Here is a 144,179-nt window from a genome sequence, read left to right on the forward strand (position 1 = left end):
CACATCAAATCACCACCAACCAGCCCTTGTTCATGCCTTATGTATAAGGTAACTACTTTTGTTATTTAGTATGACAATTTCACATGATTAAAAGATCTTTTCACAAAATTACAAATTTATACACCTTTTACACCACCATAAATACATGCATCCATTTTCAATTTTTGGAACATCATTTCTCTAGATAAACACACACACTTACTAGCCTCATGTCTCTCTAAGAACTCCAGCAAAAATACTCTCAAGAATCACCTTAAACACCACCATAAAAAGATCAACAAAAACACTACAAAAATACAACTTTCAATTCAAGTTTATGTCTTAAGTTGCTTCCAATCTTTCATCCAATTTCATCACTCTTTTGGTTCTAGGTTTTTACTCCTCTTTTACAGCAATCTTGTCCAAGTAACTTGAGGTAGTAACTTTGTTCATACCCTTATTCGATTCATATATATATAGCTATCTTATTGTATGGTATACAATTTTAACAACAAAAACATAGTTTGAATGATTTCAAACTTGTTTGCAAACTAAATAGATCCTTCTAACTTAACTTTTAAAATACTTCAAGACCTGTAATATAACTTAAATATATGCTAATTTAACAAGGTATAACTTGGTTTTTCAAAGAATACCTTAAAAAAACTGTTTTTATGACGTCGGAGTGCAACCGGGGGCTGTTTTGGGTTGGATAATTAAAAACCATCTTGAACTTTGAATTGGAGGTTTATATTCTGGAAAAATGATATTTCTTATGAATATGTTAACACATAAAAATTTCATGATTTAATTCATAGTATAAGTATTTTTAGAAAAATGGTCATTAAATGATGTTTTTGTAACAAAAATGATTAACTTCATAAGTTTCACCAAAATTTGACCTATGACCTATGATTTCGAATACAAAATAAGGTATTTACAGTTCATATTCTTAAAGAGGGACTCGATCCAAGGAAGTGGAAAGTTGAATCAACGAAAACGGAGTTGTAACGAAGAAATTATGACCAAAACAAAATCGGATATCCAAGACTAGTTTAGCCACGAAAATAATTGGAGAAAATTAAATAAATCACATCTTCCTAAAGTAACATGATATTTTATACATATGTACTCATAATTTAATTTTATATGGTTCAGGATCACCCGTAAACAATACGAGAAGATTAATCATAAGATCCCATGATTGTACGCAACACGTCATTTGACAACACCGGTACTTTATGTACGCAACACGTCATTTGACAACACCGGTACCATGGGTCAAGATTAATCTCGACCAATACATATACGATGGGGGTTTTATTTATTTCATTGGGGGTTTATTAAACAACTAAATATGAACCATTAAAATTGAATTACTAACATCGGACTGCTAACTACGGACTAAGGAATTATTAAAAGTATTAAAAGTATTATAAGTATATATATGTGACGATTGTTTAAAAAGAAAAGGTATTGATATATTATATATGGATAGGTTCGTGATATCAATCGGAGACCAAGTCGAAATTACATATCTTCAAGACAAAAGTGAGTATATAGTCCCACTTTTAAACTTTAAATATTTCGGGATGAGAATACATGTATTTTATGTTTTACGATATGGACACAAGTAACTGAAAAATATATTCTACGTTGAGTTGTACCACTGGCATACTTCCCTGTAGCTTGGTAACTACTATTTACAGCGGTATTGTATACGCGAATCCTGTTGATAGATCTATCGGGCCTGACAACCCCAACCGGACTGGACGACCAGTATTCAACGGTTGCACAGTACTTCGTTTCGTGACTACACTTGGTACGGTGTAGTAAGATTTCATAATAAAGGGAATATGCGACGTGATTAAATGTTAAGTATGGTTACCAAGTGCTCAACCACTTAGAATATTTTTATTAAAATGTTTATATATGAAATCTTGTGTTCCATTGTTATAACGCTGCTAGCATCAAACCTATATATCTCACCAACTTTATGTTGACGTTTTAAAGCATGTTATTCTCAGGTATGAATTAAGTCTTCCGCTGTGCATTAGCTCATGTTAAGGATACTACTTGGGACCTTTTAAGCCATGATACAAAGACGTTGCATTCGAGTCATTGGAGTTCAATAGAGAATATAAATAAGTAAATGACAGATTAGGTCATTTGGATATTATGAAATGTTAGACGAAAATGTCAAGTATTGATGTAATGATAGTTTGCCTTTTAAGAATAAATGAAACGTTTGTAAAATGTATCATATAGAGGTCAAGTACCTCGCAATGTTATCATATGTTATTGTATTCGTCCCTATGGATTGGGTCGGGTCGTCTCATGTGGTATCAGAGCGTTGGTCTTAGCGAACCAGGCCTTGCATTAGTGTGTCTAACTGGTAGTTGTTAGGATGCATTAGTGAGTCTGGACTTTGACCGTGTCTACATGTCAAAAGTTTTGCTTATCATATCTAGTCGAAAATCATCTGCTTATCATCCTTAAGAATTTCCTGCTTAGTATTCTTAAGTCTAGACACGTCTTACTGCATTTGGTGCATCGATAGTGTATAGAAAAAATTCGTATCCTAGCGTATCTGTTGCTATAGACATTGCCTGACGAATTTCAAAGATTCTCCGTAATTCACGGGATTTTGAGTATTATAAATACATATGTAAATTATGTATTGAAGAATACTAAACCCAACTCCTATAATCTATTCCAAACCAAAAATTCATTTCCCCGACTGTACAAGATGAACTCCGCGTCCAGTTCGAATTCCTCCGACTCCGACAGCTACGCTGATATGGATTTCCATTCGGGCTCCGAAGGCAGCGTCACTGGAATGGATCAACCAATTTCTCATCATCTATTCTGGATGAATTGGGGATGGGTTCGTAGTATACTAAATTATTGGAGACAAGAAGAAGGTGATCCCTTTCACCCACCGAATTGCCCCATTGGCGACGAACCTGAAGCACTTACCGGCGAACCTGTTCGAGAAACCATTTTCTCTCTCATTTCTCGAGTATCTCGTCACGATTATATCCTATCCCATATTTCGGATCTTGTTCATTCGCTCACTCCAACCGCCAATCATCCTGGTGTACTAGCAGAAATTAACGAACTTCGCGCTCGTGTGACGGCTTTGGAGAACACGGTGCGAAGGTTACAAACACCAGCAGCAGCACCAGCAGCATAACCAGTACCGTTAACAACATCAACCTATCAATCTTCAGTACCAGTAGCATCATCGACGTCAACGACATCATCAGCATCAACATCAACCGTATCATTACCACCACCAACAATCACATCCGCACCACGTACCTCAACATCATCATCTGAACTTCGAATATGATCTTTGTTCTACATATCATTCTACACCGATTACCTCTTCTTTACGTATCGTTCTTCGTTCGACATGACGATTATGTAATCTCTAATGTTTTGGAGATTATGTAATCTAGTAATAACGATAAATCAAATGAGTTGAATATTTTATTGACTCATTAAATTCATAGTTACCTCCGAAGAAAATATATATGCAAATATATTTTCATAAAGATTGTAATTAAAAATTTCAATCGTACAAATTGTTAATGATGAAAATATTTTAACGGGTGGGTAGTACCCAAGGAATATTTAGAATTCACATTAACAAGTTACACTGTACATTCTTCGAATCTGATTCAACGATCATTTATTATCCTACTTACAATTACCGATATACGTATCCGTTCACCCCAGATTAACCATTTCCATTTAAATTTCATATTTGGATTTTTACCTATCCGAATCCAACAAGTGGCATAATGAAGAAACATTGGCAAAATAAAAATTGTTAGAAACAGATGAATTAATTAATTGAAATTGTGATAGGATTACACGCTAACTGTTCCGGCTAACTGTTCCCAGCTAACTGATTAATATTTAATTTATCGCAATTTACATTCTTGCAATTTTAATTTCTGTACTTTACATACTGTCGGGACACATGTACAACAACACGTCGGATTAATTCTGAGACAACACGTTGTATAATGGGTCATGATATATATTTATTTATTTTACGCATTTTAAATAACGGGACACGTATACAAGGTTTCGACTTATCATATTGATCCATCTATATATATATTTCGGAACAACCATAGACACTCTATATGTGAAGGTGGGAGTTGGCTATACAGGGTCGGAGTTGATTCCAAAATATATATATACTTTGAGTTGTGATCGACACCGAGACCAGTACACGGGTCACGATACGTATTAAGTAATTCGAATATTATATATTTAGTTCATATATGAATTTATTGAACCATTGGACAATCGGACTATTGGACTGCTAACTTTGGACAATTAAAAATGAGTTAAAATGATGATTATTACATATGAAACTAAACAATCCTTCAAGTTTGCCACTTGATTCTATTTTAAACCTCATTTGTATCTTGACGATTACAATTCGCATTCACAACTTTTCATGATTCTTGAAAACATCTCGATCGAGAAGTTCAACCAGCCGCACCTCGTCTACGGAATAAAGATTTATGCATACAGTTATGCACCTAAAAATTTTTGAACTCGAAGTTATAGTTAAAACGTATCCGCATCGAATTCCTTATCATCCATTAGCAAAAACAATCACGCGATTCCTTTTCAATTAACTAATTTTGTCACAGCTCCACTTCGATATCTCAGTAAGACTACTCTTATTACAATCTCGATATATATATATATACGTTGTTCTTTCGCCATCGTTACCGGAGAACCTTTTATATTCCATCATATTACCATCAGCGTTTAATCATCTAAAAATACAATTCTCCTTAAACCATCTTGGTTTGATAACCAATGACCCAGATCCGATAACTTTGAAAATACTGATGAAGCAGCATGTTGTAGAAGGTCTTAATGACCAAATGTTGATGATAAAAGAAGGAAGTGTTAGGAACGCTCGATAGAAAATTGGTACTGAAAACCGGATTGAACAAACCATGAAGGAGACTCTGAACAAGTTACAAGGACTAAACTTGTACATAAAGAATTATGACGATTCTGTAGCAAACACCTTGCTTCTGAATCTAAACCCTTACGGGTCAATCTTCATCATCATCCTTCGACATTAGAAATTCCAAGATATTATCATATCTTTCATTATAAATATCCTCAATATTTCTGAAGATATTTTCACCACTATCCTTATCTGAAATCATTTATCTCTCTGTAATATCTGCGTTACAATATAAAGGAAACTGTGTTAGTTTCTAAATCCTTCAAGTTTAAAATAGGAATGTTCTGAAGCAGTGTTGGGAACTGATGCATGAACTAGTATAATATAATGAAACTTGATCAACTTCATTATATTACAGTAAGTCATGTTAAGTTTCTAATGGAATATAATGATTCACAGTACCGTCATCATGTGCCATGTTACACGACTTTTACATTCTATCCAATTCCGAAACATATTAAGAACAAATCATCTTGATAGTTCTATTTTCCTGGATATTCTGGTAATTTGACAAATCAAAATCGTGCCATTACCATTCCTTTCTTAGAGCATTAGCTATGTTCATTCCGAATTTTATACCTACGAATTTCGAACTATTGATCGCTTGACTCAAGGACGGGAAGAAGAAACGAAGGGACAAAGTCCCAAAATAGAAATTGGGGTATAGATTACAGCAAATAGGAGAGAGTATTAACTATGGATGACAATGATTATGGAAAACAGAAGCAGGAGCATCGAAATATAAGGAAAGATATCAAACCCAATAACCACCCAGAAACTACAAACCGTGTGTATCAATACGTATGGCGACGTAAAGACACGGGAGAATTAGAAACATTATAATTCCAAGAAAATCATAAAAGTGAATAGATTCTTCTAGCGATAGATGAAAGAGAAGAATGAAAGATATGAAAGTTAGAAGTATAACAAAAATCAGAACGGGATGAAGCATTTTAAAGGATACCTTAAGGTATGAATTAGAGGAGGAAGAGTAAGAGATGTGAGGTATGGAAGTAAGAAAGGGAAGGAGGTGGATTTATAGTGAAATATCCGACAAAGAAATCGAAACAGATTATCGCATTAAATCAAAGGAGATCCTGTTTTCTAAATCATCGAAGAACCAAATCTTATTACATAAGATTTTCTTTAAATCCCTTAAATTTTGGAAATCAATCCTAATCTCGACATCGGTTAAAACAATTCTATATTCACTCATTTCATTCTTTTGTGATAGCTTCACTCGTGCGCTTCACATGACCGAATCGTTTTATCCATATCTTCCAATAATGATAAAACTCTATTAATACCTCATATTCGTCATGAAAACATTCCTATTGTTATTTATGACAACCTCTACCAAATTTCGGGACGAAATTTCTTTAACGGGTGGGTACTGTAACGACCCGGATTTTTCCGATCGTTTTACACTTATAAGATTAATATTTACATAAATTAAAACTTACCAACATGATAAGCAATCTAAATTGTTGAGATTTATGATTTTGAAAAGAGTTTTACATAACGTTTAACCGTCTAGTTTGACCGATGATATCACGAACTATACAATATATGTTAATTATACGTTTGTGTATATATATATATGTATATATACATATTTAACATGATTTAAGGATGTTTAAATATCTCATTTTGTATTAATAACAATAAGTTATAAGTATATTTTGAAACTACTAACTTAAGCTTTCAAAACGATAACAATACGTAACGTTATTTGACATAAATACTTACGACCTATAATGTTTATACATATATCGTATATATAATGTATTTAATCACTTTTAAAGACTTAAATACATAAAACAATATAAGTATATTCACAAAAGATAGCTATATTTGAATCCTCATTCCATTTTTCACAAGATTTCTATACGTATATCTAGAGTATATGTACTCATATCATACCTAGCTTCTATACGTATTTACTATTGGTATATACACATCAAATCACCACCAACCAGCCCTTGTTCATGCCTTATGTATAAGGTAACTACTTTTGTTATTTAGTATGACAATTTCACATGATTAAAAGATCTTTTCACAAAATTACAAATTTATACACCTTTTACACCACCATAAATACATGCATCCATTTTCAATTTTTGGAACATCATTTCTCTAGATAAACACACACACTTACTAGCCTCATGTCTCTCTAAGAACTCCAGCAAAAATACTCTCAAGAATCACCTTAAACACCACCATAAAAAGATCAACAAAAACACTACAAAAATACAACTTTCAATTCAAGTTTATGTCTTAAGTTGCTTCCAATCTTTCATCCAATTTCATCACTCTTTTGGTTCTAGGTTTTTACTCCTCTTTTACAGCAATCTTGTCCAAGTAACTTGAGGTAGTAACTTTGTTCATACCCTTATTCGATTCATATATATATAGCTATCTTATTGTATGGTATACAATTTTAACAACAAAAACATAGTTTGAATGATTTCAAACTTGTTTGCAAACTAAATAGATCCTTCTAACTTAACTTTTAAAATACTTCAAGACCTGTAATATAACTTAAATATATGCTAATTTAACAAGGTATAACTTGGTTTTTCAAAGAATACCTTAAAAAAACTGTTTTTATGACGTCGGAGTGCAACCGGGGGCTGTTTTGGGTTGGATAATTAAAAACCATCTTGAACTTTGAATTGGAGGTTTATATTCTGGAAAAATGATATTTCTTATGAATATGTTAACACATAAAAATTTCATGATTTAATTCATAGTATAAGTATTTTTAGAAAAATGGTCATTAAATGATGTTTTTGTAACAAAAATGATTAACTTCATAAGTTTCACCAAAATTTGACCTATGACCTATGATTTCGAATACAAACTAAGGTATTTACAGTTCATATTCTTAAAGAGGGACTCGATCCAAGGAAGTGGAAAGTTGAATCAACGAAAACGGAGTTGTAACGAAGAAATTATGACCAAAACAAAATCGGATATCCAAGACTAGTTTAGCCACGAAAATAATTGGAGAAAATTAAATAAATCACATCTTCCTAAAGTAACATGATATTTTATACATATGTACTCATAATTTAATTTTATATGGTTCAGGATCACCCGTAAACAATACGAGAAGATTAATCATAAGATCCCATGATTGTACGCAACACGTCATTTGACAACACCGGTACTTTATGTACGCAACACGTCATTTGACAACACCGGTACCATGGGTCAAGATTAATCTCGACCAATACATATACGATGGGGGTTTTATTTATTTCATTGGGGGTTTATTAAACAACTAAATATGAACCATTAAAATTGAATTACTAACATCGGACTGCTAACTACGGACTAAGGAATTATTAAAAGTATTAAAAGTATTATAAGTATATATATGTGACGATTGTTTAAAAAGAAAAGGTATTGATATATTATATATGGATAGGTTCGTGATATCAATCGGAGACCAAGTCGAAATTACATATCTTCAAGACAAAAGTGAGTATATAGTCCCACTTTTAAACTTTAAATATTTCGGGATGAGAATACATGTATTTTATGTTTTACGATATGGACACAAGTAACTGAAAAATATATTCTACGTTGAGTTGTACCACTGGCATACTTCCCTGTAGCTTGGTAACTACTATTTACAGCGGTATTGTATACGCGAATCCTGTTGATAGATCTATCGGGCCTGACAACCCCAACCGGACTGGACGACCAGTGTTCAACGGTTGCACAGTACTTCGTTTCGTGACTACACTTGGTACGGTGTAGTAAGATTTCATAATAAAGGGAATATGCGACGTGATTAAATGTTAAGTATGGTTACCAAGTGCTCAACCACTTAGAATATTTTTATTAAAATGTTTATATATGAAATCTTGTGTTCCATTGTTATAACGCTGCTAGCATCAAACCTATATATCTCACCAACTTTATGTTGACGTTTTAAAGCATGTTATTCTCAGGTATGAATTAAGTCTTCCGCTGTGCATTAGCTCATGTTAAGGATACTACTTGGGACCTTTTAAGCCATGATACAAAGACGTTGCATTCGAGTCATTGGAGTTCAATAGAGAATATAAATAAGTAAATGACAGATTAGGTCATTTGGATATTATGAAATGTTAGACGAAAATGTCAAGTATTGATGTAATGATAGTTTGCCTTTTAAGAATAAATGAAACGTTTGTAAAATGTATCATATAGAGGTCAAGTACCTCGCAATGTTATCATATGTTATTGTATTCGTCCCTATGGATTGGGTCGGGTCGTCTCAAGTAGCATGTTAAGAGGTGATGCTAAGTTGTGGTGGGACGCAAAAATCCAAGTTTATGGTGAAGAGCAATGCATTGATTTTACTTGGGACGAGTTTAAGGCGGAGTTTTTCCAAGAGTATCGAACTTCGACCGATCTTACTAGACTTAAGGACGAGTTGCGATCCTTGAGGCAAGGGTCAATGGATTTAAACACTCTAAATCCGTTTACTTGTCAAAAACCCAATTTTGCCCTGAGTATGTCGGGAATGATAAGATGTTGAAGGAAGACTTTTACCGAATCTTGAATGACAATTATCAAGAAAAGATTAGTGTGAACGTGGTGAAGAGTTTTGATGAGTTGTTTGATATGGCCAAAGGTTTTGAGTCGCTCATCTTGAGAAAGAGTGGCTTTACCTTAGGCAAAAAGAAGTTTGAAGCCACTAGTCATTCGAACTTTTCTAACAAGAAGCACAAGAAGGGCTCCGAGAGTGTTGGTAGTGTGAGGAAGGGTGCTTCTAGTGATTTTACTTATGCTTGCTACAATTGTGGGCAAAGGGGGCACATGGCTCGTGAGTGCCCGAAACCATCATCCACGACCAAGCTCACTTGTTTTAATTACGGTAAAGAAGGGCATAAGAAGCTGGAGTGTCCCGATTTACGGGGTGATCATGTTAAGAGGTTAGAGAAGGCGGCGGGCACGGCAAAGGGGCGAAATTATTTGATGACCAATGATGAGGCCAAGCATTCCAATGAAGTTGTCTCAGGTACTTTCATGGTTAACTCTAATCCGGCAAGGATACTTTTTGATAGTGGTGCTAATTTGTCGTTTGTGTCTCCAAGATTTGTGCCTAAGTTAAATAAACCGCTAGCTAAGTTAAGTCATCCGGTAGAAGTCGAAATAGCGGATGGTAAGACGGTGCTAGGGGTTGGAGTTTGTAATGATTGTAATGTTGTGTTTGGTACCGAAACGTTTAAGATCGATCTCATTTCGATGACTTTGGGTGATTTCGATATTGTTGTTGGTATGGATTGGCTCGATCGTTATAGTGCCGATATTGCATGCCATGATAAATTCATTCGTGTGAAGACCCCAAGTGGGAGAGAGTTGATTATTCATGGTGATAAGTGAAGAAGACTTGTGCCGATATGCACTTATGCACGGGTACGTCGTTTCCTTGTTAGTGGTGGCATGACTTTTCTTGCCCATGTAGTTGATACTCGTGATGAGCCACCACCCATTCGTGAAATTCCAGTGGTTAATGAATTTGAAGACGTTTTTTGGGATGAGTTACCGGGTGTTCCGGCGGAAAGACAAGTTGAATTTTGCATTGAGTTGATTCCGGGGGCTACCCCCATTGCTAAAACTCCTTATCGTTTAGCGCCGACAAAAATGCAAGAGTTGTTAAATCAAACCCAAGATTTGCTTGAAAAGGGTTTTATTCGGCCGAGTTCCTCGGCATGGGGAGCTCCGGTGTTGTTTGTGAAGAAGAAAGATGGGAGTATGCGGATGTGCATAGATTATCGGGAGTTGAACAAAGTGACGATCAAGAATCGTTATCCATTGCCTCGGATTGACGATTTGTTTGACCAACTCCAAGGTGCAACGTATTTTTCTAAGATTACGGTCCGGCTATCACCAAGTGCGGGTCCGTGAGGAAGATATAGAGAAGACGGCTTTCCGAACTCGTTACGGGCATTTTGAGTTTGTAGTTATGCCTTTTGGTCTTACGAATGCACCGGCGGCATTCATGGATCTTATGAACCGAGTGTGCCAACCTATGTTGGACAAGTCGGTAATTATGTTCATTGACGACATACTTGTTTATTCTAAGAGTATGAAGGAACATGAGCACCATTTGCGTGAAGTGTTGGAGACATTGTTGTATGCTAAATTCTCTAAATGTGAATTTTGGCTAAGGGAAGTTCAATTCCTTGGCCATATTATGAATAAAGAAGGTATTCAAGTAGATCCGGGGAAGATAGAAACGGTTATTTTGGCGACCACCGACTACACCTACGGAAATCCGAAATTTTCTCGGATTGGCCGGTTATTATCGTCAGTTTATCCAAGACTTTTCTAAGATTGCTTCTCCTATGACGAAGTTGACAAGGAAGAACGTAAGGTTCAATTGGGAAAACGAGCAAGAAATTGCTTTTCAATTGTTAAAAGAGAAGTTGTGTCAAGCTCCGGTGTTGGTATTACCGGAAGGAATTGAAGATATGATGGTTTATTGTGATGCTTCATTAAATGAAATCGGGTGTGTTCTAATGCAAAGAGGTAAAGTCATCGCTTACGCCTCTCGACAATTAAAGGAACACGAAAATAGATATCCGACTCATGTTCTTGAATTGGCGGCGGTGGTACATGCGTTGAAAATTTGGCGCCACTACTTGTATGGTGTCAAGTGTACGATTTATTAGGATCATAAGAGTTTGAAACATCTCTTTGATCAACGAGATTTGAATTATCATCAACGTAGGTGGATGGATGTGGTAAAGGATTATGATTGTGAAATACTTTATCATCCGGGTAAGGCGAACGTGGTCGCGGATGCGTTAAGTCGAAAGAGTCAACATCCGGCAATACGAGTAGGGTCGTTACGCATGATCATTACTAATGATTTTATTGTAAAGCTTGGTGAGATTCAAATAGAAGCGTACGTTCACAACAAGCATAAAGAGCGGATTGTGGGGCAAACGTAGTCTATTACTTTAGGCCCGCATGGTTTGTTGTCTTTTCAAGGAAGAGTGTAGGTGCCTAAGATGGGTGGTTACCGCCAAATGCTACTTGATGAAGCATATAAGTCAAAGTATTCCATTCATCCGGGAGCGACGAAAATGTACCTTGATTTAAAGAAGGAGTATTGGTGGCCGAGCATGAAACGTGATGTTGTTAAGTATGTTGAACAATGCGTCTCATGTTTGCAAGTTAAAGTCGAACACCAAAAGCCGTACGGTAAGTTACAACCATTGGAAGTCCCGAAATGGAAATGGGAGCACATTACCATGGACTTCATTACAAAGTTACCAAAGACGGCGAGAACCCAATATGATACGATTTGGGTGATAGTTGATCGATTGACGAAGAGTGGTTTGTTTCTTCCCATTCGAGAAACGATATCGTCGGAGACTTTGTCGAAGTTGTTTATTAAGGAGGTGATATCGAGACATAGGGTTCCTATATCTATTGTTTCGGATCGAGATAGTCGTTTCACTTCTCGGTTTTGGAATAAGTTTCATGAAGATATGGGTACTCAATTGAAAATGAGCACGGAGTATCATCCTCAAACGGATGGTCAAACCGAACGTACAAATCAAACGTTGGAGGATATGTTAAGGGCGTGTGTTATTGATTTCGGTGGTAGTTGAGATGAGCACTTACCATTGGTGGAATTCTCGTACAATAATAGTTACCACACTAGTATTGGAATGCCACCTTATGAGATGCTTTATGGGCGTAGGTGTCGAACTTCTATTTGTTGGGGTGAAGTGGGACAACGAGAAATCGGGAGTACCAATTTGGTCCTAGAGATGAATAATAAAATTGAGATGATTCGGGCTCGACTTAAGGCGGCGCAAGATAGACAAAAATTTTATGCCAATAAAGGGAGGCGAACGATTGAGTTTCAAGAAGGCGACATGGTCATGCTTAAAGTTTCGCCATGGAAAGGAGTTATTCGGTTTCGAAAACGAGGAAAGTTAGCTCCTCGGTTTATTGGTCCTTTCAAGGTTTTGGCACGGGCTGGTGAGGTTGCTTATCGACTAGAGTTGCCCGAAGAGCTCGCGGGGATTCATAATACGTTTCATGTTTCCCATCTCCGTAAGTATCTTGCGGATGACTCGACTTGGGTGTCGTTAGATGAGATTACCTTGAACAACAAGCTAGAGTATGTTGAAGAACCGATAGCTATTCTCGATGAAAAGGTTAAATTGTTGCGTAACAAAAAAGTGAGAACCTTTAAAGTTCAATGGTGACATAGAAAGGGTTCCGAGTTTACGTGGGAATCCGAAGATTTTGTTTTGGTTTATCTTCCGGCATGTCATACGGCTTGGATCGCGAGGACGCGCTCCGATTCAAATGTGGGAGAGTTGTAACATCCCGTTTTCCCGTACTTATCTAAAGGTACATACTTAATCATTGGTACGCTAATAACTCGTTCGTTACGTGATTAAATAAGTTAAAGTATTAGTTATGTGTATATATATATATATATATATATATATATATATATATATATATATATATATATATATACTTGAGAACGTGTACCTGTATGAGTGTGGGCATGACTTAAGAGTTTAATAGTCGTGTAAGACTTCATTATGAAGTCTAGTTACATATACGAAGTATGTTCGGGGCGTACGAATCGCGAAATCAAAAATTAGTTTAAGGTTGTCGAGCTGGTCAGATGCAGCCTTCAGCCGCGTCGCGATAGCCCTAGTCGCGCCGCGACACTAAACACAAACCCAAGTCAGGAAGGGGTTAAAACAGCTCGAGAAACCTGTGTATTGCCGCGCCGCGAGTATCCTGGGCGCGCCGCGACAAACAACTCGAACCAATATCAGGAAGGGGTTCAAAACAACTCGATAATACTGTGAAATGCCGCGCCGCGACAATTGGGGTCGCGCTGCGACCCACTGGGTGAACTGGTTTCGGATTTTTGTTTTAAACTAAGTGATTCAAGGGCAAATCTGTCTTTTTACATGTAGATCTGATTGGAGCATTTAATCTCCACCACTTATCTCATTTAATTCATTTCTTTTCCATTTTCTTTCTCCAATTTCTCTCAAAACATAAAAACCCACTTAGATTCAAGTGAGATTTGAGAGTGAAGAATTTAGAGTTGATCTTTGGAGCAAGAATTAAAGTTGTTCTCCTCGTTCTTAGCTACGAGTGGATAGTGTTGGTAAGTCTTAACTCTATGTTTTGAGTTTTAATTAGTTTACGCTAGGGTTTGGTTCATTTGGAACTTGTAAGACCCATTTGGGGGTAATATGGGTGGATTTGGGTTATATTGATGAAAGGAAACCCTAATTAGCTATAATCTAGGGTTTGGTCATATGATTTGAGGTTGTAAGTGTTAAATAGTGTTTTTAGTCACTAATACACTTGTAAATGATGAAAGCATGTTAAGGGGTTAAGTTTGACCAAGTTTGTGGGTATAAGTGTTAAAATGGGTCAAATGAGTCATGGTTGACCTAATTGGGTGAAATGGGTATGAAATACCCTAAGTTTTTGTTAATTGGTGATGGTAGGCTCTAATCACTAGCTTTTAGTGATTTATGACGTGTCATGGCCATTAATGAGCTGTTTGGTGAGTGTGAGTCATTTAATGTGGTTAGGACATTAAATGCTCAAGAGTGAGTAAGGTGGTTAATTCCACTTGTTCTGTATTGAATGTGTGCTTATGTATTAGGTACTTTGCTCAAAGCATACGAAAGCAATAAATTACCACCGAAGTGTTAAGGTGAGTGGAATAATTATATGCGTACATATATGATGTATTTATTTGTAAGGTATGAGTTGTGACGTGCCGATGTGTTAAGACACCACTTCTCGTGTGGAGAGTGAAGTTTCGATGTGTTAAGACACCACTCGGGAGTGAAGCATCGATGTGTTAAGATGCCACTTCGGGAGATGTAACAAGTGAAGTGTCGAGGTGCTAAGACACCACTCGGGGTGAAGTGTCGAAGTGTTAAGGAACCACCCTGGGGTGAAGTATCGAGGTGTTAAGATGCCACTGGCGGGGTGAAGTATCAAGGTGTTAAGATGCCAGCCTTGGGGTTAGTGTACGAGGTGTTAAGTGCACTAATGGTTGTTATGAACTCCGACGGTCCTTTAAATACCGTTCCCTCGTTCGATTGGTTAACCATGGTTGTGTATGTGTGTGGATGGTAGCATATTGTATTGTTTATAATATATGCTATTATTACGCTAGCTCGTATAGTGGAAGGCTTAGTATTATACTTGTGATGGTATGATTATTTATATTGCTAGCATGTATACAGTAAATGCGTAAGTGATTGCAAGTAAGTAGGTTGTATATGTAATCGTATAATTTTTGCACTCACTAAGCATTAGCTTACCCCTCTCGTTGTTTATCTTTTTAGATGCAGGTGCAGACAAAGGGAAGGGGGTTATTGGATACTAGTTCCCCGTGTTGGATTAATGTGAAGCTTTTGAAGTTGGCCTAACGTTTTGGGTAGTTTAGCCCCAAACCATTCTCTAAGTGTTGTTTGGATTAAAACTATCGTTTTTGAATGGGTCAAGCTTGTATTATATTTGTTGATGGCCTTCGTGCCTTTTGTAAAATGTTAAACTTGTTGTATGTTCTAATGGAACGTAGGGAATGGTCTACATTATTTAATTGGCGCGTAAATGTGTATTATTAAAAAAAAATTTATCGCATGGAATACGGGTTGGGTTGTTTCAGCGAGTCGATAAGGTGCGCGAGCTACAGGTGCAGCTCCTGGAACTAAATCGATCTGAAACTCCACTTCTCTCGGTGGCGGTAATCCAGGCAATTCTTCCGGAAAGACATCAGAAAATCCGTTCACAATTCGTACGTCATCCACACTCTTCACCTCAGTTTCTAACGTTTTCACATGTGCCAAAACAGCAAGACGTCCTTTCTTCATGATCTTTTGCGCTTGCATGCAACTAATGAGATTCAGTTTCGAGCTACATCTCTCTCCGTAAATAATCAGTGGCTCACCGTCTCCGTGTGGTATACGAAGAGCTTTATCTCCACAGATAATGTCAGCCCTTATCTTGGTCAACCAGTCCATACCGACAATAACATCAAAGCTTCCCAACTTAATGGGTATCAAGTCAATCTCAATATCCACACCAGCTATGTTGATAATAGCTCCTCGGCTAATTTGGTCAACTTTCTCAAGTTTTCCATTGGCTACCTCTACAAGTATACTCTCCTTTAAAGGAACTAACCACCAATTTATCTTAGAGCAAAAATGTCTACATACATAACTCATATCGGCACCAGTATCAAATAGGACATAAGCTAATAGATTGTTGATAGTGAATATACCTGTGACCAAGTCAGGGTTTTCACGAGCATCCCTTGCGTTTACGTTGAAAGCTCTGCCACGCGGTGGTCCGCCGTCCTTTATCTTGTTGGGACATTCATTTCTGAAGTGGCCCGTCTGTCCGCATTCATAGCACTTCCTCGGTCCAGTAGGGTTTGTCTTCACATTCAGGGTGGTGATCTTGCAGTCTTTGCCAATATGCCCAGTCCTTTTACATTTTTCGCAGACCACGTTGCAGTACCCGGTGTGATGCTTGTAGCATCTCTTGCACTACGGCAGACTACCTTTGTAGTTAGAGTTTGAGCTAGGGTTCGGGTTGGGGTTCTTTTTGTCGTTGTGCCTCTTAGCAGGGTTTTGTTCAAAGACTCTCCCCTTGTTGTTGTCCCACTTACTCTTCTCACTACTACCGGATTCAGATTTAGCCTTTTTTGGTTCATTGCTGGTGATTTGGTTCATCAGGGTATGCGCTATGCGCATAGCTTCTGGGACATCAGCTGGTTTTGAAGAGGTGACATTTCCTTGGATAGACTTGGGAAGTCCCCACAAATATCGTTCCATTCGCTTAAATTCCGGGGTAACCATCGTGGGACACATCAGAGCTAATTCCAGGTACCTACGGTTATAACCATCGAGATCGGTTCCCACAACCTTCGAATCCCAGAACTCAGCCTCCATTTTCTGTATCTCTGTCCTGGGGCAATACTCTTCAATCATGGCCCCCTTAAATTCCTCCCACGGGGTAGCATACGCCTCATCAATACCCTTAGCTTGAGCAAGTGTGTTCCACCAGGTTAAGGCACCGTCCGACAGTATACAGGAGGCATACTTGGTTTTGTTCGTCTCTGAGCAGTTACTTACACAGAAAACAGCTTCCAATTTCTCAAACCACCTAGTAAGTCCAACCGGCCCCTCAGTACCACTGAAGTTGTGGGGCTTGCAGCTTTGGAATTCCTTGTATGAGCACCCGTTATGATTGTGCTGGATAACCGGTGGAGCTTGGGGGTTCATTTCCGCTATAGCTGCGGCTACCCGTTCGGCTATCATTTCTTCGATCTGTGCTACTGTGGGCGTTGATCTTTCGTTGGCCATTGATCTTCTAAACAAAAATTTTGACTCAAGTTAAAATCCAGCATTCAAATAATAATAATAATACAGTATATGGTAAGCAACATGGAATCAACACATCGCATGTTAATTAAGTAATGCAACTAGATACAGATACCACAAAATCATCATACAGTAACGTAAATAGAACACCGTACAAAGATTAAACAACACTAAGTTCCATTCATAAATAAAAAGTTGCATACATTCGCATAAGATTCGTACAATACATTAGAAAAGCATGAAACTACAAATGGGGTTACATAAAGAAATCTAATACAAAAGCCCTATGGTGACGGTGGGTAAAGGATGTCCATCATGTGGGATACCTGGTCCTCGAGCTCAGTTACCCGAGCACGGAGGGTATCCACCTCCATCGTCAGTTCCTCGACAGAGGGAGAGGCCGGTGGAGCAGGCGGTGCTGATGGTGCAGGTGGTGTCGGTGGTGCAGATGATGCTGGTGGAGCTGGTGGTGCAGACGGTCCAGCACCAGAAGTAGATGCTGCCTAACGGGGAGCATTACGTATGAATGGATCAGCAGGATACGGCACAAGCCGCTTACGGGCGGTAACTCTAACCTTCAGTCCATGTGCATTAACGAACGACCTACCTCCATTAATCCCTGGAATAACGTTACTGTCGACATGATACCGCTTCTTCGGCGGGGTAAAGGGTGGCTGCACGGGTGTCTCCTCAGGGTCGTCGTCAGAATCCTCGTCGGAATTGTCCTCGCTGAAGTATGATGAGTCGTCGGAATCATCGGAAGGTGGATGTGCTCAGCTAGTAGTCATCAGTCGGTATCGGCCAGGTGGAATCAGCATGACACGTCCATCAGGAAGGCGTCTAGCCCAATGACCATGCTCATTCCGGAAAGGAACGTCTCCATATTCCCCAGGAATCACAGCACCACCGGAATGGTGCTGTGGCTCCGAGGATCCTGGGATGAGTGGAACTGGAATCTCCGGTGGATCCTCGTGTCCGTCTGAGATGATCACTGGGTCGGGTGTGTGGCTACTGGCTCCAGAGGACGAAGCGCCAGAGTCGCTGGAGGGTAAAGAGGACGGGATCTGTGTGTCAGCAGCAATAGCAGGCGAGGTGGCAGATGAGTCTGAGTCGCTCTCCAAAATGATAACGGGCAGGATATCTTTAACACCCCGCCAAATTACCATCTGACGGCGTGTTAATTCAGGTCCCACAGTTAACAGTTACGCCCTCTATATGAGATATTTAAAGCAATCGCATTTAATTTTATTTAAAAATTAACTTTCAAAAACATAAGTCAATAATCCCAAAATAGAAACACTGTTGTGATCGTAACCACAAGCCAACAGTATTTAAACAGTATAAAAGTTTTAAATGCAAAAGTAAATAATGTTCTTTAAAATCAAATGCTGACTCCACGGTCAGTCATGCAGCAAACACAGCGGAAGCATACCTGTTAAGGACCAGAGAATAACAACACGCGAAAACAAGTCAACAAATAATGTTGGTGAATCTACAGGTTTAAAAGTGTAACAGTATCTGAAAAGCAGTTATCAGAAAAATAGTTTAGTTTCCTTGACCACGAGATGTCTGCATAACCTGAGCACCTGAATACTAGCAATGACCCGAGTATAGAAGCCACTATACCCGCCTTACCTCGTAAAATGTTATACACTTGTTCAAATGTATTTAATGTTCAAAGTAAATGCACCACAGTTTTTATTGCATGTGAGGTTGTCAACCTAACGGATCCGTCCATCTAAATTGTGCTTACACCGATGGTATTAAAAGTATTCAAGCTAGAGGCTTTTTGAACAAACTCAATATGCATATATGGTACTCATGTCAATACAAAAGCATTTGAAAATGTAAATATAACATCGTGTATTCTCATCCCTGAAAACATGTAAAAAGCGGGACTGTAGACTCACCTTTGAATAAAGCTCGGATTGAAAAGTGAACAATTAACTTGTACGATTTAGACCCGAGTAATGCAACTTAAGTATACATATGTAGGTTGGTCAATATATGTACATTAATAAGTGTGGTTTCATAGTGTACGTTGTCTTATTGCTCGACTCGACGCGTTTCAAAGTAAAAGTCAACTATATCATGCAAGTCAAACAAAGTCAACCGAAGTCAAACCAAAAGTCAAACTTGGTCAATGTGGTCAACTAAAGTCAACATCAGTAGATTCATGTCAAATATTGGTCAACATGTCAAACCTAAGTCAAACAATACGTTTTTGGTCATGAATGATCATTTTCACAATTTCAGTTTATCGTTATGCACAAAGTTCATAAACACGTAGCATACTTAGCACATTATCTCTTAGTAAAAAATTCAAATAAACATTACAAACTTCAGATCATAAATATACTTAAAATTGATTCCAAAAAGTCCGGCCAGGGACTCATACGACAATTAAAAGTCAGGAATCAGAAGGGATACATTTGGGGTTTGCCAAGTCAGTTTCTGACCGCGCACTGATTTCATTTTGGCTATAGCCGGAGCTAGGAACATGAAATTGATACAAGACCAGTGGCCATAGTTCAAGGACAAATCAAAGTAACACATATCAAAAATCTAGAAACTTTTGTTTAGCCAATTTGTACAGTTTATTCGTGCAAATTGAACATTCAGTTTTCAGCTCAAATCAGAATTCACATAAAGTATGGCTCTATTGTACCCAATGCATAAGGTTTCAGAGATTGACATAAACTAAAAATAAGTCACATATCATGTTAAGTTTCATTTTACAGAAGCATACATGCTCATGAAATTAACACAATCCACAGAGTACAAAACCGTGAGCAATTTACAGATTCGATTCTCATTTAGTTAGTCACATTCGCACGCGATTATCCGAAGATCTAGACACAATTAGCCTATGATATCCACATGAAAGATGAAGTAATTTTTGTCTAATTTTTCAAATATGCAAAGCTTTAATCACAGAAGTTAACACATTTTATCATACAAAGTTATTTTCATGCAAGTGCTGTATAAAACTACTTTTACACTAATTCAAGCAAACGACATGATATCCTAGTCTAAATTGAGTGTTTTTAATTTATATTTCTAGTGGTATAAGTCTCACATTCCAATTCATTGTCTATCAATACCAGATTTCTGATCAAGCAACAAAAACACAACGATAATTCAAATTGACATAACTTAATCATACGGAAACGAAATCAAGCGAATCCAAAGTCTAAACTCAATAGTTTTTTGCAAGGAATATGATTATAACATAATAATTAATATTTGAAAAACTTAATTTTTCTGATCAAACAAATACAAATTCGTTTTTAAACCCTAGCGCATCAAACAATCAAAATAACGATAAAGATTAACATGTACGCGTATAGACTTGAGCAGTTGACAACATAACTATGAAACTCTCATGAAAATCAGATTTTAAGAATTAGGGTTTATGTAATTATACCTTAGATCGCTAAATTAAATGCACCAACGCGTAGAGGAGATCGAGAATTGCAACTTTCGTGTTCAAGGTTTGCTCTAAAAATTGAAAATTGATGGTGGTAGTGGTGATGGAGGTGGACGGCCAAGAAGGGAGGGAGGAGCCAAAAAAAAAAGTCGACTGTATTTGTGTGTTTGTGAGGGTTACAATGTTTTAGGTTATCACATAAGTATTTATATCAAGCCCTAACTCTCCTAATTAACACTTAAGCCCCCAAAGTAGTAAAATTAAACATAAAGGGGTGAGGGGGAGGGGTTCGGCCGATTGGGGCCCACTATGGGTATCTCGGGCTCTCGTTTTGCAAATCCGTGTAATCGTGGTCCGTTTTAAGTGCCGTTTAGTCATACCGAAGGCCCGAAATGCTAACCCGATCGTTAAACGCAACCAATTGTTTAATTTATTAAAAACCCAATAAATTAAATATTTTAAAAAGTTAATAATTAATAAAATTAATTATTAAAATAAACCCGAGCGTTTCGTTGCTCAAAAAGCTATTATCAAAATCGTATCGTTTTTATCGTATTTCATTATCTGAAATATTTATTCGAATTAATATCAACCCATATTAATTATTGAAACCTTCCGAAGATCAAGTACGCATTTAATACACGTAAACGCATAAAAGTTAAATAATCACCGTTAAATAAACTAACGGAAGGTTAACGGAAGTAACGAAAAAATCAGGGTTAGTACATTACCTACCTGTTATTGAAAATTTCGTCCCGAAATTTTAGTGATCGTCTGCTGAAGTAGTTTCCTCGGAAAACAATTGCGGATACTTCAACCTCATCTGGTCTTCACACTCCCACGTGAACTCTGGTCCTCTTCTCGCGTTCCACCAAACTTTAATGATAGGAATTCTGCTTTGCTTCAACTGTTTGACCTCACGGCCTAAGATTTCAATAGGTTCCTCAATGAAATGAAGTTTTTCGTCAATACGTAGTTCCTCTAAAGTAATAATCAAATTATCATCGGCTAGGCACTTCTTTAGATTGGATACATGGAAAACGTCATGAATACCGCTGAGTGCTTGTGGCAGTTCCAATATGTAAGCTACCGGTCCAACTATTTCAGTTATCTCAAACAATCCAACATATCTAGGACTCAGTTTACCTCGTTTCCCAAATCGTACAACGCCCTTCCAAGGTGATACCTTAAGCATAACCTTGTTACCAACTTGGAACTCTATGTCCTTCCGTCTAACAACGACGTAACCCTTTTGACGACTTCGAGCCATTCTTAATCGTTCCTGAATCTGTAGGACTTTCTCAGTTGTCTCCCGAATAATCTTAGGACCTGTCAACTGACTATCTCCCAATTCGCTCCAACAAACGGGAGATCTACACTTCCTTCCATACAATGCTTTGAAAGGTGCAGCTTTAATGCTCGCATGGTAGCTGTTATTGTATGAGAACTCAGCCAGTGGTAAATACTTATCCCATCCTTTTTCGAAATCAATGACACACGGTCTCAACATGTCCTCAAAAGTCTGAATAGTTCGTTCGCTTTGGCCATCCGTCTAAGGGTGATATGCTGTACTCATATCTAAACGGGTCCCCATTGCTTTCTGTAATGATTGCCAAAACCTGGAAGTAAATCTGCTGTTGCGGTCGGATAAAATAGATATAGGCACTCCATGCCTAGAGACAACTTCCATAATGTAGATCTGAGCCAACTTCTCCATTTTATCAGTTTCCCTTATCAGTAAGAAGTGTGCAGACTTAGTGAGACGATCCACGATAACCCAAATAGTATTGTGACCTCCCGCCGTTCTCGACAGTTTCGTAATGAAGTCCATGGAAATTCCTTCCCACTTCCACTGGAGAATCTCTGGTTGAGTTAATAATCCCGATGGCTTCTGATGTTCGGCCTTGACTTTAGCGCAAGTCAAGCACTTCCCGACATAGGTAGCAATGTCAGCTTTCAAATTTGGCTACCAATAAAACGCCTTCAAATCTTGGTACATTTTATTTGATCCCGGATGAATTGAGTACCTCGACTTGTGTGCTTCCTCCAACACTAGTTCTCTTAATCCACTAAATTTTGGTACCCAGATTCGATTAGCAAATTACTGTGTTCCATCCTCCTTGATGTCAAACTTCTTATCCATTCCTCTGAGAAATTCAACATCGGCATTTTCTTGTTTCATGGCTTCTTGTTATGCTTCACGGATTTGTGATGTGAGATTTGTACGGACAACTATGTTAAGCGCTTTAACCCTAAGAGGTTTTTCTTGCTCCTTTCTGCTTAAGGCATCCGCCACAACATTCGCCTTGCCCGGATGGTATTGAAATTCGCAGTTATAATCGTTAAGTAGTTCCATCCAACGTCGTTGTCTCATGTTGAGCTGTTTCTGATCGAATATGTGCTATAAACTCTTATGATCAGTGAAGATAGTGAACTTGGTTCCAAACAGGTAGTGTCTCCACATTTTAAGTGCAAAGATAACAGCTCCTAACTCAAGGTCGTGCGTAGTGTAATTTTGCTCGTGAATCATCAACTAACGCGATCCATAAGCAATAACCTTGTTTTGCTGCATAAGCACGTAACCCATTCCTTGACATGAGGCATCACAATAAACAAAAAATCTTCACTTCCCTCGGGTAGAGACGATGCTGGTGCAGTTGTTAACTTCTCCTTCAACAACTGAAATGCAGACTCTTGTGGTTCTGACCACTCATACTTCTTGCCCTTATGAGTCAACGCAGTCAATGGCCGGGCGATCTTAGAGAATCCTTCGATGAATCTCCGGTAGTAACCAGCTAGACCCAAAAATTGCCTAATCTGTGTTGGCGTCTTTGGAGTTTCCCAATTCTTAACCGACTCAATCTTTGCTGGATCGACCTGTATTCCATTGGCCCCTACAACATGGCCCAGTATTGTACTTCTGGTAACCAAAAGTCACACTTAGAGAACTTTGCATACAACTGCTCTTCTCTAAGCATAGTCAATATCGAACGTAGATGCTGCTCGTGCTCTTCTCTGTTTTTGGAGTATACCAATATATCATCAATAAACACATTGATGAATTTATCTAGGTATGGCTTACACACACGGTTCATGAGATCCATGAACACTGCTGGTGCGTTCGTCAAACCAAATGACATCACTGTAAACTCATAATGTCCATAACGTGTTCAAAACACTGTCTTCGGGACATCAGCTTCTTTGACTCTCAATTGGTGATATCCAGATCTCAAATCAATCTTCGAATAACAACTGGATCCCTGCAGCTGATCAAATAAGTCATCAATCCTCAGTAACGGATACCGATTCTTGATTGTCAACTTGTTTAATTCTCTGTAGTTGATACATAATCTCATCGACCCATCCTTCTTCTTAACAAACAAGACCGGTGCTCCCCAAGGGGAAGAACTCGGTCGAATAAATCCTTTGTCTAACAACTCTTGCAATTGACTAGACAACTCTTGAAGCTCTGGGGGTGCGAGTCTGTACGGTGCGCGAGCCACTGGTGCCGCTCCTGGCACTAAGTCTATCTGAAACTCAATTTCTCGATGCGGTGGGAGACCAAGTAATTCCTCCGGAAAAACTTCAAGAAATTCCCTAACTATAGGAACGTCTTCGGGTCTCCTTTCTTCTGGTATAATTTGGCTTGCATGAGCCAAGAACGCGATACATCCCTTTCTCACATATTTCTGGACTTTCAAGCAGTTAATGAGATGTAATTGTGAACCATTCTTTTCACCATAAATCATCATAGGTTCACCGTCAGCAATAGCAATACGAATAGCCTTTAGGTCACAGACCACCTCGGCTTTGTTATCAGCTAACCAGTCCATTCCAACCACAAGGTCAAAACTTCCCAGTTTAATAGGTATCACATCGATGTTAAAAGGCTTACTTTCTAACGTCAAAGTACAATCACGATGAATCTTATCAACTCTCATCAAGTTACCATTTCCTAGTTCTATGGAATATTCGTTATCTAGGGAAGAAACAGGTTTCTTAAGATGGTGACAAATATCCTTAGATATAAAACTTCTATCAGCACCAGTATCAAACAAAACATAAACAGGATGATCATCGAGTGAAAACGTACCCGTGACTAGCTTCAGATCATCACGAGCTTCCGCATAATTGATGTTGAATGCCCTTCCTCGAGCATTCCCATTGTTGTTCTTAGGACAGTCCTTCTTGAAATGACCCAGCTGTCCACAACCATAACAGTTCTTACCATTATTAGCATTGTTCACGTTGCTTGCAGTGCTGTTGTTGTTGTTGGTGTTACCGTTGAGATTATCCTTGCAATATTTTGACAAATGACCAAACTTCTTACAACGATCACAATTTAGAACAAAACAGTTTCCAGTATGATGCTTGCCACATTTCTGACATTGTGGCTTTTTGCCCTTATACCCGGAGTTAGTTCATGTGATTCCAGTGTCGTTGCGATAAGAATCTTGCTTTTTGAACGGCTGTTGATTAAAATTCTTGTCCTGACCACCGTTCCACTTCCTCTTACCATCATTTACCTTATTCTCATTCACTGTAGTGCCCTTCCCTCTCTGGGCAATCTGATCCAATAGCAAACTAGCCATGTTAATAGCTTCCTGTACATTGACTCGATCTGGTTTAAGATGAGAGAACGGATTGTTTCACCATGTTTCCTCTATAACAGCGTCTTGTAACCCTTTGATAATCAGATCAGCGTGGTGATCAATTGTTACGTAAATCACTAGTCTGTCTGGTGTGCTTTCGAAATTATCTCTATCCAGAAGGGCAAAAAAGCTGTGAATATCCTCGATCATTTGCAAATCAGAGTGATAAGTCGGGCATCCGGTGGAAAGATCCATATGCTTTCGGATGAGATTCAGTAGTGCTCGTTGGTTTCGTGAGAACGGAAGTGCAGATCCGGCTAAGGCGTTGTAAACCCTATAGTAAATGATCTTCTGATCTCGACAGAATCTTGTCTCAAGAATAGTGCGAACCACTGAATTATGCTCTCGTTGCCTTTCTTTGTGATAGATATGATTGTGAAGAGAATTGATAAAGTCTTGAATGCGTTCTTCTAGGATTTCAACATCATTGTCTACTCTTCGGAGATAGAGGTGGTGTTCTTCTCTGATAGCCATAATTCGTTCTGTTAAACGTAGCGAAAAGTCAATGGTTGAATTCCGAATGGCTTCGAGAATGTCTTCAAATTCATCGGTATCATTGATGAAGATGATCATGTCTGCATGTGTGGATATAACCGGAATTTGATCTGAAGAAGAGTCCGGCTCCCCTTGATCTGCTTCGGTTGGAGAGTGTGAGTTAGTCAGAATGTCTTCATGATGCTCTTCCTCGTCATCATCGGTATCTGGTTCCTCTGAGGATGCGTCCGATGAACGGGTTTCTTCAGTGTTCTGATTCTCCAATTTGATAATTACATGATCAATTTCTATATCCTTAACCTCAGCCTTGTTGGTCTTCTTTTTGAAGTGAATGATTAAACTGTGATCTTCCGTCTCAAGCCTCATTATTTCTTCATGACGCTCAGTGCTTGGAACGGGTACTGTCGCAGTTTCTTTTACGTTTTCCATTTCCTCTTCCTCCTCAGATTCTTCCTCTTCCTCTATTTCTTCGCTGGGATCCTCTTCTTCCATTTTTGGGTCATTTACAGACTGTGATTTGACACCCATTTCGATATCATCGGCTGGTGGTGACTCGTCATCGGAAGTGATCCGTCTGGTGGAAATAGCAAACATCTCTGCCTATCTAGAAAGATCGGTTGGTTGGTCAATTTTGAAGGTAACGCTCTCCCTATGTGATCGTAAGATCAAGGTTTGATTGTACACATCAATGACAGTCCAAGCTGTATTCATGAAAGGTCTTCCTAACACTATTGGGATGTGTAGGTCTTCCTTGATATCCATCACTGCGAAATCCGTAGGATACAAGAATTTGTCGACTTTCACCAAGACATTCTCAACTATGCCCTTAGGATACCGAATTGTATGATCGGCAATTTGGATTGTCATTTTGGTTGGTGACAAGTCTCCTAACTCTAATCTCTTATAGAGAGAGTGGGGGATTAGGTTGATAATTGCTCCTAAATCTGCTAGCGCAATAATGGTTCCTGATTGGTAGATTGAACACGGGAAAATGAATCGGCCCATATCTCCTAACTTTGGTGGTAGAGAGTTTCAGAGTAATGCAGAACATTCTTCACTCAGTGGAATTTTGTTAGAGTCTGGTATCCTCTCCTTTGTAGAAAGAAGCCTTCGGATGTATCTCTTCTGGTTGGGAACTTTGGACATGGTGTCCAAGAATCTGCCATCTAGTTTGAAGGAATCAAACTTGGATGGTTCTTCTTGTTGCCTTCCAGGATAAGGTACGCGAACTGGAGTTTTAGGGGTCAGCTTCTGAGTATATGTCGATTTGTTCTTGAGCCTAGTTGACCTTCTCCGTGGTTCTTCCTCTGGGATTACGGAATCCATTTGCTTTGCCTCTTCTATGTGGGGATTCTGGATAGTATTACTTGGCAATCTTCCCTGTGGTTGGGTTTCAAGGCATTGTGATAACTGTCCGAGCTGCGTTTCCAAACTTTTGAGCAGAGCCAATTGATTTCTCATTAGTATCTCTGTCTGATCTTCTCTGGTTGCAGTTCTCTGATTTAGCTATTGTTGTCCTTGGATGAACTGAGTTAACTGATCATCAGCTCCGAGAGTAGGGTTAGCTGCTTTTGTAATCTGGGTGGTAGGAGAATTTTCCTCAACTGGGGGACCAGTGAGTGGAAGTGGTTGATCGTAGGTCAATTAAGATTGTTGGGCTGGGTAAGGTGGATAGCGATAGCGGAAAGGTTGATTGCTTCGCTGAAATTGATTAACCCTAGGTGGTTGATTGAATCCGGGATTTGGTGGACGAGCTAGATATTGGACGTAACAGACTGAACTGTCAGGGTTTTCGTACTCAACTTGATAATCTTCAGTAGGTTGCGGGTTGGTACAACTAACACAAGCCTGAGCTTGATTAACCTGCTGCGGCTGCGTCTTCAATTCTCCGAGTTGTTTAGCAAGGGATTCCATCTTGTCCGTGAGGGATTTGATGGCCTCCGTTTGATTGTTAAGTGCAGAGAGTGGGGCAGATGATGAAGTTGTTTCACCATTGTTCCAGTCATGATGATGCATTGTCATGTTTTCGAGCAATTCCCATGCCTCCTCTGCGGTTTGGTTCATCAGATTCCCTTGAGCTGCTGCATGGATCGTCGTCCTATGATTTGCCGTAAGACCATTGTAGAACGTACAGATTTGGGCTGACCGTTCTATCTGGTGATTAGGGCATTTCTTCAGCAGGGTTTTGAATCGCTCCCATGCGGTGTAAAGAGATTCATCATAACTTTGTTTGAAGTTAATGATGTCATTCTTTAGTTTGGTTTGTTTAGAAGGAGGGAAATATTTGGTTAGGAATTTAGTAGCCATCTCCGTCCATGACGTGATGGAATCTTTTTTCAATCCTTCAAACCAAGTTTGAGCATGATGAGTGAGAGAATAGGGGAACAAGTATAGCCGGACTATATCTTGTCCTATCCCTGGCTGTTTGTAGGAGTTCGAAAGAGATATGAATTTATCAAGGTGAGAATTAGGATCGTCATTCGGTAATCCATGAAACTGACAGCTATTCTGAATGAGCTGGATGATGTGATGTTTTAACTCGAACGAGTGTCTTTGAATCTCTGGAAATCTGATTGGTCCTCCTCGACCTTTAATCGAGGATTTGGTATTTTCTGCTTAAGTAACGCGTAACGCCATTTGGTTTCTGATTCGTGCTTCCTTGCGTGCTTTAGAGATTATTGCGTCTGGATCAGGTACGAATAACAATGGCCCTGGTCTAGATCGGGTTTGGGTCATACACTAGGTATGCCTTTTTGTTTTTAATTTTTTGCAAATAAACTAAAATTATAATAAGCTAAACTAAACTAATCTAATCTAATTCTAAGGTAATCTGATTTAATCTAAGGTAATCTAATCTAAGGTAGTCTAAAGTAATCTAAAGTAATTCAATTAATTAACTAACTATCCTATGGTGGAATATGTTTTTGGTTCTGGCTACTGATTCCCTGGTATTTCGGTAATAGAGCTCCGCACAAACTATTCAACAAACCAAGTGGCCAGGCCGACTACGAAGAGGAAGGATTCTTTTGGTCCCAATATAATTGGCGACTGTTCGGAAAATCCAATAACCAAGTCCGTGTATAATTGTCTTTCTTAGACACCACTAAATGCTTGTGAATAAGTTTGATAGAGAGCAGTATTGCCTGATACCAGTTCCCCGGCAGCGGGGCCAAAAACTATAGTCTCTCTCTTGATATGGCCGAAACGAATGGTTTTTATTGCGCGGTGTCGTTAGGCCGTGGCTCGCCAGGATCAGCCACTCGTGGGAGAGGGTACTGTTTTAAATTTATATTTAGCGGGGCCTAAATCTTACTACTCCTTATAAGTAAGGGAAGTATGACCTAGAGTCGTATTTTTGAGATATCAGTAACATCGAACCTATATTTTAGCCTAAGATAGTTAGGGAGTAGTGGATATTTATTTTTAGGATTTTCTAATTTAATAAGACAGATAAAGTAAATGCGATAAAATTTGTAATTCAGATAAGGTTAAAGTAAGTGCATACTATGATTTCGTCAGTTATGTTGCCGAGATTATGGAATACTGGCTCATGAATAGGCAGAGGCCCTGTATTCATTACACTAGTCCTAAACGCCCCTGTCATAAGACATGTCACTGGGTACTGCATTAGGCTTGAAGATTCTGAATAGACAGTAACGCCCCTTACCCCCGACGCCCGTGCAGTCTGAATACAGGCATACACGTTCAGACGGCTCATCCAATTGAGCGACTCGGTTGGGTGACGTATTAACATTCCAAAATGGTCTAAACATCTTAAGCATAATAGAATACATGGTTTACCATATCCGAGAGACGTGACGTGCCTCAATGCTTTCGTTAATGATTGGTAAAAGATAGTTAGGCCCTTAAAAAGAGTTCAACCATAAAGAACACCATGGCCATGTCAAGTCGACTTCCATGAACACGTTCGGTTATCCTAACGGTCCAATCCTTTATGTGTCTAAACAAACATTTCCTTAATTAACAAAGAATCCCTCAACCGGGGTGCAATTCTTGAGACCGCGTTATGGTGCAGTGTACTGGTCAACACTAACTGTGTTCCATGGCCTTACTTAGCAGAGGTACAGCTTACAACAACCGCTGTGCTTCAGTGTACACGTACGAAGTTTATATGCTTGGTGACTACAACAGCATGGTCTAGGACTGACAATTTACTAAGGGTCTAGTCAGATGTTTTACTACGAAAGAGTCCTCAGTCGGAATCCAAAGCTCGATAGACTTACTACAACCGGTGTGCCTTAGTCAATCTTACGTTGTATCCGATAGACTTCTCTTACCAAGGGGTGACACAGATAGTGTACTCTGAATCGGAGTTCGCGACTTCCCAATAACAGAGCCTATAAATACGTTCTATTAGTTGGAAAAGCGATTTAGTTTAAAGCATAATCGGAAAGCATTTCGACTGAAATGCCCCGTCCTAATCCATCCGGACGAAGTCCATATTGATTATAAACGATTCACAATAGTTGGTTACATCGCGAGGTACTTGACCTCTAAATGATACATTTTACAAACATTGCATTCGTTTTTAAAAGACAAACTTTCATTTCATCGAAAGTTGACAGGTATGCATACCATTTCATAATATCCAAACTATAAATGACCTAATCTGTCATTTACTTAATAATAATCTCTAATAAACTTCAACGACTCGAATGCAACGTCTTTTGGAATATGTCATGAATGACTCCAAGTAATATACTTAAAATGAGCTAATGCACAGCGGAAGATTTCTTTCAAACCTGAGAATAAACATGCTTTAAAGTGTCAACCAAAAGGTTGGTGAGTTCATTAGTTTATAGTAATCATTTCATTTTCATCATTTTAATAGACCACAAGATTTTTAAATATTATAAAACGTGCAGAAGTCCTATTCCAACTGCACAAAAAATATCTTTCATATGAAGAACACCTGGTGAGGATTCAAAATATAATAGTAACCATCTGTGCCAGTCTTTCACCCCACGGCTGAATACATGTGCCTTCAAAATATAGAACCTCTGTGCCGGTCTTTACACCCCACGGCTGAACACATGTTTATAAAATATAGGACAACCGGTGCCGAAATGTCATAAATAATAAACCATCCACCCGGCTCGGGAGCTCATACGCTCTAACGGAAACCGGGGGCTAATGCATGTCATAATAATCAACCCCAATCTCAGATAATTCTATCATAGAAAGCAGTTAAGGTACTTGTGTCTATTGCGTCAAACATTTATAACAGCACATGTATTCTCAATCCCAAAAATGTGAAGAGTAAAAGGGAATCAAATAAACTCACCTAATGTATTTTGTAGTAAAAATACATATGACGACATTAAATAAGTGTAAGGTTGACCTTGGATTCACGAACCTATAACATTTGTATATATATTAAAACATATAATCGTAATTGAACAAATTTATTTATTATATCTTAATTTATATATTATATATATTTAAGTTGTATATATATTCAAAATGCTTAATATTTATATAGTTATATTAATATCCATATTTACATACATAGTGGTTTAGTGTTGTATTAGAAAATCCATAGTTTGTTATATGTAAGTATTTATATAAATAATATTAATAGGTTTAATATATATAGTTATGTGAAATATTAATATAATTATAGTATATATACTAAGTATATTTTATGTACAAAATATTTATCGGTTTTAAAAGATAATTTTGTTAATAATAATGATTTTACTAATAATAATAATAATAATAATAATAATAATAATAATAATAATAATAATAATAAATTTATTAAAAATGATAATATTAATAATAATAACGATATTGTTAATAACGATACTTTTGTTTAATAGTCATACTAATAATACTGGTAGTTACAAAAGCGATATTAATACTAATATTAATGAAAATAATAATTTTATTATTTTCGTAATGATAATAATAATAAAGTTTTAATTTTTAATTGTAATATCATTTCTAATACTTATAATAATAATAATAATAATAATAATAATAATAATAATAATAACATTAATAATAATAATAATAATTATAATCATAATTATAATAACAATAATAATAATAAATAATAATTTTGGTAGTAAAATATACCTTCCAAAGCTTTAAAAAAAGAAAGTTGCTATTAACCAGGCTCGAACCCGTGACCACTCGCTCACCCAAAACACCTTGAACCATTGGACTGTGATCCGTTTTTCTGTTCTAATAGACTCGCCATAATTTATAACTCGTATACATATCAGTTTCAATTCTTTCTTCTTCTTAACAACTTAATCGACTTCCTCAATCTTTTAACATATCGTTATTGACATAATCTTCTAATTATCATCTCCGTTTTCTATCATTCCCATAATCATGTAATCGTTATCATCTAATAACCATCATCATCACTTTTATTATTTCATGTATCACCATATTCATTATTTTCATCAGCTTATAATCATCACTTAATCTATTATCCATTCATCATCATAATCTCATCTACTTATCATTATCTTAATCTAACACCCATCTATACTATATCATAATTATTAACTTATCATCACCTTGTATTGAATCGTAAAAAAAAAATCAACCGAATAGCAGCAGCCTAGTAGTAACCATTGGATTAAAAAAAATGGTTTTTAAGATGGCTCTGTACTAGGCTCATGGGTCTTGATAGTCCACTCACTCATGCAGCCCAATTCATTAAATAATACTAGCCGACTGTTTAATCAGATATGTTCATGAGAAGAAAGGAAAAAAAAATGTCGGCCACACTTCTTAAATCGTCCCACATTTATAGTCTGGGTCCCGAACTTTTATCATGCTTTTTAATAAATACATCAACACTTCCAAGTGGGAAATTATTTAAAAGCATGGTCATTATATTATGGTATTACTCCCATTTGTTTGCACCGAATAACAACAAAAATATAATGGTTTGAGTTGTGTTTTACTCGACCGATACAGCAAAAAGAATGGCAGCAGCAATAGCGATAAGTGCAGCTTATGGTGGGGTTGTTTGGGACAGAAAAATGGACATGGTAGCTGCAGCAGGATATGGCAACATAGTAGCTACAAATGGGTGTTGGGTGATGGCGGTTTTCATCGTGAACAAACAAAAAAATAATAGTGGTCTTGTAGGATTTATCTCGAACAGAAAACAAGAATAGCAAGATTGTTTCGAGCAGGTTACTTTGGTGTTTGATGAAAGTGATTTTTGGTTGGTAGTAGGCTGCAAAAACAGTAAACGATTGGAAGCAGTAATAGCATGAATGTGTTGTAGTGGTGGCTTACAATGGTTATGTGTAACTACAACAGAAACAGAAAGCTTCCAATAGCAGTAACAAAAGTGGTACGTGGTTCAATAAGGTGGTGGTGGGTTTGTTCAATGGTAGATGATTGTAGAGATAGAGGAAAGGTAGAGGAAAATGATCGGGTTAAATCAAAACCAAAATAAAATATGTAGCAGTAGCATTGAATCGTTGCAAGTGAGGTGATCTAATGGTGATATTAAGGTGGTTCTTGAGTTTGGTTCTCGATTAACAATAGAAACAAAAATAACGTGATGTTCCTTGTGATGATCAAAGCTTGAGCAGAAAAAATAGCAAAGTTAGTGGTGGTGATTGTTTGTTGTTTGAAAAAGAGAATGAGATAGGTAGATACTTGGATGATAGAAGGTGTTGGTGATGTGTGTTGGTTTGATTTGGTCTTGGTTTCATATAAACACAAGCATCGAGCAGTTGTAGTAGGAATAAAATTAAGAGGCAATAGCAGAGTTGTTATAAAGTGTAATTTAACAAGTGATTGTAACGTATAACAATATTCAGACAGCCAGTACATGAATCTCAATCACAAAGGACATAAAGTTATTCGATTATTAAAATAATAAAAGCTGAATGTAACTTTAAACGGATTTTGGCCTGTACTTGTTATTTCATTCCATTTGGTAACCACTATTTGAGATAGGAACAAAAATGTACACAGTTTGATAGGTACACACAACAGAATGGTTCTCTTTTTCTGATTTGATTTCTTTATAGATTAATTAATTAATTAATTTTAGATAATAATATTACAACTTATTATTTATATCATGTATATATATATATATATATATATATATATATATATATACACTATAAGATGCATTAAATGAATATCTATACTTTTATGTTTTATATATTTTATAATATAATGGTTATTATCTGAAATCTTTGATCCATATATACATATAGATTATAATATCATATATTTATTTATATATATTCATCCTAATGATATCTTATTCATCTTGTTATTTTACATTTTCAATTTCAACTGATTAGAGTATACCTTATTAATATTATATATTTACACTTACATTTATATTTTTTTTATATATATATATGTTTACATATTTATTTGCACTCAATCGTTCGTGAATCGTCGGAATAGTCAGAGGTCAATTGAATATATGAACATCGTTTCAATATTTTCTAGACTCAACATTACATACTTTTCTTATCGTATCAAAATCATATAAAGATTAAGTTTAAATTTGGTCGGAAATTTCCGGGTCATCACAGTACCTACCCGTTAAAAGAAATTTCGTCCCGAAATTTAATCGAGGTCGTCATGGCTAACTATAAGAATGTTTTCATGACGAATATGAGTTGATAAATAGAGTTTTATCATCATTAAGTAATATAGATAAAATCATTTGATTTTGTGAAGAGTACGAGTGAAGCTATCACCAAAGAGTGAAATGAGTAGATATGGATTCGTCATATCTTTTGACGTAGACAAGATTGATTTCCAAGTTCCGGAGATTTGGAAAAATCTTCGTAATAAGATTTGATTCTTTGGTAATCAAGGAACTTAGGATCTGCCTTAAATGCGATCATCTGTTTTGATTTCTCTGTCAGAAATTTTACTATAAATCCACCCCCGCCGTTTCCTTACAACTCACACCTTCTATTCTTTCTCCCTCAACTCATACGTTAAAGCATTTGTCAACATGCTTCATCCAGTTCTGATTCTTGATATACTCCTAACTTTCATATCTGTCATTCTCCTTTTTTTTTTCATCTACCACCGGAGGAAGTTATTTTCTTCTACCATTACCTTGGGGTTATTGTGCTTTTAATGCTCCCGTGCCTTTACGTGGCAATACGTATTGATATGCACGGTTTGTAATTTATGTGTTGTTGTCGAGCTTTATATTTTCTTTTATATTCAAGAGTTCCATACTTTTGTCTCCTTTTCCCGACTTCATGTCAAGCGAGTAATGGTCCAGAATTCATAGGTATGAAGTTTTGGATGAACATAGTTAATGTTTCAAGAAAGAAATCGTAATGGCACGATCTTGATTTAGTAAATTACCAGAATATCCGAAAAGATAGAATTATCAATAACATATGTTCTTAATATATTTAGAGATTGGGTAGAATGTAAGAGTCGTGTAAATGGCACATGATGACGGTATGTTCTGTGAATCATCCGTTCCATTAGAAACTCAGCATGAATTACTGTAATATAATCACGTTGATCAAGTGTCATTATATTATACTAACTCATGCATCAGTTCCTAACACTACTTCAAAAACATTCATATTTTAAATTCGAAGGTTCGCAGAATATAGAAACTAAAACAGTTTCCTTTTATGATATAATACGGATAACGCAGAGAGATAATTAATATCGAACGAGAATATTTATGAAGATATCTTCAGAAATATTGAGGATATTAATAAAGAAAGGTACGATGATATCTTAAGATTTTAGAATCAAATTGTGATGAAGAAATTCATTCACGATGATTTAGAGTGGTTAAGGAGTAAGGTATTCGCTAAAGATTTCATTAGAACAGAATCATCAGGATTCTTTATGTACAAGTTTAGTCCTTGTAATTTAATCAGAGTCTCCTTCATGGTTTCGCATAATCCGCTTTTCGGTACTAAAATTTTCTATTGAGCGTTTCCAACACTCCATTCTTTATCATCATACTTTTGACTATTAATGTCATCAACAGTTTTCGCTGCTTTATCAGCTTTCTCAAAATTTGAAGAACTGATTCGTAGACTAGAGTGCTGTTCAGAATTTCATAATAGAAGATCATAATTCTAAGAGATAGATGCTATATGTATACATATAACTGTTGATGTAGAAACGTTGCGAGATTCAAAATACTGATTGCGGATTCTTGGTAGTTGGTATGGCAATTCTCGTTATAAAATGTGATGAGTATAAGGTTTTAATGAACAAATATAATGGTTATTCGGAGAAACTTAAATCAATGAGTAACGAAGTTGCTGGTAAGTTTAATGCTAATGTGGTGGAATATAAACGGTTCCCCGGTAACGATGATGGATGGGTAATCTTTATAATAGGGTTTATTCGAATGAAAAACTTGAAGTTGATTTGCTGGAGCTGTGACAAAATTGGCTAATTTGAAAAGAAATTACGTTGTTATTTTCGAAAATAAAAATGCCAAAGAAGCTAGCACAGATACGTGTTAAACATTTATACAGGTTTCGAGAATTTTTCAGGTGCATAACTATATGCATAAATCTTTCCTTCTGTAGCTGAAGTGCGGTTGGTTCATCCTCTTGATTGAGGTGTTTTCAAGAATCATGAAAGGTTTGAACACAGATTGTAATCGTCAAGATACAAATGAGGTTTAAGATGAAAATCAAGTGGCAAACTTGAAGAATTGTTTAGTTTCATATGTTATAATCAATATTTTAATTCATTTTAATTGTCCACTGTTGGTAGTCCTCAGTTGATTAGTCCACAGTTAGCTAGGAACAGTTAGCGTGGATTCTTAACAAAATTTCTCATAGTTAATTTGTTTGTTTCTAACAAATTTTATTCCGACAAATGTTTTCTTCATTATGCCACTTGTTGGATTCTGATAGGTCAAAATCCAAATATGAAATTTGAATGGAAATGGTTATTCTGTGGTGAATGGATTCATTTATCCGTGGATGTAAGTAGGATAGGAAATGACTGTTGAATCAGATTTGAAGAATGTATAGTGTAACTTATTAATGTGAAATATAAATATTCCTCGGGTATTACCTACCCGTTAAAATATTTTCACCATTAACAGTTTGTACAAAAGAATTTTTAATTACAATCTTTATGAAAACATAGATACATATATATTTTCTTCGGATGTAATCATGGATTTAATGAGTTAATATGATATTAAACTCATTTGATTTTTGGTTTGAGCTAGAATAAGTAATCTCTAAAACTATTAGGATCCACATATTCTTCGCAGAATATTAATGAAGTTATGGATCAATACTTCATTGTTCATTATTAGGATCCACATATTCTTCGCAGAGTATTAATGAAGTTATGGTTCAATACTTCATTGTTAATTGCTGTTGGTACTCCTTGGTATCCCTAGTGCGTATGATGTTGATGTTCATGGAACAGATTGTGAAATTGAGGCTTGGGATGCGGATGTTGTTGTTGGTGATACCGTTGATGTTGATGATGTTGCTAAAGCTGGTACATTTTGCACCATATTTTTCAAGGTTACAACTCAGGCGCGAAGCTCGTTGACTTCTTTGATTACTCCGGGATGATTGGCGGTTGGAACAAGCGAATAAATAAGTTTACAATATGAGATATGATATGTTCGTGGTGAGAAATTCGGGAAATGAGAGTGAAAATGGTGTTTTGAATTGGTTCGCCGATAGGTGCTTCAGGTTCTTCGTCAAGAGGTGCATTTGGTTGGTAAAAAAAATAAATCGCCTTCTTCTCGTCTACATTGATTGAGTAGACTACCAACTCATCAGATGAATTGGGGATGGCTGACTGATTGATTCATTCTGGTGACGCTGCTTTCGAAGCTGGAGTGGAACTCCATATCGGAATCCAAAGGACTTGAACTAGTGGTGAGTACCATTTCGTACGATTGAATAAAGGATTTCTCAAAATGAAATGATTTTCGGATATCGGATGATATTCTAATTACATATAATACCTATATATAGAACAGAAGATTTCGTAGATTACGGAGGAATTTACAAAATATATCAGGCAAAGTTTATAGTAACAGATACGCTAAAATATGGATTAGCAGATACGCTAAGATGTGAATTTTGTCTACACACTATTCATGCAGTCAATGCATTAAGATGTGTCTAGACTAAGAATGATAAGCAGGTAATTTTCGACACGAAATGATAAGCAAAACTTTTGACATGCAGACCAGGTTCAAGTCCAGACTCCTTAAAGTAACTTAACAACTATTAAGTCGAAGTCCAGACTCACTAATGCATCCTAACAACTCCTAGTTAGACACACTAATGCAAGACCTGGTTCGCTACGACCACCGCTCTGATACCAACTAAAACGCCCCGTCCTAATCCATCCGGACGAAGTCCATATTGATTATAAACGATTCACAATAGTTGGTTACATCGCGAGGTACTTGACCTCTAAATGATACATTTTACAAACATTGCATTCGTTTTTAAAAGACAAACTTTCATTTCATCGAAAGTTGACAGGTATGCATACCATTTCATAATATCCAAACTATAAATGACCTAATTTGTCATTTGCTTAATAATAATCTCTAATAAACTTCAACGACTCGAATGCAACGTCTTTTGGAATATGTCATGAATGACTCCAAGTAATATCCTTAAAATGAGCTAATGCACAGCGGAAGATTTCTTTCAAACCTGAGAATAAACATGCTTTAAAGTGTCAACCAAAAGGTTGGTGAGTTCATTAGTTTATAGTAATCATTTCATTTTCATCATTTTAATAGACCACAAGATTTTTAAATATTATAAAACGTGCAGAAGTCCCATTCCAACTGCACAAAAAATATCTTTCATATGAAGAACACCTGGTGAGGATTCAAAATATAATAGTAACCATCTGTGCCAGTCTTTCACCCCACGGCTGAATACATGTGCCTTCAAAATATAGAACCTCTGTGCCGGTCTTTACACCCCACGGCTGAACACATGTTTATAAAATATAGGACAACCGGTGCCAAAATGTCATAAATAATAAACCATCCACCCGGCTCGGGAGCTCATACGCTCTAACGGAAACCGGGGGCTAATGCGTGTCATAATAATCAACCCCAATCTCAGATAATTCTATCATAGAAAGCAGTTAAGGTACTTGTGTCTATTGCGTCAAACATTTATAAAAGCGCATGTATTCTCAGTCCCAAAAATGTGAAGAGTAAAAGGGAATCAAATAAACTCACCTAATGTATTTTGTAGTAAAAATACATATGACGACATTAAACAAGTGTAAGGTTGACCTTGGATTCACGAACCTATAACATTTGTATATATATTAAAACATATAATCGTAATTGAACAAATTTATTTATTATATCTTAATTTATATATTATATATATTTAAGTTGTATATATATTCAAAATGCTTAATATTTATATAGTTATATTAATATCCATATTTACATACATAGTGGTTTAGTGTTGTATTAGAAAATCCATAGTTTGTTATATGTAAGTATTTATATAAATAATATTAATAGGTTTAATATATATAGTTATGTGAAATATTAATATAATTATAGTATATATACTAAGTATATTTTATGTACAAAATATTTATCGGTTTTAAAAGATAATTTTGTTAATAATAATGATTTTAATAATAATAATAATAATAATAATAATAATAATAATAATAATAATAATAAATTTATTAAAAATGATAATATTAATAATAATAACGATATTGTTAATAACGATACTTTTGTTTCATAGTAATACTAATAATACTGGTAGTTACAAAAGCGATATTAATACTAATATTAATGAAAATAATAATTTTATTATTTTCGTAATGATAATAATAATAAAGTTTTAATTTTTAATTGTAATATCATTTCTAATACTTATAATAATAATAATAATAATAATAATAATAATAATAATAATAATAATAATAATAATAATAATAATAACATTAATAACAATAATAATTATAATCATAATTATAATAACAATAATAATAATAAATAATAATTTTGGTAGTAAAATATACCTTCCAAAGCTTTAAAAAAAGAAAAGTTGCTATTAACCAGGCTCGAACCCGTGACCACTCGCTCACCCAAAACACCTTGAACCATTGGACTGTGATCCGTTTCTATTCTAATAGACTCGCCATAATTTATAACTCGTATACATATCAGTTTCAATTCTTTCTTCTTCTTAACAACTTAATCGACTTCCTCAATCTTTTAACATATCGTTATTGACATAATCTTCTAATTATCATCTCCGTTTTCTATCATTCCCATAATCATGTAATCGTTATCATCTAATAACCATCATCATCACTTTTATTATTTCATGTATCACCATATTCATTATTTTCATCAGCTTATAATCATCACTTAATCTATTATCCATTCATCATCATAATCTCATCTACTTATCATTATCTTAATCTAACACCCATCTATACTATATCATAATTATTAACTTATCATCACCTTGTATTGAATCGTAAAAAAAAAAAATCAACCGAATAGCAGCAGCCTAGTAGTAACCATTGGATTAAAAAAATGGTTTTTAAGATGGCTCTGTACTAGGCTCATGGGTCTTGATAGTCCACTCACTCATGCAGCCCAATTCATTAAATAATACTAGCCGACTATTTAATCAGATATGTTCATGAGAAGAAAGGAAAAAAAATGTCGGCCACACTTCTTAAATCGTCCCACATTCACAGTCTGGGTCCCGAACTTTTATCAAGCTTTTTAATAAATACATCAACACTTCCAAGTGGGAAATTATTTAAAAGCATGGTCATTATATTATGGTATTACTCCCATTTGTTTGCACCGAACAACAACAAAAATATAATGGTTTGAGTTGTGTTTTACTCGACCGATACAGCAAAAAGAATGGCAGCAGCAATAGCGATAAGTGCAGCTTATGGTGGGGTTGTTTGGGACAGAAAAATGGACATGGTAGCTGCAGCAGGATATGGCAACATAGTAGCTACAAATGGGTGTTGGGTGATGGCAGTTTTCATCGTGAACAAACAAAAAAATAATAGTGGTCTTGTAGGATTTATCTCGAACAGAAAACAAGAATAGCAAGATTGTTTCGAGCAGGTTACTTTGGTGTTTGAGGAAAGTGATTTTTGGTTGGTAGTAGGCTGCAAAAATAGTAAACGATTGGAAGCAGTAATAGCATGAATGTGTTGTAGTGGTGGCTTACAATGGTTATGTGTAACTACAACAGAAACAGAAAGCTTCCAATAGCAGTAACAAAAGTGGTACGTGGTTCAATAAGGTGGTGGTGGGTTTGTTCAATGGTGGATGATTGTAGAGATAGAGGAAAGGTAGAGGAAAGTGATCGGGTTAAATCGAAACCAAAATAAAATATGTAGCAGTAGCATTGAATCGTTGCAAGTGAGGTGATCTAATGGTGATATTAAGGTGGTTCTTGAGTTTGGTTCTCGGTTAACAATAGAAACAAAAATAACGTGATGTTCCTTGTGATGATCAAAGCTTGAGCAGGAAAAATAGCAAAGTTAGTGGTGGTGATTGTTTGTTGTTTGAAAAAGAGAATGAGATAGGTAGATACTTGGATGATAGAAGGTGTTGGTGATGTGTGTTGGTTTGATTTGGTCTTGGTTTCATATAAACACAAGCATCGAGCAGTTGTAGTAGGAATAAAATTAAGAGGCAATAGCAGAGTTGTTATAAAGTGTAATTTAACAAGTGATTGTAACGTATAACAATATTCAGACAGCCAGTACATGAATCTCAATCACAGAGGACATAAAGTTATTCGATTAATTAAAATAATAAAAGCTGAATGTAACTTTAAATGGATTTTGGCCTGTACTTGTTATTTCATTCCATTTGGTAACGACTATTTGAGATAGGAACAAAAACGTACACAGTTTGATAGATACACACAACAGAATGGTTCTCTTTTTCTGATTTGATTTCTTTATAGATTAATTAATTAATTATTTTTAGATAATAATATTACAACTTATTATTTATATCATGTATATATATATATACTATAAGATGCATTAAATGAATATCTATACTTTTATGTTTTATATATTTTATAATATAATGGTTATTATCTGAAATCTTTGATCCATATATACATATAGATTATAATATCATATATTTATTTATATATATTCATCCTAATGATATCTTATTCATCTTGTTATTTTACATTTTCAATTTCAACTGATTAGAGTATACCTTATTAATATTATATATTTACACTTACATTTATATATTTTTTATATATATATATATATATATATATATATATATATATATATATATATATATATATATATATATATATATGTTTACATATTTATTTGCACTCAATCGTTCGTGAATCGTCGGAATAGTCAGAGGTCAATTGAATATATAAACATCGTTTCAATATTTTCTAGACTCAACATTACATACTTTGCTTATCGTATCAAAATCATATAAAGATTAAGTTTAAATTTGGTTGGAAATTTCCTGGTCATCACATCGAAAGCATACACAAACCATAATATTATTTCGGCATTATAACTGCTTACATCATAGCATACATTAAAGATAACTACTAGCTAATCATGGCAATAATATCATAAAACATTATATAAGATAAAGGATGGAAGTACCAGTAGATTAAACGAGTTCTGAATACAAAAGTGACAACTTCAAGACTCCAGACCGCTCCTAATACAACCTTCAGCGTTCTTCTCCGGGTACTAGGTTTCCCGCACGGAGTCGAAGGCGTTGAGAGTATGACTAATATTGTACAAGAGAGAGAAAGAAGTGTATTGAAGTGTGTGTTGGAATGAATGACAAAGACCCTTTAAATAGACTTGGAAATTGCCAGCATACGCCTGGCAGGCCGCATGGCAGGGCGTATGGCAAGGCGTATTTGGCAGGCCGTATGGCTGGCAAACTACATGGTGGGCCATTTGTTGGCACGTATCTGGCAGGCCGTTTCCATACTGGCAAGCTATATGGCAGGCCGTATGGTAAGCCGTATGGTGTGCTGGTCAGCCTTGATTCCCTGGATCGTAACTTGATTTCTTGTCTTTCACCGTTTTTGCTCTAGAATCTTCGTTTTAGCTCCGATTCTCTTGATTTTTTTGCACCACCTTCGTAATTACTTGTTCTTCAATTCTAACCGACGAAGTGGGTATTTTGCCAATTAAGTTCGAATATTTCTTGTTTTTGGGCCTTAATATCGGGGTGAAAACGTGACTTTTTAGCCGATATCAAAGCTGGAAAGAAGGGAACAGTGATGTGTGCAAGGTGTACTAGGAAATAGTATTAATTTTTACAAGGAAATACTATTAAATACGATACAATTTTACACAATTGATTTATTTATTTATAGAGTGGATATACCTAAACCTTGCTACAACACTTATAGGCAGTGTACCTAATCGTACAGTAGTGTAGTTTTTAGTAAGTCCGGTTCGTTCCACAGGGAGACTTTTAAACAAGCTTAACGCTATATTTTTAAAAACTATATTTGTAAAAATACAAAAATATATATAAATAGTATTATTATTATAAAAGGGGGATTTTACCGTTTAATGACCGGTTTGTCGATTTTAAAACTTTAGTCGCAGTTAAAACCTAATGTAAAATATTAAATATATAAAAGACTTGATTTAAAACGTAAAGTAAATAACGATAATGAAATTGCGATAAATAAAAGTGTGATAAAATAAAATTGAGATAATTAAAGAGTACGATAATAAAAAAATGCAATTAAATAAAATGACAATAAATAAAAGTGCGATAATTAAAAGTGCAATTAAATATGAAATATATAAATTATGCTTATTTAAACTTCAGTAATCATGATGTTCGACGTGTTGTTTTTAGTTTATTCCCATGGGTTAATTGTCCTTTGTCCTGGATTATTTGATATGTCCATACGGATTTGTCCATAATAGTCCATCAATCATAAATATAAAGTACGAGTTGTCATAACCCGTCCTTAACCATAAGAACGTGTTAGATAACGTATGATTTCATTGCGAGGTATTGACCTCTATATGCGACATTTTTAAAAGAACAACTGCATTTATTTTACATTACAAACCATAACTCTTATGATAATACAAGCTTTAGACAATATAAAGATGATTATCGTTTAGCGATAATCTTAGACTTACAAACTTTACATGTGATGATAACAATACGATTTCTAGCATATTTTACATTACAAATCCTCCGATATGCAGTTTTATTTTTGACACAAATATGCATACTCAAGATCTTGTTTAAATTCAACATGTTGCAGCGGAAGCTTCTAATTATCACCTGAGAATGAACATGCTTAAAACGTCAACATAAAGTTGGTGAGATATAGGTTTAATGCCGACAGCAATATATATATAGACCACAAGATTTCATATATAAACATTTTAATAAAAATATTCTAAGTGGTTGAGCACTTGGTAACCATACTTAACATTTAATCACGTCGCATATTCCCTTTATTATGAAATCCTACTACACCGTACCAAGTGTAGTCACAAAACGAAGTACTGTACAACCGTTGAATACTGGTCGTCCAGTCCGGTTGGGGTTGTCAGGCCCGATAGATCTATCAACAGGATTCGCGTTTACAATACCGCTGTAAATAATAGTTACCAAGCTACAGGGAAGTATGCCAGTGGTACAACTCAACGTAGAATATATTTTTCAGTTACTTGTGTCCATAACGTAAAACATAAAATACATGTATTCTCATCCCGAAATACTTAGAGTTTAAAAGTGGGACTATATACTCACTTTTGTCTTGAAGATATGTAATTTCGACTTGGTCTCCGATTGATATCACGAACCTATCCATATATAATATATCAATACCTTTTCTTTTTAAAAAAATCGTCACATATATATACTTGTTATACTTTTAATACTTTTAATAATTCCTTAGTCCGTAGTTAGCAGCTCGATGTTAGTAATTCAATTTTAATGGTTCATTTTTAGGTGTTTAATAAACCCCCAATGAAATAAATAAAACCCCCATCGAATATGTATTGGTCGAGATTAATCTTGACCCACGGTACCGGTGTTGTCAAATGACGTGTTGCGTACATAAAGTACCGGTGTTGTCAAATGACGTGTTGCGTACAATCATGGGATCTTATGATTAATCTTCTCGTATTGTTTACGGGTGATCCTGAACCATATAAAATTAAATTATGAGTACATATATATAAAATATCATGTTATTTTAAAAAGATGTGATTTATTTAATTTTTCTCCAATTATTTTCGTGACTAAACAAGTCTTGGATATCCGATTTTGTTTTGGTCATAGTTTCTTCGTTACAACTCCGTTTTCGTTGGTTCAACTTGCCACTTCCTTGGATCGAGTCCCTCTTTAAGAATATGAACTGTAAATACCTTAGTTTGTATTCGAAATCACAGGTCAAAGGTCAAACTTTGGTGAAACTTATGAAGTTAATCATTTTTGTTACAAAAATATCATTTAATGACCATTTTTCTAAAAACACTTATACTTTGAATTAAATCATGAAATTTTTATGTGTTAACATATTCATAAGAAATATCATTTTTCCAGAATATAAACCTCCAATTCAAAGTTCAAGATGGTTTTTTAATTATCCAACCCCAAACAGCCCCCGGTTGCACTCCGACATCGTAAAAACAGTTTTTAAGGTGTTCTTTGAAAAACCAAGTTATACCTTGTTAAATTAGCATATATTTATGTTATATTACAGGTCTTGAAGTATTTTAAAAGTTAAGTTAGAAGGATCTATTTAGTTTGCAAACAAGTTTGAAAACATTCAAACTATGTTCTTGTTGTTAAAATTTTATACCACAAAATAAGATAGCTATATATATATGAATCGAATAAGGTTATGAACAAAGTTACTACCTTAAGTTACTTGGACAAGATTGCTGTAAAAGAGAAGTAAAAAATCTAGAACCAAAAGAGTGATGGAGTTGGATGAAAGATTGGAAGTAAACTTGTGTTCTTGAAAGGATTCTTGAAGTGTTTTTGTAAGGTTTTTCTTATGGTGTTTAAGTGATGTTTTTATGGCTAGATCTTCATGGATACTAGCTGAATGGTTATGGAGTTTCTTAAGAGTGTGTTTTTGGTTAAAGAAATGTGTAGTAAAATGAAAATGGAATGGAGTATAAATGGTGGTGTAAAAGGTGTATAAGTTTGTAATTTTGTGAAAAAATCTTTTAATCATGTGAAATTGTCATACTAGATAACAAAAGTAGTTACCTTATACATAAGGCATTGAACAAGGGCTGGTTGGTGGTGATTTGATGTGTATATACCAATAGTAAATACATATAGAGGTTAGGTATGATACGAGTACATATACTCTAGATATACGTATAGAAAATCTTGTGAAAAATGGAATGAGAATTCAAATATAGCTATCTTTTGTGAATATACTTATATTGTTTTATGTATTTAAATCTTTAAAAGTGATTAAATACATTACATATACGATATATGTATAAACATTATATGTTATAAGTATTTATGTCAAATAACGTTACGTATGGTTATCGTTTTGAAAACTTAAGTTAGTAGTTTCAAAATATACTTATAACTTATTGTTATTAATACAAAATGAGATATTAAAACATCCTTAGATCATGTTAAATATGTATATATACATATATATACACAAACGTATAATTATCATATGTTATATAGTTCGTGATATCATCGGTCAAACTAGACGGTCAAACGTTGTGTAAAACTCATTTCAAAAACATAAGTCTCAACAATTTAGATTGCTTATCATGTTGGTAAGGTTTAATTTATGTAAATATTAATCTTATAAGTATAGAACGATCGAAAAAGTGCGGGTCATTACAGTACCTACCCGTTAAATAAATTTCGTCCCGAAATTTTAAAATTGTACCTATTTTGCGTCATCGAGAAATAAGTGTGGATACTTTTGTTTCATCTGATCCTCTCGTTCCCAAGTAAACTTGGGACCCCTTCGAGCATTCCAACGAACCTTAACGATCGGTATGTTGCTCTGCTTGAGCTGTTTAACTTCACGGTCCATGATTTCGATTGGTTCTTCGACGAATTGTAGTTTCTCGTCGACATGAATTTCTTCAAGAGGAATGGTGAAATCTTCCTTTGCAAGACACTTCTTAAGGTTTGAGACGTGAAAGGTATTATGTACTCCAGCGAGTTGTTGCGGTAACTCGAGTCAATAAGCTACCGGTCCAATGCGTTCGATGATCTTGAACGGGCCTACATACCTTGGGTTTAGTTTACCCCTTTTTCCAAAACGTATTACACCTTTCCAAGGTGACACCTTTAGCATAACCATGTCACCGATCTGAAACTCTAATGGTTTCCTTCGGACATCGGCGTAGCTCTTTTGGCGACTACGGGCCGTTCTCAATCTCTCCTTGATTTGTACTATCTTTTCAGTAGTTTCATGTATGATCTCGGGACCAGTTAATTGTCGATCTCCTACTTCATTCCAACAGATAGGAGATCTATACTTCCTTCCATACAGTGCTTCGAATGGTGCAGCTTTAATGCTCGCATGATAACTATTATTATACGAGAATTCTGCTAACGGTAAATACTTATCCCATCCGTTTCCAAAATCAATCACACATGCCCTGAGCATGTCTTCAAGAGTCTGAATTGTTCTTTCACTCTGCCCGTCAGTTTGCGGATGATATGCGGTGCTCATATCTAAACGAGTTCCTAGGGCCTCCTGTAGTGATTGCCAGAACTTTGAGGTAAATCTACTATCACGATTGGATATAATGGAAATAGGTATTCCATGCCTTGAAACAATTTCCTTTATATACAATCGTAATAGTTTCTCCATTCTATCCGTTTCCTTTATAGGCAAGAAATGTGCAGACTTGGTGAGACGATCAACAATCACCCAAATGGTGTCGTATCCCCAGGCAGTCTTTGGTAACTTCGTGATGAAATCCATGGTAATACCATCCCATTTCCATTCTGGGATTTCTGGTTGTTGAAGTAACCCTGACGGCTTTTGGTGTTCAGCTTTGACTTTGGAACAAGTTAAACATTCCCCAACATATGTTGCAACGTCTGTCTTTAAATTAGGCCACCAATAACGTGTCTTAAGATCTTGGTACATCTTTCCAACTCCAGGATGTATCGAGTATCTTGTCTTATGTGCCTCGTCCAATATCAACTTCCTTAATCCACCCAACTTCGGTACCCAAATACGATTTGCAAAATATCGAATTCCATCTTCCCGTATAACGAGTTGCTTCTCATACTTTTTCATTATTTCATTTCTTATGTTTTCTTTAGTAAGTGCTTCTCGTTGAACTTCTTTGATTTGTGAGTTGAGATTCATGCGAATTTTTATGTTCATCGCTCGTACTCGAATTGGTTCTCGTTCCTTTCTGCTTAATGCGTCAGCCACTACATTCGCTTTCCAGGGATGATAGCGAATCTCACAATCGTAGTCGTTTATCAGCTCGACCCACCTACGTTGCCTCATGTTCAGCTGTTTCTGATCGAAAATATGTTGAAGACTTTTATGATCAGTAAACACAGTGCATCTAACCCCATATAAGTAGTGTCTCCATATCTTTAACGCAAACACGACTGCTCCCAGTTCTAGATCATGCGTCGTATAATTCTGCTCGTGAATCTTCAATTTTCGAGATGCGTATGCAATAACTTTCTTTCGTTGCATAAGAACACAACCAAAACCTTGTCGCGAAGCGTCACAATATATTTCAAAATCATCGTTCCCTTCAGGTAACGATAAAATAGGCACCGTAGTTAACTTCTTCTTCAGTAATTGAAATGCGTTCTCCTGCTCCGAGGTCCATTCGTATTTCTTCCCTTTTTGCGTTAATGCTGTCAACGGCTTAGCTATTCGGGAAAAATCTTGAATAAACCTTCTATAATAACCGGCTAAACCCAAAAATTGGCGTATCTGCATTGGTGTTTTAGGAGTCTCCCATTTTTCAATGGCCTCAATTTTAGCTGGATCAACCTGAATTCCTTTGCTACTAACAACGTGGCCAAGAAATTGCACTTCTTTCAACCAGAAAGCACACTTAGAAAATTTAGCGTATAGCTGTTCTTTTCTCAACAACTCTAATATTAAACTTAAATGCTGCTCATGCTCTTGCTCACTCTTGGAATAGATAAGAATGTCATCAATGAAAACAATAACAAACTTATCTAAATATGGACTACAAACTCGATTCATGAGGTCCATGAATACAGCTGGCGCATTCGTCAATCCAAACGGCATGACCAAAAATTCGTAATGATCGTAGCGTGTCCGAAAAGCAGTTTTCGGTATATCTTATTCTTTGACGCGTAGTTGATGATAGCCCGATCTTAGGTCAATTTTCGAATAAACACATGATCCTTGGAGTTGATCAAATAAGTCGTCAATTCTCAGTAGTGGATACCGATTTTTGATAGTTAACTTATTTAATTCACGATAATCTATACACATCCTAAAAGATCCATCTTTCTTTTTAACAAATAGCATCGGAGCTCCCCACGGTGAAGTACTTGGTCGTATGAATCCACGATCCAGTAATTCTTTTAACTGAATCTGAAGTTCTTTTAACTCGGACGGTGCAAGTCTATATGGAGAACAAGCCACTGGTGCAGCTCCTGGTACTAAATCTATTTGAAATTCTACAGATCTAAATGGAGGTAATCCCGGCAACTCTTCCGGAAAGACTTCAGGAAAATCTCTTGCCACAGGCACGTCATTGATGCTCTTCACTTTTTCCTTCGTTTCGACTTTATTAAAATGTGCTAAGATAGCGTAGCACCCTTTCTTCAAGCACTTTTGAGCTTTCAAATAACTAATGAGTTTTAGCTTTGAGTTACCCTTCTCTCCATAAATCATTACTGGCGTTTTATCCTTACGAGGAATGCGAATTGCCTTCTTGGCGCACACAACTTCAGCTCCTATTTTGGACATCCAGTCCATGCCGACTATTACATCAAAACTTCCTAATTCTACGGGTATCAAATCAATCTTAAATGTTTCTCCGGCTAAATTTATTTTACAATCACGGCAAATTTTATCGGCTTTAATTAGTTTACCATTAGCTAACTCAATCATGTACTTAGCATCTAGAGGTAATGATGAACAATTCAATTTAGCGTAAAAGCCTCTACTCACGTAACTTCTATCGGCACCAGTATCAAATATAATAGATGCGGATAAGTTATTAATGGTAAACGTACCCGTAACAAGCTCCGGGTCTTCACATGCCTCTCTAGCATTAATAACAAATGCTCTTCCACGTGCAGATCCATTATTCTTCTCTGGATTCGGACACTGGCTCTTATAGTGACCTTGTTTTCCACACCCATAACAAGTAATGGTAGCCAAAGCAGTTCTATTTGCATTGGTGGCAGGAGTCTTGGTACCATTTGTATTTGTAACGAGAGCCCTACAATCTTCAGCAAGATGACCCTTTCGATTACATTTGTTGCATACCACATTACAGTAACCAGAGTGATGTTTGTGGCATCGGTTGCATAAAGGATTTTGTCCTTTGTAACCAAAGCTTAAACCACTACCCGCGCCTTGCGTGATTTCTTGTTTCTTAAAAGATTGTTGTTGGTTACCTCGATCATAATTTCCATTCCACTTTCTTTTGTTACCTGATACCTTCACATCGGTATTGAATACTTTCTTATCCATGATGACCTGATCCATTAGCTCGTTTGCCATGGTTATAGCTTCATGAATTGTCTTAGGTTTCGATGCTGTAACATTTGCCTTGACCTTTTTGGGCAAACCATCTTTGTACATTTCAATCTTCCGTTCTTCGGTTGGAACCAATTCAGGACATAGCAAAACTAATTCCATGAATCGCTGATTGTAGTTGGTGATTTCAGTACCAATAACCTTCAGACTTCGTAATTCATCTTCCAACTTCCTAACCTCGTTCCTTGGACAATATTCGTTGATTAACATTGTTTTGAATTCTTCCCATGGAGTATCATAAGCTACATCTCCTCCTACAGCCTTCACATAATTTTTCCACCACGTGAGTGCACTATCTTGTAAAGTGCACGATGCGTACTTGGTCATGTCCTTTTCAACACAACCACTGATTTTAAACACAGTCTCCATCTTTTCTATCCACCGGGTTAAACCGATCGGTCCTTCCGTTCCACTGAATGATGAGGGCTTGCAAGCTTGAAAAGTTTTGTAGGTGCATCCTACACGAGGATTTGGGTTAACTGCAGCAGCTCTTGCAGCCTCGACCCATAACATTCTGTCGTTCACTCGCTGATTGATGAGTTCCTGGATTTCTTGTTCCGTCATTCGGTTCAATCGCGCCATAATCTTCAATAAGAATGAGAAAAAAAAAATAATTATTCACATGGAATATTATAGATGTAGTATGTATTTACAGTACATCGTAGCTTATTAGTAATATGAACCAGTTATTATTATAAAAGCCTTTTCTTCTTATTAGCATTTTATAATTATATCTAGGGTAGTACCTACCCGTTAAAGTTCATACTTAATAGCTTAGTACGAAAATCAATTACTACCACCCAAATAATACTTAACCATGGAAAATTATTGCATTTCACACTTCACTATTTTACATATGCTTATCTTACATCGAACATTAAGAAAACCACACTAATAATATTATACAAAACATTATATGATCCCATGGTTTAATACGGCAGCGCATCGTTTGGTCTATTTTCTAGGACGTTTAGGTTCAAGGAATCGCTTAACGCTTATCCTGGCTGTCTGCCTATATTTTGGCTGTGGGGCTGAAGAAGTGGATGCCGGGATAGAACGAATAGGAATAGCGGGAATAGGGGTGGTAGTGTCTAGTGGAGTTGGTGCCACATCACCCTCACTAAACTCGGGATTTGAATTTTCTAATTCATTAGCCTTTCGTTTCTTTCCTAGTTCGAACTTGTCTTTTGTAATTTCCTGTATTTCTTCCTCGGGTTCACTTTCCTCCTCGGGTTCACTTTCCTCCTCGGGTTCACTTTCCGGGTTCCCTATAGTTGGTTCATCCGGAATTTGTGAGTCTTCCCCAAAGATATCATTTTCATCATCGGATAGGTTAATGACTGGAACACCATCTGAAGATTATGGTTCGGAGTCGCAGAATGTGATAACAAGTTTTGAGCCCGACATCTATCACACAACAACTAACCCATTAGTACTACATAATATTTACATATAAATTTTAACCAACAATGATAAGCAATGGTTTTTAAATCAGACCCGGTCAAAGTCCAGACTTACTAATGTATCCTAACGACTTATCGGTTAGACACACTAATGCAAACCTGGTTCGCTAAGACCACCGCTCTGATACCACATGTCATAACCCGTCCTTAACCATAAGAACGTGTTAGATAACGTATGATTTCATTGCGAGGTATTGACCTCTATATGCGACATTTTTAAAAGAACAACTGCATTTATTTTACATTACAAACCATAACTCTTATGATAATACAAGCTTTAGACAATATAAAGATGATTATCGTTTAGCGATAATCTTAGACTTACAAACTTTACATGTGATGATAACAATACGATTTCTAGCATATTTTACATTACAAATCCTCCGATATGCAGTTTTATTTTTGACACAAATATGCATACTCAAGATCTTGTTTAAATTCAACATGTTGCAGAGGAAGCTTCTAATTATCACCTGAGAATGAACATGCTTAAAACGTCAACATAAAGTTGGTGAGATATAGGTTTAATGCCGGCAGCAATATATATATATAGACCACAAGATTTCATATATAAACATTTTAATAAAAATATTCTAAGTGGTTGAGCACTTGGTAACCATACTTAACATTTAATCACGTCGCATATTCCCTTTATTATGAAATCTTACTACACCGTACCAAGTGTAGTCACAAAACGAAGTACTGTGCAACCGTTGAATACTGGTCGTCCAGTCCGGTTGGGGTTGTCAGGCCCGATAGATCTATCAACAGGATTCGCGTTTACAATACCGCTGTAAATAATAGTTACCAAGCTACAGGGAAGTATGCCAGTGGTACAACTCAACGTAGAATATATTTTTCAGTTACTTGTGTCCATAACGTAAAACATAAAATACATGTATTCTCATCCCGAAATACTTAAAGTTTAAAAGTGGGACTATATACTCACTTTTGTCTTGAAGATATGTAATTTCGACTTGGTCTCCGATTGATATCACGAACCTATCCATATATAATATATCAATACCTTTTCTTTTTAAAAAAATCGTCACATATATATACTTGTTATACTTTTAATACTTTTAATAATTCCTTAGTCCGTAGTTAGCAGCTCGATGTTAGTAATTCAATTTTAATGGTTCATTTTTAGGTGTTTAATAAACCCCCAATGAAATAAATAAAACCCCCATCGAATATGTATTGGTCGAGATTAATCTTGACCCACGGTACCGGTGTTGTCAAATGACGTGTTGCGTACATAAAGTACCGGTGTTGTCAAATGACGTGTTGCGTACAATCATGGGATCTTATGATTAATCTTCTCGTATTGTTTATGGGTGATCCTGAACCATATAAAATTAAATTATGAGTACATATATATAAAATATCATGTTATTTTAAAAAGATGTGATTTATTTAATTTTTCTCCAATTATTTTCGTGACTAAACAAGTCTTGGATATCCGATTTTGTTTTGGTCATAGTTTCTTCGTTACAACTCCGTTTTCGTTGGTTCAACTTGCCACTTCCTTGGATTGAGTCCCTCTTTAAGAATATGAACTGTAAATACCTTAGTTTGTATTCGAAATCACAGGTCAAAGGTCAAACTTTGGTGAAACTTATGAAGTTAATCATTTTTGTTACAAAAATATCATTTAATGACCATTTTTCTAAAAACACTTATACTTTGAATTAAATCATGAAATTTTTATGTGTTAACATATTCATAAGAAATTTCATTTTTCCAGAATATAAACCTCCAATTCAAAGTTCAAGATGGTTTTTTAATTATCCAACCCCAAACAGCCCCCGGTTGCACTCCGACGTCGTAAAAACAGTTTTTAAGGTGTTCTTTGAAAAACCAAGTTATACCTTGTTAAATTAGCATATATTTATGTTATATTACAGGTCTTGAAGTATTTTAAAAGTTAAGTTAGAATGATCTATTTAGTTTGCAAACAAGTTTGAAAACATTCAAACTATGTTCTTGTTGTTAAAATTTTATACCACAAAATAAGATAGCTATATATATATGAATCGAATAAGGTTATGAACAAAGTTACTACCTCAAGTTACTTGGACAAGATTGCTGTAAAAGAGAAGTAAAAAATCTAGAACCAAAAGAGTGATGGAGTTGGATGAAAGATTGGAAGTAAACTTGTGTTCTTGAAAGGATTCTTGAAGTGTTTTTGTAAGGTTTTTCTTATGGTGTTTAAGTGATGTTTTTATGGCTAGATCTTCATGGATACTAGCTGAATGGTTATGGAGTTTCTTAAGAGTGTGTTTTTGGTTAAAGAAATGTGTAGTAAAATGAAAATGGAATGGAGTATAAATGGTGGTGTAAAAGGTGTATAAGTTTGTAATTTTGTGAAAAAATCTTTTAATCATGTGAAATTGTCATACTAGATAACAAAAGTAGTTACCTTATACATAAGGCATTGAACAAGGGCTGGTTGGTGGTGATTTGATGTGTATATACCAATAGTAAATACGTATAGAGGTTAGGTATGATACGAGTACATATACTCTAGATATACGTATAGAAAATCTTGTGAAAAATGGAATGAGAATTCAAATATAGCTATCTTTTGTGAATATACTTATATTGTTTTATGTATTTAAGTCTTTAAAAGTGATTAAATACATTACATATACGATATATGTATAAACATTATATGTTATAAGTATTTATGTCAAATAACGTTACGTATGGTTATCGTTTTGAAAACTTAAGTTAGTAGTTTCAAAATATACTTATAACTTATTGTTATTAATACAAAATGAGATATTAAAACATCCTTAGATCATGTTAAATATGTATATATACATATATATACACAAACGTATAATTAGCATATGTTATATAGTTCGTGATATCATCGGTCAAACTAGACGGTCAAACGTTGTGTAAAACTCATTTCAAAAACATAAGTCTCAACAATTTGGATTGCTTATCATGTTGGTAAGGTTTAATTTATGTAAATATTAATCTTATAAGTATAGAACGATCGAAAAAGTGCGGGTCATTACACGAGTGTCTTCGACAAATTATTCTTATTCCCGAAGTCAAATATTCCATCTAATTGGGGATTCGAATTATAACAAGGTCTTAATACTTTGTTTAATGAATACACCAGGATATCGACTGCGTGTAACCCAAGGTTTTAATACTTTGTTAACAATTACGCCAAGTGTCCTTGTACATAATCCACCCCTGTTTTAATAAGTCTATTAACTATTAATCCATTCCCGTGTCCGGTTAAATGAACGATTATTCGTACATATAAATATCCCTCTCATCGTGTCCGATCGAGTGTATATGGTTATTTATAGGTATGTCCAATTGTAAGTCTTTATATTATATTAACAAACTATCATTTAATTAAAAAAATATAAAGCCCATTAATAGCCCATAGTCTAATTTCCACAAATGTCGTTCTTTTGTTCAAACCCCAATTATGGTCTAAAGCCCGATTACCCAAATTTAAATATTTTAGCCCAACATCATGATTACCTCGGCTTAAATAAGCATAATAATAACTTAGCTACGAGACATTAAATTAAAAAGGTTGAACATAACTTACAATGATTAAAAATAGCGTAGCGTTACACGGACAGAATTTCGACTTACACCCTTACAACATTCGCTAACATACCCTTATTATTAGAATTAAAATTAAAATTAAAATTAAAATTATAATATATATATATATATATATATATATATATATATATATATATATATATATATATATATATATATATACATATATATATATATATATACATATATATATACATATATATATATTTACGTTCAGAGAAGGAAAGAAAAAGATGTATAAAATCATCACCAAACTGCGAAATTTATAGGACCTGAGCTAAAAAAGTGTGCCATGCGATCGCATGGCTTTTGTGCCTCCAGGCCATGCGATCGCATGGGGGTAGGTACCAGCTCACATGTTTTTGTTCACAAGCTTGTCGACGTTTTAATAAATAAATATAATATATAAATAATTATAAGAATTATTTAAATATTATATTATATTTATGTGCATAGCTGATTTGTAATTTTTAGTCCGTTGCGTCGAGCGTTGAGAGTTGACTCTGGTCCCGGTTCCGGATTTTCGAACGTCCTTGCGTACAATTTAATATCTTGTATTTTGCGTTTCGCGTCTTGTACTCTTGTAATTTTGAGACGTTTCTCATCAATAATTGGAACCACTTTGATTGTATTTTGTACTTTTGAGCTTTTTGGTCATTTGCGTCTTCAATTTGTCGAATCTGTCTTTTGTCTTCACCTTTTATTATTTAAACGAATATCACATGTAAATAGAACAATTGCAACTAAAAACTTGTCTTTCTTGAGGGATAATGCTATGAAATATATGTTCGTTTTTAGCATTATCAAATATTCCCACACTTGAGCATTGCTTATCCACAAGCAATATAGTCTTGAAATAAGAATACTAGAATCACTTCTTTATTCTTTACACTTTGTACATCAGTGATTTCTATACGGCGGTATAAACAATGGTAGTAACGTTGTGGTTTACAGTCCCACATGACTATGAAAATTTAGATCCTTTAAGGAAATTGGATCATTATGAAAACATTTGATTTTTCAAAAATAAGATCTAGCTTTTACCCTAGATAAGTTTTCCGGAATAACCCTTCACCGGTGTTTGCAAATTGTTTTTATGGGTTTGGTGGGTTTCAGATTTGAAAACTTTAGCTCAAAACTTGCGGTTTTGTGTCACCCACTTGCTAACCTTGTATGGGGAAAGCAACACGTCCAGTATACTTGCACCGTATATTACCTTTCGGTAAACTACCGTCCGGTCGTAAAGGAAAGTGTTTGAACAAGCAACTGTTAAGGCAATGTCCCCTGACATGCTTTTAATTATGGTCTATAATGTGTCGGATGCAATTACTATCCTTTGTAGGAGCAATAGTAAAGCTCACCCTATATTTTTTCGGTCTAGCACAAGGTCCTGTCTTTGACCATACTATGCAACCACCGTTCTTACGATTAATACCCGATTTGGTTCTGGTGACCTAATGAATTCCAGGTGAATTCCTAGGATTTTACGTTCAATGGTAATGAACGCATTGAAAATAGATTTTCAGAAAACAAATCGGTTTGTAATTTTGATCAAAATATTTTCTCGTTCAAGCTCGAGTTTAGATATCATTGAATTCCATGAGTTTGTAATTCTCAATCTTTAAAGTCAATCTCAAGGATTGAGTAATATCAGTCTTAAAAACTGATTTTTGATCTTTTAAGGAGATTATCCTTTCTGGGGATCTGATTCATTAGTCTTATCAAGCTAATTTGCACGGCGTCCTCCCCATTTTACGAGACAGATCCTCTCATGGTTAGGATAAGTCTGACCACTTGGCGACCCTGTTTGATGTTGAGGTCCGTGGATTTCCTGCTGATTTTAATGATGACTTTTCTAAATTTTTCGTCAACCTACAGCTGGTCTGGACGACAACTTCATGACCTAAATCAAGAAGCGCGTGTCTTTTTCAGAAGACTTTACTTCCTTTTAATGATGGAATTGATTCATCGTGTAGCTCCATCTTTCTTTCAAATATATTACAGTAAATTTGGTAAAACTGATTAGTTTAGTCTAAAGCAAAAGTATCTTTAATTATTTGTTACAGAAATATGTGATATATGTTTTAAATAACTTGGTAAATTTTTCCCACACTAGGCTTTTATTTTCCTTTCTTTGTCTATTTATTGTCCTCTATTCCATTTTAAATGAATTCTAACATTTTGGTTTGTTTCTCAATTTATGTCCTTTCCGAGGTAACAATAATTTCGGTATTAACACCTAGTTTTATCGTTCATAAATATGTATAAACATGATTTTGAGTTCATTTAATTGAAAATTTTGAAAAATTTTACTAGAATTGGGTAATCAGTATATAAGACTAGGGCTGTTCTTTATTATCAGAGAGCACTTGATTCTAATACAACTACTGCGTTACTAGTATTTTTAATAGTAACCAAGTGTTTAAGTTAAAAAAATTTTAAAATTCCGAAAGAATTTAACCCCTTCCCACACTTAAGATCTTGCAATGCCCTCATTTGCAAGAAATCAGTAACAATTTAAATTATTGAGGGTGATTAGCGTAGAAAAATGATTAAATTTTACCAAAGTTTCCAAACATATTGGCGTTTGTTTGTTGAATGATAAATGGTGCACATCATTTGTTCATTCCGTCTTGTTGTTACATCACATTTGTTTTTCGTTTTGTCGTCAAAATTAGTAGCTTTTGCTGAACTTAATGCCAGTCTTTGAAAATGCGCTGTTTTACCCTGTTGTGTACAATTGACAATATACATACATACAATACAAATATAAACATGCATGGTAATTTGAAATGGGACTTAAAATCCCACTTTCAAATCGAATATGAAATATTAGTACAAAATAATAAAAATATTAAACAATACATAAAAGTATCAAAATATCATATGTTTAAACATAAATAAATAAAAATAATAAAAAGATAAAAATCATAAAAATCACCAACATGAACTATATCAATCTGGATAGGGGTTCCAGTTCATGTCGTCGTCCGGGTTCCATGCTTGGTGATAGGTGTACTAGTAGGCTTGGTTTGGGTCGTAGAGAGTATATGGTGGTCTAATCTCGGGCTGGTGTGGAGGATAGTAAGCGGGTCGGGTCGGAACGTAGTGATCCTGAGGTGACAGCCGGCTCATAATCTGACAAGGATGATAGTCCCATCTATCATGCTGTCGTTTCCTGGAATGCTCATAATCATTCCGGGCTTGCCACTGCTCCATCCGACGAAATCTTTCCGCGTTTGTCATATCTACCTCATCTATATGCTGGTAGACGTCAGTCATAGCCTCCCGAATGACATCCCTAATGTCATCCGCTTCCTCCATTTCCTCGTTTGAACCTCTCTCTACCTGAGGATGATTACCTTCATAGGGTACTGGCTGATTGCGTCTACTCTTTAATACCTTAGCACCCGCATAAACCCTCAATCCTAAAGGCTCAACCTGTTCCCTACATTCCAAAAGTGGACCCCCTTGGTTCCTATCTACACCTAAGTACTCTCCAATGAGAGTAACAAAAATACCTCCTCCTATTATCCCCCCTTCCTGTATTCCTTCCACCATCTTAGACAAATAAAAACCAACACAGTAGGGGATATTAACAAAGCTTCTTGGATCTCGAATACACTTTAGGTAAAATAAATCATGTAAGGTCATTTTCTCCTTGTTGTGACCTCTCTGTGTAATCGAGTTAGCCAGAAATCTATGAATTATACGAAGCTCGGCTTTGTTAATATGTGTAGGAGTGTTTTCCTCCTAGCGTAAAAACATTATAGTTTGACATACGTCTCCAGACGGTGTTCGCGTCAAAATTCCTATCTACCCTTTCACCACGATAAATCAAATTCATACAATCGGGTAGTAGCAATTCACTAGGAGTGTAAATCTGTAATGCCCTGACCATGTCCAACATGGACATCCTGTACATCCTACGGCCAAGTATAAACCTAAGAAAACTTCTATCATCTAACCTATCTACATCTACATTTAACGCTATAGTACTCATCAGCTCAACACACTATTTCTTATATACAGGTCTACGAATGGTGAATAGACGTTCCCAATCGGGAAAATAAGAACTGCCATACCTTTGGATCAGATGGAGTCTAACTCGGTTAGCTAGTTGGACCCTTTCCAAAGAATCCCAATCGATTACTCTTGGCACCTCTACATTTTTCGGTAGCAGTTTGAATTTGTTACTTTGATATGATGGATAATCTCTCCAGCTTCTATCGAATCTCAGATTAGGATGCAACGTGTGTTCAGGAATTGTTGGGTATTCTACTAGTGGATGCATCGGAAATACTGTGAAGGCATCAACAAATTGTAGCGGATAATAATAAGGTACCTGTTGATCAAGCTATTGTTGTGGTTCCTGTTGTGGTTCTTGTTCAGGTTCATATTGCATTTCAGGTTCAGGTTCTGGAGCAGGTTGCCTGGATGATGATGAAGCACCATCAGTATCTGTAAATCTCTGCAAAACACATTAAACACAAAATTTGTGCATCCAAATATGCATTAGTGTTTAGCAAAATGACAACTTGAAACAATTAAATTAACATGTTCAATCAAAATTAAACTTATACATATTTTCACAATTTTTACAATTCTACACTTTTTCAAATAAGCATATATGAAAATGTATACAAAGTTCATAAGCTTTTAACTTAAATAACATGTTAAAACATCCATTACTAACAATTAAACAAGTCTCGAATGGTAATTATATTAAATTAATCAAGTTCATGAATTTTGTACCTAAAAAGTCCACTTTAATTCTCAAAAATCATGTTTAGGATCAAAGTTTGGATCATTTAACTACCTAAACATGTTACACTACTTAATTTAGTAATAATTCATGACAAAAATCGACCATAACCTGTTTATATCAAAAAGCCCCAAATTGCTCAAGAACACAAACCCTAGATTTCTAAAAATTTTAAATTTTTTGGCTTCAAATCATGTTAAATAGCATCAATCTAGGTTATACATGTATAAAATACTAACAATTTAACCCTAATTACAATAGAAATTAACAAAATTGCATTAGGTAAAATATTGGTAATTATCACAAAAACTAGAAATTTTTAGAGTTTAGGGGTGTAATTTTTACCTTTTTGTTGAAGAATCCGAACCTAGGCATGATTAGAACAAGAAATTTGACGAATTACGGTGAAAATTTACGAATTTTAGAGAGGATTTTGGGGTATTTTCGTGATATGTGTGTGTGTGTGTGTTGTGGTGAAGCAGCAGACTCGATTGCCTTTTGTTTCTGGCCAGTTTTTCAGCTCCATGCGATCGCATGGAGTTGTAGTGCAAACCCCATGCGATCGCATGGAGTCCGGGTACAGTAACATTTTGCGTTTTTTTTTTTTTTTTTTTTTTTATAAAAACCTTATAACTTTTAAAACATATGATTAACTTAAATTTTAAAAATTTGTTTCTTTTTAGGATGAGGGCGTTTCGGATCGTTGTCCTAGTTCGTCCCTCGACAAAATTTTAAAATTTGTCAATTTAAAGCGCGGCTTTAAAAGTAAAGATTTTTGGGTTTTTTAATGTTTTTGGCATACCTTAATTCAATAAGATTAAAAATAATGATAATAAAAGTTCTCGTCCCTGCCTTGGGTAGAGCAATTTCGGTTCAACGACCTAGTTTTCAACTCACGACGAATTTTAAAAATCATATTTGAGACTTAACGAAATAAAGTAAATTTTTGTTTTTTAAATTCACACCAAACTTTAATTTAAAATGCATAAAATTAAAAATTCATATTAAAATTTAAAAAAAAAATTCACACCAAATTTTTATTATATTTTTGTTTTTATACATACAAACTTATATTAAAAATATAAATTTTTTCAAATATTTACAAACTTAAATATATATTAATTTAAAAAGTTACATTAATAATTTAATATTAATTTTAAAAACAAAGTAAAAATAAAATTTAAATATCTTTTTGGTCTTTTATCACACTTTAATCAATCAAATATTATCAAAAATATACGCCCCTCTTTTCGGTAAAGTAATTTCGGCTATATTACCTAGTTTTACTCCTGACGAATTTTTGAAATATTTTGGATTGATTAATTAAAGATATTTATACCTTATGAATAAACGGTAAATTTCGCAGTGATGTAATAATTTTTGTATGATATCAATAATTTCGGTCGCAAAACCTAATTTTATTGAGTATCAATTTAATACTTTATTGCGAACAATTTAGCGTTTATTATTAAAAGGTTAAAAATAATAAAAATAAAAATAAAAACTGTACATACTTACCTGTGAAATAGAATTCTTAGTGACCTGTTTTAGCCCACTCATAAGATAGTCGGACTAATTGGTTTTCCATAGCTACATAGGCATAACCTCGAGCATTCAACGATTTTTCTTCGAAACATATGAACGGTCCATCTCTGTGACGATCGCTCCAAATCCATATGGACGAACACGTCATTCATTGATTACATTGCGAGGTATTTGACCTCTATATGATACGTTTTGTAAACATTGCATTCTTTTGAAAAGGCACACCATAAATGTATATTTAAATCAAAGGTTTTCGATATTTGATGATTCCTACATATAGACAATCATCGTATATAATAGTTTACAATAGTGCTTTCATTGACAATGCAGTCAAAATAAGGTACATGGTGATGAATTGGTGAATGCAACGTTTTCTTGAAAAATATGTCATGTAAGACTCCATGTACATAGCTTGTCTATCATATAAGCAAACAGCGGAAGACTTCTAGGGAACCTGAGAATAAACATGCTAACAAGTGTCAACACAAAGGTTGGTGAGTTCATAGTTTGTATGTTTCGCATAATCTGTATATAAAGATGGATCACAAGATTTCAGTTGTTTCATCCAGAAACGTTTATCAAAATATTCTACAAGAATGAGCACCCTGGTAACCAAGCCTTAACGTCTATAATAAGTACCCCTCGTTTAACATGCAACCAACATGTACAATACACGCAATCCAACGTGTACTAACTTCAAATAGCATACGTCTGTTTTATAGTTCAGGCTAGAGTTTCTTTCTATACGTGGAACAGACGGGGATGTCAAACCCTATGGATCCATATACTACTACTCACGCCCACCAGTTCTTATAACTGGCAGTTAACAGTTACCAAAGCTAAGGGATTTTCGGTTCAAACTCAGTGTAGAATTAAGTATGTACTTATATCCATTGCGTTTAAAATAAAGTGCATGTATTCTCAGCCCAAAAATGTATAGAGAAAAAGGGATCGTATGAAACTCACCTTAGCAGCATATAAAGTCGTTCACCAAAATATGATCGAAACACGGAATATCAAATAACCGTAGTCCTCAACCTAGAGAACATATGTTGGTCAATATATGTCTATCAAGCTAGGTCAGGTCATAGTGTATCACAATCCTAATGCTCGAGATCGACAAACAAAAGTTATCCAAAGTCGTTTCAAAAAGTCAATTTTGATAATAGTTCAACAAAACGAGACGTACCTTATATAAGGATTCATTTACCCGGCTAGTAGTATTCAAAAATTCAATTTATCAATCTCATAAACAGGTTGTTTAAATCTTAATTGCAGTTTCAAAAGCAATTCCAATTATTATTAATCATAATTCAATTGATCATAACTTTTAATCCGTTCATCGAAACTATTCGATATCTAAATGAAAAGTTATTGATTTTTCGCTAGCTTTCCAAAAACATGTATATCATATACCTTTTACTAGTAATATATGTATTTAATTCGTGATTCATTAAAAACTGTTTAACGATGAAATTTAGCATACAAGCATATATAAATATATATACTCGAGCACTAGACATGGATACACAATTAATATATAAAAGATAAAATATGAGTGCTTACGTATCAATATTGAGATTCAATATTGTAGGAAAGTACGTAGACGCAACAGAGATGATAAACACTAGGTTTGATTCACAAATATACCGGACATTACCCATAACCTCCTTGGCAATAACCCATTATTTCCTTAGCTCTAGTTTGCTCGAAAACTCGTTTTGAAATCATTTGGACATCACTCCGTCGTAATATTTTATGTATAAATAATACTAATAATAATAATCATAAGATTATTAATAATAATATTAATTTTAATAATAATAATAATAATAATAATAATAATAATAATAATAATAATAATAATAATAATAATAATAATAGAGAGGATAGAGAGAAAGATGGATAAATTCGGCCAGAAACCTGGGCTATTTATAGAAGAATTCTGATTTCTGACCCCCATGCGATCGCATGGGTTTTGTGCCTATATGCCATGCGATCGCATGGCCCTCTGATCCAGCTCACAAACTTTTGTTTTCTTGTTTGTCGACATAATATTTAATTATATATATAATATATATAATTTATATAATTAATTATATATTATATTAAATTCATGTGCATAGTTGACTTGTAATTTTTGTCCCGATAAGTCGTACGTCGTCACTCGACTTAAGTCCCGGTTCCGGTTTTTCGAACGCATTTTCGTACGCTGAGAAAACTAGTACTTTACGTTTAGTGACTCGTACTTTTGCCAAAGTATAGTCTTAAATTATCTATAAACTAAACCACTCCAGATATAACTTATGCATTTGAGTGTTTTGGTCATTTACTTCTATAAATCATCGTCTCGTTAATAAAGTATATATGTTTAATCAAAACGTTTCATATCTAGTTAACATTATAATTAATCACATTGCAAAATATGTATATATAATTTAAAATAGTTTAAATAATAGATATTATCATAACACCTAACGTTTGTGCTTTAGAATTTAATTTGATATAATTTATTTATACCTCAACGTTTATTTTAATTTCTCAAACGTTTAATAAATCTATCCAATCGAACAACCAAATGTTACTATCGTTTATCAACAAATTTTGAACGTTTTAAATACACAATATAAATTATTTATATATATATATATATATATATATATATATATATATATATATATATATATATATATATATATATATATATATATATATATATATATATATATATATATATATAGTTCTAACAATTTACATTTATTCCGAATACCGATAATCATGAATGATTTCTGAAATCAACATGGACTTCTCAACAGAGACCCGTAATAATATCATAATCCTTAAGAGACCCAGTAAATATATTTTACTTGAATCGTTTGGCATAATCTTTTAACTCCGTAGTTAACTATATCAATCAGGTAATCAATCAAATAAGTTTAATGCACAGTATCATATACCCAACACTTAGTTACATTTTCAGGTTATAGTATGTATATCTATTTACATATAATTGTTCGCGAATCGTTGAGAACAATCGAAGGGTAATTGAACAGTTCAAAATTTTGAGATTCAACTTCATAGACTGTAACATCCCGTTTTCCCATACGTGTGTTAAGGTACTTATTTTATTGATTTAGAACATTATATATTGCTCGTATATGTGTTTAAACGCTTCAAAGTGTTAATTGTTACATTACGCATGAGAATGTATAGGTGTACGAGTATACACATGGTTTAGGTGAGGTATTAAGTCTTGTGGGGCTTAAAGTTGGAGTTTAGTGTATAAGAGAAGCGTGAACGAAGCTTAAAAGTCGTATAAATCGATGTTTGGTTTTTCATAGTCGAAGTGGTTAGGTGACGGCTAATGCCGCGCCGCGGAGGCCTTTGTCGCGCCGCGATAAACAACGCTAAACAATTTCAGAAAAAGTATTAAGACAGCTCGAATACTTAGTTAAATGCCGCGCCGCAGCATAGAAGGTCGCGCCGCGACACATAAAGCAAATCAAGATCAGAAGTTGGGTTAAGAAGGGTTCATTTTCCATCGATATGTCGCGCCGCGACATTTGGGGTCGCGCCGCGACCTGTCTGGGTTCAGACCCGATTTCCAGCTTGTAAAGGGGTTTGTTCAAGGGCAAATTGGTCATTTCGCATATGGATCAGATTGTGGGATTTATTCTCAGCCACTTATCACTTCTATTTCATTTTCTTTTTCAATTTCTTCCATTTATTCTCTCAAAAACACAAAACTCTCTTGGATTAAAGTGGAGATTTGGAGTTCAAGACTTGTGATTCGATCTTTGGAGCAAGTATTAAAGTTGTTCCTTGTGACTCTAGCTACGTGGTGATAGTCTCGGTAAGTTCTAACTCTAAGTTTCGAGTTTTAATTGATTATGGCTAGGGTTTTTGTTAATAGAAGCTTGTATGACCCATTTGGGAGTAAAATGGGTGAATTTGGGTTAGGTTGCTGTAATGAAACCCTAATAGCCATAATCTAGGGTTTTGGCCTTGTGATTTGAAGTTGTAAGTGCCAATTGGTGTGTTAGTCACTAATGCACTTTAAGATTTATGAAAGAAGTGTAAATGGGTAAGTTTGACTTGATTATGAGTCTAAGTAATGTAAATTGGGTCAAAATGTACTAGTTGACCTAATTAGATGAAATGGGTATGGATTACCCTAAGTTTTGTGTTAATTGAAGTTAATAGACCTTGATTCACTAGTCTTAGTGATTTAAGTCGAGACTTGGCCATTTATGGGCGGTTGTGAGTAGTTGAGTCATTTAATGCAATTTGGGTCATTAAATGCTCAAGTGGGAGTATCGTGGTTAATCCCACTAGTTGTGAAATTGAATGTGCACTTAATGATTTAGGTACATTGCGTTGAAGCTCGGAAGTACTAGATCATCATCATTGTGACAAGGTGAGTGGAATAATTATATATGTATATATATGATTTATTTATTTGTGGGGTAAGGGTTTAAAGTTCGTTGTTGACGATACCATACCCTAGAGTATATATGTGGGTTTAAAGTTCGTTGTTGACGATACCACATTAATATAACGTACGGAATTTAAGTTCGATGTTGACGTTGCCATACGACTATAGTAGTGACGTTGGATGAGGGTTTAAAGTTCGATGTTGACGATACCTCATATGTGGGTTTAAAGTTCGGTGTTGACGATACCACATTATTATAGGCGAATGGGTTTTAAGTTCGATGTTGACGATACCATTCGTTAGGCTAGCCTTGAGATTTTGAGTACTATAGATGTTGTGAACATCATCGTTATACTTGTATTTTAGCATATTGTATCGTTGTGTTATATGCTATTGTTATACTAGCCTTGTTGTGGTGGTACTTAGCATTATACATGTGAAGGGTATGCTAATTATGTAAATAGTATGTATGCGGATTTGGTAAGTGTTTGCAAGTAAGTAGATTATATATATGTATGTATAATTGTTGCACTCACTAAGCCTTGCTTACCCTCTCGTTGTTTACCATTTTATAGGTTCCGGCTTGGACAAGGGTAAGGGCATACGTTTGGACTAGTGGTCTCCCGCTTATGTTGTCGGGGAGTGCTTGTGGTGTTGGCATTTGATGTTGGCCTAACGTTTTGGGTAGTTTAGTCCCAAACCATGCTCATGTGTCGTTTGGATTATAAACTATCATTTGTAGTAGGTCAAACTTGTATCACATTTATTAATGGCCTTCGTGCCTTTTGTAAACACTAAACTTGATGTATGTTAACGAAACGTGTGAAATGGTTTACATATTTAATTGGCGCGTAAATGTGTATTATTATTATAAAAAAAAAAATTATCGTATGGAATACGGGTTGGGTTGTTTCAAGTGGTATCAGAGCATGGTCTAAGGGATTTAGGCGACTTGAGATAGGTGCCTAGACTTAGACTTTATTGTGTATGCGCTTTATGCGGGACTTGTAGGAGGCGGGTCGGACCGGGGATCGGTTAGTGCTTAGGTTTATGTGAACTTACCTTGCACTAATTGTTTTGTGTTGTGTTTAGCAAATCATCAAGCGAGATAGACGTTGTACTAGCAAGTTAATGCGACGTGCTCGCGTAACAATGATTAGCTACCATTGTTACGGGTTCAAATCGTGTCAAACAAGCGATGTACGACAATTGTTGAGCAAGATGGGGTAGTGTGGTGTATATGTATATACTTATGTGTTAAGTCCTATCGATTCGTTGTTTAATCTTTTCCATCTTATAGAATGAAGATGAGAAACGGACATGATGTTAACGGCGGAGGTACTAGTGAAGACGCCGGGTTCACGGCCAAGGTTGAGGCCATTATTAAAAGGCAAAAAGCGGAATTCCTTGAGGATGTCCGAAAGGTTTTTCAAGAATCGGTTGATGGGCAAGTAACCAAAATGATAAATGAGCGAATGAATGCCGCAATCGAGGAGGCATTAGAAGCTAGAAACATTCATCCTCGTGGTGAAGGGGGTGATGGTAATGGTGGTCATGGAAGGCGAGATTTCCACTACAAAAACTTCAAGGATGCTCAACCTCCGATGTTTAATGGAGTACGAGATCCGTTGAAAAGCACATGTTGGATTTCCGATATCGAGGGAGCTTTCCGTACCGCGGAATGTCCTCCCGAGAAGAAGGCAAGGTATGGTTCTAGCATGTTACGAGAAGAGGCGAAGTTGTGGTGGGATGATAAAATCCAATTATATGGTGAGGAACAATGCATGAGCTTGACGTGGGAGGAGTTTAAGAAGGAATTCTTCAAAGAATACCGAACTTCTTCCGACCTCGATAGAATCCGGGACGAGTTGCACAATTTGCAACAAGGTTCAATGGACTTGGTTACTCTCAAGTCTACCTTCTTGGCAAAGACTCGTTTTTGCCCGGAATATGTTGGTGATGATCACAAGCTAATGAAGGATTTTTATCGTACTTTGAATGACGAGTTCAAGGGTAAGATTAGTCGGGGGATGGCTAAGACTTTTGAAGAGCTATACGAGTTGGCTCGGGGTTTTGAGCCAGAGGTTCCAAGAAAAAGCGATTTCACTTTTTCAAAAAGAAAGTTTGAAGGTTCGAGTCATTCGAATTTTTCAAATAAAAAGAACAAGAACAAAAAGGGTTCCGAAAGTGTCAATAGTGTGAAGAAGGGCGCTACCGGTGGTTTTGGGAACTTTGTCCCTACTTGCTACAATTGTGGGGTACGTGGACATATGGCTCGAGATTGTCCGAAGCCAAATTCAACAAACAAGCTCACTTATTTTAATTGCAACAAAGAAGGACACCGAAAGTCAGAGTGTCCCGATTTGAACAACGATAATGTTAAAAGGTTAGAGAAGTCGGCGGGTATGGCTCTAGGGCGAAACTATTTGATGACGAATGACGAAGCCAAGCAATCCCACGATGTTGTCTCAGGTACTTTTATGGTTAACTCTAAGCCGGCAAGGATTTTATTTGATAGCGGTGCAAATTTGTCGTTTGTATCTCCAAAATTTGTGCCTAAACTTGATAGACCGTTAGCTAAGTTAAGTCGTCCGGTAGAAGTCGAAATAGCGGACGGCAAGACGGTGCTAGTGGTTGATGTGTGCAAGAACTGTGACGTTGTTTTTGGTGCCAAAAACTTTAAAATTGATCTTATCCCTATGACGTTGGGCGATTTTGATATCGTTGTTGGCATGGATTGGCTCGATCTAAATAGAGCCGATATTGCATGCCATGATAAATTTATCCGCGTGAAGACCCCAAGTGGGGGAGAGTTAGTTATTCACGGCGATAAACGAAGAAGACTTGTGCCGATATGTTCTTTTGCACGGGCACGTCGTTTTCTTGTTAGTGGTGGCATGGCTTTTCTTGCCCATGTTGTTGATACTCGTGATGAGCCACCACCCATTCGTGAAATTCCGGTGGTTAGTGAATTCGAAGACATTTTTCCAGACGAGTTACCGGGTGTTCCGGCGGAAAGACAAGTTGAATTTCGCATTGAGTTGGTTCCGGGAGCTACTCCCATTGCTAAAACTCCTTATCTTTTAGCACCAACGGAAATGCAAGAGTTGTTAAATCAAACCCAAGAGTTGCTCGAGAAGGGTTTTATTCGACCGAGTGCTTCGCCATGGGGCGCTCCGGTGTTATTTGTGAAGAAGAAAGATGGTAGTATGCGTATGTGCATTGATTACCGTGAGTTGAATAAAGTGACGATCAAGAATCGTTATCCATTACCTAGGATTGACGATTTATTTGATCAACTTCAAGGTGCAACGTATTTCTCTAAGATCGACCTACGGTCCGGCTATCACCAAATGCGGGTCCGTGAGGAAGACATAGAGAAGACGGCTTTTCGAACGCGTTACGGGCATTACGAGTTTGTAGTTATGCCCTTTGGTCTTACGAATGCACCGGCGGCATTCATGGATCTTATGAACCGAGTGTGCCAACCTATGTTGGACAAGTCGGTAATAGTGTTCATTGACGACATACTAGTCTACTCGAAAAGTATGAACGAACATGAACATCATTTGCGTGAAATATTGAAGACGCTACGAAAGGAGAAGTTGTATGCAAAATTCTCCAAATGTGAATTTTGGCTAAGGGAAGTTCAATTCCTTGGTCATATTGTGAATGAGAATGGTATTCAAGTAGATCCAGGGAAGATCGAGACGGTGAAGAGTTGGGGACGAACGACTACGCCTACGGAAATCCGAAGTTTTCTCGGATTGGCCGGTTATTATCGTCGGTTTATCCAAGACTTTTCTAAGATTGCTTCTCCATTGACGAAGTTGACGAGAAAGAACACGAGATTTAATTGGGAGAACGAGCAAGAAATTGCTTTTCAATTGTTAAAAGAGAAGTTGTGTCAAGCTCCGGTGTTAGTGTTGCCGGAAGGTGTAGAAGACATGACGGTCTATTGTGATGCGTCTTTAAATGGACTCGGGTGTGTTCTAATGCAAAGAGGTAAAGTCATCGCTTATGCCTCACGACAATTAAAATAACACGAAACGAGATATCCGACTCATGATCTTGAGTTGGTGGCGGTAGTGCATGCGTTGAAAATCTGGCGCCATTACTTGTATGGTGTCAAGTGTACGATTTATTCGGATCATAAAAGTTTGAAACATCTCTTTAATCAACGAGATTTGAATTATCGCCAACGTAGGTGGATGGATGTGGTGAAAGACTACGATTGTGAAATACTTTATCATCCGGGTAAGGCGAATGTGGTCGCGGATGCGTTGAGTCGAAAGAGTCAACATCCGGCGATAAAAGTGGGGTCGTTACGTTTGATTATTACCAACGATTTTCTTGAAAAGCTTGGTGAGATTCAAATAGAGGCTTATGTTCACAACAAGCATACGGAGCGAATCGTGGGCCAAACGGAGTTTATTACTATGGGTCCGTGTGGTTTGTTGTCCTTCCAAGGAAGGGTGTGGGTGCCTAAGATGGGTGATTACCGACGAGTACTACTTGATGAATCACATAAGTCAAAATACTCCATTCATCCGGGCGCGACGAAAATGTATCTTGACTTGAAGAAAGATTATTGGTGGCCGGGCATGAAGCGTGATGTTGTGAAGTATGTTGAGCAATGCGTCACGTGTTTGCAAGTAAAAGCCGAACACCAAAAGCCGTATGGTAAATTACAACCGTTAGAAATCCCGAAATGGAAATGGGAGCACATTACCATGGATTTCATTACAAAGTTACCTAAAACGGCGAGAACCCAATTCGATTCGATTTGGGTTATAGTTGACCGATTGACAAAAAGCGCTTTGTTTCTTCCCATTAAAGAAGCGATATCGTCGGAGACCTTGGCTAAGTTGTTTATCAAGGAAGTGGTCTCTCGACATGGGGTTCCTATATCTATTATTTCGGATCGAGATACCCGTTTTACATCTCGGTTTGGGAAAAGTTTCATGAAGACATGGGTACGCAATTGAAGTTGAGCACGGCATATCATCCTCAAACGGACGGTCAAACCGAAGGTACGAATCAAACTTTGGAAGATATGCTACGAGCGTGCATCATTGACTTCGGTGGTAGTTGGGATGAGCATTTGCCTTTGGTGGAATTCTCGTACAATAATAGTTATCTTACTAGTATCGGGATGCCACCTTACGAAATGCTTTATGGGCGTAGGTGTCGAACTCCCGTTTGTTGGGGAGAAGTGGGTCAAAGAGAGATCGGGAGTACCGATTTGGTTTTAGAGACCAATAGCAAGATTGATTTGATTCGGGAACATTTGAAGAAGGCTCAAGATAGGCAAAAGTCGTATGCCGACAAACGTAGACGAACGATCGAATTTCAAGAAGGTGACATGGTGATGCTTAAGGTTTCGCCATGGAAAGGTATTATTCGATTCCGGAAACGAGGAAAGTTAGCTCCTCGGTTTATTGGACCGTTTAAGGTTTTAGCTCGTGTTGGTGAAGTCGCGTATCGTTTGGAATTACCCGAAGAGCTTGCGGGGATCCATAATACATTTCATGTTTCCCACCTCCGTAAGTGTCTTGCAGATGATTCATCTTGGGTGCCTTTAGACGAGATCGATCTAAACAATAAGTTAGAATATATTGAGGAACCGATTGCCATACTTGATGAGAAGGTCAAAAGGTTGAGACATAAAGAGGTAAGGACTTTTAAAGTTCAATGGCGTCGTAGTAAGGGTTCCGAGTTCACTTGGGAGCCCGAAGAGTTTGTGTTGGTTTATCTTCCTTCTTGTCACGCGGCTTGGATCGCGAGGACGCGCTCCGATTCAAGTGGGGGAGAGTTGTAACATCCCGTTTTCCCGTACGTGTCTTAAGGTACTTATTTTATTGATTTAGAACATTATATATTGCTCGTATATGTGTTTAAACGCTTCAAAGTGTTAATTGTTATATTACGCATGAGAATGTATAGGTGTACGAGTATACACATGGTTTAGGTGAGGTATTAAGTCTTGTGGGGCTTAAAGTTGGAGTTTAGTGTATAAGAGAAGCGTGAACGAAGCTTAAAAGTCGTATAAATCGATGTTTGGTTTTTCATAGTCGAAGTGGTCAGGTGACGGCTAATGCCGCGCCGCGGAGGCCTTTGTCGCGCCGCGATAAACAACGCTAACCAATTTCAGAAAAAGTATTAAGACAGCTCGAATACTTAGTTAAATGCCGCGCCGCGGCATAGAAGGTCGCGCCGCGACACATAAAGCAAATCAAGATCAGAAGTTGGGTTAAGAAGGGTTCATTTTCCTTCGATATGTCGCGCCGCGACATTTGGGGTCGCGCCGCGACCTGTCTGGGTTCAGACCCGATTTCCAGCTTGTAAAGGGGTTTGTTCAAGGGCAAAATGGTCATTTCTCATATGGATCAGATTGTGGGATTTATTCTCAGCCACTTATCACTTCTATTTCATTTTCTTTTTCAATTTCTTCCATTTATTCTCTCAAAAACACAAAACTCTCTTGGATTAAAGTGGAGATTTGGAGTTCAAGACTTGTGATTCGATCTTTGGAGCAAGTATTAAAGTTGTTCCTTGTGACTCTAGCTACGTGGTGATAGTCTCGGTAAGTTCTAACTCTAAGTTTCGAGTTTTAATTGATTATGGCTAGGGTTTTGGTTAATAGAAGCTTGTATGACCCATTTGGGAGTAAAATGGGTGAATTTGGGTTAGGTTGTTGTAATGAAACCCTAATAGCCATAATCTAGGGTTTTGGCCTTGTGATTTGAAGTTGTAAGTGCCAATTGGTGTGTTAGTCACTAATGCACTTTAAGATTTATGAAAGAAGTGTAAATGGGTAAGTTTGACTTGATTATGAGTCTAAGTAATGTAAATTGGGTCAAAATGTACTAGTTGACCTAATTAGATGAAATGGGTATGGATTACCCTAAGTTTTGTGTTAATTGAAGTTAATAGACCTTGATTCACTAGTCTTAGTGATTTAAGTCGAGACTTGGCCATTTATGGGCGGTTGTGAGTAGTTGAGTCATTTAATGCAATTTGGGTCATTAAATGCTCAAGTGGGAGTATCGTGGTTAATCCCACTAGTTGTGAAATTGAATGTGCACTTAATGATTTAGGTACATTGCGTTGAAGCTCGGAAGTACTAGATCATCATCATTGTGACAAGGTGAGTGGAATAATTATATATGTATATATATGATTTATTTATTTGTGGGGTAAGGGTTTAAAGTTCGTTGTTGACGATACCATACCCTAGAGTATATATGTGGGTTTAAAGTTCGTTGTTGACGATACCACATTAATATAACGTATGGAATTTAAGTTCGATGTTGACGTTGCCATACGACTATAGTAGTGACGTTGGATGAGGGTTTAAAGTTCGATGTTGACGATACCTCATATGTGGGTTTAAAGTTCGGTGTTGACGATACCACATTATTATAGGCGAATGGGTTTTAAGTTCGATGTTGACGATACCATTCGTTAGGCTAGCCTTGAGATTTTGAGTACTATAGATGTTGTGAACATCATCATTATACTTGTATTTTAGCATATTGTATCGTTGTGTTATATGCTATTGTTATACTAGCCTTGTTGTGGTGGTACTTAGCGTTATACATGTGAAGGGTATGCTAATTATGTAACTAGTATGTACGCGGATTTGGTAAGTGTTTGCAAGTAAGTAGATTATATATATGTATGTATAATTGTTGCACTCACTAAGCCTTGCTTACCCTCTCGTTGTTTACCATTTTATAGGTTCCGGCTTGGACAAGGGTAAGGGCATATGTTTGGACTAGTGGTCTCCCGCTTATGTTGTCGGGGAGTGCTTGTGGTGTTGGCATTTGATGTTGGCCTAACGTTTTGGGTAGTTTAGTCCCAAACCATGCTCATGTGTCGTTTGGATTATAAACTATCATTTGTAGTAGGTCAAACTTGTATCACATTTATTAATGGCCTTCGTGCCTTTTGTAAACACTAAACTTGATGTATGTTAACGAAACGTGTGAAATGGTTTACACATTTAATTGGCGCGTAAATGTGTATTATTATTATTAAAAAAAAAATTATAGTATGGAATACGGGTTGGGTTGTTTCATAGACTTTGCTTATCGTGTCAGAAACGTTAAAGATTAAGTTGAAATTTGGTCAGAAATTTCCAGGGTCATCACAGTATCCCCCCGTTAAAGAAATTTCGTCCCGAAATTTGAGTGAGGTCGTAATGGCTAACAATAAAAATGTTTTCATGACGTATATGAGTCGATAAATAGAGTTTTATCACCGTTGAATAATATGGATATAACAATCCGATTACTCGAAGCGTAAGAGAGAAGTTATCGCATAATAGTGAATTTGAAGGAATAGAGATTCGTCTTAACTTTTGATGTAGTAACGATTGATTTCTGGAATTTAAGGAATAGAAAATCTTCATAATCTAAATAAGATTTGATTCTTCGGGAATTAAGGAGATTTTGCGTAATCTGCCTCGATTGCTATGTGTGATCTTTTGCTATAAATTGACCTCTTCCGTTTCATTATTTTCACCACTCCTACATCTTCTTCCTTGCTTCATACTTTCACAAGATTTTGAAAATGCTTCATCCAGTTCTGATTCTTGATATTATTCTGACTACCACCACAATCATCCTTCTATTCCAACTCCCACCGGAGGAATCTGTTTACCTTTACTTTGCTCTTGGGGTAGTGGTTTTCATAATCCTTCCTTGCATTTGTCTTTCCATAATTATTGACATCTATGGTTAATGATCTCTTCTATTTGCTGTGATTTATACTCCTCTTTATATTTAGAAGATGTGTTATTGTTTTCTCTTCTCGACCTTAAGGTAAGCGGATAATGGTCCGGAATTCGTAGGTATGGATTTCGGAATGAACATAGTTAATGTTCTAAGAAAGAAATTGTAATAACACGATCTTGATTTGTCAAATTACCAGAATATTCTGAAAAGACCGAATCATCAAGAAATATATTTTCTTGATATATTTAGAGAGTATATAGAATGAAAGAGTTATGTAACATGGTTCATGATGAGGGTGGGATCTGTGAACCTTCATCACGTTCCATTAGAAATTCAGCATGACTTACTGTAATATAATTACGTTGGCCTGACGTCATTATATTATACTAATTCATGCTTCAGTTCCCAACACTACTTCAAAACATTCATATTTTAAACTTGAATTTTTCAGAATTTAGAAACTAACACAGTTTCTTTTATGATGTAACACAGATAGTGTGAAGGAATGAATAATTTCAGATAGTCACGAAATTAGCCTCAGAAATATTGAGGATATTTAAAATGAAAGCTACGATAATATCTTAGAATATTCAAGATAAGATGATGATGAAGAATATTATCCGTAAGGGTTTTAGAGTAAGGAGTAAGGTATTCATTAATGGCTTCGGCAGATACTGAATCATTTGGATTCTTTGAAGGCAGGTTCAGTCTTTGTGATTTATCCACAGCCTCCTTCATACTTTACCCAATCCGTTTTCCAGTTCCAAACCTTCTCTTTTTCTCAGCTTTACCACCATACTATTCCTGATCATCAAACTTTTGACTGTTAAGGCCATTTACAGTTTTTGCTGCTTCATCAGCATTGTTCCAAAATTCGGAGAACTATTTTCACATTTTGGGGTGTTTTTCAGAAACTTCACATTCAAAGTAAGTAAGTCTAGGAGATAGACATTATATGTATATATATAACTGTTGGCGTAGAATTGCTGCGAGATTCAAAATACTGATTGCTAATTCTCGGTAATTGGTATAGCAATTCTTGTTAAAAGATGCGGATGAGTACACGATAGAGTTTCGATGAGTATAAGGATTTTTTGGAAGATCATGGATAAATGAAGTTGTTGGTAAATTTACTGCTAATGTGGTGGAACATGAAAGGTTCCCCGGTAACAAAACCGTATATGCCAAAGTTACCGGTCTGAAAGGTCGTCATTGACTGGTTGAATGGTTGATAATACTGGATAATTTGAAAAGGAATTGCAAGATTATTTTTGGTAAAAACAACGCTAAAGGATCTTGCACGGTTTTGAAGTCAAAGTATAGCTTTGAAAGATGCAGAGATCTAGGAATGATGTCACCGGTTCAGAGTTATGAATTGGATTCTGATCCGTCAATATCAGAATGTGTAATTGAATTTGTATGAGATGATTGTGTATCATTGTGAGCATGATTAATAGATTTGTGAATCAAAGTTGAAGAATGTACAATCTAACATATTAATTGTGAACTTATATATTTCCCTAGTATTACCTACCCGTTAAAGATTTCACCATTAATATTTTGTACAAAAGAATTTTCATTACAGTCTTTATGAAAATATATGTATGTATATTTTCTTCAGATGTAATACTGATTTAATGAGTTAATATCATATTAAGCTCATTTGATTTTTGGCTTGAATTAGAAATGAATAATCTCTAAAACATTAGAGATTGCATAATCTTCGCGGAGTATTTCACTAATGAAATCAATATTCTTATTGATATTCCTCGATAAAGGATGTTGGTATTCGTGGGATTCTTGCTAACTTCGCAAGGTGCACATGATGTTTTCTAGAAAGTTTCGAGTGCATCGAAGATGAAAGTGTAAAATCAACCATGTTATTGAATAATACACTTGGTTTATTATGAAACGAAATTCATTGAATTGAAACAAAGATTGTAGTTAACGAAGGTTGTACATCATAGCATATTAGTAATATGAATTAACCGAGTAGTTAAGTTCCTTACATAATAGCTTAGTACAGAAAGATTTATTAGGGTTTAAAATTTATATATATAAGATATACATATAAATTCTTCGGAGGGAATGAGTTATTATTTCATAACTCGTTGATTCAATATACGCGTTATTGATTCGTAATGATGTCCACGGTAATTCTTGAACTGGCGGAGCTTGTGATGTTAGAGGTGCTGACGATTCTAATGATGTTGACAGCACTGACTGTGTTGGTGAGGCTAAGGATATTGTTGATGTTGTGATATAACAAGTCTAGCTTGTAAATCATACATTATTCTGATCAAGGTTTCTACTCTATATGATTTATGGTTAAGGCTAGAATAGATAATCTCTAAACTTTAGAAATTACATAATCGCCGTAGAATGTTTCTCCTATGAAGTTATGAATCCATACTTCATTGTTTATTGTTGTTGATACTCCTTGGTATCTATGGTGCGTATGATGTTGATGTTCGAGGTACAGATCGTGATGTTGAGGCGTGTGATGTGGATGTTGTTGGTGGTGGTAATGGTACTGTTGGTGTTGTTGTCAGTGGTACTAGTGCTGTTGGTGCTGAGGATGGTGATGTTACTGGTGTTGGTGATACTGCTGGTGTTTGTAAATTGTGTACCGTGCTCTCTAAAGTTAACACTCGAGCTCGAAGTTCTTTAACTTCTTCTACTAACCCTAGTTGGTTATCGGTGTGAGGTAGAGGTCGGATATCTTTTCCAGTTCCGTTAATGGTAGCTTCAAGATGAAAAATTCTCGCAAAAAGAGTATAAACGGTGTTACGAACAGGTTCACCGGTAAGCGGATCGAGTACTCCGACGTTAGGCGGTAAGTTTGGTTCATGGTATGGAGTACCTTCTTCATTTCTCCATAGAGTAAGTATTTCGCGAACCCATCCCCATTTTCTAAAGAAATCACGGTAGTTGATCGGTCGGTGCGGTCCCGTCACGCTGTCTTCGGAGTTGGAGGGACTTGGTCTATTCGAGGAGGCCATCTTACGTGTTCGCATAAAGTTATGAAATGATTCTTGTTATGAATTGAGGGTTGAAAACTGGATGATATCTCCGTCTTCTCGTATACATATATATATAGTAAAAAGATTCCGTAATTTACGGAGGGAAATTCGAAAAACGCCAAATAAGATTCACTGTAGTAGATATGATAGGATATGATTAGTCTATTCACCGTGTATGCAATAAATGCAAAAACACGTGTCAAGACGTAAGATTGATAAACAGGTAATTTCCGACAAGAAATGATAAGCAAAACTATTGACATGCAGACACGGTCGAAATCCAGACTTACGAATGCATCCTAACATCTATCAGTTAGACACATTAATGCAAGACCTGATTCGCTAAGACCAACGCTCTAATACCAACTGTGATGATCGCTCCAAATCCATATGGACGAACACGTCATTCATTGATTACATTGCGAGATATTTGACCTCTATATGATACGTTTTGTAAACATTGCATTCTTTTGAAAAGGCACACCATAAATGTATATTTAAATCAAAGGTTTTCGACATTTGATGATTCCTACATATAGACAATCATCGTATATAATAGTTTACAATAGTGCTTTCGTTGACAATGCAGTCAAAATAAGGTACATGGTGATGAATTGGTGAATGCAACATTTTCTTGAAAAATATGCCATGTAAGACTCCATGCACATAGCTTGTCTATCATGGAAGACTTCTAGGGAACCTGAGAATAAACATGCTAACAAGTGTCAACACAAAGGTTGGTGAGTTCATAGTTTGTATGTTTCGCATAATCTGTATATAAAGATGGATCACAAGATTTCAATTGTTTCATCCAGAAACGTTTATCAAAATATTCTACAAGAATGAGCACCATGGTAACCAAGCCTTAACGTCTATAATAAGTACCCCTCGTTTAACATGCAACCAACATGTACAATACACGCAATCCAACGTGTACTAACTTCAAATAGCATACGTCTGTTTTATAGTTCAGGCTATAGTTTCTTTCTATACTTGGAACAGACGGGGATGTCAAACCCTATGGATCCATATACTACTACTCACGCCCACCAGTTCTTATAACTGGGAGTTAACAGTTACCAAAGCTAAGGGATTTTCGGTTCAAACTCAGTGTAGAATTAAGTATGTACTTGTATCCATTGCGTTTAAAATAAAGTGCATGTATTCTCAGCCCAAAAATGTATAGAGAAAAAGGGATCGTATGAAACTCACCTTAGCAGCATATAAAGTCGTTCACCAAAATGTGATCGAAATACGGAATATCAAATAACCGTAGTCCTCAACCTAGAGAACATATGTTGGTCAATATATGTCTATCAAGCTAGGTCAGGTCATAGTGTATCACAATCCTAATGCTCGAGATCGACAAACAAAAGTTATCCAAAGTCGTTTCAAAAAGTCAATTTTGATAATAGTTCAACAAAACGAGACGTGCCTTATATAAGGATTCATTTACCCGGCTAGTAGTATTCAAAAATTCAATTTATCAATCTCATAAACAGGTTGTTTAAATCTTAATTGCGGTTTCAAAAGCAATTCCAATTATTATTAATCATAATTCAGTTGATCATAACTTTTAATCCGTTCATCGAAACTATTCGATATCTAAATGAAAAGTTATTGATTTTTCGCTAGCTTTCCAAAAACATGTATATCATATACCTTTTACTAGTAATATATGTATTTAATTCGTGATTCATTAAAAACTGTTTAACAACGAAATTTAGCATACAAGCATATATAAATATATATATATATACTCGAGCACTAGACACGGATACACAATTAATATATAAAAGATAAAATATGAGTGCTTACGTATCAATATTGAGATTCAATATTGTAGGAAAGTACGTAGACGCAACAGAGATGATAAACACTAGGTTTGATTCACAAATATACCCCCGAACATTACCCTTAACCTCCTTGGCAATAACCCATTATTTCCTTAGCTCTAGTTTGCTCGAAAACTCGTTTTGAAATCATTTGGACATCACTCCGTCGTAATATTTTATGTATAAATAATACTAATAATAATAATAATCATAAGATTATTAATAATAATATTAATTTTAATAATAATAATAATAATAATAATAATAATAATAATAATAATAATAATAATAATAATAATAATAATAATAATAATAATAATAGAGAGGATAGAGAGAAAGATGGATAAATTCGGCCAGAAACCTGGGCTATTTATAGAAGAATTCTGATTTCTGACCCCCATGCGATCGCATGGGTTTTGTGCCTATATGCCATGCGATCGCATGGCCCTCTGATCCAGCTCACAAACTTTTGTTTTGTTGTTTGTCGACATAATATTTAATTATATATATAATATATATAATTTATATAATTAATTATATATTATATTAAATTCATGTGCATAGTTGACTTATAATTTTTGTCCCGATAAGTCGTACGTCGTCACTCGACTTAAGTACCGGTTCCGGTTTTTCGAACGCATTTTCGTACGCTGAGAAAACTAGTACTTTACGTTTAGTGACTCGTACTTTTACCAAAGTATAGTCTTAAATTATCTATAAACTAAACCACTCCAGATATAACTTATGCATTTGAGTGTTTTGGTCATTTACTTCTATAAATCATCGTCTCGTTAATAAAGTATATATGTTTAATCAAAACGTTTCATATCTAGTTAACATTATAATTAATCACATTGCAAAATATGTATATATAATTTAAAATAGTTTAAATAATAGATATTATCATAACACCTAACGTTTGTGCTTTAGAATTTAATTTGATATAATTTATTTATACGTCAACGTTTATTTTAATTTCTCAAACGTTCTATAAATCTATCGAATCGAACAACCAAATGTTACTATCGTTTATCAACAAATTTTGAACGTTTTAAATACACAATATAAATTATTTATATATATATATATATAGTTCTAACAATTTACATTTATTCCGAATACCGTTAATCATGAATGATTTCTCAAATCAACATGGACTTCTCAACAGAGACCCGTAATAATATCATAATCCTTAAGAGACCCAGTAAATATATTTTACTTGAATCGTTTGGCATAATCTTTTAACTCCATAGTTAAATATATCAATCAGGTAATCAATCAAATAAGTTTAATGCACAGTATCATATACCCAACACTTAGTTACGTTTTCAGGTTATAGTATGTATATCTATTTACATATAATTGTTCGCGAATCGTTGAAAACAATCGAAGGGTAATTGAACACTTCAAAATTTTGAGATTCAACTTCATAGACTTTGCTTATCGTGTCGGAAACGTTAAAGATTAAGTTGAAATTTGGTCAGAAATTTCCAGGGTCATCACAATCTCTGCATAAAGTAACGAATTCGGTATTGGAATATGTCTGATTCGTCGAGCATTTTCCTTCGTGTGACCATTTTCCACATTTGTAACATCTTTCAAGGTGTCGTGCTCTTCTTTTCGCTGCGGATTTTGATTTTCCTTTACCAAAATGTAACTTATTATTTTTGTTCCCGGATTCTTTTCTTACTCCGTCCAATTTACCTCTGATTAATGATACCAATTCACTTGGAAGAGTGTCATTATTACGTTTAGTGATCAAAGCGTTTAGCATTAGACCATGGATTAGTTCACAGGAAGTCTTCATCTCGTAAAACCTAAAAAAATAAAAATTCAGAATGGGGGAAGAAGACTAGTTCTTTAGGGTCTGCTAGGGAAAGACCATTCGGATTCCATTCTCGAAGACAACACAAAAACAAAAAAACTAATTCTAACAGAAATACATATTATCCTTTAAAGACTTGATTCTCCCCACACTTAGTTAGCTGTGGAGTCAAAATTGTGATTAACTTCGTTATCAACTTTCATTGGATTATCTATGTAATGTTTAACTCTGTGACCATTAACTTTAAATTCAATCCCATTTGAATTTATTAACTCTACTGTTCCGTATGGGAAAATACTTTTGACTATGAATGGTCCAGACCATCTTGATTTCAATTTTCCAGGAAATAGCTTAAATCGTGAATTGAAAAGAAGAACTCTGTCTCCTTCCTTAAATTCTTTTGAACTTCTGATTCTTTTATCATGCCATTTCTTCATTCTTTCTTTATAGATTAACGAATTTTCGTATGTTTCATGTCTTAATTCTTCTAATTCGTTTAATTGACTTAATCGTAGACGTCCGGCTTCATGTAAATCAAGATTACATGTCTTCAAAGCCCAAAATGCTTTGTGTTCAATTTCTACTTGAAGATGACATGCTTTTCCGTAAACGAGTCTAAAAGGTGTGGTCCAATTGGAGTTTTGTAGGCTGTTCTAAAAGCCCAGAGTGCATCCTCCAATTTCATGGACCATTCCTTCGGATTTGATCCTACGGTTTTCTCTAGAATACGTTTTAAAGCTCGGTTAGTATTTTCAACTTGTCCACTTGTTTGTGGATGATAAGCAGTGGAGATTTTATGAGTTACTCCATATCTTTTAAGAACTTTCTCAAGTTGATTATTACAGAAATGAGTACCCCGATCACTTATTAAAGCTTTCGGTGTTCCAAACCTAGCAAAAAGACATTTTAAAAAGTTGACTACAACTCGTGCATCATTAGTCGGGAGAGCTTGTGCTTCTGCCCATTTAGATACATAATCAATGGCAACGAGAATGTAGAGATTATTATGAGATTTTGGAAATGGACCCATAAAGTCAATACCCCAAATGTCAAATACTTCACATACTTGAATGACATTTTGTGGCATTTTATCACGTTGACTTATTTTTCCGGCCCTTTGAAAAGCATCACAGGATTTGCAAAGAAGGTGTGCGTCTTTGAAAATTGTAGGCCAATAGAATCCAGCATCGTAAACTTTTCTTGCTATAAGTTGTGGCCCATAATGCCCTCCTGTTGGTTCTGTGTGACAATGGTTTAAGATTTAACTGGCTTCATCTCCGAATACACATCGGCGTATTATTCTATCGGGACAACTTTTAAACAAATGTGGATCTTCCCAGAAATAGTGTTTTATATCACTAAAGATTTTCTTTCGTTTTTGGTACGATAATCCTTTTTCAAGGAATCCACATACTAAGTAGTTTGCATAATCTGCAAACCATGGAATTTTATTATAATCTATCTTCAATATATATTCATCAAGAAAGTTGTCTTGTATTGCCGATTCATTTAGAACTTCTAATTCAGGATTTTCAAGACGAGAAAGATGATCAGCGGCGAGATTTTCTGCTCCCTTTTTGTCTCGGATTTCAATATCGAACTCTTGTAAGAGTAAAATCTAACGGATTAATCGTGGTTTGGCATCTTGTTTTGAAAATAGGTATCTAAGAGCAGAATGGTCGGTATAGACCACCGTTTTAGCTAGAACGAGATATGAACAAAATTTGTCAAAAGCAAAGACAATAGCAAGGAGTTCTTTTTCAGTAGTTGTGTAATTCGTTTGTGCTCCTTGTAACATCTTACTAGCATAATAAATAGGTTAAAATTGTTTTTCAATCCTTTGTCCTAAAACGGCTTCCATTGCAAAATCACTTGCATCGCACATTAGTTCAAACGGTAGACTCCAATTTGGAGTTATCATGATCGGCGCATTAGTGAGTTTTTCTTTAAGTATATTAAAAGATTTTATGCATTCATTTGAAAAGATGAATGGAGCATCCTTTTCTAGGAGTTTATTCATAGGAGTGGCAATTTTAAAAAAATATTTTATGAAACGTCGGTAAAAACCGGCATGCCCTAGAAAACTCCTAACTCCTCTAACATTGGTGGGATGTGAAAGTTTAGTAATTACATCTACTTTAGCTCTATCCACTTCAATTCCTTCCTTTGAAATTTTATGACCAAGAACGATGCATTCTTTAACCATGAAATGGCATTTCTCCCAATTAAGAACTAGATTTGATTGTTCGCATCTAATAAGCATTCGTTCAAGATTAACTAGACATGATTCAAATGTATCACCGAAGACTGAAAAGTCATCCATGAAAACTTTCATGCATTCTTCTATCATGTCGTGAAAAATCGCCATCATGCACCTTTGAAAGGTTGCAGGGGCGTTGCAAAGTCCAAATGGCATGCGTTTGTAAGCAAAAGTACCATAAGGGCACGTGAATGTGGTTTTCTCTTGGTCCTCGGGTGCTATTGGAATTTGAAAATATCCGGAAAAATCGTCAAGAAAACAATAGTAACTATTTCTGGCTAATCTTTCCAACATTTGATCAATGAAAGGTAAGTGAAAGTGATCTTTTCTGGTGGCGTCATTTAATTTTCTATAATCAATACATACACGCCATCCTGTTACAGTCCTAGTAGGAATAAGCTCATTTTTCTCATTTGTTATGACAGTCATGCCACCATTCTTAGGTACGCATTGAACTGGGCTTACCCATGGACTATCAGAGATTGGATAAATTAAACCTGCATCTAGCAGTTTAATAATTTCCTTCTTAACAACATCTTGCATATTAGGATTTAGTCTTCATTGGCGTTGCACATACGTGTAATGACCTTCTTCCATAAGGATTTTATGTGTGCAATACGAAGGACTTATTCCTTTAATATCATGAATCTTCCATGCAATAGCTGGTTTATGAGCTTTTAACACAGAAATGAGTTGAGATTTTTCATTTTTAGTAAGAGAAGACGATATTATTACAGGTAATTCAGATTCACCATGTAAATAAGCATATTCCAAATGGTTTGGAAGTAGCTTTAACTCTAATGTCGGTGGTTCTTCTATTGATGATTTATATCGATATCTGTCTTCTTCTTTTAGCATTTGAATTTCCTCTGTTGTTGGTTCATATCCATTAGCCATAAGTGTAGCTAACATTTCAGTTTCATCAATTGGTTCAGTTCCTTCTCCTAAAGAACATTCTCCTGTTCCTTGTAATTCTGGAAATTCTTCTAACAATTCTGCATGTGATTCTATAGTTTGAATATAAAAACATGTATCATCTGCATATTGCGGTTGTTGCATGGCTCTATCAACTGAAAAGGTAACACTCTCATCCTCTATACTTAGGGTCAGTTTCTTACCAAACACGTCTATTAATGCTTTAGCCTTGTTTAAGAATGGTCTTCCAAATATGAGAGGTACTCGAGAATCTTCTTCCATATCCATAATAACAAAATCTACTGGAAATACTAAAGTACCAACTTTAACTAGCATATTCTCCATTATCCCTCTAGGATATTTTACTGATCGATCGGCTAGTTGTATGCTTATTCGTTTTGGTTTCAATTCTCCAAGGTCTAGTTTAGCGTATAGTGAATACGGCATTAAATTTATACTAGCACCTAAGTCTGCCAATGCTTCTATTGAACTAAGACTTCCCAAAAAACATGGAATTGTGAAACTTCCTGGATCTGATAGTTTTTCCGGTATCTAATTCAACAGCACTGCAGAACAATTAGCATTCATAGTAACAGCCGAGAGTTCTTCCATTTTCTTTCTATTTGTGATTAGATCTTTCAGAAATTTAGCATATCTAGGCATTCCTGAAATTACATCAATGAAAGGAAGATTTACATTTATTTGTTTAAACATATCCAAGAATTTGGATTGCTCGGCTTCAAGTCTTTCTTTTCTCATTTTACTAGGGTAAGGAAGTGGTGGTTAGTATGGTTTAACATAAGGTTTAGCCTTAACTGTGTTATCTTCATTAACCTTTTCAACTACCGGTTCTGTTTCGTTGTCTTGCTCAGGTTGTGGTTCTTGTGGAGTAGGAATAGTGTCATCAGAAATTACAGGTATTTCAGGTGGTTTAAGTGTAATACCACTTCTTGTGGTAATGGCTTTAGCTATTTCATTCCGGGGGTTAGCATTTGTATCACTAGGTAGACTTCCCAGTTTTCTTTCACCTATTAACCTTGCTAGGTTACTTATTTCTTGTTCCAAATTTTGAATAGAAGCTTGTTGATTTCTAAATGCTTGAGCATTTTGTTCATTCGTTTGTTTCTAAGATGTGAAAAACTGAGTTTGAGATTCAACTAGCTTTGATATCATATCTTCTAAATTTGGCTTTTTTATCATCGGTTTGTGGTGATTTGTTTTGAAAAATAGGTCTTTGCTGATTGTAAGTATTGTTGGATACTTGTTGATTACTTGGACCTTGTTGGTTGTTGTATGGAACATTTCGGTTATAATTCTAGTTTTGATTGTAGATCGGTCTTGGCGGTTGATAATTATTCTGATAATTATTTCCAGGCCTTTGGTTTATGTATGAAACATTCTATCTTTGTTCCATTGTTAGTTCAATACTGAGACAATCTTTTGTTAAATGTGGTCCTCCACACTGCTCACAACTAATTCGTATTGAGTGAATATCTTTAATCATCTTTTCCATTCGTCTCTCGACAGCATCTATCTTTGCAGAAATGGAATCAAAGTCATGGCTAGAATCAGCTCTAGCCGCTTTAGATGATCTAACGATTTCTTTTTCTTGGTGCCACTCATGTGAGTGAGAAGCAGTGTTATCAATAATTTTGTAAGCGTCAGTTGCGGTTTTCTTCATAGTGGAACCACCAGCTGCTATATCGATGTCTTTTCGTGTAGTGATGTCGCATCCTTGGTAGAATATTTGTACTATTTGACAGGTGTCTAAACCATGTTGCGGACATCCCCTCAATAACTTTCCAAATCTTGTCCACGCCTCATATAGAGTTTCATTTGGCTTTTGTGTGAACGTAACAATTTCTCCTTGAAGTCTTACGGCTTTGGCTTTTGTGTGAACGTAACAATTTCTCCTTGAAGTCTTACGGCTTTAGATGCCGGAAAGAATTGTTTAAGAAATTTTTCAACTAAAACGTCCCATGTATCAATCGCCCCTTCAGGTAACGATTCCAACCAATCTTTGGCTTCTCCCTTTAAAGTCCAGGGAAATAACATGAGATATATCTGTTCATCCTCAACTTCTCTTATTTTAAATAGAGTACAGATCCTATTAAAGGTACGAAGATGTTTATTTGGATCTTACTTCGGCGCACCACTAAATTGGCATTGATTAGTTACCATGTGTAGGATTTGTCCTTTGATTTCATAATCTGGCGCATTAATGTCTGGTTGTGTAATTGCGTGACCTTGGCCAGTGCTTTTAGCTCTCATTAGGTCTTCCATACTTAGAGTTTCCAGATTCTCCATGATTGAATTTGTTGAATCTGAATCACTAGAGGATTCTAATTTAATGGTTGGTTCCTCAACAATTTCTGTTTGAATGATTGGTGGTTCCGGAGGAAAGATTAATGGTTCAGGATCTATGAATTGTCCCTGAATATCTTCCGGATTCTCAATTGTGAGGTCGGGTTCAAAAAATGGATTATCGGAAATTTGAATTGGAGTACTTGGTCGACTGGATGACGATTCTAAAGAAAAATCAACAGCGACAATATTTGCTAGATGTCTTGATCGAGTTACAGGTGGTGAACGTACAAAAGGTGGTGAACGTTTTGCTCGGTGCATTCACTGAATATCCTATTAGTTATAAAAGATAAAAATTATATAAGTTATCAAATTAATAGACTTTTCTGCTTTTGCCCACGTTTCGAATAGCCAATAGATGCAGCAGGGAGCCAGAACCCTTTAAATCGGAAGCTCACAACTCAGCCACTAACAAATCCAACTATTACAACGAAGCAGAAAATTTTGATGTCTATCAATTTAACCGCTTAAAATAATTTTTCGTTGAAATTTAAAGAAATTTTAGATAAGAAATAGAAAATAAAAATTCTAAGTCCTAAAAACTAGAGCGGCGAAAAATAAGAAAGAAAAAGAGCGCGTCGAAAAATGTCGAAAAATAAAAGGAACGTAGCGCGCCGAAACTTAAAAAGGAACTAAAAACTAAGAATTAAAAGTTGCGTCTAAAAATATTAAAGCTTAAAAAGAATACTATATCCCAAATGGCAATAACTTAAAAAGGTACTAAAATCTTAGAACAGCGTCGCAAAATGTTAAAGCACTTAGATCTTAGTCTAAAGAAAAAGTACTTAAGGGATTTTACGGCAAAGCCTAAAATTCTAGAAATAAAAAAAACTATGGCAAAAACTAACTTAAAACTAAATACGAGCGAAAAATACAAATATTACGCTAAAACGAATAAAAAGATAAAAAATATAAAAATAAACTTAAAGTTGTAAAAAGTACAATTTTTATAAAAATATTATTTTTATATTTTTATTTTATAAAAGTATTAATTTATATATATTAATTAAACTAATTAAACTAAAAATACAAATTAATAATAAAAACTAAACTAATAATTAAAAACTAAACCCTAATTAGGGTTATAATAATAATAATTATAAATTAATTAAAATCCTAAACTGGTCGGTTGAGGTTTCAGACCAGTCAAATCACCTCATGCGATCACATGAGCTGAGGATCCGGGCCAAATGCTGGGCTGCTACAGTGTAGGGCCTCGAGTGTTTTTATTGTTTATTTTTTTCAGTTTTCTGTTTTATATTAATACAAAAAATTTAAATAAAATTTATATTTTTACAAACTAAAATAAATACAAATAAAGAAACTTTATAAAACTTATATATTTAACAATCTCTTAAAAATATATAAATTTTGTTTTTCTTTTTATATTTTTGAATTTTTAATATTTAAAACGTATATTTTTATACAAAGAGCTTAATAAAAAAAATCTTTTTTTTAGATAGCGTTTCGCTTCCGGCGTTTAAGCAAGATTTCCCCGGCAGCGGCGCCAAAAATACTTGATGTGTTCGAGGTGTACTAGGAAATAGTATTAATTTTTATAAGGAAATACTATTAAATACGATACAATTTTAGACAAGTGATTTATTTATTTATAGAGTGGATATACCTAAACTTTGCTACAACACTTATAGGCAGTGTACCTAATCGTACAGTAGTGTAGTTTTTAGTAAGTCCGGTTCGTTCCACATGGAGACTTTTAAACAAGCTTAACGCTATATTTTTAAAAACTATATTTGTAAAAATACAAAAATATATATAAATAGTATTATTATTATAAAAGGCGGATTTTACCGTTTAATTACCGGTTTGTCGATTTTAAAACTTTAGTCGCAGTTAAAACCTAATGTAAAATATTAAATATATAAAAGACTTGATTTAAAACGTAAAGTAAATAACGATAATGAAATTGCGATAAATAAAAGTGCGATAAAATAAAATTGCAATAATTAAAGAGTACGATAATAAAAAAAATGCAATTAAATAAAATGACAATAAATAAAAGTGCGATAATTAAAAGTGCAATTAAATATGAAATATATAAATTATGCTTATTTAAATTTCAGTAATCATGATGTTCGACGTGTTGTTTTTAGTTTATTCCCATGGGTTAATTGTCCTTTGTCCTGGATTATTTGATATGTCCATACGGATTTGTCCATAATAGTCCATCAGTCATAAATATAAAGTGCGAGTGTCTTCGTCAAATTATTCTTATTCCCGAAGTCAAATATTCCATCTAATTGGGGATTCGAATTGTAACAAGGTCTTAATACTTTGTTTAATGAATACACCAGGATATCGACTGCGTGTAACCCAAGGTTTTAATACTTTGTTAACAATTACGCCAAGTGTCCTTGTACATAATCCACCCCTATTTTAATAAGTCTATTAACTATTAATCCATTCCCGTGTCCGGTTAAATGAACGATTATTCGTACATATAAATATCCCGCCCATCGTGTCCGATCGAGTGTATATGGTTATTTATAGGTACGTCCAATTGTAAGTCTTTATATTAAATTAACAAACTATCATTTAATTAAACAAATATAAAGCCCATTAATAGCCCATAGTCTAATTTCCACAAATGTCGTTCTTTTGTTCAAACCCCAATTATGGTCCAAAGCCCAATTACCCAAATTTAAATATTTTAGCCCAACATCATGATTACCTCGGCTTAAATAAGCATAATAATAACTTAGCAACGAGACATTAAATTAAAAAGGTTGAACATAACTTACAATGATTAAAAATACCGTAGCGTTACACGGACAGAATTTCGACTTACACCCTTACAACATTCGCTAACATACCCTTATTATTAGAATTAAAATTAAAATTAAAATTAAAATTATAATATATATATATATATATATATATATATATATATATATATATATATATATATATATATATATATATATATATATATATATATATATATATATATATATATATATATATATATATATATATATATATATATATATATATGTTTACGTTCAGAGAAGGAAAGAAAAGGATGTATAAAATCATCACCAAACTGCGAAATTTATAGGACCTGAGCTGAAAAAGTGTGCCATGCGATCGCATGGCTTTTGTGCCTCTAGGCCATGCGATCGCATGGGGGTAGGTACCAGCTCACATGTTTTTGTTCACAAGCTTGTCGACGTTTTAATAAATAAATATAATATATAAATAATTATAAGAATTATTTAAATATTATATTATATTTATGTGCATAGCTGATTTGTAATTTTTAGTCCGTTGCGTCGAGCGTTGAGAGTTGACTCTGGTCCCAGTTCCGGATTTTCGAACGTCCTTGCGTACAATTTAATATCTTGTATTTTGCGTTTCGCGTCTTGTACTCTTGTAATTTTGAGACGTTTCTCATCAATAATTGGAACCACTTTGATTGTATTTTGTACTTTTGAGCTTTTTGGTCATTTGCGTCTTCAATTTGTCGAATCTGTCTTTTGTCTTCACCTTTTATTATTTAAACGAATATCACTTGTAAATAGAACAATTGCAACTAAAAGCTTGTCTTTCTTGAGGGATAATGCTATGAAATATATGTTCGTTTTTAGCATTATCAAATATTCTCACACTTGAGCGTTGCTTGTCCTCAAGCAATATAGTCTTGAAATAAGAATACTAGAATCACTTCTTTATTCTTCACACTTTGTACATCAGTGATTTCTATACGGCGGTATAAACAATGGTAGTAACGTTGTGGTTTACAGTCCCACATGACTATGAAAATTTAGATCCTTTAAGGAAATTGGATCTTTATGAAAACATTTGATTTTTCAAAAATAAGATCTAGCTTTTACCCTAGATAAGTTTTTCGGAATAACCCTTCACCGGTGTTTGCAAATTGTTTTTGTGGGTTTGGTGGGTTTCAGATTTGAAAACTTTAGCTCAAAACTTGCGGTTTTGTGTCACCCACTTGCTAACCTTGTATGGGGAAAGCAACACGTCCAGTATACTTGCTCCGTATATTACCTTTCGGTAAACTACCGTCCAGTCGTAAAGGAAAGTGTTTGAACAAGCAACTGTTAAGGCAATGTCCCCTGACATGCTTTTAATTATGGTCTATAACGTGTCGGATGCAATTACTATCCTTTGTAGGAGCAATAGTAAAGCTCACCCTATAGTTTTTCGGTCTGGCACAAGGTCCTGTCTTTGACCATACTATGCAACCACTGTTCTTACGGTTAACACCCGATTTGGTTCAGGTAACCTAATGAATTCCAGGTGAATTCCTAGGATTTTACGTTCAATGGTAATGAACGCATTGAAAATGGATTTTCAGAAAAAAAATCGGTTTGTAATTTTGATCAAAATATTTTCTCGTTCAAGCTCGAGTTTAGATATCATTGAATTCCATGAGTTTGTAATTATCAATCTTTAAAGTCAATCTCAAGGATTGAGTAATATCAGTCTTAAAAGCTGATTTTTGATCTTTTAAGGAGATTGTCCTTTCTGGGATCTGATTCATTAGTCTTATCAAGCTAATTTGCACGGCGTCCTCCCCATTTTACGAGACAAATCCTCTCATGGTTAGGATAAGTCTGACCACTTGGCGACCCTGTTTGATGTTGAGGTCCGTGGATTTCCTGCTGATTTTAGTGATGACTTTTCTAGATTTTTCGTCAACCTACAGCTGGTCTGGACGACAACTTCATGACCTAAATCAAGAAGCGCGTGTCTTTTTCGGAAGACTTTACTTCCTTTTAATGATGGAATTGATTCATCGTGTAGCTCCATCTTTCTTTCAAATATATTACAGTAAATTTGGTAAAACTGATTAATTTTTAGTCCGCTGCGTCGAGCGTTGAGAGTTGACTCTGGTCCCGGTTTCAGATTTTCGAACGTCCTTGCGTACAATTTAATATCTTGTATTTTGCGTTTCGCGTCTTGCACTCTTGTAATTTTGAGACGTTTCTCATCAATAATTGGAACCACTTTGATTGTATTTTGTACTTTTGAGCTTTTTGGTCATTTGCGTCTTCAATTTATCGAATCTGTCTTTTGTCTTCACCTTTTATTATTTAAACGAATATCACTTGTAAATAGAACAATTGCAACTAAAATCTTGTCTTTCTTGAGGGATAATGCTATAAAATATATGTTCGTTTTTAGCATTATCAAACAGTAATCCGGATTCGAGTATTAATTTCACCTTCTTTGAGTATATCTCCCGACATCCAGCTTTAAATGTGAAACTTGGATCTGCGAATTCGTGGAAGATATGTGATAGCTGCTTCGTAACATATATGGCAATGTTGACTCGGTCTGGCTCAAAATGAGAGAACGGATTGTTTTGCCTTGCTTCCTCCATAACAGCGTCTCGTAACTCTTTGATAATCAGATCAGCATGGTGATCAATTGTTACGTAAATCACAAGTCTGTCTGGTGTGCTTTCAAAATTATCTCTTTCCAAGAGAGCGAAAAAGCTGTGAATATTCTCGATCATTTGCAAATCAGAGTGATAAGTCGGGCGTCCGATGAAAAGATCCATATGCTTCCGGATGAGAGTCAGTAGTGCTCGTTGGTTTCGTGAGAACGGAAGTACAGATCCGGCTAAGGCGTTGTAGACCCTAGAGTAAATGATCTTCTGATCTCGACATAATCTTGTCTCAAGAATAGTGCGAACCACTGAATTGTGCTCTCGTTGTCTTTCTTCGTGATAGATATGATCGTGAAGAGAATTGATAAAGTCTTGAATGCGTTCTTCTAGGATTTCAACATCATTGTCTTCTCTTCGGAGATAGAGGTGGTGTTCTTCTCTGATAGCCATAATTCGTTCTGTTAAGTGTAGCGAAAAATCAATGGTTGATTTTCGGATGGCTTCGAGAATGTCTTCAAATTCATCGGTATCATTGATGAAGGTAATCATGCTTACGTGTGTGGATATAACCAGAATTCGATCTGAAGAAGAGTTCGACTCCCCTTGATCTGGTTCGGTTGGCTAGTGTGAGTTATTCAGAATGTCTTCATGTTGCTCTTCCTCGTTATCATCGGTGTATTGTTCTTCTGAGGATGCGTCTGATGAACGGGTTTCTTCAGTATTCTGATTCTCCATTTTGATACTTGCAGGATCAATTTCTATATCTTTAACCTCAGCCTTGTCGGTCTTCTTCTTAGAGCGAATGATTAAACTGTGATCTTCCGTTTCAAGCCTCATTATTTCTTCATGACGCTCAGTGCTTGGAGCGGGTATTTTCGCAGTTTCTTTTACGTCTTCCATTTCCTCTTCCTCCTCAGATTCCTCCTCTTCCTCTATTTCTTCGCTGGGATCCTCTTCTTCCATTTCTGGGTCGTCTATAGACTGTGATTCGACACCCATCTCGATATCATTGGCTGGTGGTGAAGACTCGTCATCGGAAGTGATCCGTCTGGTGGAAATAGCAAACATCTCTGCCTGTCCAGAAATATTGGTTGGTCGGTCAATTTTGAAGGTAACGCTCTCCCCATGCGATCGTACGATCAAGGTTTGATTGTACACATCAATGACAGTCCTAGCCGTATTCATGAAAGGTCTCCCTAACACTACTGGTGTGTGTAGGTCTTCCTTAATATCTATTACTACGAAATCCGTAGGATACAAGAATTTGTCGACTTTCACCAAGACGTTCTCAACTATGCCCTTAGGATATCGAATTGTGTGATTGGCAAGTTGGATTGTCATTTTGGTTGTTGACAAGTTTCCTAACTCTAATCTCTTTTAGAGAGAGTAGGGGATTAGGTTGATACTTGCTCCTAAATCTGCTAGCGCATGAATGGTTCCAGATTGGTTGATTGAACACGGAAAAATGAATTGGCCCGTATCTCCTAGCTTTGGTGGTAGAGAGTTTCTGAGTAATGCAGAGCATTCTTCACTCAGTGGAACTTTGTTAGAGTCTGGTATCCTCTCCTTTGTAGAAAGAAGCCTTCGGATGTATCTTTTCTGGTTTGGAACTTTGGACATAGTGTCCAGGAATCTTCCATCAAGTTTGAAGGAATCAAGCTTGGATGGTTCTTCTTTTAGCCTTCATGGATAAGGTACGCGAACTGGAGTTTCAGGGGCCAGCTTCTGAGTATATGTCGATTTGTTCTTGAGCCTAGCTGACCTTCTTCGCGGTTCTTCCTCCGGGATCACGGAATCCATTTGCTTTGCTTCTTCTATGTGGGGATTTTAGATAGTATTACTTGGCAATCTTCCCTGCGGTCGGGTTTCAAGGCGTTATGATAACTGTCCGAGCTGCTTTTCTAAACTTTTTAGTAGAGCCAATTGATTTCTCATTAGTATCATCGTCTGATCTTGTCTAGCTACAGTTCTCTGATTTAGCTATTGTTGTCCTTGAATGAAATGAGTCAATTGATCATCAGCTCCGAGAGTGGGATTAGTTGCTTTTGTAATCTGGGTGGTAGGGGAATTTTCCTCAACTGGGGGACCAGTGAGTGGAAGTGGTTGATTGTAGGTCAATTGATATTGTTGGGCTGGATAAGGTGGATAGCGATAGCGGAAAGGTTGATTGGTTCGCTGAAATTGATTAACCCTAGGTGGTTGATTGAATCCGGGATTTGGTGGACGAGCTGGGTATTGGTCGTAACAGACTGAACCGTCAGGGTTTTCGTACTCAACTTGATATTCTTCAGTGGGTTGCGGGTTGGTACAATTAACACAAGCCTGAGCTTGGTTAACCTGCTGCTGCTGCGGCTGCGTCTTCAATTTTCCGAGTTGTTTAGCAAGAGATTCCATCTTATCCGTGAGGGATTTGATGGCCTCCATTTGATTGTTAAGTGCAGAGAGTGGGGCAGATGATGAAGTTGTTTCACCACTGTTCCAGTCATGATGATGCATTGTCATGTTCTCGAGCAATTCCCATGCTTCGTCTGCGGTTTGGTTCATCAAATTCCCTTGAGCTGCTGCATCGATCGTCGTCCTATAATTTATCGTAAGACCATTGTAGAAGGTACAGATTTGGGCTGACCGTTCTAGCTGGTGATTAGGGCATTTCTTCAGCAGGGTTTTGAATCACTCCCATGCAGTGTAAAGAGATTCATCATAACTTTGTTTGAAGTTAATGATGTCATTCTTCAGTTTGGTTTGTTTAGAAGGAGGGAAATATTTGGTTAGGAATTTAGTAGCCATCTCCGTCCATGACGTGATGGAATCTTTTTCCAGTCCTTCAAACCAAGTTTGAGCATGATGAGTGAGAGAATAGGGGAACAAGTATAGCCGGACTATATCTTGTCCTATCCCTGGTTGTTTGTAGGAGTTCGAAAGAGATATGAATTTATCAAGGTGAGAATTAGGATCATCGTTTGGTAATCCATGAAACTGACAGCAAATTTGAATGAGCTGGATGATGTGATGTTTTAACTCGAACGAGTGTCCTTGAATCTCTGGAAACCTGATTGGTCCTCCTCGACCTTCAATCAAGGGTTTGGTGTTTTCTGCTAAAGTAACGCATAACACCATTTGATTTCTGATTCGTGCTTCCGTGCGTGCTTTAGAGATTATTGCGTCTGGATCAGGTACGAATAGCAACGGCCCTGGTCTATATCGGGTTTGGGTCATACACTAGGTATGCCTTTTTGTTTTTAATTTTTCGCAAATAAACTATGATAATCTAAAGTAAGCTAAAATAGTCTAAGGTAATCTAATTTTATCTAGTTTGATCTAAGGTAGTCTAAAATAATCTAAGGTAATCTAATTTAATTAACTAACTATCCTACGGTTGAATATGTTTTTGGTTCTGGCTACTGATTCCCTGGTATTTCGGTAACAGAGCTCCGCACGAACAATTCAACAAATCAAGTGGTCAGGCCGACTACGGAGAGGCAGGATCCTTTTGGTCCCAATATAATTGGCGACTGTTCGGAAAATCCAACAACCAAGTCCGTATATAATTGTCTTTCTTAGACACCACTAAATGCCTGTGAATAAGTTTGATAGAGAGCAGTATTTCCTAATACCAGTTCCCCGGCAGCGGCACCAAAAACTTAGTACTCTCCCGTGATATGGCCGAAATGGACGGTTTTTATTTGTGCGGTGTCGTCAGGCCGCGGTTCACCAGGATCAGCCACTAGTGGGAGAGGGTGCTGTTTTAAATTTATATTTAATGGGGCCTAAATCTCACTACTCCTTATAAGTAAGGGAAGTATGACCTAGAGTCGTATTTTTGAGATATCAGTAGAATCGAACCTATATTTAAGCCTAAGATAGTTAGGGAGTAGTGGTTATTTAATTTGGAATTTTCTAAGTTATAAGATAGATAAAGTAAATGCGATAAAATTCGTAATTCAGATAAGGTTAAAGTGAGTGCATACTATGACTTCATCAGTTATTCTGCTGAGATTATGGAATGTTGGCTCATGAATAGGCAGAGGCCTTGTATTCATTACACTGGTCCTAAATGCCCCTGTCATAAGACATGTCACTGGGTACTACGTTAGGCTTGAAGATTCTGAATAGACAGCAACGTCCCTTACCCCCAACGCCCGTGCAGTCTGACTACAGGCATACACGTTCAGACGGCTCATCCAATTGAGCGACTCGGTTGGGTGACGTATTAACATTCCAAAATGGTCTAAACTTTCTTAAGCATAATAGATTACATGGTTTACCATATCCGAGAGACGTGATGTGTTTCAATGCTTTCGTTAATGATTGGTTTTGAAAGATAGTTAGGCCCTTAAAAAGAGTTCAACCATAAAGAACACCATGGCCAAGTCAAGCTGACTTCCATGAACACGTTCGGTTATCCTAACGGTCCAATCCTTTATGTGTCTAAACAAACAGTTCCTTAATTAACTAAGAATCTGTCATAACCCGTCCTTAACCATAAGAACGTGTTAGATAACGTATGATTTCATTGCGAGGTATTGACCTCTATATGCGACATTTTTTTAAAGAAAAACTGCATATATTATACATTACAAACCATGATCCTTATTTTTGATACAAGCTTTGGACAAAATAAAGATGTTTATCGTTTAGCGATAATCTTCGACTTACAAACTTTACATATAATGATAACAACACGATTTCGAGCATATTTTACAACACAAATCCTTGGGTATGCAGTTTTATTTTTGACACAAATATGCGTACGCAAGATCCTGCTTAGATTCAACATGATGCAGCGGAAGCTTCTAATTATCACCTGAGAATAGACATGTTTAAAACGTCAACATAAAGTTGGTGAGATATAGGTTTAATGCCGGCAGCAATATATATATATATAGACCACAAGATTTCGTATATAAACAGTTTAATAAAAATATTCTAAGTGGTTGAGCACTTGGTAACCATACTTAACATTTAATCACGTCGCATATTCCCTTTATTATGAAATCTTACTACACCGTACCAAGTGTAGTCACGAAACGAAGTACTGTGCAACCGTTGAATACTGGTCGTCCAGTCCGGTTGGGGTTGTCAGGCCCGATAGATCTATCAACAGGATTCGCGTTTACAATACCGCTGTAAATAACAGTTACCAAGCTACAGGGAAGTATTCCAGTGGTACAACTCAACGTAGAATATATTTTTCAGTTACTTGTGTCCATAACGTAAAACATAAAATACATGTATTCTCATCCCGAAATACTTAGAGTTTAAAAGTGGGACTATATACTCACTGTTGTCTTGAAGATATATATAATTTGACTTGGTCTCCGGTTGATATCACGAACCTATCCATATATAATATATCAATACCTTTTCTTTTTAAACAAACGTCACATATATATACTTGTTATACTTTTAATACTTTGAATAATTCCTTAGTCCGTAGTTAGCAGTTCGTTGTTAGTAATTCAATTTTAATGGTTCATTTTTAGATGTTTAATATACCCGCAATGAAATAAATAAAACCCCCAACGAAATAAATAAAACCCCATCGTATATGTATTGGTCGAGATTAATCTTGACCCACGGTACCGGTGTTGTCAAATGACGTGTTGCGTACATAAAGTACCGGTGTTGTCAAATGACGTGTTGCGTACAATCATGGGATCTTATGATTAATCTTCTCGTGTTGTTTACGGGTGATCCTGAACCATATAAAATTGAATTATAAGTACATATATATAAAATATCATGTTAACTTAAAAAGATGTGATTTATTTAATTTTTCCCAATTATTTTCGTGGCTAAACTAGTCTTGGATATCCGATTTTGTTTCGGTCATAGTTTCTTCGTTACAACTCTGTTTTCGTTGATTCAACTTGTCACTTCCTTGGATCGAGTCCCTCTTTAAGACTATGAACTGTAAATACCTTAGTTTGTATTCGAAATCACAGGTCATAGGTCAAACTTTAGTGAAACTTATGAAGTTAATCATTTTCCATCATGTAAACAACCTTAAATGATTATTTTTCTAAAAATACTTATACTTTGAGTTAAATCATGAAATTTTTATGTGTTATCATATTCATAGTAAAAATCATTTTTCCAGAAAATAAACCTCCAATTCAAAGTTTAAGATGGTTTTTAATTATCCAACCCAAAACAGCCCCCGGTGGCACTCCGACGTCGTAAAAACAGTTTTTAAGATAATCTTTGAAAAACCAAGTTATACCTTGTTAAATTAGCATATATTTAAGTTATATTACAGGTCTTGGAGTATTTTAAAAGTTAAGTTAGAAGGATCTATTTAGTTTGCAAACAAGTTTGAAAACATTCAAACTATGTTCTTGTTGTTAAAATTTTATACCACAAAATAAGATAGCTATATATATATGAATCGAATAAGGTTATGAACATAGATTCTACCTCAAGTTCCTTGGACAAGGTTGTTGTAAAAGAGGAGTAAGAACCTAGAACCAAAAGGGTGATGGAAGTGGATGAAAGATTGGAAGTAAGTTGGTGTTCTTGGAAGGATTTCTTGAAGTGTTTTTGTAAGGTTTTCTTATGAGGTTTAAGTGTTGTTTTTGAAGCTAAATGATGGGGAAAATGCTTGGAGATGATCAAGTATGAAGTTAAGAGTATTTTGAGAGAGAAATGGAAGTGTAAGTATGAGAAAATGGGGTGAAGAAATGGTGTGCATGCATAAAAACGTTTTTAGGTTATAAAGGAAAAAAAAGATACCTAACTTTGTTTTCTTGCTAAATAATTCATGCTACTTGACAAATGGTTGGTTCCACATGTTTCTTAATCATTTAAGGCTGCTAAGGAGCAGATTTTTATTGGTATATACCAATAGTAAATACATCTAGAAGCTGCGTATGATACGGGTACATATACCCTAGGTATACGTATAGAAATCTTTGAGAAAACGGAACGAGGATTCAAATATAGCTATCTTTTGTAAATATACTTATATTGTTTTATGTATTTAAGTCTTTAAAAGTGATTAAATACATTACTTATACGATATATGTATAAACATTATAGGTCATAAGTATTTAAGTCAAATAACGTTACGTATGGTTATCGTTTTGAAAACTTAAGTTAGTAGTTTCAAAATATACTTATAACTTATTGTTATTAATACAAAATGAGATATTAAAACATTCTTAGGTCATGTTAAATATGTATATATACATATATATACACAAACGTATAATTATCATATATTGTATAGTTCGTGATATCATCGGTCAAACTAGACGGTCAAACGTTGTGTAAAACTCTTTTCGAAAAACATAAGTCTCGACAATTTGGATTGCTTATCATGTTGGTAAGGTTTAATTTATGTAAATATTAATCTTATAAGTATAGAACGATCGAAAAAGTGCGGGTCGTTACATTACCTCCCCGTTAAATAAATTTCGTCCCGAAATTTTAAAATTGTACCTATTTTGCGTCATCGAGAAACAAGTGTGGATACTTTTGTTTCATCTGATCCTCTCGTTCCCAAGTAAACTCAGGACCTCTTCGAGCATTCCAACGAACCTTAACGATCGGTATGTTGCTCTGCTTGAGCTGTTTAACTTCACGGTCCATGATTTCGATTGGTTCTTCGATGAATTGTAGTTTCTCATCGACATGGATTTCTTCAAGAGGAATGGTGAGATCTTCCTTTGCAAGACACTTCTTAAGGTTCGAGACGTGAAAGGTATTATGTACTCCGGCGAGTTGTTGCGGTAACTCGAGTCGATAAGCTACCGGTCCAATGCGTTCAATAATCTTGAACGGGCCTACGTACCTTGGGTTCAGTTTACCCCTTTTGCCGAAACGTATTACACCTTTCCATGGTGACACTTTTAACATAACCATGTCACCGATCTGAAACTCTAATGGTTTCCTTCGAACATCGGCGTAGCTCTTTTGGCGACTACGGGCTGTTTTCAATCTCTCCTTGATTTGTACAATCTTCTCAGTCGTTTCGTGTATGATCTCGGGACCCGTTAATTGTCGATCTCCTACTTCATTCCAACAGATAGGAGATCTACACTTCCTTCCATACAATGCTTCGAATGGCGCAGCTCCAATGCTCGCATGATAACTATTATTATACGAGAATTCTGCTAACGGTAGATATTTATCCCATCCGTTTCCAAAATCGATCACACATGCCCTGAGCATGTCTTCAAGAGTCTGAATTGTTCTTTCACTCTGCCCGTCGGTTTGCGGATGATATGCGGTACTCATATCCAAACGAGTTCCTAGTGCCTCCTGTAGTGATTGCCAGAACTTTGAGGTAAATCTACTATCACGATCAGATATAATGGAAATAGGTATTCCATGCCTTGAAACTATTTCCTTTATATATAATCGTAATAATTTCTCCATTCTATCCGTTTCCTTTATAGGCAAGAAATGTGCAGATTTGGTAAGACGATCAACAATTACCCAAATAGTGTCGTATCCCCAGGCAGTCTTTGGTAACTTCGTGATGAAATCCATGGTAATACCGTCCCATTTCCATTCTGGGATTTCTGGTTGTTGAAGTAATCCTGACGGCTTTTGGTGTTCTGCTTTGACTTTGGAACAAGTTAAACACTCCCCAACATATGTTGCAACGTCTGTCTTTAAATTAGGCCACCAATAATGCGTCTTAAGATCTTGATACATCTTTCCAACTCCAGGATGTATCGAGTATCTTGTCTTATGTGCCTCATTCAATATCAACTTCCTTAATCCACCCAACTTCGGTACCCAAATACGGTTTGCAAAATATCGAATTCCGTCTTCCCGTATAACGAGTTGCTTCTCATACTTCTTCATTATTTCATTTCTTATGTTTTCTTTAGTAAGTGCTTCTCGTTGAACTTCTTTGATTTGTGAGTTGAGATTCATGCGAATTTTTATGTTCATCGCTCGTACTCGAATTGGTTCTCGTTCCTTTCTGCTTAGAGCATCGGCCACCACGTTCGCCTTCCCGGGATGATAACGAATTTCACAATCATAGTCGTTTATCAGCTCGACCCACCTACGTTGCCTCATGTTCAATTGTTTCTGATCAAAAATATGTTGAAGGCTTTTATGATCAGTAAACACAGTGAATTTAACCCCATACAAGTAGTGTCTCCACATCTTCAATGCAAACACGACTGCTCCCAGTTCTAGATCATGCGTTGTATAATTCAGCTCGTGAATCTTTAATTGTCGGGATGCGTATGCAATAACTTTCTTCCGTTGCATAAGAACGCAACCAAAACCTTGTCGCGAAGCGTCACAATATATTTCAAAATCATCGTTCCCTTCTGGTAACGATAAAATAGGCGCCGTAGTTAACTCCTTCTTTAGTATTTGAAATGCGTTCTCCTGCTCAGAGGTCCATTCATATTTCTTCCCTTTTTGCGTTAACGCTGTCAACGGCTTAGCTATTCGGGAAAAATCTTGAATAAACCTTCTATAAAAACCGGCTAAACCCAAAAATTGGCGTATCTGCATTGGTGTCTTAGGAGTCTCCCATTTTTCAATGGCTTCAATTTTTGCTGGATCAACCTGAATTCCTTTGCTACTAACAACGTGGCCAAGAAATTGCACTTCTTTCAACCAGAAAGCACATTTAGAAAATTTAGCATATAGCTGTTCTTTTCTCAATAACTCTAATATCAACCTTAAATGCTGCTCATGCTCTTGCTCACTCTTGGAATAGATAAGAATATCATCAATGAAAACGATAACAAACTTATCTAAATATGGACTACAAACTCGATTCATGAGGTCCATGAATACAGCTGGCGCATTCGTCAATCCAAACGGCATGACCAAAAATTCGTAATGACCGTAGCGTGTCCGAAAAGCAGTTTTCGGTATATCTTCTTCTTTGACACGTAATTGATGATAGCCCGATCTTAGGTCAATTTTCGAGTACACACATGATCCTTGGAGTTGATCAAATAAGTCGTCAATTCTCGGTAGTGGATACCGATTCTTGATAGTTAACTTATTTAATTCACGATAATCTATACACATTCGGAAAGATCCGTCTTTCTTCTTGACGAATAAAATTGGAGCTCCCCACGGTGAAGTACTTGGTCGTATGAATCCACGATCCAGTAATTCTTTTAACTGACTCTGAAGTTCTTTTAACTCGGACGGTGCAAGTCTATATGGAGCACGGGCAACCGGTGCAGCTCCTGGTACAAGATCTATTTGAAATTCTACAGATCTAAATGGAGGTAATCCCGGCAACTCTTCCGAAAATACTTCAGGAAAATCTCTTGCCACAGGCACGTCATTGATGCACTTCTCTTTTTCTTTCTTTTCGACTTTATTAACATGTGCTAAGATAGCATAGCACCCTTTATTCAAGCACTTTTGAGCTTTCAAATAACTAATGAGTTTTAGCTTTGATTTACCCTTCTCTCCATAAATCATTACTGGCGTTTTATCCTTACGAGGAATGCGAATTGCCTTCTTGGCGCACACAACTTCAGCTCCTATTTTGGACATCCAGTCCATGCCGATTATTACATCAAAACTTCCTAATTCTACGGGTATCAAATCAATCTTAAATGTTTCTCCGGCTAAATTTATTTTACAATCACGGCAAATTTTATCGAATTTAATTAGTTTACCATTAGCTAACTCAATCATGTACTTAGCATCTAGAGGTAATGATGAACAATTCAATTTAGCGTGAAAGTCTCTACACACGTAACTTCTATCAGCACCAGTATCAAATATAATAGATGCGGATAAGTTATTAATGGTAAACGTACCCGTAACAAGCTCCGGGTCTTCACATGCCTCTCTAGCATTAATAACAAATGCTCTCCCACGTGCAGGTCCGATATTCTTCTCTGGATTCGGGCACTGGCTCTTATAGTGACCTTGTTTTCCACACCCAAAACAAGTAATGGTAGCCAAAGCAGTTCTATTTGCATTGGTGGCAGGAGTCTTGGTACCATTTGTATTTGTAACGAGAGCCCTACAATCTTCAGCAAGATGACCCTTTCGATTACATTTATTGCATACCACATTACAGTAACCAGAGTGATGTTTGTGGCATCGGTTGCATAAAGGATTTTGTCCTTTATAACCAAAGCTTAAACCACTACCCGCACCTTGCGTGTTTTCTTGTTTCTTAAAAGATTGTTGTTGGTTACCTCGATCATAATTTCCATTCCACTTTCTTTTGTTACCTGATACCTTCACATCAGTATTGGATACTTTCTTATCCATGATGACCTGATCCATTAGCTCGTTTGCCATGGTTATAGCTTCATGAATTGTCTTAGGTTTCGATGCTGTAACATTTGCCTTGACCTTTTTGGGCAAACCATCTTTGTACATTTCAATCTTCGGTTCTTCGGTTGGAACCAATTCAGGACATAGCAAAACTAATTCCATGAATCGCTGATTGTAGTTGGTGATTTCAGTACCAATAACCTTCAGACTTCGTAACTCATCTTCCAACTTCCTAACCTCGTTCCTTGGACAATATTCGTTGATTAACATTGTTTTGAATTCTTCCCACGGAGTATCATAAGCTACATCTCCTCCTACAGCCTTCACATAATTTTTCCACCACGTGAGTGCACTATCTTGTAAAGTGCACGATGCATACTTGGTCATGTCCTTTTCAACACAACCACTGATTTTAAACACAGTCTCCATCTTTTCTATCCACCGGGTTAAACCGATTGGTCCTTCTGTTCCACTGAATGATGAGGGCTTGCAAGCTTGAAAAGTTTTGTAAGTGCACCCCACACGAGGATTTGGGTTAACTGCAGCACCTCTTGCAGCCTCGACCCATAACATTCTGTCGTTCACTCGCTGATTGATGAGTTCCTGGATTTCTTGTTCCGTCATTCGGTTCAATCGCGCCATATTCTTCTATAATAATGAAAAGAAAATAATTATTCACATGGAATATTATAGATGTAGTGTATATTTACAGTACATTATAGCTTATTAATAATATGAACCAGGTATTATTATAAAAGCCTTTTCTTCTTATTAGCGTTTTATAATTATATCTAGGGTAGTACCTACCCGTTAATGTCCATACTTAATAGCTTAGTACAGAATCAATTACTACCATCTAAATAATACTTAACCATGGAAAATTATTGCATTTCACACTTCACTATTTTACATATGCTTATCTTACATCGAACATTAAGCAAACCACACTAATAATATTATACAAAACATTATATGATCCCATGGTTTAATACGGCAGCGCATCGTTTGGTCTATTTTCTAAGACGTTTAGGTTCAAAGAATCGCTTAACGCTTATCCTGGCTGTCTGCTTATATTTTGGCTGTGGGACTGAAGAACTGGATGCCGGGATAGAACGAATAGGAATAGCGGGAATAGGGGTGGTAGTGTCTAGTGGAGTTGGTGCCACATCATCCTTACTAAACTCGGGATTTGAATTTTCTAATTCATTAGCCTTTCGTTTCTTTCCTAGTTCGAACTCGTCTTTTGTAATTTCCTGTATTTCTTCCTCGGGTTCACTTTCCTCCTCGGGTTCACTTTCCTCCTCGGGTTCACTTTCCTCCTCGGGTTCACTTTCCGGGTTCTCTATAGTCGGTTCATCCGGAATTTGTGAGTCTTCCCCAAAGATATTATTTTCGTCATCGGATAGGTTAATGACTGGAACACCATCTAAAGATTCTGGTTCGGAGTCGCTGAACGTGATGACAAGTTTTGAGCCCGACATCTATCACACAACAACTAACCCATTAGTACTACATAATATTTACATATAAATTTTAACCAACAATGATAAGCAATGGTTTTTAAATCAGACCCGGTCAAAGTCCAGACTTACTAATGTATCCTAACGACTTATCAGTTAGACACACTAATGCAAACCTGGTTCGCTAAGACCACCGCTCTGATACCACATGTCATAACCCGTCCTTAACCATAAGAACGTGTTAGATAACGTATGATTTCATTGCGAGGTATTGACCTCTATATGCGACATTTTTTTAAAGAAAAACTGCATATATTATACATTACAAACCATGATCCTTATTTTTGATACAAGCTTTGGACAAAATAAAGATGTTTATCGTTTAGCGATAATCTTCGACTTACAAACTTTACATATAATGATAACAACACGATTTCGAGCATATTTTACAACACAAATCCTTGGGTATGCAGTTTTATTTTTGACACAAATATGCGTACGCAAGATCCTGCTTAGATTCAACATGATGCAGCGGAAGCTTCTAATTATCACCTGAGAATAGACATGTTTAAAACGTCAACATAAAGTTGGTGAGATATAGGTTTAATGCCGGCAGCAATATATATATATATAGACCACAAGATTTCGTATATAAACAGTTTAATAAAAATATTCTAAGTGGTTGAGCACTTGGTAACCATACTTAACATTTAATCACGTCGCATATTCCCTTTATTATGAAATCTTACTACACCGTACCAAGTGTAGTCACGAAACGAAGTACTGTGCAACCGTTGAATACTGGTCGTCCAGTCCGGTTGGGGTTGTCAGGCCCGATAGATCTATCAACAGGATTCGCGTTTACAATACCGCTGTAAATAACAGTTACCAAGCTACAGGGAAGTATGCCAGTGGTACAACTCAACGTAGAATATATTTTTTAGTTACTTGTGTCCATAACGTAAAACATAAAATACATGTATTCTCATCCCGAAATACTTAGAGTTTAAAAGTGGGACTATATACTCACTGTTGTCTTGAAGATATATATAATTTGACTTGGTCTCCGGTTGATATCACGAACCTATCCATATATAATATATCAATACCTTTTCTTTTTAAACAAACGTCACATATATATACTTGTTATACTTTTAATACTTTGAATAATTCCTTAGTCCGTAGTTAGCAGTTCGTTGTTAGTAATTCAATTTTAATGGTTCATTTTTAGATGTTTAATATACCCGCAATGAAATAAATAAAACCCCCAACGAAATAAATAAAACCCCATCGTATATGTATTGGTCGAGATTAATCTTGACCCACGGTACCGGTGTTGTCAAATGACGTGTTGCGTACATAAAGTACCGGTGTTGTCAAATGACGTGTTGCGTACAATCATGGGATCTTATGATTAATCTTCTCGTGTTGTTTACGGGTGATCCTGAACCATATAAAATTGAATTATAAGTACATATATATAAAATATCATGTTAACTTAAAAAGATGTGATTTATTTAATTTTTCCCAATTATTTTCGTGGCTAAACTAGTCTTGGATATCCGATTTTGTTTCGGTCATAGTTTCTTCGTTACAACTCTGTTTTCGTTGATTCAACTTGTCACTTCCTTGGATCGAGTCCCTCTTTAAGACTATGAACTGTAAATACCTTAGTTTGTATTCGAAATCACAGGTCATAGGTCAAACTTTAGTGAAACTTATGAAGTTAATCATTTTCCATCATGTAAACAACCTTAAATGATTATTTTTCTAAAAATACTTATACTTTGAGTTAAATCATGAAATTTTTATGTGTTATCATATTCATAGTAAAAATCATTTTTCCAGAAAATAAACCTCCAATTCAAAGTTTAAGATGGTTTTTAATTATCCAACCCAAAACAGCCCCCGGTGGCACTCCGACGTCGTAAAAACAGTTTTTAAGATAATCTTTGAAAAACCAAGTTATACCTTGTTAAATTAGCATATATTTAAGTTATATTACAGGTCTTGGAGTATTTTAAAAGTTAAGTTAGAAGGATCTATTTAGTTTGCAAACAAGTTTGAAAACATTCAAACTATGTTCTTGTTGTTAAAATTTTATACCACAAAATAAGATAGCTATATATATATGAATCGAATAAGGTTATGAACATAGATTCTACCTCAAGTTCCTTGGACAAGGTTGTTGTAAAAGAGGAGTAAGAACCTAGAACCAAAAGGGTGATGGAAGTGGATGAAAGATTGGAAGTAAGTTGGTGTTCTTGGAAGGATTTCTTGAAGTGTTTTTGTAAGGTTTTCTTATGAGGTTTAAGTGTTGTTTTTGAAGCTAAATGATGGGGAAAATGCTTGGAGATGATCAAGTATGAAGTTAAGAGTATTTTGAGAGAGAAATGGAAGTGTAAGTATGAGAAAATGGGGTGAAGAAATGGTGTGCATGCATAAAAACGTTTTTAGGTTATAAAGGAAAAAAAAGATACCTAACTTTGTTTTCTTGCTAAATAATTCATGCTACTTGACAAATGGTTGGTTCCACATGTTTCTTAATCATTTAAGGCTGCTAAGGAGCAGATTTTTATTGGTATATACCAATAGTAAATACATCTAGAAGCTGCGTATGATACGGGTACATATACCCTAGGTATACGTATAGAAATCTTTGAGAAAACGGAACGAGGATTCAAATATAGCTATCTTTTGTAAATATACTTATATTGTTTTATGTATTTAAGTCTTTAAAAGTGATTAAATACATTACTTATACGATATATGTATAAACATTATAGGTCATAAGTATTTAAGTCAAATAACGTTACGTATGGTTATCGTTTTGAAAACTTAAGTTAGTAGTTTCAAAATATACTTATAACTTATTGTTATTAATACAAAATGAGATATTAAAACATTCTTAGGTCATGTTAAATATGTATATATACATATATATACACAAACGTATAATTATCATATATTGTATAGTTCGTGATATCATCGGTCAAACTAGACGGTCAAACGTTGTGTAAAACTCTTTTCGAAAAACATAAGTCTCGACAATTTGGATTGCTTATCATGTTGGTAAGGTTTAATTTATGTAAATATTAATCTTATAAGTATAGAACGATCGAAAAAGTGCGGGTCGTTACAGAATCCCTCAAGCGGGGTGCAATGCTTGAGACCGCGTTATGGTGCAGTGTACTGGTCAACACTAACCAGGTTCCATGGTCTTACTTAGCAGAGGTACAGCTTACAACAACCGTTGTGCTTTAGCGTGCACGTACGAAGTTTATATGCTTGGTGACTACACTAGTATGGTCTAGGAGCGACAATGTACTAAGGGTCTAGTTAGATGTTTCACTACGAAAGAGTCCTCAGTCGGAATCCAAAGCTTGATAGACTTACTACAACCTGTGTGCCTTAATCGATCTTACGTTGTATCCGATAGACTTCTCTTACCAAGGGATGATACAGATAGTGTACTCTGAATCGGGGTTCGCGACTTCCCAATAACAGAGCCTATAACTACGTTCTATTAGTTGGAAAAGCGATTGAGTTTAAAGCATAATCGGAAAGCATTTCGACAGCATACACAAACCATAATATTATTTCGGCATTATAACTGCTTACATCATAGCATACACTAAAGATAACTACTCGCTATTCATGGCAACAATATCATAAAACGTTATTTAAGATAAAGGATAGAAGTATCAGTAGATTAAACGAGTTCTGAATACAAAAGTGACAACTTCAAGACTCCAGACCGCTCCTAATACAATCTTCAGCGTTCTTCTCCGGGTACTAGATTTCCCGCACGGAGTCGAAGGCCTTGAGAGTATGACTAATATTGTACAAGAATGAGAAAGAAGTGAATTGAAGTGTGTGTTGGAATGAATGACAAAGACCCTTTAAATAAGCAAAGTTTTTCCCTGCAAACGGCTGCAAGCCGTACGGCAACCCGTTTGGTGAGCCGTATTTGGCAATCCGCTTGCTTGGCAGCCCGTTTCTTGGGGCCGTTTGTTGGACCGTTTGGCAGGCCGTACCCCATACTAGCAAGCCATATGGCAGGCCCTTTTTGGTGCTGGTCAGCCTTGATTCACTGGATCGTAACTTGATATCTTGTCTTTCACCGTTTTTGCTCTAGAATCTTCGTTTTAGCTCCGATTCTCTTGATTCTTTTTGCACCGCCTTCGTAATTACTTTTTCTTCAATTATAAGCGACGAAGTGGGTATTTTGCCGACAAAGTTCAAATCTTTCTTGTTTTTGGGCCTTAATACCGGGGTAAAAACGTGACTTTTTAGCCGATATCAGTAATAATTATCGTAAAATCTGAGAGTTCAAAATTCACCTTTAAAAATAGCAAAACGACTTTTTCGGCGTCAAAACTATTTTGAATGGAAGCAAGCCTTCGTGAAATCTTTCTCATAATGTCGTTATCTATTCATCGTGCGAAAGTGGGTCCAATTTTCTACCGAAGTTTTTTTAGCATGATTGCCACATAATTTGGCCCAATTATGTGGCCAACATAATGTGCTCAAAAATGTGTTTAGCGGCCATGAATTATTATCGAAAAGAAACTATTGTCAAATATATTTTCATTCAATATGAAATTTTAAAATAGAAACAATTATAGATTTATAAATTGAGAGATATCAAAAAGTGTCAAAAAAATCGAACCATTAAACCAGGATGTAACTAAACGTGTAAGGATTTGTGCCTAGTGGGGATCTATTAACCCCAAAAATATTCTCAATGTACCTAAATAAAGTGTTACATAAAAAAACAGGTGTCTAAATAATATTTAAATATGCATAAGAGTTCAAATGCAAAGGTAATAATTATCGTAAAATCTTAAAGTTCAAAATTCACCTTTAGAAATAGCAAAACGACTTTTTTGGCATCAAAACTATTTCGAATGGAAGTAAGCCTTCATTAAGTCTTTCTCATAACGTTGTTATCTATTCATCGTGCGAAAGTGGGTCCAATTTTCAACCGAAGTTTTTTTAGCATGCTTGCCACATAATTTGGTCCAATTATGTGGCCAACGTAATGTGTTCAAAAATGTGTTTTGCAGGCATGAATTATAGGAAGCTAAGCAAATGAATTCTATAATCCCAGAGGAAGAACCACGAAGAAGGTCAGCTACGCTCAAGAACAAATCAACATATACTCAGAAGCTGCCCACTGCAACTCCAGTTTGTGTACTCTACCCTGGAAGGCTATAGGAGGAACCATCCAAGCTTGATTCCTTCAAACTCGATGGAAGATTTCTGGACACCATGTCCAAAGTTCCAAACCAGAAGAGATATATTAAAAGGCTTCTCTCTACTAAGGAGAGGATACCAGATTCTAACAAAATTCCACTAAGTGAAGAATGCTCAGCATTACTCAGAAACTCTCTGCGGCAGAAGCTAGGAGACACGGGCTGATTCATTTTCCCTTGTTCGATCTACCAATCTGGAACCATTCATGCGCTAGCTGATTTATGAGCAAGTATCAACCTAATCCCCTATTCTCTCTTCAAGAGATTAGAGTTAGGAGACTTGTCACCAACTAAAATGACAATCCAACTTGCCGATCACACAATTCGATATCCTAAGGGCATAGTTGAGAACGTCTTGGTGAAAGTCGACAAATTCTTGTATCCTACAGATTTCGTAGTGATGAACATTAAGGAAGAACTACACACACCAGTAGTGTTAGGAAGATCTTTCATGAATACGGTTAGGACTGTCATTGATGTGTACAATCAAACCTTGATCTTGCGATCACATGGGGAGAGCGTTACCTTCAAAATTGACCGACCTATTATTCTTTCTTGACAGGCAGAGATGTTTGCTATTTCCACCAGACGGATCACTTCCAATGACGAGTCTTCACCACCAGCCAATGATATCGAAATGGGTGTCGAATCACAATCTGTAAACGACCCAGAAATGAAAGAAGAGGATCCCAGCGAAGAAATAGAGGAAGAAGAAGAATCTGAAGAGGAAGAGGCAATGGAAGACGTAAAAGAAACTAAGATAATACCCTCTCTGAGCATTAAGCATCATGAAGAATTAATGAGGCTTGAGACACAAGATTACAGTTTAATCATTCGTTTCAAGAAAAAGACTGATAAGGTTGAGGTTAAAGATATAGAAATTGACCCTGCGATTACCAAAGTGGAGAACCAGAATACTGAAGAAGCCCGTTCATCAGACGAATTCTCAGAAGAACATTATACCGATGATAACAAGGAAGAGCAACATGCAGACATTCGGGATAACTCACACTCTCCAATCGAACCAGATCAAGGGGAGTCGAACTCTTCTTCAGATCGGATTCCGATCATATCTACACACGCCGACATGATAACTTTCATCAATGAAACCGATGAATTTGAAGATATTCTCGAAGCCATCCATAAATCAACAATTGATTTCACTCTACGCTTAACGCAACGAATCATGGCTATCCGAGAAGAATACAACCTCTATCTCCAAAGAGAAGACAACAATGTTGAAATCCTAGAAGAACGCATTCAATACTTTATCAATACCCTTCACGATTATATCTACCGCAAAGAAAGGCAACGAGAGCACAATTCAGTAGTCCGTACTATCCTTGAGACAAGATTCTATCGAGATAAGAAGATCATTTACTCTAAGGTTTACAACGCCTTAGTAGGATCTGCACTTCCTTTCTCAGCAAACCAACGAGAACTACTAACTCTCATCCAGAAGCATATGGATCTTTCCACCGGACGCCCGACTTACCACTCTGATTTGCAAATGATCTAGGATATTCACAGCTTTTTCGCTCTCTTGGAAAAAGATAATTTCGAAAGTACACTAGAAAGGCTAGTGATTTATGTAACAATTGATCACCACGCTGATCTGATTATCAAAGAGTTGCGAGACGTAGTTACAGAAGAAGTAAGACGCAACAATCCGTTCTCTCATCTTGAACCAGACCCAGTCAACATTGTTACCTACGTTACAAAGCAGATAGCACGTATCTTCTACGAATCCACGGATCCAAGTTTTACATTTAAAGCCGGATGTCGAGAGATATACTCAAAGACGGTGACATTAATGCTAGGGTCAGGATTGCTTTTCACTTCTTTTCAGCTTCGCCTTCTGACCAATCTGTGCAAAGCTACAGACTCTTACTGTGGAGATCACCATTTCGAAGATTTCGAAATACTGAAGATACAGTTTCTAACACTATTTGAAGTCCTCCGAAATGAGCATCCTATCAGAGAGATAATCACCACCAGCACCGCCTCTATGATTAACATTCATGGATCAACCAGTAGAGCCATGGATCATATTCTCATCGGACTTCAAGACTTATCAAGAGCCGAGACTGCACACTACCTATCTTTCAGAAGATCTTTAAGAGAAGTACCGGATCTTCTACCACTTTTGGTCCGAAACTTTCTCAGGATTTACCCGCCAAGACTCACATTCCCTTGAGAAGACCAAGATCACAACCACCAGCAAGGAATGTTTGCTTTATAAGCATCACTACGGTCGAGCCAACGACCTTAAACAAAAGCGCTTCTCGGGAGGCAACCCGTGCAATAAAGTAGAGTAGAAGAATAAAGGATGACAAATGAGCCGATCAATAAAGGACACAAGGATTGAAAGCCAGCCAGTATATTCACAAGCAACATCTGCTAGGGGAACTTCTTTCCTCCCGTTACTAGCTCAAACTTTAAAACTATGCCACATCCTAACTTATCAATAAGTGTGGGATCCCAAACCAAATAAACACTAGACAAATACTCCCAAATCTTCAACTAAAACCCCTAAGTGTGGGATACACTAGGAACATTGAGGACAATGTTCGTCTAAGTGTGGGATGTTGGTATAATCTTTTTATGCTCTATTAAAATAACCCACTACGAAGATTCCAAGTTCTTAAGTCAAATTTCAAAAAATTTTAACAAGATAAAGCCTTTTCGAAAAAGTATTTTTGAAAACCTGAAACGTTTGTAAATAAAACTAAGGCTTAAGTAAGATGGAAATCTTGTTAGTACGAACCAAATCTCCAATAGAGCATTGCATGACTAGGCATTATCGACCTAAACTGATTATGGTGAGGCACCTAAATAAGACCAGCATTCATCTTTAATGCTTCACTATTTTCTGTTGAGAGTGCCGATGTCTGTGCTCAAAATCAGAACTTGCATTAGATCTACATTTCCAAAACAGCGAAACGTGATTATGTTATAATCAGAAGAGCTAGCCATTTGTCAAAAATAAGCCTTTCGCACCTCCACTACTTCTACTTCACCACCACATTCACATCATCTTTACTATCACTCGAAAAATCCAGAAAATAAGATTCCTTCCGAAAACCCGATGTTATAAACCTCTCAAGTATCATGACAAAGGTCTTGAAAAAGTTTACAGGCAAAAAGTATCTCGAGATGAAATCTTCAGCATCAAAAAAAAAATTTAAAGTTCTGAAAAAAGGAGCAGAACTTATAAAGAAAAACGACGAAGAAGAACTTTACCAAAGATGATTGTCAAATGAAGAAAACTTCAAAAGTGCCTCTCCAAAAAGATCAGCGCTCCTATCTATCTTAAATTCCGAATAAAAGTCTTCATAAAGACTGTCTTACCTTTTTCTCACCCCTCAAAAAACAACTTCACTACCACTCCAAAATTCCCTTCCAACTTCACTAGAAGCTATGGTTACTACAGTTCTCATATTAGTAGCAAGGATTTGAGTCTTTATCAAGCCTATGAAGATGGGTACAGCATGACTGGCTATGAGTGAATTCATTTCTTAGATTTATAGGGAACCCTAAACACTTGTGTGATTTGAGTGACCCGTGAAAGCTAGCCTAAGTCATGTAACCTCCTCGCATGCTTGCAGAGATAGTTTCAATCCTAACATAGATAACTAATCTTACTCTTCACTCTTATAATAAAAAGCAAACCGCTTAGGCTATTAGAAAAGAAACTCTGAAAAGATTTCTTAAGGTAAAAATGAGAGTTTGTTTGAGGACAAGAAAAGTCTAAGTGTGGGATATTTGATATCGGCTAAAAAGTCACGTTTTCACCCCAGTATTAAGGCCCAAAAACAAGAAAGATTCGAACTTTATCAGCAAAATACCCGCTTCGTCGGTTAAAATTGAAGACCAAGTAATTACAAAGACTATACAAAAAGAATCAAGAGAATCGGAGCTAAAACAAAGATTCTAGAGCGAAAACGGTGAAAGACAAGAAATTAAGTTACGATTTAGCGAATCAGCAAGCCAAACAGCTTGCCAAACGGGCTGCCAAATGGCCTGCCAGTATGACAAACGACCTGCCATACGCCCAGATCAAACGGGCACGTTAAACGGGCTGGCCTGGTAAACGGCCTACCAAACGGCCTGCCAGCCGTTTGCAGGCAAATTTCAAGCTTATTTAAAAGGTCTTTGTCATTCATTCCGACACACTTCAATTCACTTCTTTCTCTCTCTTGTACAATATTAGTCATACTTTCAAGGTCTTCGACTCCGTGTGTGAAATCCAGTACCCATAGAAGAACGCCAAAGATTATATTAGGAGCGGTCTGGAGTTTGAAGTTGTCACTTTTGTATTCGGAACTCGGTTAATCTACTGGTACTTCTATCCTTTATCTTGTTATAATGTCTTTTATCACTATGTTCTGTGATGTTGTTGCCATGATTAGCGAATAGTTATCTTTAGTGTATGCTATGATATAACCAGCTATAACGCCGAAATAGTATTATGGTTTGCGTATGTTGTTGAAATGCTTTCTGATTATGCTTTAAACTCAATCGCTTTTCCAACTAATAGAACGTAGTTATTGGCTCTGTTATTGGGAAGTCGCGAACCCCGATCCAGAGTACACTATCTTTGTCACCCCTTAGTAAGAGAAGTCTATCGGATACAACGTAAGATCTACTTAGGCACACCGATTGTATTAAGTCTATCAAGCTTTGGATTCCGACTGAGGACTCTTTCGTAGTGAAACATCTAAGTAGAACCCTAGTACATTGTCGGTCTCAGACGATGCTAGTGTAGTCACCAAGCATATAAACTTCGTATGTGCATGCTGAAGCACAACGGTTGTTGTAAGCTGTATCTCTGCTAAGTAAGGCCATGGAACCCGGTCAGTGCTGATTAGTACACTGCACCACAACGCGGTCTCAAGCATTGCACCCCGCTTGAGGGATTCTTGGTTAATTAAGGAACTGTTTGTTTAAACACATAAAGGATTGGACCGTTAGGATAACCGAACGTGTTCATGGAAGTCAACTTGACTTGGCCATGGTGTTATTTATGGTTGAACTCTTTTAAGGGCCTAACTATCTTTTAAGCCAAATCATTAACGAAAGCATTGAAACACATCCCGTCTCTCGGATATGGTAAACCCTGTATTCTATTATGCTTAAGAAAGTTTAAACCTTTGTGGAATGTTAATACGTCACCCAACCGGGTCGCTCAATTGGATGAGCTGTATGAACGTGTATGCCTGTAGTCAGACTGCACGGGCGTCGGGGGTAAGCGACGTTGCTGTCTATTCAGAATCTTCAAGCCTATCGCATTACCTAGTGACATGTCTTACGACAGGGGCGTTTAGGACCAGTGTAATGAATACAAGGCCTCTACCTATTCTTGAGTCAGCATTCCATAGTCTCGGCAGAATAACTGATGAAATCATAGTATGCATTTGTTTTAACCTTATCTGAATTATGAATTTTATTTCATTTACTTTATCTATCTTATAAACTAAAAATATCCAAAATTTGGTAACCACTACTCCTTTATAACTATGTTAAGCTTTAAATATAGGTTTGATTCTACTGATATCTTGAAAATACGACCCTAGGTCATACTTCCCTTACTCATAATAAGGAGTAGTACGATTTAGGCCCCGCTAAATATAAATTTAAAACAGTGCCCCCTCTTGGTGGCTGATTCTGACGTGTTGCGACCTAACGACACCGCACAAATAATACCGTCCGTTTTGGCCATATCAAACACACATAATGCAATGTAGTAGTGCGGGTGATCTTTATCCTCTCCCAACACACAAGCTGCAACAACTTTCATCTCATTCTGCTTTTTCTGTTTCTTTGCACGACTTGTGACATCAATGCCTTCGCCATCCGAGAGTTAATGTCATTAAATCCATTAGCAATAAAGATTACATCAAATGTAATCCATCTAAAAAAATTTCGTTTTGTCAATCATGTATTTTTGGCAACAAGTACGTTTACCATTTTATGCTTCTACTACTACTACTTTTAATACTTTTGATATAATACACAGTGACTTGTGGACCTCACCCGTTGTTAGTAACAATGGACATCGCTACTACATCTTATTTTTTGATGACTACTCAAATTTTCTATGGACCGTACCTTTAAGTCATAAATCTCAAGTATATGATAGTTTTCTTACCTTTCAAAAACTAATACAAACACAATTCGAAAAATCTATCGAAGCATTCCAATGCGATAACGAAACCGAATATAATAACAACTCTTTTCACCAATTTTATAAAACTAATGGAATGACTTTCTGCTTCTCTTGTCCTTATACCTCCTCACAAAATGGCAAAACTGAATGGAAAATACGTGCAATTAATAACATCATGCGCACACTCATGTGTCATGCTTCAATTCCCGCTCATTTTTGGCCACATGCACTTGAAATGGCTACATATCTTCTTAATATTCTACCAAATAAATTACTTAATAATCTTACTCCCACAAATATTCTTTATCACAGCAACCCCAAATACACACATCTAAAAGTATTCGGTTGCTTATGTTTTCCACTCATTCCCTCTACAACAATAAATAAACTCCAACCTCGCTCTACACCTTGCGTGTTTCTTGGCTATCCCAAAACCCATCGTGGTTACAAGTGCTATGACATGTCCACTAAAAATATAATACTCTATCGTCGCGTAATCTTTAACGAAACAATCTTTCCATTCTCTACTACAACAAAAACTACTCCTTCTACATACCAATTCTTACATGATAATATACACCCATTTTTTATTCATTCGAACTCCTTTGAACAACCCATTTCAATTGGGCCGCAGCCCAACACCTTCTCAAATCCACAGCCCACTGCTTCCTCATCTCAGTCCACTATACCCGCTACATCTGGGCTTTCACACTCTCTTCAGCCTACTTCACCTCATGCGACTAATTTCGAGACACCTTTACCAAATAATAGTCCTACTCAACCTTCTGTTTCTCAACTTCACAAAATACTTCACCTACATCTCCTGTTCAACAACCTCGCACAATCACTACTCATTCAATGACGGGCATTTTTAAACCAAAGGTACCATTTAATCTTTTAGCATCCACCTCAATCTCTCCTCTACCATCTAATCCTAAAATAGCTTTAGCAGACATTAATTGGCGTCGTGCCATGATCGATGAATACCAAGCTTTAATTGATAATAAGACGTGGGAATTAGTCCCTCGTAAACCGCATATGCATATTATTAGATCCATGTGGATATTTCGTCATAAAACTAGATCAGATGGCACCTTTGAGCGATATAAGGCCCGCTTAGTTGGTGACGGACGTGCTCAACAACTCGGGATCGATTGTCACGAGACTTTTAGTCCGGTGGTTAAACCGGCTACCATCCGTACCGTTTTTAGCATAGCCGCTTCAAGATCTTGGCCTATACATCAATTGGATGTCAAAAACGCCTTTTGACATGGTAATCTCAACGAAACGGTCTATATGTATCAACCTATTAGGTTTAAAGATACCTCTCGTCCCAATCACGTGTGCTTGCTCAAACGTTCTCTCTATGCTTTAAAGCAAGTACCACGAGCATGGTACCAACGTTTCGCAGATTTTGTCTACAAGATTGGATTTAGTCATAGCAAATGTGACCATTCACTATTTGTATACAAACGTGGCCAACACACTGCTTATTTATTACTTTGCATTGATGATATTATACTAGCTACTTCATCAGATCAACTACGAGACTTTCTCATGTCTAAACTAGCTAGTGAGTTTTCCATGAAAGATTTGGGCCCCCTAAGTTCTTTTCTTGGCATTTCAGTTTCTAGAAGCACTGATGGTTTATTTCTTAATCAATCTGCATATGCTCGTGATATTATTAAACGTGCAGGTATGGTAAATTGTAATCCGGCCGCAACACCTGTTGACACTAATGGTAAACAAAGTGAAAACATTGATGCTCCTTATCACGATCCCACATATTATAGAAGTGTTGTCGGTGCTCTACAATATCTCACTTTCACCCGACCAGATATCTCTTATGCGGTTCAACAGATTTGCTTACATATGCATGCTCCTCATGAATCTCACATGCTTGCCCTAAAACGTATCATCTGGTACATTCACGACACACTCACGCTCGGGCTCACTATTTCGAAGTCCCAATCAACTTCTCTTGTTTCTTATACGGATGCTGACTGGGCTGGGTGTCCCGACACTAGACGTTCAACTTCCGGTTACTGTGTCTATTTGGGTGATAACTTGATATCTTGGTCTTCTAAACGCCAACCGACAGTTTCTCGATCTAGTACGGAAGCCGAATACCGTGGAGTAGCAAATGTTGTTGCGGAATCATGTTTGTTACGTAATCTTCTTCCTGAGCTTTATTGCCCTATTATGAAAGCTACTCTAGTATTTGTGACAACGTCAGCGCTATATATCTATCGGGCAATCCAGTACAACACCAACGTACAAAACATATCGAGCTTGATATCCATTTTGTTAGAGAAAAAGTATCTCGCGGACAAGTTCGTATCCTTCATGTCCCGATACGATACCAAATAGCCGACATATTTACCAAAGGATTGCCAAGACTCCTGTTTGAAGAATTCCGTTCCAGTTTGTGCATTCGGAAGGCGAACGCTTCAACTGCGGGGAAGTAATATTCATAAGTCAACGATCTTGTAACAAATATAGATTACTCAATTTTGGTATTTATCTTGTGTATAATAGCTGGCATATCCCTTCCCAAGTTATAGGGATATCTTCCTAGATTAGCCTATTGTATTCTGTATAAATGTATGTACGTGATTGAATGGGAAAACACACAGAATTATTCATATTTTCAGTAGTCCTTAACAATTTTATAGTTATCTAACACGAGAGGTATACTTTCGACACTTTTGGGTAAATCATACCGTTTGAACTAACCGTTCAGAACCCATTAATCAACCTAAATTTCGCATAACAAGAGAAAACACCAGTGACCTCAAAATTGAAGTGAAACCCTTCGCAATTGCAAATACTTGCACATATTTTCTTACATTCATTGAGCGTTGTATTCGGCACGAATCGAGCCTCATAACCATAGAGAATAAAGTTACCGAAGCCTTTCGTGGGAAATGGTGGGGGTTTGGGCCGGTATCTAATCTTAGTATTATCGAAGCCTTTCGTGGGAAATTGAGTCAATCCATATCACCTTTTGGGTCAAAATTGTGACAAGCGGTGGAATTGACGCGTGGCTATCTAATTTGGACAAATATGAACCATGAGGTGTTCTTGACAAATGTAATTAGAATGACTCGGTTGTTTTGAACGAGACAGAAGTTAAGAGGTTTGAATGAATATCAAGAAGATTCAAAAAGAAACCAATTGAGTGGCAAGTATGACTCACAAATCCTCAATGCTTCCTTTTAGTGAACTCAGCAGATGTAATGGATTACTCTCTCAGCACTCCAATTTGGCTATATGTACTTGTTGTATAGTCCATGAAGTTGTAATTTGTGGAGTTATACTACTACTGTGTAGTGCGTTGTAACTGTATGGATGCATGTTGTTGTATTGTAAATTTGTGATAGTGATGTTTAATAAAATAAAATTCTTGCTTTTAAAAAAAGTGATCGGCACGACCTTAGGAATTAAATGAAGCATTTATAATATATTGATGACTTGAAATAATTTGGGAACTAAAAAATCATATATCATACGGGCATTGACCATAAAAATAAAATTAAAATATAGAATATTAAAAAATGAATCACTACTAGCTTAATACTTCAGAATGCCAACAAACTGACTTTAATGACGGACGGTGATGGTCTCCATCGCACTTTGAAAATTCATAGTAAAATCACCATTGTTGCCACGTACGATGATTAGAACTCGAGTTCAAAATATGCCCAAGGGTTTTAACACTATTGGGAAACTTGTGTCCCTTTCGGCCTGCACTTGACCCGAGTTCTTAATGCTACCAAGAGACTCTGCGTCACGAAATCCATGTCCCTTTCCACCTGGACTCGGACCCGAGTTTTTAATATCTCCAAGAATATATGCATTGGTGAAATCATGCCCCTTTCCACCAGGACTTGGTCCCGAATTTTTAATATCTCCAAGAGTATTTGCATTAGTGAAGTCGTGTCCCTTTCCACCCGAACTTGAACCCGAGATTTTAATATCTCCAAGCTTATCTGCATTGGTGAAATCATGCCCCTTTCCACCAGGACTTGGGCCCGAATATTTAATACCTCCAAGAGTATATGCATCAGTGAAGTCGTGTCCCTTTCCTCCAGGGCTAGGGCCCGAATTTTTAATATCTCCGGGAATATTCGCATCAATGAAGTCCTGTCCCTTTCCACCTGGACTAGGGCCTGAATTCTTAATATCTCCAACAATATTTGCATTGGTAAAACCGTGTCCCTTTCCACCTGGACTAGGGCCTGAATTCTTAATATCTCCAAAATTATTTGCATTCGTGAAATCGTGTCCCTTTCCACCCGGACTAGGGCCTGAGTTCTTAGTATCTCCGAAAATATTTGCATTCTTGAAATCGTGTCCCTTTCCATCCGGGCTAGGGCCTGAATTCTTAATATCTCCAAGAATATTTTCATTGGTAAAATCGTGTCCCTTTCCACCCGGACTAGGGCCCGAATTTTTAATATCTCCAAGAATATTGACATCGGTGAAATGGTGTCCCTTTCCACCAGGACTACGGCCCGAATTTTTAATATCTACTAGAATATTGACGTCGGTGATTCGGTGTCCCTTTCCACCGGAACTAGGGCCCGAATTCTTAATATCTCCAGGAATATTTGTATGAGTGAAATCATGTCCTTCTCCACCATGACTAGGACCCGAATTCTTGATATTTCTAAAAGATTCGGCAGTGAGAAACGCGTGTCCCTTCCCTCCTGCAGGGCTTCCACCTCCACCAATTTTAATTACCGCAAGACTTAGTACATCCAATGCATCTCTAATCGCACCAATATCAGATTTATTCGGTACATTTAATGGTCTAGCCGATATATCTACCATTAATGCAGTGATAAGTAGAAGAACAATGGGGACTAACTTGTAGAATTTAGCCATTGCTAGTTTGAATTGACAACTGGATTACAGTAAGATAGAAAATATTTTGTGGGAAATAGTGATTTGAAGATTGAAGAGCTTCCTTGATTTGAATTTAATTGATTACAAAACGTGAGAGAAGAAGATTGAGTAAATGTTTAAGTTGTTGTCAGAATGGCTAAATTGTAATGGTATTTATACTAATGCTTATGCATGCATGCATGCAAGTTTATAAAGGTTAAGGTTGACTTAGTCCACAAATTAAGAAGAAAATTCAGATTTAAACACATGGGGAAATAGAGATTTAGAAAAAGTTATAGTATTTTGTAATGAAGCAACATGAACACGAATAAAACATAGATACAGGGTTTCAATAAACCTTAGATAAATAGATTTGAGTTCTAGTTAAACAAGTTAGGTGTTTATGGAAGAATTTTGATATCTAAAGAGGGTCAAATTAAGTCAAATATTATGTTGGTTTCTACTTTCTGTCCAACTCTAAAGGAAACATCAATGGTCAAACAAAAGGAAAATTGACTAGTACGTATGTATGTATGTCAATTTGGGACTCTAGGTGACCCACATAGACTATGATACTTTTGATTATATTTCAAAATACTGTTCTAGAAGGTCCACTATCTTCTTCAAATGAACGTTCAATTCCGGTCCATTGGAATGTGGAGTATTTTATATATTTAATATTTAATTTCATACTAGATGAGTCATTAATTTATAGAAAGTATAACAGCCCAACACTGGAGTTCACAAAATAAATAAATAATTAATCGTAACTAGTAATAAATAAAATATAGAACACAAGTATAAATATAAAATTTAAAATAAAATTACAAAATAATAAGGAGAAGAAAGTACGGAGTAACTTTTATTTATATTACGAATCGATAATTATTAACTTTTATACATTACTTTTGCAATCTAACATGAAAATTGTATATTCTGTTACTTATTTCTGGGTTAAGTTCATTGCAGATTGTTCCAGCTGAAGTGTAGCTGTGCTAAAGAATTGTGTAAGCTGCACAAGTCTAAGTCTGCATGGAGTTGGGTTGCTATATTTTTAAGTTATTGGATTCTTTTAATTTATTTGTGTTCAAAATGGGTCTTAAAGATTTAAATTGGAATGTACTCAAGATCAAGTCCAAAGTGAAGCCCAAATGAAGTCCAACACCACTTGAGCCCATGAAGTCTAATTTATTTGGTTATAAAAGGGATTTTCTGGATTAATTTATTCATTCGGTTATTTTTTCATTCACTGTATTTCTGTATTTCTCTCTCATTCTCACATTGAGATCTAGGGTTTTCTGTTTCACAAATTGTTTAGATTTTGAGAGTTTTATGATTAATCTTCAGTTCATACATTGTGAACGAGTGTGTGAGAGTGTTGTACTTTGTTATTCTGTAATCTTGTGATTGATTACAGATCTTTTATCTTCGATTGTTCTCTTGTGTTTGAAGTTCTTTGATCTATGATTTTCTTCATGGTATCAGAGCTATTGGTTGTGATACGATTCATCGGTGATTAAGGTTTCCTAATTTTTGCTGTTAAAAATTAGGGTTTTCTCAATTTGGGGTTTTTCAAGTTTATTGAAAGATCTGGGTAATCTTTACTGTGTTTGGGTTCGACAAAGACTGTGGGACGTTTTTGGGTTCACGATCTGGTGATTTAAGGTGTTTGATTGAACAAACCCTAGTTTGTGAAATTAGGGTTTCTTGTAACCCTAATTTTGTGTTCTTCCGCTGCAATTCATCTGATATTCTTTTCTCTTGTACTCAAACGCTCCTACTGTAAGTCTTCTTTCGTTATCGACTCTATGAGTCATATTCGTGGGGTCTTTGGGAGATAGCCATCTTTGATCTACCAAATAGATTGGTGTGAAAACCTGGCTCTGTCTATCTCAGTCCAAATTCGCCTGCAGGTTTTGGAGTAGTCAAGAAGAACCTTCTTCTTGACATTATTACCCTGTTCTGTATCTTTGAGTCTTTTTCTCTCTTGTATTTTGTGCTTGTTTGGATTATCTTGCAGGGTGCCTGACTAGTAGTAAGTTTTTTTGTTATCTGGAGTACTCTGTAAGTATTCTTGTTCCTTACAGGTGTCTGAACCGTGGATTTGTTGCGGTTTTAAGTGTTCTGTGTGCTATTTGATTGCTTGTTTGTTTGTTTTTTTTTTTTTTTTTGATCTTTATTTTATCTGATTACTTGTTTAATTGTTATATTTGTTAATATTTCTTTATGGCTAGTGATGATTCTTCTTTGTCTTCTGCTGAACATGTTACTAAAATAAGTGCACTTAAATTTAATGACTCTCTCTAATTGCATCCTAGTGATACTTCTGGTGCTTCTTTAATAACACAAAAATTGAAAGGAACCGAAAATTATAATGTTTGGTGTTGTGCTATTAAACTGGCTCTTCAAACTAAAAATAAGTTGGGTTTTATTGATGGTAGTTGTCCAAGATTTAGTTATGAAGATGATGATGTACTACTAGGACAGTGGGATAGGTGCAATTCTGTTGTTCTTACTTGGATTCTTGTGTCATTATCTGAAGATGTTTTGAAGCGTCCCGTTCATATCGAATATAAACGTCACGTACTCATTGGTGTCATTGCGAGGTATTGACCTCTATATGTGACAGTTTTCAAAATCTGCATACGTTTTTATAATACAAACCATAACCTTTATTATAATCGAAGGTTCAAACAGCATAATAATGATTATCGTTTAGTGATAATCTTAGTTTTACAAACTTTACATTTGATAATAACAATACGATTTTCAACATATTTCACATTACAAATCTTCCGATATGCAGTTTTATTTTTGACACAAATATGCATACTCCAAATCTTGCTTAAATTCGGCATAATGCAGCGGAAGCTTTTAATTATCACCTGAGAATAAACATGCTTAAAACGTCAACATAAAGTTGGTGAGATATAGGTTTAATGCTAGCAGCGTTATAAATATAGACCACAAGATTTCATATACACAAACGTTTTAATAAAAATATTCTAAGTGGTTGAGCACTTAATAACCATACTTAACATTTAATCAACGTCGCATATTCCCTTTATTATGAAATCTCACTACACCGTATCAAGTATAGTTACCGAAACGAAGTACTGTGCAACCGTTGAATACTGGTCATCCAGTCCGGTTGGGGTTGTCAGGCCCGATAGATCTATCAACAGGATTCGCGTTTACAATACCTCATGTAAATAGTAGTTACCAAGTTACAGGGAAATATGCCAGTGGTACAACTCAACGTAGAATATATATTTTTAATCACTTGTGTCCATAACGTAAATCATAAAATGCATGTATTCTCATCCCGAAATATTTAGAGTTTAAAAGTGAGACTATATACTCACTTTTGCCTTGAAGATATTTAACACGACTTGGTCTCCAATAGATATCACGAACCTAACCATATATATAATATATCAACATATTTTCTTTTCAAATAATCGTTTCATATATACTTATAATACTTTTAATATCTATTAGTCCGTAGTTAGCAGTCCGATGTTAGTGGTCCACAATTAGTTGCTCAATAACATAAATAAAGACCCCATCGTATTCGTATTGATCGGAATTAATCTCGACCCATGGTACCATGTTGTCAAATGACGTGTTGCGTACATAAAGTACCGTGTTGTCAAATGACGTGTTGTGTACAATCATGAGGTCTTATGATTAATCTTCTCGTGTTGTTTACGGGTGGTCCTGAAATATGTAGAATTAAATCATGAGTAAATATGTATGAAATATCATATTAATTAGCAAAGATATGATTAGTTTAGTTTTACTCCAATTAATTTCATAGCTAAACTAGCTTCGGATACCCAATTTTGTTTTAGCCGTAGTTTCTTCAATATAACTCCGTTTTTGTTGGTTCAAATTGCCACTTCCTTGGATCGAGTCATTATTTATGAATATGAACTGTAATACCTTAGTTTGCATTCAAAATCACAGGTTATAGGTCAAACTTTGGTGAATCTTATGAAAGTGATCATTTCCGTTGTAAAAACAACATCTAGATGATCATTTTTACAAAAATACTTATACTTTGAGTTACACCATGAGATTTTTATATATTAACATATTCATAAGAAATATCATTTTTCCAGAATATAAACTTCCAATTCAAAGTTTAAGATGGTTTTTAATTATCCAACCCAAAACAGCCCCCGGTTGCACTCCGACGACGTAGATTCAGTTTTAAGGTGTTCTTTGTAAAATCAAGTTGTATCTTGTTAAGTTAGCATATCATTATGATATATTACAGGTCTTGAAGTGTTTTAAAAGTCAAGTTAGAAGGATCTATTTAGTTTGCGAACAAGTTTGAAATCATTCAAACTATGTTCTTGTTGTTATGATTTGCATTTTCTTAATAAGATAGTTATAATTGAACAAGATGATGAACAAAGGTTATACCTCAAGTATAATGAAGAAAGTTACTGAATAAACAAGATATGAACTTGTTCTTGATGACTTGGAAGATTAAGAAGTGAAATCATGAAAAGAAACAAAGGTTGTAAGTAAGTTTATATCTTGATTTAAGATAAATAACTTACATGAATTGAATCAAAGTTTAAACATAGTTTTACCTTGATTATGAAGCTAAAAGATGGTGAAAATGCTTGGAGATGATCAAGTATGATGTTAGGAGTATTTTGAGAGAGAATTTGGAGTGTAAGTATAAGAAAATGGAATGGAAAAATGGGGTGAAATCATAAAAACGAATTTACTTGTTATATAGAAAAAAAAATCCTTAAGTTTATTTTTTAGCTCATTAGTCATACAAGTTGATAAATAATGGTTTCACATGTTTTTGACTCTAAGATGGCTGCTAAGAATGAATGATTAAAGGTGTATATACCAATAGTAAATACATCTAGAAGCTGCGTACAATACGGTTACATATACCCTAGGTATACGTGTAAAAATCTTGAGGAAACGGAACGAGAATTCAAATATAACTATCTTTTGTGAATATACTTATATTGTTTTATATATTTAAGTCCTTTAAAGTAATTAGATACGTATTTATACGATACTTGTATAAGCATCATAGATTATAGGTATATATGTCAAAGAACGTTACGTATAGTTACCGTTTTGAAAACTTAAGTTAGTAGTCTCAAAGTATACTTATAACTCATTGTTATTAGTACACAATGATATGTTAAACCATCCTTAGATCATGTTAAATATGTATAAATACGTATATATATACAATCGTATAATTATCGTATGTTATATAGTTCGTGATATCATCGGTCAAATTGGACGGTCAAACGTTGTGTAAAACTCTTTTCAAAAACACAAGACTCAACAATTTGGATTGCTTATCATGTTGGTAATGTTTAATTTATGTAAATATTAATCTTATATGTATAAAATGATCGGAAAAATCCGGGTCGTTACAGTACCTACCCGTTAAATAAATTTTGTCCCGAAATTTTAAAGTTACCTATTTTGCGTTCTCAGGAAACAAATGTGGGTACTTTTGTTTCATCTGATCCTCTCATTCCCAAGTAAACTCGGGACCCCTTCAAGAATTCCAACGAACCTTAACGATTGGTATGTTGCTCTGCTTGAGTTGTTTAACTTCACGGTCCATGATTTCGACTGGTTCTTCTATGAATTGTAGTTTCTCGTCGACTTGGATTTCTTCAAGAGGAATGGTGAGGTCTTCCTTTGCAAGACACTTCTTAAGGTTTGAAATGTGAAACATATTATGTACTCCGGCGAGTTGTTGTGGTAACTCGAGTCGATAAGCTACCGGTCCAATGCGTTCGATGATCTTGAACGGGCCTACATCTCTTGGGTTCAGTTTACCCCTTTTGCCGAAACGTATTACACCTTTCCAAGGTGACACCTTTAGCATAACCATGTCACCGATTTGAAACTCTAATGGTTTCTCTCAAACATCGGCGTAGCTCTTTTGGTGACTACGGGCTGTTTTCAATCTCTCCTTGATTTGTACTATCTTCTCAGTAGTTTCGTGTATGATCTCGTGACTAGTTAATCGTCGATCTCCTACTTCATTCCAATAGATAGGGGATCTACACTTCCTTCCATACAGTGCTTCAAATGGTGCAACTTTAATGCTCGCATGATAACTATTATTATACGAGAATTCTGCTAATGGTAGATATTTATCCCATCCGTTTCCAAAATCGATCACACATGCCATGAGCATGTCTTCAAGAGTCTGAATTGTTCTTTCACTCTGCCCGTCAGTTTGCGGATGATATGCGGTGCTCATATCCAAACGAGTTCCCAGGGCCACTTGTAGTGATTGCCAGAACTTTGATGTAAATCTACTATCACGATCGGATATAATGGAAATAGGTATTCCATGCCTTGAAACAATTTCCTTTATGTATAATCGTAATAGTTTCTACATTCTATCCGTTTCCTTTATAGGAAAGAAATGTGCAGATTTGGTGAGACAATCAACTATTACCCAAATGGTGTCATAACCCCATGCAGTCTTGGGTAACTTCGTGATAAAATCCATGGTAATACCATCCCATTTCCATTCTGGAATTTCTGGTTGTTGAAGTAACCCTGACGGCTTCTGGTGTTCTGCTTTGACTTTGGAACAAGTTAAACATTCTCCGACATATGTTGTAACATCTGTCTTTAAATTAGGCCACCAATAATGCGTCTTAAGATCTTGATACATCTTTCCAACTCCACGATGTATCGAGTATCTTGTCTTATGTGCCTCGTTCAATATCAACTTCCTTAATCCACCCAACTTTGGTACCCAAATATGTTTTGCAAAACATCGAATTCCGTCTTCTCGTATAACGAGTTGCTTCTCATACTTCTTCATTATTTCATTTCCTATGTTTTCCTTAGTAAGAGCTTCTCGTTGAGCCTCTTTGATTTGTGAGTTGAGATTCATGCGAATTTTTATGTTCATCGCTCATACTCGAATTGGCTCTCGTTCCTTTCTACTTAGAGCGTCGGTCACTACATTCGCTTTCCCGGGATGATAGCAAATCTCACAATCGTAGTCGTTTATCAGCTCGACCCATCTACATCGCCTCATGTTCAGCTGTTTCTGATCGAAAATATGTTGAAGGCTTTTATGATCGGTAAACACAGTGCATTTAACCCCATATAAGTAGTGTCTCCATATCTTCAATGCGAACACTACTGCTCCCAGTTCTAGATCATGCGTCGTATAATTTCGCTCGTGAATCTTCAATTATCGGGATGCGTACGCAATAACTTTCTTTCATTGCATAAGGACGCAACCAAAACCTTGTCGCGAAGCGTCACAATATATCTCAAAATCATCGTTCCCTTCAGGTAATGATAAAATAGGCACCGTAGTCAACTTCTTCTTCAGTAATTGAAATGCACTCTCCTGCTCAGAGGTCCATTCGTACTTCTTCCCTTTTTGTGTTAACGCTGTCAATGGTTTAGCTATTCGGGAAAAATCTTGAATAAACCTTCTATAATAACCGGCTAGGCTCAAAAATTGACGTATCTGCATTGGTGTCTTAGGAGTCTCCCATTTTTCAATGGCCTCAATTTTAGCTGGATCAACCTGAATTCCTTTGCTACTAACAACGTGACCAAGAAATTGCACTTCTTTCAACCAAAATGCACACTTAGAAAATTTGGCGTATAACTGTTCTTTTCTTAACAATTCTAATACCAACCTTAAATGCTGCTCATGCTCTTGCTCATTTTTGGAATAGATGAGAATATCGTCAATGAAAACGATAACAAACTTATGTAGATACGAACTACAAACTCGATTCATGAGGTCCATGAATACAGCTGGCGCATTCGTTAATCCAAACGCATGACCAAAAATTCGTAATGACCGTAGCGTGTCCGAAAAGCAGTTTTTGGAATATCTTCTTCTTTGATGCGTAGTTGATGATAGCCCGATCTTAGGTCAATTTTTGAGTAAACACATGATCCTTACAGTTGATCAAATAAGTTGTCAGAAGGATCCTTGATAGTTAACTTATTTAATTCACGGTAATCTATACACATTCAGAAGGATCCATCTTTCTTCTTGACGAATAAAATCGGAGCTCCCCACGCTGAAGTGCTTGGTCAAATGAAACCACGGTCCAGTAATTCTTGTAACTGGCTTTGTAACTCTTTCATCTCAGATGGTGCAAGTCTGTATGGAGCACGAGCCACTGGTGCCGCCCCCGGTACTAGATCTATTTGAAATTCTACAGATCTAAATGGAGGTAATCCTGGAAACTCTTCCGGAAATACATCAGGAAAATCCTTTGCTACAGGCACGTCGTTGATGCTCTTCTCTTTTTCTTTCGTTTCGACTTTATTAACATGTGCTAGGATAGCATAGCACCCTTTCTTCAAGCACTTTTGAGCTTTTAAACAGCTAATGAGTTTTAGCTTTGAGTTACCCTTCTCTTCATAAATCATTACTAGCGTTTTATCCTTACGAGGAATGCGAATTGCCTTCTTGGCACACACAACTTCAGCTCCTATTTTGGACATCCAGTCCATGCCGACTATTACATCAAAACTTCCGAATTCTACGGGTATCAAATCAATTTTAAACGTTTCTCCGGCTAAATTTATTTTACAATCACGGCAAATTTTATCGGCTTTAATTAGTTTACCATTAGCTAACTCAATCATGTACTTAGCATCTAGAGGTAATGATGAACAATTCAATTTAGCGTAAAAGTCTCTACACATATAACTTCTATCGGCACCAGTATCAAATATAACAGATGCTGATAAGTTATTAATGGTACACGTACCCGTAACAAGCTCCGGGTCTTCACACGCCTCTCTAGCATTAATAATAAATGCTCTTCCACGTGCAGGTCCGTTATTCTTCTCTAGATTTGGGCACTGGCTCTTATAATGACCCTGTTTCCCACACCCATAACAAGTAACAGTGGCCAAGGCAGTTCTATTTGCATTGGTGGCAGGAGTCTTGGTGTCATTTGTAATTGTAACGGGAACCCTACAATCTTCAGTAAGATGACCCCTTTGATTACAATTGTTGCATACCCCGTTACAATAACCAGAGTGATGTTTGTGGCATCTGTTACATAAAGGATTTCGTCCTTTGTAACCTGAGCTTGAACCACTACCCGCACCTTGCGTGGTTTCTTGTTTCTTGTTGGATTGTTGATTACCTTTCCACTTTTTTTTGTTTTCCGATGTCTTGACATCGGTGTTCTTATCCAGAATAATCTGGTCCATCAACTCGTTTGCCATAGTGATGGCTTCATGAATAGTTTTGGGTTTCGATGCTGTAACATTTGCCTTGACATTTTTAGGCAAACCATCTTTGTACAGTTCTATCTTCCGTTCTTCGGTTGGTACCAATTCAGGACATAGCAAAGCTAATTCCATGAATCGCTGATTGTAGTTGGTGAGTTCAGTACCAACAACTTTCAGGCTTCGTAATTCAGCTTCCAACTTTCTAACCTTGTTCCTTGGACAATACTCGTTGATTAGCATTGTTTTGAATTCTTCCCATGGAGTATCATAAGCTACATCTCCTCCTACGGCCTCTACATAGTTTTTCCACCACGTGAGTGCACTATCTTGTAGGGTGCACGATGCATACTTGGTCATGTCCTTCTCAATATAACCACTAATTTTAAACACAGACTCAATCTTTTCGATCCACCGAGTTAAACCGACCGGTCCTTTTGTTCCACTGAATGATGAGGGCTTGCATTTGCAACCTTGAAAAGTTTTGTAAGTACATCCCACACGAGGATTTGGGTTAACTGCAGCACCTCTCGCAGCCTCGACCCATAATATTCTGTCATTCACTCGCTGATTGATGAGTTCCTCGATTTCTTGTTCCATCATTCGGTTCAATCGCGCCATAATCTTCAATAAGAATGAAAAAAAAAATAATTATTCACATGGAATATTATAGATGTAGTGTGTATTTACAGTAAATCGTAGCTTATTAATAATATGAACCAGTTATTATTATAAAAGCCTTTTCTTCTTATTAGCGTTTTATAATTATATCTAGGGTAGTACCTACCCGTTAAAGTTCATACTTAATAGCTTAGTACGAAAATCAATTACTACCACCCAAATAATACTCAACCATGGAAAATTATTGCATTTCATACTTCACTATTTTACATATGCTTATCTTACATCAAACATTAAGAAAACCACACTAGTAATATTATACAAAACGTTATATGATCCCATGGTTTAAAACAACAGCGCATCATTTAACCCAAAATGTTTGTGTTCAAAGAAATTGCTTAAAAGTTATCCTGGCTGTCTCCCTGCATTTTGGCTGAGGGACCGAAGAACTGGATGTCGGGATAGAACTAATAGGAATAGCGGGAATAGGGGTGGAAGTTGTGATGACCCGGGAATTTCTGACCAAAATTTAAACTTAATCTTTATATGATTTCGATAAGATAAGCAAAGTCTGTAATGTTGAAGTCTCAAAAACTGTGAACTGTGCTCATGTATACATTTGACCTATGACTACTCCCGACGATTCATAAACAACTAATTTGTAGATAGATATATATAATCTTATTTGAAATGTTATTTGAAATAATATATGATTTAATTATTGAAAAATAAATATATAAAATAATATTAGAATAGTTAATATTATTAATTTAATATATAATATATAGATATGCATATAATTAAATATATATATACAAATATATATGTATATTATAAAAAGAAATATTATATATTGTAATTGTTATAATCAATATTGAAAAATAAAAATAATATATAATAATTAATATTTAATGAGTATATATATATAAATAAAGTATATAGAATATTCGAAGTTATTTAATAAACGACGGTAACGCCCAATTGTCATTTGATAGATATTAAACGAATTAAAAAGGAACTTATGTTATTTTAAAATAAACGGTGATTCAAAAATGGGATTTATAAATTATAGGCTTAGTAAAAATTGTATTTAGGAACTATTTGTAAAGTTTTAACACTTTTTATATTTCACTCATAAATGAGAGGGACAGTTGATGTAATTTTTATTTAATAAATTAATGATCGAATTTTATACCATATTGACTAAAATAAATAAATATAGTTAATTTAAAAATTTAGGATTTTTCTGAATAAGTTTCTTCCGCCACTGATTAACAGCGGAGTACGATATAATATCCGTATTGAAACTGTTTAGGCTGCTAACTTAAAATTTACATGTTTTATTATTATAATTAATATAGACAAAATACCAAATAAAGATACCCACTTGTTTCCACCAAATGCACCCGTGATTTGTGATGTAATAAGAAATATGATGGTTACTTTTGCTTTATTACTCACAAACAAAACATATTAGATATATACATATTATATATATATACATACATGGTTATAGATAGAAAGAAACCCACTTATTTTACTTCTTCAATTTCGTTTCTGTTTATACTCGATAGTTATCTCAAGCCACCACTATGATCCATCATCACACCCACATGAACCTGCGGTTACTACCTGTGCTTATTGCTTGCATTTCCATTTCGAGTTCCACAACCAAAACAACCATGTGATCAAACCCATATAACCGATATTACATCTTGTCTTGGTGCGATCAAAATCCAAGCCAACAAAACTCATACGGTTGCAAATTATCTATCATTTTTTTTTACACCACCTCTCTCATCTACTTCTCTCTCTACTTTGATTCATAAACTCATCATCACCACTCTACTACTGTTAACGGACTTCATGTCCACCACCTCAACCAACGAGCCACCACCCTCTCCCACCTATAGTCACTTCACGGCCACCATCCAAAATCACATGCTATTACCACCTTTTTCTCTCTTTTCTTCCTCTTCTATTTTCTGTGTGAACTCGAGAACATCCTCACCGTCGAGCCACCTTTATTCCTTGAAACACCTCCGCTAACCACCATTGTGAACAACAACTAAAAACCACCCTACTATTGCTGTTATATACCTGTTTTCTGTTCAGTTTCAAACACCAAAACCGAACCATGATTAACTACTCCTACGTCTACTATTTTCTTTTAATATTTGAACACCAAAACACTCCCAAACAACCCACAACACCTGCTGTTCGTTGCTACGATAATCCGTCTATTTTATTACTACAGTCCGTGACCACAACCCACCAACATAACCTCCAGCTGTTCGACTGCTATTGCAGCTTCTTTTTTTTCCTGATCGATTAGTATGAGGACTACTATTATTAATCGTAAATTTCGCAACTCGTTTGTATCTCTTTAAGAACTATCATCGAACAACAACCTGATACAAGGATGATGATGAGTTTGTTTTCGGTTTAATCAATCGCGAAATAGAAAAAGATATTAGATGTTGGTCATGAGATGATGAAGTACATAAATGGTGATAACTGATACTGTGATGATGATGAGATCGATAATGACTGACGATGACACCATCTTTTATTGTTTTGTTTGCGGCTACTAATCCAGTTTTTAATTCACGAAACTGTATTGTAACAAATGAGCATTGGGCTAGGTTAATTAATCTATCGGGCCCAACAAGCCCCATCCAACGTACCGGATGCTTTAGTACTTCGAAATTTATATCATGTCCGAAGGAGGATCCCGGAATGATGGGGATATTCTTATATGCATATTGTGAATGTCGGTTACCAGGTGTTCAATCCATATGAATGATATTTTTATCTCTATGCATGGGACGTATGATTATGAGAAATGGAAGTATGAAATCTTGTGGTCTATTAAAATTATGAAATGATTCTTTATGATAAACTAATGAACTCACCAACCTTTTGGTTGACACTTTAAAGCATGTTTATTCTCAGGTACGAAAGAAATCTTCCGCTGTGCATTTGCTCATATTAGAGATATTACTTGGAGTCATTCATGACATATTTCAAAAGATGTTGCATTCGAGTCGTTGAGTTCATCAAGATTATTATTAAGTCAATTATATTTGGATATATTATGAAATGCTTTACATGCCTGTCAACTGTCGATGTAACGAAAGTTTGTCTTTTAAAAATGAATGCAATGTTTGTAAAATTTATCATATAGAGGTCAATTACCTCGCGATGTAATCAACAGTTGTGAATCGTTTGTAATCGATATGGACTTTGTCCCGATGGATTAGGACGGGTCTCTACAGTTGGTATCAGAGCGGTGGTCTTAGTGAACCAGGTCTTGCATTAGTATGTCTAACTGATAGTTGTTAGGATGCATTAGTGAGTCTGGACTTCGACCGTGTCTGCATGTCAAAAGTTTTGCTTATCATTTTTGTCGAAAATCATCTGCTTATCATCCTTAGGAAATCACTTACTCATTATTCTTAGTCTAGACACGTTTTACTGCATTGACTGCATGAATAGTGTATAGACAAAATTCATACCTTAGCGTATCTGACAATTCATATCTTAGCGTATCTGTTACTGTAGACCTTGCCTGATATCTCTCATAAATTTCTCCTTAATTTAAGGGATCCTGGTACTATATATATCTATGCAAATTATGCATTAAGAATGCCATCCAACTATCAATTGCTGTCACTAAACTCTTCACGCCAAAATTCTTTCCTGAGATCGTGTAAGATGGCCTCTACGAATCGACCAACTTCCTCTGACTCCGAAGACAACGTGACAGGAGCACACCAACCAATCAACTACCGTGATTACTGGAAAAAATGGGGGGTGAGTTCGTGACATACTCACCCTATGGAAAATGGAAGAAGGTACTCCATATCATGAACCGAATCTACCACCTAACCTTGGAGTACTCGACCCGCTCACCGGCGAACCTGTTCGCAACACCGTTTATACCCTTTTTGCCAGAATTTTTCATCTTGAGACTACCATTAACGGAACTAGAGAAGATATCCGATCTCTACCTTACACTGATAACCAACCAGGGTTAGTAGAAGAAGTTAAAGAACTCCGAGCTCGAGTGTTAACTTTAGAGAGCACGGTACACAATTTGCAAGCACCAGCAGTATCACCAACACCAGTAACATCACCAACCTTAGCACCAACAGCATTAGTACCACCAACAACAACATCCGCATCACCAGCTTCGACATCTCATTCTGTACCTCGAGTATAATCATCGTTCTATGTATCGTTCTATCTATTCTATTTTCATTCAACATGGCGATTATGTAATCTCTAATGTTTTAGAGATTATACATTCTTGTTCTAATGGTAAAACAAATGAGATTAATATCACATTAACTCATTAAATTCATGATTATGTCTGAAGAAAATATATATGTATATATATTTTCATAAAGATTGTAATTAAAAATTCTTTCGTACAAACTGTTAATGGTGAAAATATTTTAACGGGTAGGTAATACCCGAGGAATATTTAGATTTCACATTAATAAGTTACACTGCACAATCTTCGAATCTGATTCAACAGCCATTCACTCTCTTACTTACATCCACAGATATACGAATCCGTTCACCACAGAATAACCATTTTTATTCAATTTCATATTTGGATTTTGACTTTTCAGAATCCAACAATTGGTATAATGAAGAAAATATTGAACAAAATAAAATTTGCTAGAAACAAACGAATTAACTAATTGAAATATTGTTAAGAATCCACACTAACTGTTCCTAGCTAACTGGTTACATTTTATTTTCTGCAATTTAATTATCGCAATTTATATTCTCGAAATTTTATTCATCGTCATTTATTTTCTGTTATTCATTTTACGCACTTTAAATATCGGGACACGTATACAAGGTTTTGACATATCATATCGACGCATATATATATATATTATTTAGAATCACCATAGACACACTATATGCAGTAATGATCGAGTTCTCTATACAGGGTTGAGGTTGATTCTCAAATAATATATATACTTTGAGTTGTGATCGAGTCTGAGACATGTACACGGGTCACGATACGTATTAATTAATTCGAATATTATATATTAAATTATATATGAATTATTGGACTGTCAACTGTGGACTATCAACTGAGAAATACCAACATTGGACAATTAAAATGAATTAAAATATTGATTATAACATATGAAACTAAACAATTCTTCAAGTTGCCACTTGATTTTATCTTAAACCTCATTTGTATCTTGACGATTATAATCTGCGCTCAAACCTTTCATGATTCTTGAAAACACCTCAATCGAGGAGATGAACCAACCACACGATACCTACGAAAGAAAGAACTTATGCATATAGTTATGCACCTAAAAAACTCTCGAAAACTGAGTAAACGTTTAACACGTAGTTTTGCTAATTCCTTAGTGTTATTATCACCCAAAATAACATTGCAATTCTTTTTCACAATTAGCCAATTTTGTCACAGCTCCAACAAATCCACTTCAATTTTTCATTCGAATAAACTTTATTATAAAGATTACCCCTTCATCATCGTTACCGGAGAACCGTTTACCTCCACATTAGCAGTAAACTTACTAGCAAATTCATTATTCTATAAATTAAGTTTATCTCCGAAAAACCATTATAATTGTCATTAAAGTCCTATCATATACCCATCCGCATCTTGTAAAGAGAACTGCCATACCAAATACCGAGAAATCAACAATCAGTACTTTGAAAACTCACACCATTACTACATCAACAGTTATATGTATACATATAACATTTATCTCTTAGAATCATGATCTTCCATTATGGAATTTTGAAAAGCACCCAGTCTGCGAATCAATACTCTGAATGTTGAAAAAGCTGAATGAAGCAGCAGAAACCATAGAAAACCGTAAACGACCTTAATCATCGAAAGTTTGATGATAAAGAATAGTATGTTGGAAAAGCTCAAAAAAGTTGGAACTGGAAAACGGATTGAGCTAACCACGAAGGAGACCAAGGACAAATACAAGGACCATACCATATATTCAAAGAACCCAAGTAATTCTGGATCCGATGAAACCTTTAACGAATATCTTACTCCGTATCCATGTTAAAATCTTGCGGAAAATCTTTCTTCATCAACCATCGCACTTAGAAATTCCAAAATATCATCATAAATATCTTCGATATTTCTGAAGATATTTTTATAAATATTCTCGTCCAAAATTATATACCTCTTCATGCTTCCTGTGTATCATTATAATAGAAACATTCAATTGAAAATTTTATACCGAAAAGCAGATTATGCGAAACTATGAAGAAAGCCGTAGACAAATCACAAAGAATAAGTTTGACTTCAAAGAATCTAAATGATTCAGTACCTGCTGAAGTCATTAACGAATACCTTGATTTTGTCTCCAAACTCTTGCGGAAAAAAAAAAAATTCTTCACCGTCCTTCGATATTAGAAATTTCAAATTTTTATCGTATCTTTCATTATAAATATCCTCCATATTTCTGAAGATATTTTCATAACTATTTTTATCTGAAATCATTAATCTCTTCCTGCTATCAGTGTTACATCATATAGAAACTGTTAGTTTCTATATTCTGTAAACTTTCGAGCTTAAAATATGAATGTTATTGAAGTAATGTTGGGAACTGATGCAAGAGTTAGTATAATATAATGACACTTGATCAACGTGATTATATTACAGTAAGTCATGCTGAGTTTCTAAATGGAACATGATGATTCACAGATTATAACATCATCATGTGTCATGTTACATAACTCTTTCATTCTGATTAACTTCTGAACACAACAAGAAAATATATTCTTGATAGTTCTATTCTCGGTGATTCTAGTAATTTGACAAATCAAATCGTGCTATTACGTTCTTTCTTGTTTAGAACATTAAGCTCATTCGAAACTCCACACCTAGGAATTCTGGACCGTTACTTGCGAAAAGTAAACAAAAGCATGAAGCTCTGAAATAGAAAGGGGGTATAAATCGCAGCAAATAAGAGAGCGCATTAACTGTGGATGACAATAATTATAGGAGACAGAAGCAGGTACATTGAAATATAAGGGAGGATATAAAACCCAATAACAAATCAGAAGTTACAAACCGTGGATATTAATACGAATAGCAATATAAAGACACTGTATAATTAAGAATAGTATCCCCCCAAGGCAATAGTAGAAGTAAATAGATTTTCTGGTGGAAGATTGAAAAGAAGGATGATAGATACATAGATAGGAAAATATCAAGAATCAGAACTGGATGGAGCATTTCCACAATATTTTAAAAGTAGGAATAGAGGAAGAAAGTATAGGAATGGTGAAAGTAATGAAACGGAAGAAGTTCATTTATAGTGAAAATACCAGACAAAGAAATCAAGGCAGATGATCACATTTAATTATAGAGATCTTAATTTCTTTACTCGCCGAAAAATCAAATCTTTTAGATTTCGAAGATTCTCTTTAAATCCCTTGAATTCCGGAATTCAACCCTCACTCTGTCAAAAGTTAAGACAAATCTTTACTTTTCCTATTCCAATCTTTTGCGATAGCTTCACTCATACGCTTCAAGTAACCGAATCATTTAATCTATATTACTCGGTAATGATAAAACTCTATTTACCACCCATATTCGCCAGGAAAACATTTTTTTTTGTTAGTCATGACGACCTCACTCAAATTTCGGGACGAAATTTCTTTAACGGGTAGGTACTGTGATGACCCGGGAATTTTCGACCAAAATTTAAACTTAATCTTTATATGATTTCGATAAGATAAGCAAAGTCTGTAATGTTGAAGTCTCAAAAACTGTGAACTGTGCTCATGTATACATTTGACCTATGACTACTCCCAACGATTCACGAACAACTAATTTGTAGATAGATATATATAATCTTATTTGAAATATTATTTGAAATAATATATGATTTAATTATTGAAAAATAAATATATAAAATAATATTAGAATAGTTAATATTATTAATTTAATATATAATATATAGATATGCATATAATTAAATATATATATACAAATATATATGTATATTATAAAAAGAAATATTATATATTGTAATTGTTATAATCAATGTTGAAAAATAAAAATAATATATAATAATTAATATTTAATATTTAATGAGTATATATATATAAATAAAGTATATAGAATATTCGAAGTTATTTAATAAACGACGGTAACGCCCAATTGTCATTTGATAGATATTAAACGAATTAAAAAGGAACTTATGTTATTTTAAAATAAACGGTGATTCAAAAATGGGATTTATAAATTATAGGCTTAGTAAAAATTGTATTTAGGAACTATTTGTAAAGTTTTAACACTTTTTATATTTCACTCATAAATGAGAGGGACAGTTGATGTAATTTTTATTTAATAAATTAATGATCGAATTTTATACCATATTAACTAAAATAAATAAATATAGTTAATTTAAAAATTTGGGATTTTTCTGAATAAGTTTCTTCCGCCACTGATTAACAGCGGAGTACGATATAATATCCGTATTGAAACTGTTTAGGCTGCTAACTTAAAATTTACATGTTTTATTATTATAATTAATATAGACAAAATACCAAATAAAGATACCCACTTGTTTCCACCAAATGCACCCGTGATTTGTGATGTAATAAGAAATATGATGGTTACTTTTGCTTTATTACTCACAAACAAAACATATTAGATATAGACATATTATATATATATACATACATGGTTATAGATAGAAAGAAACCCACTTATTTTACTTCTTCAATTTCGTTTCTGTTTATACTCGATAGTTATCTCAAGCCACCACTATGATCCATCATCACACCCACATGAACCTGCGGTTACTACCTGTGCTTATTGCTTGCGTTTCCATTTCGAGTTCCACAACTAAAACAACCATGTGATCAAACCCATATAACCGATATTACATCTTGTCTTGGTGCGATCAAAATCCAAGCCAACAAAACTCATACGGTTGCAAATTATCTATCATTTTTTTTTTACACCACCTCTCTCGTCTACTTCTCTCTCTACTTTGATTCATAAACTCATCATCACCACTCTACTACTGTTAACGGACTTCATGTCCACTACCTCAACCAACGAGCCACCACCCTCTCCCACCTATAGTCACTTCACGGCCACCATCCAAAATCACATGCTATTACCACCTTTATCTCTCTTTTCTTCCTCTTCTATTTTCTGTGTGAACTCGAGAACATCCTCACCGTCGAGCCACCTTTATTCCTTGAAACACCACCGCTAACCACCATTGTGAACAACAACTAAAAACCACCCTACTATTGCTGTTATATACCTGTTTTCTGTTCGGTTTCAAACACCAAAACTGAACCATGATTAACTACTCCTACGTCTACTGTTTTCTTTTAATATTTGAACACCAAAACACTCCCAAACAACCCACAACACCTGCTGTTCGTTGCTACGATAATCCGTCTATTTTATTACTACAGTCCGTGACCACAACCCACCAACATAACCTCCAGCTGTTCGACTGCTATTGCAGCTTCTTCTTTTTTTCTGATCGATTAGTATGAGGACTACTATTATTAATCGTAAATTTCGCAACTCGTTTGTATCTATTTAAGAACTATCATCGAACAACAACCTGATACAAGGATGATGATGAGTTTGTTTTCGGTTTAATCAATCGCGAAATAGAAAAAGATATTAGATGTTGGTCATGAGATGATGAAGTACATAAATGGTGATAACCGATACTGTGATGATGATGAGATCGATAATGACTGACGATGACACCATCTTTTATTATTTTGTTTGCGGCTACTAATCCAGTTTTTAATTCACGAAACTGTATTGTAACAAATGAGCATTGGGCTAGGTTAATTAATCTATCGGGCCCAACAAGCCCCATCCAAAGTACCGGATGCTTTAGTACTTCGAAATTTATATCATGTCCGAAGGAGGATCCCGGAATGATGGGGATATTCTTATATGCATATTGTGAATGTCGGTTACCAGGTGTTCAATCCATATGAATGATATTTTTGTCTCTATGCATGGGACGTATGATTATGAGAAATGGAAGTATGAAATCTTGTGGTCTATTAAAATTATGAAATGATTCTTTATGATAAACTAATGAACTCACCAACCTTTTGGTTGACACTTTAAAGCATGTTTATTCTCAGGTACGAAAGAAATCTTCCGCTGTGCATTTGCTCATATTAGAGATATTACTTGGAGTCATTCATGACATATTTCAAAAGATGTTGCATTCGAGTCGTTGAGTTCATCAAGATTATTATTAAGTCAATTATATTTGGATATATTATGAAATGCTTTACATGCCTGTCAACTGTCGATGTAACGAAAGTTTGTCTTTTAAAAACGAATGCAATGTTTGTAAAATTTATCATATAGAGGTCAATTACCTCGCGATGTAATCAACAGTTGTGAATCGTTTGTAATCGATATGGACTTTGTCCGGATGGATTAGGACGGGTCTCTACAGAAGTGTCTGGTGGAGTTGGTGCCACAACATCCTCACTAAACTCGGGATTTGGATTTTCCAATTCAGTAGCCTTTCGTTTCTTTCCTCGTTCGAACTTGTCTTTCGTAATTTTCTGTATTTCTTTCTCCTCAGGATCACTTTCCGGTTCCTCTTCAATTGATTCATCCGGAAATTGTGAGTCTTCCCCAAAGGTGTCGTTTTCATCATCGGATAGGTTAATGACTGGAACACCATCTGAGGATTCTGGTTCGGAGTCGCTGAATGTGATAATAAGTTCTAAGCCAGACATCTATCACATAACAACTGGCACGTTAGTACCACATAATATTTACATATTAATTTTTAACCAACAAGGATAAGCAATAGTTTTCGAAATCAAACATAGTCAAAGTCCAGACTCACTAATGCATCCTAACAAACTCGATAAGACACACTAATGCAAATTTTCTGGTTCTCTAAGACCAACGCTCTGATACCACCTGAAGCGTCCCGTTCATATCGAATATAAACGTCACGTACTCATTGGTGTCATTGCGAGGTATTGACCTCTATATGTGACATTTTTCAAAATCTGCATACGTTTTTATAATACAAACCATAACCTTTATTATAATCGAAGGTTCAAACAGTATAATAATGATTATCGTTTAGTGATAATCTTAGTTTTACAAACTTTACATTTGATAATAACAATACGATTTCCAACATATTTCACATTACAAATCTTCCGATATGCAGTTTTATTTTTAACACAAATATGCATACTCCAAATCTTGCTTAAATTCGGCATAATGCAGCGGAAGCTTTTAATTATCACCTGAGAATAAACATGCTTAAAACGTCAACATAAAGTTGGTGAGATATAGGTTTAATGCTAGCAGCGTTATAAATATAGACCACAAGATTTCATATACGCAAACGTTTTAATAAAAATATTCTAAGTGGTTGAGCACTTGATAACCATACTTAAAATTTAATCAACGTCGCATATTCCCTTTATTATGAAATCTCACTACACCGTACCAAGTATAGTTACCGAAACGAAGTACTGTGCAACCTTTGAATACTGGTCGTCCAGTCCGGTTGGGGTTGTCAGGCCCGATAGCTCTATCAACAGGATTCGCGTTTACAATACCTCATGTAAATAGTAATTACCAAGTTACAGGGAAATATGCCAGTGGTACAACTCAACGTAGAATATATATTTTTAATCACTTGTGTCCATAACGTAAATCATAAAACGCATGTATTCTCATCCCGAAATATTTAGAGTTTAAAAGTGGGACTATATACTCACTTTTGCCTTGAAGATATTTAACACAACTTGGTCTCCAATAGATATCACGAACCTAACCATATATATAATATATCAACATACTTTCTTTTTAAATAATCGTTTCATATATACTTATAATACTTTTAATATCTATTAGTCCGTAGTTAGCAGTCCGATATTAGTGGTCCACAATTAGTTGCTCAATAACATAAATAAAGACCCCATCGTATTCGTATTGATCGGAATTAATCTCGGCCCATGGTACCATGTTGTCAAATGACATGTTGCGTACATAAAGTACCGTGTTGTCAAATGACGTGTTGCGTACAATCATGAGGTCTTATGATTAATCTTCTCCTGTTGTTTACGGGTGGTCCTGAAATATGTAGAATTAAATCATGAGTAAATATATATGAAATATCATATTAATTAGCAAAGATAAGATTAGTTTAGTTTTACTCCAATTAATTTCGTAGCTAAACTAGCTTCGGATACCCAATTTTGTTTTAGCCGTAGTTTCTTCAATATAACTCCGTTTTTGTTGGTTCAACTTGCCACTTCCTTGAATCGAGTCATTATTTATGAATATGAACTATAAATACCTTAGTTTACATTCGAAATCACAAGTTATAGGTCAAACTTTGGTGA

At 35.7% G+C, this 144,179-nt stretch overlaps 1 protein-coding gene across 1 annotated transcript; it reads right to left on the reverse strand.

The window, feature by feature from the left end:
• Positions 1 to 120,517: 120,517 nt before the first annotated feature.
• On the reverse strand, positions 120,518 to 122,057 carry LOC139867389 (uncharacterized). The gene has a single exon (XM_071855761.1). The coding sequence runs from the start codon at positions 121,896 to 121,898 to the stop codon at positions 120,702 to 120,704; it is 1,197 nt and encodes a 398-aa protein (XP_071711862.1). The 5' UTR covers positions 121,899 to 122,057; the 3' UTR covers positions 120,518 to 120,701.
• Between the last annotated feature and the right edge of the window lie 22,122 nt (positions 122,058 to 144,179).

Source organism: Rutidosis leptorrhynchoides, chromosome 9 (genome assembly GCF_046630445.1).
Source record: "Rutidosis leptorrhynchoides isolate AG116_Rl617_1_P2 chromosome 9, CSIRO_AGI_Rlap_v1, whole genome shotgun sequence".
NCBI lineage: Eukaryota > Viridiplantae > Streptophyta > Magnoliopsida > Asterales > Asteraceae > Rutidosis > Rutidosis leptorrhynchoides.

Excerpts from the sequence above, each read along its gene's own strand:
- LOC139867389 (XM_071855761.1), bottom strand. The coding sequence starts at position 121,898 with ATGGCTAAATTCTACAAGTTAGTCCCCATTGTTCTTCTACTTATCACT.